Raw genomic sequence first — 125,399 nt, 5'->3', positions numbered from 1 at the left:
AAATATTCATACAAAGAAATACAAATAAGTAAATCTTTCTTTAAAGTTTCTTTCCACACCACAGTAATATATTTTAAAGATTTTTTTTCTAACCAGCAGTTCTCAACAGTGAGCTTAAAATACTTAACAAACCATGTTGTAAACACATGTACTGTCTACGGTTTATGATTCCATTTATAAAGTAAAAACAGTATACTATAAAGGAATCTTCATAATAGTAAATTATGTCCTAGAATTAAAGCAGCAAGCTGCATCGCCTCTAACAAAACACTCATATTGCACTTTGATGCTGTGAAGGTGGGCACAGACTTCTCATCAGTAATGATTAGAGTCCTAGGATACATCTTCTCTCAAAATAAAGCAGTCTTGTGTGCATTTAATATAGCCACCTTTGTCTGTCTGGATGGCTTACTCTAGTTTCTGTGCCCACTGATGTTTCCCTTGTACACTCATGTAACAAAGACGACTCCTCCTCAAACTTCATACAGAACCTCTGCTATGTCTCCTGTTTTTCTTCTACAGCTTCCTCATCTTCCTCAGCCTTCAAAGAATCAAAGAAAGTTGGGCTTCCTCTCCGCACTAGACTTTGCCCCAAGAGGACACTGTGACTTGTTTGCTGTTTTGTGCATAGTGCCTATGCCTTTTTAGAAACAACAATAAGGCTGTTTAATGTTCCCAGTCACATGAAACTTTTATAAGGTCTGCGTGTCAGACACTGAAACTTCCGCGTCTTCCCACTACTCCCCACGTCAAGAGAGCTGTCCCTCAGCTGTTATGACTCTACCCCACCGAGGCAAGCCAATGCAAGCATTCCCTTCACGTTCACAGCTTGAACAAATATTTGATGCCAAGTGACTAGCCTTTGGCCTGTCTTATCTTTTAACATGACTGCTTTCACTTGGACTCATAAAAGCCACTGAAGAATTATTAATTAACATAACTTTCTTGCTTCTCAGTCTTTTAATTTAGACAAATGTAGACACTGGGCCAATTTCCGTGTCATTGTTTTCTTAGGGAATAAGGTGGCCTGAGAAACAGGAGAGGGGAGGGGAAATGTCAGCACAGCGGTTGACACCCAAAGCATTCTGCAGTTAAGTTTGCCATCCAGTATGGATGTGGATCATGGCATCCCGAGACAACTGCAATATGATATCAAGCATTGCTGATTACAAACCATCATAACAGGTAGAATGGTAATTTTAAAAATTGAAATAGAAGAACTAGCAAGATTGTGGCACAGAAGCACAAAGGAAGCACATATTTAAAAAAAAAAAAACTAGCAGACTTGCCTAGCAACCGAGAGGACCAGAGTTCAGATGCTAGCATCCTACAAACGCCTGTACTTCAAGCTTCAAGGAATATGAAGCCTCTTTCTGGCGTTCTCAAACATGATTTTAAGAGTTTTATTCCATGTTTGAGAAAGCAATAAGATGATCATATACCATAACAAAGACAATTTCACTCTAGGGATGCAAGATTGATAGAACAATATGCAAATGAATAAGTATAATGACACAAGAAGACAAACAAATACTGGTGAATATGAGGGGAAAGAGGAACCTTTCTACTCTGCTCGTGGAAATGAACACTGATGTAGCCATTGCTGAAATCAGTGTGAAAATTCTTCCCCCCCCCCAAAAAAAAGCCTAAAAATAAAATTTCCAGATGATCTAGCTATTCCAGTCCTCATGAAGGATTATAGGTCTGTGTCTCACATAAAGCTTTGCACAATAGTGTTTATTGCTACTCTATTCACAGTAGACATGATATGGAGCCAACTTAGATAGTAGTCATCAACAGAAGGCTCCCGTGATCCACAGCTAGAAGGAAAGTCTTGCATGTCTGACACTGGCATTACTAGTCTGTTTCTTTGGGGAAACATTATCACCCCAAGCCATATAAGTCGATTTAAATTACACACACACACATATAGTTTATACACACATTTATATAGACAGACATTTGTATAGATATGTGTGTACTTTTAAATAAACATTAAATAATGTTTTTTATGGCTTTTTCAAACATCTTGAGTATTATTTAGTCTTTCTTCCTTCCTTTCCCTTTATACTACCATCAGTCCCCACTTCCCAGTTAGAGCCCTACCATCTCATTTTTCTCATTTTCCCTTCATGGCACCTGTGCCCTACTACCTCTCTATATGAAGTTACTTTCCCCCTTTTTACTTTCCTGGTGTCTGTGGTCACTCAAGACCATATACTTGTATCTAAAGATTTTATTTTAAAAAATCAAATAAATGAAAGTAAATCATAAATTGGCAGCAGCCACACTTTTAACTACTGTTGGACAACACTGAAAATTACAATTTTGTAATAATTTAAGCAAAGCTCTAGGTGTCTACATTTAAAAAAAATAAAAAACAGAAAGAGCACGCACACAAAACAAAAAACAGAACCCTGACTTGATGATGATGCAACCCAATAAATTGGAAAAAACAAAGGGTAAATAAAATCCAAATCCGATAGGTGGGAAGAAAGAATAAAAGTCAGAGCGGAAATAAATAAAATAAACAAGATAAAGAGCCAGTGAATGTAAGAGCTGACTCCCTGAGAAGTTAACCAAGATCAACAAACCTTCAGCCCCATTAACCAAAGGAAAGAGAAGACCCAAATCCCCAGTGCCAGACATGAACTCAGAAACATTACAACAGACACCAAAGAAGTTCAGAGTATTGTAAAGGGACACTTCAAAGACCTGCACTTCATTAAGTTACAAAATCTAAAAGGAAATGGACACATTTCTAGATCAATATGAATCATCACATTTAAACCAAGAAATCAAAAAGTAAAATAATAAACCAAGAAATCTATCAGACTTTCAAAAGAAAAAGAAATAGGCAGAGTACTTCCCAACTCCTTTATGAAGCCAGTTTCTCTCTAACACCACAACCAGGTAAAGACACAGCAAATGAGAGAAAGCCACAGGCCAATGTCCCTCGTGAGCATGTAAAGAATCTCAGTATCCATTCATTTTTAATAGCTCTATCTATGTGTTGGTACCAATGTTAAAGAAACCTTACTTAAATAACAACGGAGACTCACATTCTCTGCTTGGAACCAGCTCTCATGCTATGCCATCCCGCTTTTCTAATAGTGAGATATGAGTAAACCTATCACTTTTTACATTTCTGTGCTTTATAAAATTTTAATCCTATAGAAAATCAATTTAATGAAAATAAATCATGTATTTCTCATTTTAAAAACTTTGCAGCAGGTACACTTTTAACTACTATTGGACAACACTAGAAATTATAATTTTTGAACACGAGGCAAGAAACCCAATCATCTTTTAGGTGCATAAATTCACTTAATTGGTACAACAGCCTTAATGGGTAGAAAATCTTATTAATCATACTCTACAGACAAAAGGTTGAGATATACAAAGAAATTAAGACCTGTCTAAGACACCAAGTAGAAAGAGTTGAGTTAGAACCTACGTAAGAGTCCATGCCCTGAATCACTAAACCAGGAAAACAAGACAGTAGATGGCAAACTGTATCTATTAACTGAATCTGTTACTTTAAAAGACCTATAAACCACCGCAATAAATATGGGTTATTATTTATTTAATTATACTGACTTATTTAGACCAAGAAAAACTGTGGTTTATTTGTGCGTTAGCAAAACAGTAATTAATCTGGCAGTCACTGAGTTGATTTGTGGTCTCAGAGACACCTGAAAGTGCCCAGGGGGCATTAAATGGGGAAGGGACCGAGGATGGTACAGACAGGCCAGGAGAACAGCGGCCCCATAGTTGAGAGACCCTGCTTTCCACTCGGAAGAGGACAACAATCTGGGACGGACCGGCCTCCGGCACCCCGAGGACTTTGCACGAGAATACATCGCGCTTTGGCCGCAGGTACGTTCCAAGCTCTTCCCGGGAGATTGGAACTCCAATTCCCCACAGATTCTTTTCCTTACACCTCCTTGGAGTGTCTTGAATTGCAGCAGTTTTATCCTAGTCTCTTCCCTCACACCCGCGGCCCTCGCCCACACCCCTGCGTGTCTGTTGGGCCCTGAGGACACTGGGAAGCCATGGTGGGTCTTAGCCATAGGGTCTGAGAGCGAGTCATGGAGAATTCCAGAAAAAAGGAAAAGGAAGTGACCCAAGCCCCTTCCTGGTACCTACAAAGGACTAGCCAGGGGCTGACTGAGTGGGGCTGGTAGGAGGGGAAACCCTGGGATTCAAGCCAAAGAGGGAAACGGAACTAATTGCTTACTGTGGAGTTGGTGAAGGCTAAGCCCTGGACGCCATTATCAGTCTCCGCTCAGGAGAGAAGTCTAGCAGCACCGAACACTAACTTGTCGCCTGGTTTCACTGGGCAAAACCAGATTTGTTAAAAGAATCTGGACCTAGGCCAGGCGTGGTGGCCCACGCCTTTAATCCCAGCACTCGGGAGGCAGAGGCAGGCGGATTGATGTGAGTTCAAGGCCAGCGTGGTCTACAAAGCCAGTCCAGGACAGCCAAGAATACACAGAGAAACCATGTTTCGGAAAAAAATAAAATAATAATCTGGACCTAGGCGATTGGGGGAAGAGGGCAAATAAGATGGCTAGACATGATGGTGATGCGGAGCAGGGGAGGAGCTTTGTTGGAACATGCCTCCAGCACTCAGGAGACAGAGACAGCTGGATCTCTGAGTTAAAGCCCAGGCCGATATACAGAGTAAGTTCCAGGACAGCCAAGGTCACGAAAAACCAGTCAACAATAATAACAAAAGACATCTAGAAATGAATGTGGTAGAGAGATAGCAAGAAACATTAAGTGAGCCGGGTGTGGTGGCACATGACTTTAATCACAGCACTTGGGAGAGAGAAGGAAGTGGAACTCTGTGAGTTCCGAGGCCAGCCTGGTCTACAAAGTGAGTCCAGGACAGCTGAGGCTACATAGGAAAACACTGTCTCGAAAAACCAAAAGGAAAAAAGAAAAAAGAAAAGAAAGAAAAAGAAATAGGGAGTAGAATATTAACGTTAAGTTTTAGTTTGCCTTGTGATGGGAACACCTATGCACTCCTCCACTGCCTGCCCTCCCCCCACGCACAGTACATGTATGCACACACACAATGCACAATGCATGCGCACGTGCACACACACACGAGAGGGGGCCTATATCCTCAACCACAGTCACAGATATATGTATATATGTCCTATGAGGTCTATAAAGAAAAAAATCGGAGAAGATGCCAGCTCAAATTAAATTGCTTTAGTTCAGGAATCTGGTTGTAAGACAGAACTAGGTTTTTTTTTAAAAATTATTTAAAATATTAGGGACTAAAAAGAAAAAAGTTAGGGAGAGATTTATAAATACTTCAGATTATCCTCTATTTTAAGTAACAATACCAGCTAGCAATTTTATTTTAATTTTGTTCACCAAAGAATTTAACTTACTTAGCTTATCATAGGAGTCTATTATAATTATTTTGTAATTTAAACAAGTTTTTTACTAAGGAATTTTAAATATAATTTTACTCATATGCAATATGGGATTGGTAATATTTTACTAAACTGAAAATACATAACCAAAACTCAGATTTCAAAATCATTAAAAGCTGCTAATATCAAGTAATTAAAAAAAGAAGAAGAAGAAGAAAATGGAATTTCTTGGTGGAGTAACATCAGGAAACATCCCGTTTGACAACAGTATGACCACCAAAAAAGTATTTTGAGTAACTGTTTCAGGAATTTCATTGCTATTTACTTTGGACTAGTTTATATCCAATACATTGGCTTGTTGTCTTTTCCCAAATCTAGAATATCACCACCTTTTTTACATAAGAAAAGTCTAATGACAAGTATTTCATACTTTGATATTGTCTTATCTTGATTCTGTTAAAGCAGCTTCCCACTCTCGTACTTAAACGCTGCACCATTCAGCTTCTCGTCCTGTGTGGATGAGTTCACCTGTATGGTTGTATAGGGTTAAAACTTTGGAATAAGCAAAGTATTTGGAATAAAAAAATAAAACTTTGCCTTTATTTCAGCTGTTAGCTGTTACTAAAAATCATATCTCCCCAAAATGGGAGATATCGTCAAAATCATAGAAATACAGAAATATTTTGTGGGTACATTATTTTTTATATATCATTTATTTACTAAACATGCTGCCAAACAAAATATAAAACATGCAGTCTAAGAGAATGTTTGTGGCATAACACTTGAACAAGCATATTAAAAGACAATGTTTGCATTTAAAAGCCATGCCTCAGATTGAGTAATGCATCAGATTTTAAGTCCCACCATGCAGATAGGCAAAGAGATGCATGTTAGGCAATATTAGACTTTATTAAATATTGGAGACAAATAACTTCTATACATGCGCATATAACCACACAAATTTTATATACGTTTAGAGAAAATTGCCAGGGGAGGGCATGGTAGAGTAGAGAAAAAAATGCATTTAACTGCTGCGAGTCCTGAAGATAACAAAAGCTCTGCAATGGGTCCTCCAATGGTGCAGTCCTTTGGCGCGTGGCACTTATAGAACAAAAGCTCTCCAAATAAACGGAGCTCAGAGCCCGGTTTCTTTAGTGTTTGTGATGCTTTTGGGTCTTTCTTAGTGTTGTCTACTTTTCATTGTTTCAGGCATGGATCAAAGCAGTGAAGGAAGTATGAAGAAGATTAACAATGTAAATATTGACAAACTTATAGATGACTTCTCACAGATAGAAAAGGTATGTGAAGACAAAGAATAGCAAAAGACTAGAGAAACAAAAAAGGACTTGTCAAAGAGAGAAACTAGGAAAAATGGGAAGAAAGAAAAATTCATCAAAAAAAAAAAAAGAGGAGGGAGAAATAAGGGAGCCAGGGCTGGAGAGATTGCTCAGGGGTTAGGAGCACTGCCTGCTCCTGCAGAATACCAGGCCTCTATTCCCAGCACCCACTTGGCAGCTCACAGCTGTCTATGACTCCCGATCCAAGGTGCAGCATGCTCCTCTGGCCTCTAAGGGTGCAGTTCAATGCAGTCAGAAGTCACAAAAAAAATTTTAAAGTTTTCATTTTAAAAATAAAGTGAGTAGTGTCTACGTTTGATTCCATGAGGGGTTGTTACCTTCCTGAGAAACCCAAATCTTCAGATATGATTTTCATTGTTTGAATATTTCTATATGTTGTATTTCTAAGTAACACTGAAATTGGTGGTTTTACTCTTTAAATATGCCTTTTAACTATGTCAGCTAAATAATAAAAGTGTGGCCAGGCGTGGTAGCGCTTGTCATTAACCCCAGCACTCTGCAGGCAGAGCCTGGTAGGCAAGGACAGCTTGGTCTGCAAAGTAAGTTCCAGGACAGTCCGGGCTACACAGAGAAACCCTGTCTCAAGGGAAAAGCAGTGTGAAGGTTGAGAATTCCTGGGAATGCTGATTTATTGTCCCAAAATTTCAAGGAGTAACATGCTAGGAATTAGAAAACACCAATAGACTTACTTTTTTTTTTCACTGTATGTTATTATACTAAAATGTATCATTATTGTTGCTGAATAAACATACTTTTTAATATAAAAAAGAGCCAGATTTGAATAATGAAAATGCATTTTGCTAGACCCTTTCCTATGCTTTTAAAACTTTAACATTGAATTTATTCTTTGGTAATTTCATGCTTGTATACAATGTTCCTTGATCGCATCCACCCACATCGCACAGACGCGTGCGTGGTGCAGCCTCCTCCCCATCAGCACTTCCCTTCTCACCTCTTCATCATCACCCTCTCCTGCTTTTCTTCTTCTTCCTTAGTAGCTCACTAAGTGCACCAGTGTTCCCTGCACCAAGAAAGTACCCCCTTTCACCAGCAGTCAGTTGCCAGGAGCTCCTCAACTAGAGACAGCCGCATGGCCCTTTCCCACTCTTAGTGGAACGTCGGCTGCCTTGATCATGCACTGGCCACGGCTGCTGTGAGTCCGTTCGTACAACAGCTGTGTCCTGCCCAGGTGACAGCATTTCACAACACTCTTCCTCATCCTCTGGCTCTGACTTTCTTTCTACCTACTCTCCCACAATTTCCTTTCTCACTTTAATGTATATAAAAATATTCCTAGGGCAAGGAAGCAAATTAGTGATGTATTTTTGCCAAAGTTAAGGAAGAAATGCCAGAATGCCCACAAACTCTAAAATAGTTTTAATAAAAAGTGAAGTAGTTTTGTGTGTCAGTCTTCTACATAATGAGTAATTATAACATAGAACTTAAATGTGTTTAGTTTTTCCCTGTCCTATCTAGTCTCTTTTCCTTCTCTTTGCCTAAAACTAGGTAAATAAATCTCTAGTCCAGAGATTACCATAGCAACAGGGAAAAGAAGGAAGTACTCCTGTGAGCAAGGAGTCACTGCTTTATGTTTGGGTAGTAAGTTAAAATACATTGTCATATTCTCAAGCATCTTATATTTTTAAGTGGTCCATTTTTTAATTTGATATGGTATTCTGGTATTTAGAATCTTACCTCTTAGCATCATAAGTGGCAGTACAGATAAAATAATACAATGTGAGTTGCTGAAGACAAAAGTAGGGAAGTGGCTAGAGGTGCAAATGACTGATGATGAATTGATATGTGGAAAAGTACAGGGAAGTTTATTGTACTGTTTACGAGTATACCAAAGAACATGTTCAAAATGCTTATTTATTGCCTATAGTAGAAAAACTATAAGCAATAAAATTTTCCCTAGTTGCATTTTCAAAACTAAAACTCAGAATAGCTGTAAAAAGAGTGCAGTAGATTTCTGGCTGTGACATTGTCTCCCAGATCATAATGCTAAGCAGAGCAGCTAAGTGCAGAACAGAATCAATAGTGTAATCGTATCATCATAGTCTGGAAACAAATTCAAGAATTACTTTTGTTCTCTGTTGATTTAGGTTTTCAGGAAAAAAAAAAAACTCACTGTAGTGTCCATGCTGGACACAAACTCTAGGCCTCAAGAGCGCCTTCTGCATCAGTCTCCAGAGGAGCTGACTTAGGCATCTACCATTGTGCTCCATAGATGCCTGTGATTTACATGGAACTAAATTTTGCATAATTGAAAGAAAGGTGCTCAGGTCATATCTTTCTTACTTATAACAGAGTGATTTAATATTTTACCATGTGTCTCCCCATGAGAGGAGAGGGCGAGGGGTATGTTTTCCTGGAACTGAATCTCAGGGAGGCCTCATGAATGTGAACACAGCGCGTTACCTCTGGCCTGCATCCTCAGCCTTACCATGTTGCTTTTAAAATAGAAAATACGTCGGAAAGTCATACTTCTGTGATGAGGATAGCACTGCCGTAGCTGACGTTATACCCTGCACGTGTAACCTACCAAAGTGCACATGAAACTTTCAGACTGCTGTCTCAGTAAACTCTTTTTACTTTAGCTCCAAAATACACAAAAACCCCACGTGAAGAAAGTTAAGTCTTCTACCAAGTGCTACCCATGTAAGAAATGGCAAATTGAAGGCCCAGTACAGTATAGTTTTTTTGAAATTATATCCCAAGTTCAGTTATTACACTTTCAGATGTTAAATGGCTTGTTCTCATTTGTCTTCGTATTCTTAACAAAAGAATTAAAATAGTGTCGTTGGCTTTGTGGTAGCATGTATCCAATTTCTTCTGCAGAAAATGATAGAAACTGCTGGAAAGAACAATCTTCTGGATATTCAGCTGGAAAAGACTAACAGCTTATTAAAGATAATGCAGACCAAGGAGGAAACAATAACACAAGGTCAGTTATTGCCTAAAAAAATACTAATCTAAAGAGAGTGCTCGCTACGGTGGGTGACATTTTTCTCTGCATGTGTAACCTATGTTAAATGCATATAGAACTTTCCAGGCTGTTATCTCATGGTACTCTTTTTAGTTTAGCCATTAAAACGTAGAATGAAGGAAGCTAAATCTTCTCCCAGACACTGCTCATATAAGAAATGGCAAATTGAAGCCTTAGTACAGGTCTATAACACCACATGGGGCAAAACTTGAGTCCCTACTACATAAATGTAAGATGGGTTACCAGTTTTAAGAGTTAAAAAGGAAGCTATGAGCTGACAAAGTGGCTCATTGGGTAAAGGCACCTGCAGCCAAGTCTGATGACCTGAGTTTGATCTACAAGATCCACATAGTAGAAAAAGAGCATCAGCTACCAAAAACTGTTCTCTGACTTAACACATGTCACTCATGCACACACGTACGTGCATGTGTATGTACATGCATAAACACACACACACACAGAGGGGGAGGGGTAAAATGTAGGAACACTTTTTTTTAATTGTTTTGTTTCTTTGAGACAGGGTTTCTCTGTGTAGCCTTGACTGTCCTGGACTCACTTTAAATGACATTATGCACATATATTTTCTATTTCAGTTTTTTATTTTTCATTTTTTGATACTTTTCATTTTTGAAATTATAATATCATTTCCCCCTTTCCTTCCTCCAGGCCCTCCCTTATATCCTTCCTTGCTTTCTTTCAAATGCATGGCCTCTTTTCTCATTAATTGTTGTTACGTGCTTATATATGTATATGTGTATACATATATATTCCCAAATACAACCTGCTCATCTGTATAATACTTGTATGTATGTCTTTAGAACTGACCATTTAGCACATATATTTTCTTGCTATTGTCTACTGAAAGGCTCTAAGATCTTATCTTCTAATGCCTTTCTCTAATAAAAAGAACTGGGTTATTGTAGGATTAGGATAAAACTTATACTATGGGATGGAAATATCTTGTAGTCTCACAAGAAAGACAGTATTAAACAAGGAAAATAGCCAGGTACGGTATTACATTACAGAATGTCAGTACTCAGGAGACTGAAGAGGATTGTGAATTCAGTCCTACCAGGGGGAGGGAGGGAGGGAGGGAGGGAGGGAGAAAGACACACACACACACACACACACACACACACACGGGGGGGGGGGGAGAGAGAGAGAGAGAGAGAGAGAGAGAGAGAGAGAGAGAGAGTGTGCACACCTTTCTCATCTCAAAAGTATTTTTTAAAGGAAAGGAAAAAATGAACCCATAGTAATGGAGTTTGTCAAAACCAACTCAGAAACCAGCTGAAAGAGCTCTCAGTGACCAAACTGGAATGATTCCAGCAGCAGTATAGAACAGTGTTGAATTACACCAATAATGCAAACTAAATAGCCTTAACTTCCCCTTATAAGTCAATAATAAAGTAAGGAAAAGCAGACCTCCCATGTGGCAGAGCTCCAAATGGCTGATGAGATAATTAGTTTTCAGATAGGTGGAGCGTGGCTCCATGCACACTGGTTAAGTGTTGGATGAGTAAAGTAATTTCCCTTTCTGTAGGGAAGCACACAGCACAAGGTGGAGTATATAAATTACCTAGTGTTGAACTGGACAAATTCTACCTCACATGATCAGTGACATAAGAAACAATCTATATTAACACCATGTACCTTTGATGTGGCATGAAATGATGAAAATGATGCTTTACTTTTGTAAACTTCCTCCCATTTCTACAACCCCAATCTAATCATGAAGTAAACATCACACAAATCCCCACAGAAGAACATGGCACAATACCTGACCAATATTTCACAAGATTGTCAAGGTCATCAAAACCAAAGAAAACTGTCAGAGCAGAGAAGCCTAAGAAGAACAAAGTGATGTGGTGGAGAGCCTCCTAGGACAAGCAAAGCAAGTGAACACGGAAAATGAATAAAGTGTGGATTTTAGTTAATAACAGATCAATATTGATTCATTAGTTGCAGCATATATGCCACACTAATGTAGAGTGTTAATAATAGGAGTTATAAGATGGGGCTATAGCCGGGCATGATGGCGCACGCCTTTAATCCCAGCACTCGGGAGGCAGAGGCAGGCAGATTGCTGTGAGTTCAAGGCCAGCCTGGTCTACAAAGTGAGTCCAGGACAGTCAAGGCTACACAAAGAAACCCTGTCTCGAAAAACCAAAAAAAAAAAAAAAAAGATGGGGCTATAGTGTGTGTGTGTGTGTACACATGTATGTCTGTGCATAATCTTTGCAATTTTTCTGCACATCTAAAACTTCATTAAATGTCAAAAAGACAAAACCACTAAAAACTTATTAAAGTACTTGTATTTATTATGGAAACGCTTTTTAAGTGTGTGATACTATGTGTCAAAATCATAACAAGTTATTTTAGTTTGAATTTGTTAAATTAGTAGACATTTTGGAACAGTTTTAAATGTACAGAGAAAAAATGAATGAAAGTATAGAAAACTCCTGTATACGCTCTGTTTCTCCTAGCTCTCCTGTCATAGACACCGTGCATTTGTTACAGCTCCCAGAGCAACACTGAATTGATAGATATTTATTTAAAATCCAATGTTTACTTAGTGCGCACTTCTTGTGTTAGCCATTCTATGGATTTTGATAAGTGTGCAATCGCACACATCTATCATGTAGTATCAAAGCAGACACTAGTTTCACTGCCCTAAAGAATTTGCAGCTCTCTGCCTACCCTTCTCCTTCTGGATGAATCAATCAACCCTTGATGTTCTACTCTTCATTCCAAATGATCAGACAGTTGGCGTCACATAATGCACAACTTCTTCAGGCTGGCTTCTTTGGCCTTTCATTTAAATTTCCTTCACGTTTCTGTGCTCAATATTGAATTTTGTGGAGGTACCACAGTTTATTCATTCACCTATTAAAAGATTCTTTCTCATTCAAATTTTAGCTGTTATGAGTATGCTACTCTAGTTACCTCTTTACTGGTTTTTGTATAGCCTCTTAACTAAATACCAAAGAAAATAAATTTGGGTCATGTTCTAAGAATGATCAAGGTGGTAATAATATTACTGTTGAAGACTAAGTGCTAGTAGAATCTTTTATACACTTAAATTAACCATCTTTCCATTACTATACAAACACCTGGGCTAAATCAACCTAAAAAGAAGAAAATTTCATTTGAACTTTTGGTTTTGGAGTGTTCAGTCCATGACCATGTGACCCCATTGCTTTGGGCCTGGGGCACACATGATGACATGACACATAGCAGAAAAGGCCCGTATGCTTATGACTGGGTGTGAAATAGAAGAAGAGAACTGGGTCCCACAATTCCCTTTGAAGGCATGCGTCAGTGACCTAACTTCTCGCTAGATTGTTTCTCTTAAAGATTCTATCACCTGCCAGTGACTCCATGAGCTAAGAGCCACACCTTTAGCCCATGAGCCTTTGGGAGATATTTCAGGCCCACGCTTTAGGCAATGCTTTAATTCCACTTAACTATTTCAAACTACTCTATGAAATATTTACTAATAGAAAAATTGATAACACTAGATCCTAAATTTGCACTAAAGTCATTACTGATGTACTAAATTATTAAGGAATAGCTTAATCAAGAAAAATTTAATAGGGAAGCATAGTAAATTCTGGGAGAAAAGATAACAGATTAAAGTTGCAAAGACAATGAAAAGCTTTTATTCGAAATCATTGAGTGGTATTCTAGTTCATGACGAGTTCCTTATCTAGATAATTTCTAATGTGGAAAAATGTGGTAAGCCTGCCATCTTGTGTTCAAATTTTTAAAATGCATTTTAATAACTCTAGTATACACAAAGTATCAAGGGGATTGTCATTTGCTATTAAGGGAATGTCTGCTACCTTATCTCACTAATTGCTAGATTCTTTCAAATAGTACATTTGAAATAGTACATTACAGTAACAACAAGTAATGACAGAGCACATCTCTCTGATTATGTCATCGTACATAGTAACATGTGAAGCCAATTATCAGCTAATGCTTAACAGGCAACTGCAATTTAACTGGTATTCTGTTAACGTGGAAATAGCAACACCAAGAAAAGAGAATGCAATGAAGAGCCTTCTGGGCTGAGTGGCAGGAGAGAGCCTCACTGAGAAAATGCGTCCAGAAGATCAGGCTGTAGGCAGGCCTGCAGGGCACTTTCTTAATTAGTGATTCTTGGGGAAGGGACCTGCCCGTTGTGAGTGGTGCTGTCCCTGGGCTGGTGGCCCTGGGTTCTTTAAGGAAGCCATGGGGAGTAAGCCATGGGAGTAAGCCAGAGAGTCGCACTTCTCCATGGTCTCTGCATCAGCGCCTGCCTCCAGGTTTCATCACAGGAATAGTAACCCTAATTTAGACACCATATATTGTCATTCACATTGCGATGTCTGATTGTTTTGTTAAGAGCACATAATTTTCAGTTAAATGTTATTTTCCTTCAATTTTTCCAATCAAGATTTTCAAATAAATGTATATTTTATATTTTAGAATGTGCTACTTTTCAAAATGTGATAAAAGGGCTACAAGAAACTATTCATTATCAACACCATTTGAAAGGTAAGTCGGGGAAATCATTCTTAAAAGCTTGGTTTGGGGGCTGGAATGATAGCTGATTGAATAAATTGCTTACATGAGTATACTCTGCAGAAATCTTGTTTAAAATAAAGAAGGGGGAAAGGGAGGGACAGAGGAGCAGAGGGAGGGAAGGGGAGGGAGGGAAAGGAAAAGAAACCTAGTCCCAGTGTGGTGGTACCAACTTATAAACCCAGCACTGGTGAGAGACAGAGGCAAGGGATGGTTGGTCCCTGGGGCTATTTAGGGGCCAGCTAACCTGACCTACGTGGCAAACTCCAGGCCACTGAGAGGCCACCTATCTCAGGAGTATTGGTATTGCTGCTGTGGGTAGAATGCACCTGTTATCACAGAGTGGTGATCACTCGGAAAATTGAAACATAGAATCACCATGTGATTCAGAAGTTCTACCACAAGATATGAACAAAAAGACTAAAATCCAGAGGCATAAAATTTTGTACACTAATATTCATAGCAATATTAGTCACAAAGGCCAAAGGGGGGAAGTAACCTACTCTAGACTAGATATAAAATGTGCCCCCAAAGGTTCCTGTATTAGAAACTTAGTCTTCAGCCCATAGAAGAAAGAACATTGGGGATATTGTTTCATTTGGTTGAGAATATTTTTCTATTTTTGGCATGTTTTTTATCAAGGGAAAATAAATCATGTGTGCATGTGCTTGCATGTGTGCGTGCATGTTTGTTTTAGTTCTTGTTTTGGTGACCCAATGAGTTACAGCAGGGCTCCTTACCAGTGGTTACACCACTGAGGAAAATGTCTCATCCACTACAGCAACTATTAATTGCCTTTATATGTTCAGAAAGAGTTGGGTCCTCTTGAGCCCACCTCTACTCTGGGACAGGATATTTATTAGCCCTGCCTTGTGCAGGTCTTGTGCACAAGCTGCTGTGAATTCAAGAGTGCAACAGCCATGCTATAATAGCACGCAGTCATTACACTACTTTGTTGTTCGAGATTCTTTGATGATTCTCTGTAACATATAAAAATTCCAAGTCATCCATCCGGATTATATCTTCCTGGATAGTGTAGTTTGGACTGGAATAGCTCCTCCTCCTCAGTTATACTCCACCAAATTTCCTATTCTGAAACTGTAGCTTTTTTCTTTACTGTTTAAGTACTTTTATTATATTTATTTACTTCTTTATGTGGGAGGTGGGGCACATGTCACATGTGCTCATGTGGAGTAGGAGGATAGGTGGCAGAAGTCGGTTCTCACCTTCCACCTGTGGGTGCCAGGACTGAACTCAAGTCATTATTAGACTTGGAGGTAGGAGCCTCTACCCACTGAGCCATTCTGCTAGCCCATATTTTTACTTACATGTTTTTCATGGGTTTCTTAACATGGAGTCTCATTGTATAGCCTAAGCTTGCCTGAAAACTATTATTTAGCCCAAACTGACCCAAATTTGCAGCAGTCCTTCTGCCTTAGTCTCCCAAAAGCTAGTGTTACAATGGCAAGCCATCACATCACCTCTGAAAGTGTTTCTCTCAAGCCCATCCTCTGCTGCTCAGGTCTCTGTTTCTGGCATACTCTTCCCTAATGTAGGAGCCTTACCTCCTAAATCTCAGCTTCTTCCCAAAAACCTTTCCCAATGTCAGGATGGCCAAGGGCTTTCCCCCCACATGCTCTCACAGTATTGCAAACACAGTGCCACTATAGAAGGTTTACCTAATAACAGCTGTTGCATCTGACACACCACTAGACTATAAGTTGTGTAAAAAGCAGCAGCTTCTTTGTTCCTAGTCCCAGGGTCTAGAAATACTGAGTGCATACTTAGCTCATGCAAGAACAAAAACTTAACTATTACAGATATTGCCAAATTGATTTTAAGTGCTGTTTAGTCATATATCCCTTGATTATTTGTACACAGGTGACAATGAAGACCTAAAAAGAGATGTTGATTTTATGAAAGAGAAGTTAAAATCTGATGAGCAGGTGAGTTTATATGCCACTATATTCAACTAAACTCTTGAAAAGCATTTGTTCGTTCAAATAAAAAACAAGCTGTTTTAATTAGTAAACATCACAAAAACTGTGTAAGTATAGTATATGTGTGTACAAAATGTAAAGAAATTTAATAATTGAACAGTAACATTTGCAAATCCTAGTCTTTTTACAAAACATAATGTACTAATATCACTTCCACACTGTCTCTACCAAGAAGAGATGCAATTATTTTGCTACATGGTTTTCAATTGTGCTAATAGATTTACTTCAAAGCATATTCTGATGGTTATTAGTTTTAGGTTTTTTACCATAAAAGAAATGAGTCAGTGTTCTTTATGATTTGAGTAATCATTGCACCATCCAAATAATTTAGGGCACAACTTAGTTCTTCCCAGGGGCCATTGACACTCTGCTATATTTTCTTCTCTCCCTCAGGAACAGTGTAGTGATAGCAATTGCAGAACATGTAACGCAGTGCCTCAAAGGTACAAAAGACAAAATAAATGCCAATCCTTATCCCAAGCCCTTTGCAGAGGTTTCTTGTGTCACCTTCTTCTCATTGCCAAGAGCCAACATATCAAGTTCAAAGACCTCCAGAACTCAAACTGAATCGATACGTGCCCAGCTTGAAGGATCTTCCCATAGCTTGACAAATTCCTATGTGAGGATCTCTTGAGGAAATACTGGCTTATTCTAGTGCCCTACCGGGACTTCTGTCTGAGTAATCCTTACCAGTAAGAAAAAGCATTCTGCCTGTGACTTTTGGAGGATTTTGCCTTTTATTTGGGTGTCTCTGAGATAGTTTTCCCCACCCTTTTCTCTGCCGTTCTTTGCCCTCCTTCCTTAATTCTTCCCTGTTCCTTTCCAAATTTTCACTGCAGAGCTTCACATTAGAAGATGAGTCAGTTTGCAGTGCAGGCACAGAAACGTCAAGCCTGACCACGCTCCTTCACATATACAGCAGTTTCTTACACAGCTGTTGTCCAAGGAGTACTTCTTACCTGGCCTCAGGGCAGTGGGAATTTGCTAATCTTGCTAATCCCCAAACTCATGGAGAACCACTTAGGAGCAAACATAGAATATGCTTAATGGAAATACTTGCTAGATGATTCTGTACATTGCACACAGAAAATAAGAATATATCCAGAAGCTACCCCATAATTTAAATTTTCAGAAACTAGATAAGAAGGCAGCCAGATATCATTTCCTAGGGATTGGCGTCACTAAGGAAAAGAAGAAATTCCTCCTTAGGACTGACACAGAATAAAATAATAAAAAAGAAGATCTCCCAGTGTGTCATAGCCCCGCTCAGCTCACACACTACTGACCTACTCAGCCCTTGTGCCCAGAAGATGGAGTGAAATTCTGAATTTTATCAAGCTAATGCATGCCTTCAGTGGCATCTGCAGGTGATGCAGTCAAATGGAAAGGTACATAGAATTTTCTCATGTGTTTTCTTAAACAATGACTTACTCACCTCGTGTAGTTTATAGAGAACATTCTGTTGACTTTTCTAGCTGCGTGTCTAGAAACCTAGATACACACAAACAGATAAAATGTTAGGTTCTAACAGATAAAATGTTAGGTTCTCCCTGAACTGACTCTGCCCAGCTTCAAATATAGAAGTGTTATAGGTTTGGCCAATCCTGCATCATGCCTGGCAGGATTAACAGCACAAATGGCAGTACCAGCTGTGTCTCTTTAAGCTATTTGTCCTGGTTGGTTTTGCTGTTGCTGTGATGAAGGCACTTACAAAAGGAACTTAATGAAAAAGGCTTTAGTCTGACACACAGATCAAAACTACACTACACCATGGTGGGTAAGTCAAGGGTAGGAGCTTCCAGCAGCTGGTTGTATCACACCACAGCCAAGAAGCAGAGAAGGATGAAAGTGCTACTCAAAGATCCCCACCCAGGGAGTAGGTACACACACACACACACACACACACACACACACACACACACTGGAATGAGTCTTCCCATACCAATTAACAAGACCAATAGAATCCCCAGCAGGCATGCCCAGAGGCCTATCTCCCAGGGTATTCTAGGTTCTGTGGAGCTGACAGTTAATACTAACCATCACTAAGTAATTGTATTTAATTATAGACACACAAGCTAGTATATCCTGACTCCTCTGAGTTTTTTTGTTTTGCTTTACCTCCTGAAAACACTGAGTATAAAGTAATAACTATAAACCTCTTGTCCAAAAACATGCTCACAAACACTTGCACACATATACGCACATGGTTTTGCACAAAGTCTAAGCTGTAATTTCAAGTTATACTGCAGAGCCTTAGTAATAAACATCAGCATGGTACTAGCACAAAAACAAACATGTGGCTCCATGGACTAGAATAGAACACCCAAATATAGATTCAGATACACACCCACACAACTACAGCCATCTGATATTTACAAAGATGCCAAAAATGGATACTGGATAAAAGACAACTTCTTCAACAAGTGGTTGGGAAAACTGGATATCCACGCACAGAAGAGTGAAAGTAGTGCCTTTCTCAACCTGTATAAGAGTCAGCTTCAAATGGACCAAAGGGTTAGTGTGAAGCACGAAACCCTAAAACTGTCCGAGGAGAACACGGGGAAACTGTAGCGAGAGTTTTGGTTTCTTTAAAAACTCAGTCATGTTATGTGAATGTGTTTTCATTTTAATCCCAGGTGTGGGATAAGAGGCTGTTTCACAGCAGGTGATAGGATCTGTCTCATGCACTAACAGGGACATGATTTTTGCCAGATGCAGATAGTGAGCCCTGAAAGGTCTGTGGCAGCGGCCGCTCCCCCTGCTGCTGCTGGTTCATCCTGCTGCGTTTGCAGTTTTGTTTACTGTTTCTAGATTGTTAAAATTGCTGGTTTGCTGGGCATCTGGATATTCTGATGACAAAGACTGGACCTGCCCCAAGGAACTCTGTGTCCCTAATCATCAGGAAGTAGCCTAAAAAGGTCTATTCCCCCTTTTCCCTCTAACCTTCTTTCTCTCTACCTGGTATTTGGGGGTTTGAAGAGATTAAGGTGGAATAAGTGTTAGAAGGGAGGTAGAGGTATAAGAACCTAATAAAATAGATTTAAAAAAATAAACCAAAAGAAGGCATTTGAAGATAGAGGTGTAGGTAAGGACTTCTGCAATGGCTGCTCTGTCGCTCAGGAAATAATGCCAACAGTAGATAAATGGGACCTCATGGAGTTAAAAATCTGTACAGTAAGGAAAACAGTTAAGAAAACCTATAAAGTGGAAGAAAAACTTTGCTAGCTATACATCAGACCTAGGCTTAATATCTAGAATACACAAAGAACCCAAACATCTGTACAGGGCCAGTGAGGTAGCTCAGCAGGTAAAAGCACTTGCTTGCTGAGCAAGCCAGAAAATGTAAGTTCAATCCCCAGAACCTATGTAAAATCATGGAGGAATCACCTCCATGTACTTGTCTTTTGATGTCTGCAACTATGTGCCATGTGAGCACTCCCTCTCTCCCTCTCTTCCCCTCCTCCCTTCTCTCTCTGCCTCCTACTTTGGGATAAGAATGTAAGCTCTCACCTACTGCTCCCCGGCCATGCCCACCTGCCTGCTTCCACTCTCCCCGCCAATGACGGTCATGGACTCTTAACTCTCAAACCTCAAATAGACTCTTTGCTCATCAGTTGCCTTGGTTGTGGTGTCTCTTCACAGCAATAGAAAAGGTAACTAAGGACATGGACAAAGAGGAAACCACTATATATTGCAAGTGGAAGTCAGTATGGGGGTTTCTCAAGAAACTAAAACTACGTGTACTATATGACCCTGCTTCACCACGACTATTTAGCAGAAGGGTTCTAGGTCAGCATTTCACAGAATTACATGTACATCAGTATTTATTGTGGCACTGTTCATAATAGCCTGGTTATAAAACCAATCCTAGATACCAGTAGTCAAGTAATAGATAACAAAAATGTATCTAAGCCAGGCAGTGACCGTGCACACCTTTAATCCCAGCACTTGGGAGGCAGAGGCAGGTGAATCTCTGAGTTTGAGACCAGCCTGGTCTATAGAGCAAGTTCCAAGACAGTCAGGGATACAGAAAGAAAACTGCCTTTAAAAAAAAAAACAAAAAGAAGGAGGAAGAGGATGCAGGAGGAAAAGGAACAAGAAGAGGAAGATGAGGAGGAGGAAATGGGATTCTTTTTCAGCCATAAAGTAAAATAACGTTAGATTGTTTGTAGGAAAAAATATACAACTGTAGGTAATTACATTAGATTCAACCATCCTTATAAAGACAAATATTGTATTTTCTTTCATTTGTGGTTCCTAGATTGTATATAAATACATAAAATCATGCACATATATTTGACATGGAGGTAGAAGCAAAAATGTTTAGGGGAACAAAGGAAAGATGAATAAGGTGAGGCTAAGGGACAGAGGGGAATATACACTGTGTGTGTGTGTGTGTGTGAGAGAGAGAGAGAGAGAGAGAGAGAGAGAGAGAGAGAGAGAGAGAGAGAGAGAGAGATGAAAGTAGAAGGAGTATAACGCAGAGGAAAGAGGAGTCTAAAGGAAGTGGGGAAAAGGAACAGGAAGGTATTAATTACTTTTCTTGTTTTCACAACTAAATACCTAACAAGAAACAGTTTAAGGGAGGGAAGTTTTCTTTGGGCTTACAGTTTAAGGGCACACATCTGATCAGAACAGAGAAGGCACAGCCTCAGAAGCAGGAGGCAGTCGGCCACATTGCAGCCATCCATGGTCAGGAAGCAGATTTTGAGCAGAGAGTGAGGCAGGCTATCAAATCTCAGAGCTTATCCCCAAAGTTTCCACAACCTCTGAAAGCAGCATCACCATCTGGTAACCAGGTATCCAGACAATGAGCCTGTGAGGGACAGTCCACATTGAAACCACAGGAATGTGGAAAACAAGATACAATGCTTCTCTGATGGAAAAGGACCAGTTGAAGGAGGGGGCAGGAAATAGGCTCACATATAAGCAAGGTACAAGTGTGTGTGTGTGTGTGTGTGTGTGTGTGTGTGTGTGTGTGTGTGTGTAACGAAGTGTTTTATATGTGTCTACTAAAAAGTTAATCAATGTAAAAAGCTTCAGGTATGGTTGTATGCCAACATTAATATAAACTGGGAAAATCACCTTTTTAATTATCAAAAACTATAACTATTACATTTAAAGTGGGTATATTTTAATTTCTAGAAATATAAAAATGAAATTGCTGAACTTATAAATGAACTGAAAATCAAAGAAGAGGAACATACATTCAAAATGAGCAAACTTTATCAGGAGATGCATAAAACAGGTAATTTTAAAATTTTAACTTATTGAATTCTGACACAGCATGAAACAATTTAAAGATGCATATTATTTTTCCAATAACAGTATTCTTGAATGAAAATTGCCTTGATGCATTTTAATTTCTGTGTATCTGTGCAATATAATATAATAGTTCTAAGTTTTATTCATGTTTGTGCTCAATTTCGCATTATGTAAAATGGCATCTTTATATAATTAATATAAAAGGTTTAAATAAGCTTTTAATTATATCCTTAGTATATGGAATATAAATTCATTGATTTTTTTTCTTCAGTAAAACAGGTCTTGTTGTATATATGTGGTGGGTTGGTTTATTTTTTAAATCATGCTTAATGATCCTATCTTTATGAGCATCATATATAAAAATTAACTTGAAGTCAGGCCTGTACACCTGCGACCCAGCACTTGAGGCTGAGGTAGGGGCACGTAACTAATTGCAAGCTCTACATTATATACCAGTCCACAAGAAGATGGACAAAATGTTGAACAAACACTACTCCAAGATATCCAGGAAGAAAATGAGCATGTGAGAAGATGTTCAACTTGACTATAACTAGACATAATTTTGCATCTTTTAAAACAGCTTTTAAAAACTTTCCTGTTATCTGAGAGGTTCACTTCCATGACCACCATATAACATTTTAATGTGACACAGAGTACCACTCTTGGGTATTTACCAAAGAGAAATAAAAGCATACAACCACACCTGATTGTATAAGTTATAGCAACTTTACTCATAATAGCCCAGAGTTCTGACCATACAATTGTGTTAACTAGTACTAGTTTTTTAAAAATTCACAGTACATCCATCCACAGCAATAAAAAAAGAGCAGGCAACCAGCACAGGCCTCAAGACAGATGTTCAGAAAAGAAGACAACGGACATGTAAGGCGATGACTGCCTATTTCCTACTATTGGGTTTCAGGGTCTGGACAAGCTGCTGAGGTGCCTATTAAGCATACTAAAGCCGACCTGGCCTCCAGATTCTCCCAGCATCCCTCAGTCCCAGCGTAGCCCACCCTCTACCCTGAACTTTCCAGCCCATGGACTGAGCTTCCTCTACCCAGAAGCTCTTCTCTGTATAATCCAGCCCCCACCCCCTCTCTGCATTTCTTTCCCACTGTGTGCATACACTCTCTGTGAGAAGGTGATAGCCATAACTACAATTGTATTAGGGTGACTGGCCTGGCAGCAGTGGACTAAGGGGTATTGATGTACCAGTGACAGAGAGACAGATATTAGTCCAAATTGGGGGGGAAATGAGGTCTGAAACTAAGTCATGGATGAGTTGTGGGTAAAACTCCCTTACTTGTGGGTTTTATGAGCTGATTAGTTCTTACTAAAATCAAAGATTGTTTTTTGAGGCTCCCATCCTTGATGACATGTGTCATTAGCAAGAATAAGAAAGCTAAGAGAGTAGGAAATGTGATGAAGCACAGAGATGTGGTGTTGATCATGAAAGAGGCCTGATCACCTGAGAAGGTACAGCAAAGACTTGCAGATCTGCAGTCAAGTGTAAGAGTTCAGACTTTCTAAACCAGCAAGCCAAACTTTGTGTCCCTTCCCAACAATAGTGTGTCTTATTTTGTAAGCTATTTGTGGTTAAGAGCACAAATAATTTATTCAAAGCATCTGAAACACCTTTATGTTTAAAACACTGTGCGATGCCTTGTCCAAAATACATTTTAAAACACTACCCTACACACATAATTTCTAAAATCTGACTTAGTAATATAGTTCACTTTCTTAAAAATCATTTACTTTAAAATTGTAAGCACAATTTAGTTTCAGAGGCTTGGTCCATTATCATCATGACAGGAGCATGGCGACAGGCGGGTGCTTCAGCAGGACGCTCCTAACCCTTCCACGGAGTGCCACTCCCTGGTGACTAAGCAGTCAGATATATAAGCCTGTGGGGGCAGCTTATTCAACCACCACACGCACATGAGTGTGCTTTGCACAGTCTAGGGTACCAGTGCATACAAATGAGAAGCTATGAAGCCAGGCTTCCCGCTAAAACCACAATCTAACACTTTAAGTTGGGCAGTGGGCTCATCATGTGCCTCTTATTCCTTTCTCCTAAGATGGAGCCAGCGTTTCTCTCAGTAGCTTTCATTTGATGGACCAGCTATACCTAGCAAATGGCTTTGTATCTGTGGCTCTCCTTTAAAGATAACATCCTGAGAAAGGTCCCTTCCATCTGGGGCTCATCTGCCAAACTTGGTTAACAATTCTGTCAACTTTTGGATCTGAAATGTCTCCCAAAGGCTAATGTGTTTGAACACTTGGTGCTGCTTTGGAGATGTGCAAGCTTTTGGAGGTAAAGCCTACCTGGAGGAAGTGTCTCTGGGTCATAAGCCTTGAGTTTTAGAGCCCAGCACCAGTCCATAGTGTCTGCCTGCTTCTGGTCCCCTGAGATTGGGCACCCACTGCAGGCTCCCACCACCACAGAGCCACCCATGGCCGTGTCTTCTCCACATGGTGGCTTGAATCCACTCATACCATGAGAAAATAAAACTTTCTTCCCCTAAGTTGCTTCTTGTTGGGCATTTTGTTACACTGATAGAAAAAGCAACTAACACCGTTTGCTCCTGAGTTGTCAGCACTTGGCTGAGTCTCCTGTGTCGCCGCGGTCACAGTTGTTAGTGTCTGCCTCCTGGCCTAAGGTGCAAGTTCAGTGAAAACACAGAACACATGTGTCTTGCATAGAGTGTTTAGTATAATGCCTAGTAAACAGGTGATCAATAAACATGTTAAATAAGTAAATAAAAAAGAAAACATACAACTTTGAACTGTTAACATCTATTTCTATTTTACTTAGTTAAATTAAATGAAAAAAAGCACAAAGAACTGATGGCAAAGAAGGAGAAGGAAATATCTGAGCTAAATGAAAAACTAAGAACTCAAGAGAAGGAAAAGCAGAGTGAAATACTCCGACTACATCTAGAAGTAGGTATTTACAAGTTGGCTAAACAAACACCTTCCTCAGTCTAAACCATGCTTTGCTAATTTCTTATTTCAGTGACATAGATTTCAGGACTAGAGCCCTCTGAAAAAAACTCCACGCATTTTCATTCTTCAGCACAAGCAGTGCTCAGTCTACAGGCTACTGGCACTTGAGCTGAAGGAGTCCCAGCTTCCAGGAAGGATATTGCTTCCTCTGAGAATGAGGACAACTCAGGAGTTACCTGGCTTAACAGCCTAGTCTGTTCAGGCAGTGGAAGGCCACCATCTAAGCATGGGGAGGGTACTGAAACTCTCTCTCCCCAGAAGAAATCACAGAAGCTTTTTGTTTTGTTCAGGATAAAAACAGACAAATTTCTCCATAATATGTTTCTAAGAAAATATATATTCTAGAGGCAAAATTCCTTTAAAACATTTGTAAATATGTTTTAAATAAGTGTTTCTCATAGAGTTTCTAGTTCTTTATTCTTTTTAATGAGCTGTTCTGCTATACGTGAAAATCTCAAGGATAGTGATGTGTTAACAGCATACTTATCTTATGCAGAAAACTGGAAATTCTACCAACCTTTTTTTTCATTATTATGCCATCTCTACTTCCACTTTACATTATGCAAAAATTTTACATATCTTAATTAAAAATAACTTAATATTTATTTTCCAGCAACTTTGCTATGCCTAGAGTACTTGATCGGAGTCTGTATGTAACATTAGGGGCAGAAGAGAGAATGTGTTGCTTCAGAGGGATTTGCTGTTGCTATGGCTGCCACTGTGCTGCTGTACTGCTTTTGGTGGTGCCACGTCTGCCTCCTAACAATTATGTCCACAGAGGGCTGAATGGCCAACTGACACATAACAGTCAAATTTCAAGTTGTACCACCAATGTATAATCTCCACTAGGAATTTGCAGTTTCCTTGCTATCTGGACCACGTCGTTAGTCTGTTTGTACTCGAGTGTCTTTATCTGTCTTCATTATGCTGATCTTGTTCTCAAACCAGAACACAATCTCATGGAGAGCTTATTCTAGGTTTCTGAAAAGCTACACTAAGGTAAATCTAAAGGGAAGAATTATAGTAAAATATCGTGCAAAAAAAAAAATAGCTGGTAAGAGTAGGCTGTAGGAATCTTTTGAGTTCACTCAATTTAATTCAAAGAAAAAAACCTAAAGTGACTAAATCACATCCAAATTCCATATTTGGCTTTGAAATTTGAAAGACGTGTGAGCTTTTCTCTAAGACTGTGGGTCACACTGTATTTTCTTGATGAAAGTATTCCAGTTGTCATGTGAGATCATAGAGCTCAGTGGTCAAGCACATGCCTTCCACGGGGTAGTGGAGAGAGTGATGGTGTTTTGAGGGAAAGCCCTGGGGTCTGTGGAGCCAGCGCCCAGGTGTTTGGCCCTTCTTTAAAGCCCCCAAAGCGATCTTAACCCCACATTTAACGGACGGCTGTTTGGATGTCCTTTGTTCTTTTTTCAAATTTTTTCATAGAGACTTTTCTGTCTGTTGTATGCAGACTGTCTTCAATTACAAAATATATAGCAAAGGATTTCACTGGTATACTTCTTCTAAAAAAAGCATTGTTTCTAAGTATTAAACTATAACATTCTTAATAACTTTGTGTTTTTTGATTGGTTCAGTTTGACACCAAACTAGCAAGAGCTCAGACTAAATCAAAACCACATCTGGATGCTACTATGTTGCCACAAAGTATCTACAGAAGGGTACGTCCATTTTGTCCCATGACTATAACTTCAGTAAATTATCTTAGTGTGTTCCTATAAAATTTACCTAATATTTATTTTAAATATATTAAATTATTTTTGTAGCCTTTTACCAGTTTTCTTTAAATCACACAAAAATAAAGCTACAGGTCTTTGAAAGTAAGACAGTTTTAAACTACAAGTATATTTTGATTGTTGTTTTGTAATTCCTTATATTTAATCCTACTTCTAAGTTTCTATGACAATTTTTTCTGCTTTATTTAGAAACTTCAACATCTTCAAGAGGAAAAGAACAAGGAGATTGCGAGTCTCCAGAACACCGTCCGAGACTTAGAGCAGCGCCTTGCAGCAGTCAAAGACTCCCGCCTCGCACGGAAACGGTTTTGAGCAGGGCACTTAGTGTATTAGCTACAACTTAATTTCTTTAAAGGCATTAAAAATTCACTTCTATTTTCAATGTGAGTGTGCTAAACAATAAAGACAAAAGACACATACTTTTAAGTATTTTTAAATTGCGTTTATTTATATAACTCTGTACTTAACCAACTCTGTAGTGCGTTCTTGCCTAATGGTATTAGTCATATAAGAGTTCAGGTTCATAGAGCTTAGTTTCTCTAGTAAACCATCATGGATTATGGAAATACCGTTTTAAGCAGTGTGCAGATTAGCAACATACTTTTCTTCCATTACATCTTTCAAAAGTCATACTCAGAAGAATAAGAGACCACTAGATAAAGAAAACAAGATACACAGGTGGATATAGTGAAAGTCAAGCTAGGAGTCTTAGGTATAAAAAAGATAAGAAGATATTTAAAATGTAGTCTGGTGAAGATTTAAGTGGTTAAAAATGTAAGATTAAAAAAACAAAGTTCCCTATTTTGAGAGTTTAAGTGAAGGGGAAAAAACTGGAAAATGTGCCTCTGTTCTTCCTTCTCCATTCTAAGTTACGAGCTATCCAACAGAAACCCCTAGGTCATAGTTTATGTTTCTGTTCTCATAAATGTAACTAGAACCCTGGACAAAGAAAAAGAAAGACATATTAACCAAAAGCTGCGATCACTTTTCAGTTGCCCATAGTAAAAATCTGATTTGGGTCAAATTTTCTGTGGCATAAAATTTTAAATTTAGAGGCCAATATGGTAGATTTCTCCATGTTTGCTCAAGTCCAATTCCTACTTTTAGTTCACTGATTAAGTGGGTTGCCAGACTTCTAGAAATGAAATTGTGTCTTTAGACTGGCTTGAGGGGGTTGTACATCTAATTTAAAATATTTAGTTTGAGTGTCATTTTCACTTTTTGGTATTATTGTTTCAGCTTCAGTTGGAGCTGGCTTCTGTGGGGCTGAGAGGGTGACTCTGTCAGGCAGCTGGAGGTGATCGACACTGTCAGGATTCAATTACTTTCTCCTCCGCAAAAAGCCCCTGTCAGCTACACAAAGATGGGAGGTTTTCGGCACACTGTCAAGTGATTGCAGACCCTGATTTCTCAAATATGAGGTGGCGGCAGTGGCAGCAGCAGCTGCTCGTGGCTGCCCCAGACTCCTTGGACAGCTTACACAGGAGCTGGTTTATGCATCCCCTTCGTCAGAGCTTCCTCTGGGCAAGTGAAAGTCGCAGACCCTCACTGACCCCCGTGTCTCAGCTCTCTAAGTGGCCGGGCCTGTGCTGGCCCTTGTGCTCCCGGTGGTGAACAGGGCCTGAAGGGGGCACCGGCTCGACATCTGCTCCTGCTTGCTGATTCTCTGGAGGCTCACTGCTCGCGAGGTGCTCACGTTCATGTTTGCCATGCTCATGTGCCTCTGCAGGCTCCGCTGTTTTACCCGCAGTAGCTGAGGATACATTTTTACAGAAGTCTTCATCTTCAAGACTCTGGAACAAATTTGTAAAACATTTATTAACAAGCTTATAGAGGTACCATGAATGCTTGCAAAAATTACTTGTAGAGCCAACATACATGTTATTCCAGCAAGGTAATTAGGATACAGTTGGCTAGTATATCCATGAAAAAGAGCTCACTCAATCTCAGTGTCTACAATTTTTATAAAAGTTATAAAAAACCAAATTACATTTCTCTCTGCAAAATCAAAACTGAGTAAACTGAGCAAACTAGCTGAAAAAACATAAAGCATAGTGAAGTCAGCCAAATATGGAATCCTAGCATTGGTTGTGGCTGCGTGTCACATTTCGCTCCTGCCAATTTATCTAATCCTGTTTCCTAAAGCAAAATGACTTCTCTCTGCCACTCAAAAATGCCAGTGAAAACTGGCAGCTTTTCATTCTGCAACATGTGTGAGAAAATGTTTTTAATTTCACCAGAGCTTTGGTAATGCTTACACAGTTCTGTAGGGTAGAAATGGCATGGTAGCCTACTTTAATTAGCAGCAGGGTTTTTCTCTCTTAATAGAACAAATAATGTATCATCCAACTGACAGCATCCAGGAAACATCAAAACAGACACATGCTGGCTCAGTCCAGACACCAGATCCTATAATACGTTATTCCCTTTAACAAATTTGCTGATAAGTTTTAAGCTTACTACAGGAAATGTGTTTGCCTTTTTATTTCAATGCAGCTAGCTGGGTGCATTTAAATAGGCATTTTTCACAAATGCAAAACCAAAAGTAATCCCAAAATATGAAAAAATAAATCTGGATGGCATTATTTTGTGTTAGTTCAACTTTAAGAGCTTTATTTGCAACCCAGTCTCTTCATCTTTAAGATCTAAAGTAAATTTTTGCATTTTAAGAATATTTATATAAGTTATATAATTAAAGTGGCCTGCCAACAAAGCTAATTGATTAAATGACTTATTGAAATTTGAAGAATTTCCATTATATCTGGGGAATCAGAAAATATGGTTATTAAATAATTTCAGAATGTTTTTTAAACCTGAATTTAAAACTTGACAATCTACCTCATCAAGGAAACATTGTTTAAAATTATTTTCTCTTAAGTATTAGAGAAAAAATAGTTCATAAAAATTAGATTTTTTTATTAAAATACTTAAGTGTAGTACTTCTCATAACAAGAAATAAATATTGTCAGGGATCTTAGAAGATATCAGTGAGGAACAGAACACATTTCTTTTTCAGATAAGTGCAGTCATTCAGCTTACAGAGTGGAAAGAGAATAGCTCTTCAGCAAAGCAGTTGTCCTGAACCTTTGACAAATGAAGTATTTGCCTAGCCTCAGTTCCTTGACAGGTAACATCTGAACGTGTCCAAGTTACCACAGCTGTAATATTTTACAGCTGACTAAAGTCCTCACGCAGTGACATTCATTAGTAACTGACATGATCGACATTGGTTTTTTATTATCTTTAAATAGGTATTTATTTGTGTGTGTGAGTGTCTTGCCTACTGGTATTAAGTGCACTACCCTTGGAGGCCAGAAGAAGCCACCTGACCCCCGGAACTGGGATTAGAATGGCTCTAAGCTGCCAGTGGATGCTGGGGACTGAGCAGGGGTCCTCTGCAAGAGTGGTATGTGTTCTTAACCACTGAGCCATCTCTCCAGCCATCATTTGCTTGTGTTTAAAGCCTCTGTAGATAAAGGCAGCAATATGAATCTTGAAAATATGTTCTAAGGTGTGCTATGTAACAGAAAATTAACATTTAAATTTTCCTTTTATATGGTCTGGAGAGATGGCTCAGCAGTTGAGAGCCCTGTCTGCTCTTCCAGAGGTCCTGAGTTCAATTCCCAGAAACCACATGGTGACTCACAACCATCTATAATGAGATCTGGTGCCCTCTTCTGGTGTGTTGGCACACATGCAGGCAGAATACTGTATATGTAATAAATACATAATTTTTAAATTACTCCTTTAGAAATAAATAAGTAAAAATTTCCTTTTATAATTCATGATGAACCATTTACTCAGATAGATTTTTAAAAGTTTTCTCCTTATCCCCAGCTAAAAACAATTGAGAAAAATACCTACCGTCAGAGAGCAGTTTCCACACTTCTCCTCACAGTAAGCGATCTTAATGGCTTCTTCAACATACGGGAAAGTGAGGAAGGAATAAGGCAAACTGAGGTGATACACAAGACGGCCACATCTAAAAGGCAAATACAATGTTACTATTGAATTTTCTGTACTCTGGCCCTACTCAGGCTTTTAATGGATTTCCTTGAATGGGGTCTACAATTGAGCTTCCAGGATATGTAGAAGGTCAGGTTATAGCAAGATTACACTGAGTCTAATCAGTATTTTGAAATGTTATACATGACATTGAATAATAATAAATGTGTAATAACTGTGACTCAACTACTTCTAATCAGCATATATTCTGCCAATGACTAATCATGGGAGCTTTTCATAACTGCTTAGGCAAGACACATTACACAGAGCCAGAAATCAAGGTCCAAGTTTTGGCCAGTATCTTATTTATTTATTATTTTTGTAGTGTAAGAATCAAACCAAGGCCTTACATATCGTGTATAAGCACTCTGTCAGTGAACAACATCCCAGCCCTTGAGTTTTGTTTTGTTTTGTTTTGTTTTTTAGATAGATTCTCATTGTAATTCAGCTCAGCCTTTAACTCACTGTGGAGTTTAAACTAGTCAGATTTCTATAACTTCTTAGTGGAATGGTGGACTTATATTTAGCTCAAAGAAGTCGTACAAAATATAAAAACCAGACTCTTCAATAGACTGAATCTGAAACTTGATAACAAAACAAAGACAAATGCCTTACTTTAAATCCTTCATTACTAAATACAAGTCAGGAAAGAAACATTTGAGAAAGTTGTGGCAAAAAAATCTAGAGAAGTAACAAGAAAGTCACTTGAGGAGTTGATGATGAAGGCAACATAGGTAAATGCAAGGCTTAGACGTTGGTGAAAGCCCAGAAGCCCTTAACACCTGCCTGTCAGTTTTCTGAAGAACAGATAACAACAAGGCCATCACACAAGACTGCATTGTGATGGTCTACAGCACAACCTAGTAGATGATGGGGGCGGGGCCCGAAGGCAGAAGGTATTAATTATTATGGAATTGATTCCTTTACTGCTGGCCTCCCTCCAAGAGGATTCACAGAAAGGTCAAGGTTTAAGGAATACGTTTTAGAAAAATGTAATTGACTGATTCACAAATGTTTGAATCACTGAATTTAAGGTGTTCGTGAGTGTAACTGTGGGCCTGATATCTTGATCTGGTGTTCAGTTACTGTCTTTGAAATTTGTACTTATTTCTGCTCACTGGGGTCAGGGAATACACGAGGTCATTTTTCCAGAATGTTCAGTGTGAACAGAAGGAAAACTGACTCATCCTGAATAATACAAACATGTAAACAGTCAGAATGGAGGCGGGAGAGAATGAGGGGGTGCAGGGGGGAGGGAAGAACGCTGTGGAGAAAACAGCAGGTCAGTGGCTGCCGTAGGGGAAAAACTGGAATCACGTGAGATGAAAACAGAACTGTCACATTCAGCAGTGAAGAAGACCACTGCGTGTGATTAAAGTAAATAAATAAATAGGAGGAGCCTGGGAGGGGGGCACACCTGTCATATATGAAGAAGTCATCTTTGTTTCCGTTTAAGAGAGTCCAGACGTCTGTTTGGTGTTCTTCTTGTCGGTAAACAACAATGTGGTCTGACACTTGATTTTTAAGATGTGTGTGTTTTAATTGAGAGGGGGAGCCTTGATGATTAACAACAATATAAGAAATGTTAAAGTATCCTTGGTTCTGTAGTTTTATTCGCAGGTCTTCCAGTCTAAGGGGGAAAACACAAAATGAATGTTTATTTGTCCTGCCTTACACATTTTTTTTAACTTTCTGTTAAGCTCTTATGATTTTTAACTGACTGTAAATTTTCTTTGTGTTATAAGACAGGCTTTTACTTTCACAGTTATTTAAAACTTAAACTTTATGATAAATGCTTGCATGAAAATGAGTTCCAAACTAGTATATGCTTATCACCTTGCATATATACAGAATGTTGTGCAATTAATATTTGGTGGATGACTCAACCAGTATTTTTTATTTACAGTTGTTAAATGATGCAAGACTCTGTTACCATCCTAGCGTTTTGTGTCTGTGCTCACAGCCTACATCTAATTCTTATATTGAAGTATCTGCCCCATTAATAGGAGTAGATTTTACACTGGTAAATCATGTCAAGAAGAAACTTACAAAATTTAGTAACACAAAAAGGAAAACGTGTCCAAAGTCCAGGAATGCCACAGTAAACAATTTGGTAGTATTGTATATATCCGTGTGTGTGTGTGTGTGTACATTTACACATATGTTCTCATCTTTTCATCAAATTTGTGTTATACAAGCATACTTGTCTCCAAAAGCGTTATTTAACAATTATATTATTTCTATTTTGTTGCATTTTACATGTACATGTTTCTATTTAATAGCCTTTCCCTAAAGATAGCCTAAACCTTCAAAGACTACTTACCTGGATGCCTGCAGAAGGCACAGGTATCAGCTGGCTTGAAGCAGGGCAACCACAGTCACTGTGCCCTCGGAGTTTAGCATCGGATTTTGATCTCCGATGGTCCAGGCCGGAGACTGCTTACAAACAGGGCTTTGGCCTTGGCTCTCTGTTCCTCCATAGGGGAGGAGACAGAGAGCCAGGGCAAGCCCTAGGCTTCTCCACATCGCTGAGGTTGTCCTGTAAAACAGAAAGTGTAGCCTTCATAAATAACTTCACAGTCAATGCTATGAATTTCCTTAAGCAGCATGGGTGCACTCCTACTTAATATAACTTAGCTCATGGATTCTATTTCCATTTTGTTAGGTTCAGTATGCCATTGCCATGAGCCTCTTTCCACTAAATCTTCCTGTAGAGGGGAAAGTGCCAGCTAAAAGGCAGAAGGATGATCAAACAGTCAGCTAGCTATCTGCAGCATGATACTGCAGCAAGCATGCTTATGGAAATGTACCTGACCAGACAGCCAGGCACCTCTCTAGGAGACACATGCATAGAAACACCTTCCAACTGTAGCTGTAGCCACAGAACCTTTCTGTAAACTGACTCATTTGCAATTCGCTAAGTTCTACCTGCTTTGTTCTGTTCTCTGTCAACCTAGGAAATGTTAGTAGGGAATTCTGCAGACAATTGGGAGCCAGCACAGAAAGAACGTGAGGACATAGCAGCAGTGGAGACAGGGCACCAACGTGGATGTGTCTCATAATGGTCCTTAGCTCTTCTTCCAGGAAACCCTGTGAAGTGCTAGGCAAAAAGCAGAGAGTAAACTATAGCTTCAAGTTCAACCCTTCCACACTTACAAACATCTTGCATACATTCAGTATTTTGGGCTTCTTAGCCCTCTGTATCTAGTTATATGATAGGATAAGATGTGAATCTCTTCAGATATAAAACTGCCTGCTTTAATGTTGTTAGCATACTCATGATAAATATGACCCAGAGAAGAAAATTCTAGCCAAGGAGCAATATTACAAGTCATTGTTCTTGCCCCACCTAAGACTCATTCCTGTTACTACTGCTGCCTTCATGAAGCTCCTGTGACTACATAGATTTTAAAAAAAATTCGCCCTCTCTCAGAAAAGTTAAAATATTAAGTGCCTAACCAGAAATATCCCCCAAACTAGGGCCATCTCTCTCAGAATTTCTAAGGTAAATTTAGAGACATGGTTTTTTTTTTTCAAGTGCAATAATCATTAAAAGAAAGGAAAAAAGATCCACACAGCTTAAGTCAGAGTCATTTTGACATAAAAATGCAAGAAGTTGAGGCTGGAGAGATGGCTCAGAGGTTAAGAGCCCTGACTGCTCTTCCAGAGGTCCTGAGTTCAATTCCCACCAACCACATTGTGGCTCACAACCATCTATAATATGATCTGATGCCCTCTTCTGGCCTGCAGGTGTACATGCAGACAGACCATTGTATACATAATAATAAATAAATCGTTTGGTTTTTTTTTAATGCAAGAAATATGGTACCTCATGCGTGTAAAGCTGACACCTAGAAAGTTGAGGCAGAAGGATTACCTTTGAGTTCAAAAACAGCTTGGCTACAGGGCGAGTTCCAGATCTGTCTGGAATACAGAGTGAGAATATGCCTCACGGCATTTAATGCTCTGAATATAAATGTATCCGGCCAAGGCAGCTCACTGGTAATCCCAGCATATGGGAGCTGAGGCAGAAGATTCGAAAGTTAGGCCGAGGCCGTTCCCTTCCCAGCTGTACACTGAGACTGCCCTCTCCAGGAAAAACCAGGTGTGGTGGCGCATGCTTTTAATCCCAGCGTTCAAGAGGCAGAGGCAGGTGGATCTCTGTGAGTTTGAGACCAGCCTGGTGTATGTAGTGCGTTCCAGGACAGCCAGAGCATACACTCCATCTCTGCTCTTGAAATCCACTAGCTTCTCATCTTGTGGAGAACACTGAAATTCAATCAGGTAAGATTGCCCATATGCCAGCACAGTCTCCTACTGAAAAAAATTGTTGCACATCTATTTCCTTTCCCCTGGGCAGTAAATGACAGAAATCAAAACAAATACCACCCCCTAATTCCTTCCCAGACACTTCACCCACCACACCCAAATTCTTGTTCATTTTTAAAATTTTTTTAATATCTTCTATCCATCTTTTTACTAGGCCTACTTTAAGGGTGGGGGGGATATATTTTATCAGTCTCAGAATACATTTCCCAAACTCTGAAAGAATCAAGTGCTACTTACGCAACCCCTTTGCACTAGCTTGCTTCCTCTGTCTCCGCTCTAGCAGGGCAGCACCACAAAGCTGAAGGCTGACACTGACTTTTATAGCCCCGTTGTTTACCTCGCCCTCTGAGGTGCAGTCCAAAGTTCGGTGCTTCCTCTTGCAGCAACCTTGCAAGCACAGCAAATCCCTGGACAGGTTCCGATCACTGCAACGAGACGAAAGTAACAGGCGAAGTTGTGCTTATAGAGGGACTGGCTTCCACAAGTACTAACTGAATTTCTGCTTTTGATCACCCCATTGTCTAAGATTTAGTGGTACAGTCCAGGGTGGGAGGAAGGGCTGAGGGGAGAGAGAGAGAGAGGTCCTCTAAGTGCTGTTCCTTTCGAAACTACAAGGAAGAGCATGTGCTTAGCCAGCAAGTCACACAGCTGTTTTTTAAAAAGGAAAAACTTTTTTTTTTCCTTTTCCTTTATGGTGAGGAAGTTCTATCCTAAACTCACACTGTAAGCTTCTTGAGAAAAGTCACCTGCTGTTCACGTTATTTTGGCCTCCTGCTCCTGCAGATCTGTGCGTGTTCAAGGTTTGGCTGTGCTCAGCTGAATGTGAACTGATGATAAACAACCTCATGGGCCCTTCGCTCTTTTGTTTTTCCTTTAATATAATCAGCTAAGAAAGCAGTCCAATCTGGAAAAAACAAAAAACAAAAAACAAAAACAGGCCTCATTTTTTAAAAACTAAAGTTATTCTCTTTGTGTGTGTGTGTGTGTGTGTGTGTGTGTGTGTGTGTGTGTGTCTTGTGTGGTTCTGTGTTTGTCTCTCCATATCTCTCTCTCTCTCTCTCTCTCTCTCTCTCTCTCTCTCTCTCTCTCTCTCTCTCTCTTTCTCTGTCACACACACACAAAATAACACTGGGAGCAGGCAGTGCATGCATGCCACAGCACACATATGGAAGTCAGAAAACAATTTTGTGGGGTAGAGTCCTCTCATTTCTCCTGCAAGTAAGTGGGTTCCCTTTATGGGGGTTCCAGGAATCAAATTCAGTCAGTCTAGCACAGCAACAGCTTTTACCCTCTGAGTCATCTCCATGGCCTCAAATCACATTTTCCTGGTAGAAGTAGTCCTAACTTCAAGGAAGACTTACGAATCCCAACAGAATTTTTTAACTGTTGCTGTAGAGCTGTTAGTTTTACATTTTTATTTATCTTAAGAATTTCGGGCCGGGAGTGGTGGCACAAACCTTTAATCCCAGCACTAGGGAGGCAGAGGCAGGCGAATAGCTATGAATTCAAAGCTAGCCTGGTCTACAAAGTGAGTCCAGGACAGCCAAGGCTACACAGAGAGACCCTGTCTCAAAAAACAAAACAAACAAAAAGAAAGAAAAAATAATTTCACGCATATATGCACTATATTTTGGTCAGATTTACCCCTACTGTCCCCTCCAACCCTTGCCAACACCTTCCCAACACATCTTCCTCCCAGCTTCATGTGGGTTTTTTGTTTTGTTTTGTTTTTTTGCTTGGTTGGTTGTTTAGCTCATTGGTTCCGTTTTGTTTTCAACGTACTGAGAGTCCAGTTGACGCTGTTGATACTTGTACAGGTGTGGGGCCATCCACAGGAGCATTAGCAACCTAGCAAAAGCCACACCCTTCAAGAAAACTTACTCTCTCCCCCCCACCCCCCCCCCCAAGTGACCATCAGCTGCCAGCAGCTTTTCAGCTAGCAGCCTCCTGAGCCCTCCCCCACTCACGTGAAAGGTAAACTGGCCTGATTTTGTGCAGGGAGCAAAAGCTGCTGCAAGCTCCTAAGGTCCTACAGCATCCTAAAGACACTACTTCACAGCAGTGTTCCCCAAACTCTGGCTGTTACAAACTTCCCCACGGCTTCTTCTGTGATGCTCCCCGCATCTTGAACGAGAGAGTTAATAGAGATGTTCCTTTAGGACTGAACCTCCCCCTCCCCCACCCTGTCGAGGACTCTCCGCACTTCGGCCAGCTGTATGCCTCTGTAAGATCCCTGGCCCCACTGTAAAACTTCTCTGATGAGGGCGGTGAGCTGCACTGATCTGTGCAGAGAATTTTAAAGATTATAATGTGAAATCGTTACAAAGATAAATATCGTACAAAGAAATTACTAGCTGGATTTGGGGAAGGAACACAAATTTCAAAGTAAAAGATTCCTAAAGCCAGGCATGGTGGCGCACGCCTATAATCCCAGCACTCCGGAGGCAGAAGCAGGTGGATAGCTGCGAGTTCGAGGCCAGTCTGGTCTACAAGGCTTGTCTAGGACAGCCAAGGCTACACAGAAAAAACCCTGTCTCGAAAAACCAAAAAGAAAAAAAAAAGAAAGAAAGAAAGAAAAAATAATACAAGACTCTCAGCTGTTCTTCCCATAGAGAAACTTCATTTGAAATCTGAAGGCGCTGGAGGACCCCATTCCATTTCCTTGCACCATCTAGCCAGCCTCTACTGGGGTCTCAGATCCTACTAAAAATCCACATAAAATAATTTCTCCTCCAAAATAAAGCATATATATGTCCATTCTCTTTTTTTCAAAAAAATCAAATGGAAAAATATTTGTCTAAAGCTGCTAAATTTCTTTGTCATTTCTTCTCTTAACTGACTTGAATAGTGAGGTGGTCTGTGTGTATCAGGAAAACAAGTATTTTTCTCTTGCTCTCATTGAGTGTGGCTTAGAAGGGACCTCTTTCCACTAACAAGATCTGATAGGTGTTAACTGGCTTCAAGGGAAAATACCCAACAATGTGTGTGCCCAGATAAGCACAAACCACAAGAGGGGAAGAGAGGAAGTCCACATGGAGACCTATGATTTTTGAGGGGAAGTGCTGGGCAGCATGGGACCTTTGAGCACAATATAGAAAGCAGAGTTTTTAGGCAAACATTGATTAGGTACTAAATCAAGTTACATTAACTCAAATGAATGCTTATTGGCTCTACATGGGGAAAAAAAGATGCTAAGTAATGCTATGGAGATTCAAAACCTAATTTTAAAAACTGTATCCTTCATTCTCAAGGACATCAAAATGGAGTAAGCAGGTAAGCAAAACAAATAAACAAGCAAACAAAACCCACAACCTAAAGTGTAATTGTATCTGGGAAGGAAACTTGGAAATAAAAGAGAGGGCATCCTAGGCAGATACCTTTAATCCTGGCACTCCAGAGGCAAAGTCAGGTGCATCTCTAAGAGTTCAAGGCCATCCTGGTCTACATAGCAAGTTCCAGAACAGCCACATAGTGAGACCCCAGTAAATAAATAAATGAATGATCTCTGAACCCAGACGAATGGGCCAGGTATGGTGAGAGCAACATGCATTTGAGCAGGTTCAGCAGACATTTTATCTTGGCTTTTACCATCTGCATACAGAGTGCCCAGCAACTTGAACTCAGCACTGTCTCGCTGACTCACCACCTGAGTATTTTTTTAACAGTTACAATCTCCTAACAGTGTTCTCTGGCAATGCAAACACACCCTAATATTAACATCACTGAGAATAACTAAATGACTATCAAGTTTAACTTTATCCTAACGATCTCATCAATTCCAACCCTGAGTCAGGACTTAGCGCCTTCTAAGTGCACCTGTCTATGCCTGGGCATTTATATACATGTTTTCAATAAGCATTCTTACCTTTTTATAAGATATAAGTAATTGCTATGAAGCATCTGAGTCCATGATAAAAGAGCTATGTAGACTATACACTGTGATTTTATAAACCAGGTATTAGCCAAGACAGCTGATAACATGGCATCAATCCATCAATTAACAATTGTGAAATACTGAACTCTCAAATAGTAGGAAATGAAGAAATGTTATTCCAATATAAGATACCTCCACAAATGATTAACCTCTTTAGTTTAGGCTGTGTGAAATATGCAAAGGGAATCAAGACTTCCACGATGTCATTGGGACTAGTCCCTTTTGACCAGAAAGATGCCTCTCCCTTACCCCTCAGCAAGCACAAAGTTATCCTAAATATTACCAGATGAATAGTTCCAAATATAATATCATTAAACATCCATATCGAAAGATTAACAAAAAGGACATTTAGGAAAAAACAAAGTGTTTTTAAGTAAACACGATCTATTGGCAAGCAGCAAGCTTGGGAACAGCAGCTGGGATTAGATAAGGCCTAACTACCCTTTGTTGTTCAGATGAGCCTGAAATGTGCTTTGAAGGGGAGACTTCCTTCAAGCTCACAAGTTTACAGATCTAAAATCTGCTTGATGAACCAAAGATAACTGAGGTCAGGGAGTGACTACATGTAGCCCTGGGTGCCATGCAGGGCTGTGTACTTCCAGAGAATAAGAAACATCAAAAAAAAGGTTGCTTTAGAAAAAAAAGACAACATTGTCCAAACCCAAACCATAGTGTCTCTCAAACATTGCCATGTTAGAGACAGGGGTAGGGAGTCAAATCGCCTCTGAAGTAGTGTTAAATTCCTAATAGTGCCCACATAAAGCTAAGTTAGAGAGTTGGGATCAGAAAAGTGAGTGGATTCCGTGTCTGTCCAGACACCTGTCCAGGCGCTGGTTGGTGGTGGTAGCTGGGTGAGAAGAGCCAGATGCAGGTTCCCCTAGTCGGGAGCTCAGAGCCTGCCACAGGTGCTCTCAGGGTCATGCGTGGCCTACATCACAGCAGTGGAGATTCAGTGAGCACTTTGACACACAATTTTTATTCTTAATATTTGTTGAAAGAAGGGATAAATCAATAGTGAGCTTTTCTAGGAGACTTAAGAACTGGAAAGTCTGAGTTCTGAATCTAGGAAATTCCTTATAAGCTAGATTGCCCCCTCCCCCAAACAAGGTAAATCATTTACTAATCTCTAACTTGAAATTATTTTATCTTGGACATTTGCCAAGATCAGATTATCATATTGCTGGTGAAGCCCCAGCACACACTTCCCTCCTCACATGTTCATGTGTAAATGTATGGTCCCCTGATCACCATTTGAAACTGACAACACCTTACACCGTCTCCCAAAACAGCATTCATTCCCAGTTCCCTTAAAGCTAAGACGCTTTATCTACTGGACTTCTGAGAGTTAGCCAGTCTGCAAAGTGACAAGGCTTAAGTAATAGAAACATTCTTCCAGAACGTTCTTCCCATTTCAATTAAGTGGCTATCACAAGACATTTTTATTAATTTTCTGGTGACCTTGGTTTGCTACTTTGCTTTACATCTGTATGTGCTACCAAAGCATCTTCTCAAAGAAAAAGAGAGGATTAAAAAAAAAATCCACACTCAAATGTAAGTTTGTAGATTGTCCTCTAATTATCCCCTCATTAGCCCTCTCCAGCACTGGTATCTAGTAAGATGGCCACTCTAAAAAAGGAAGGAAATACAGCTGGTGTTGGGGGCAGGTGAACAATAATCTACAATGGTTTTGTTTGAGAACCACAAAAAGTAACCCCTTCTGTACCATATGTCCCACTAAATCTTTTTTTCCTCTTTCTCCAAAAATACCTGGAATTTAAAAAAAAAAGTCCTGGGGTAAAGTAAAAGTGTTTTCTATAGAGAGATGTCATTGGCATCATGAGGAATATCATCTTACACAAATGTGACATCTCACTGGAGAAAGCACCACACTCACCACTGACACCAAAGGGTATAATCTAAAATTCACAGGGCACCCACTCTACACAGCTCTTTTTTTTTTAATGTACTCTTTCTGTTTGTGGCCCCATTGTTATTACCATAAGTCATCACAAAGCCAAAGCTACTGTTTGAAAATAATAAGCACCAATGAAAATGATATCTCTGTATTTCTTTAGCCTCTCAGTAGGGTTATCATGACCTCTCAATGTGCCAATAATATATCAAAGCCATCAAACGATACAAATGCCATCATAAGGTGAACAAGGCCTTAAGTCAAGTGTGGTGACACACACCTGTAGCCTCAGCATTTGGGATGTTGAGAAGGGATGCTGGACAAAGGCTTCAGGGGCAGCCTGGGCATCTCAGAAAAATCAAGGCCTAAGGACATGTCCCAGTGGTGGAATGTTTGCCTAGTTTGTGCAAGATCCTGGGTTTGAGCTCTATCACCAAAGGGGGGGAAAAGAACAAAGTCATCAGTGTGTGCCCTTGCTGTTTCTCAGCTGTCTAACCCCAAGCCATCCACCTTGGTTCTCAAGGCTGTTGGATTCATTCGACCTCCAGAACATCATGTACTTGGCCTTGGATGACACGTCTATGGATGTTCCAGCTTCAGCTTTTGATTTGCCACATGTCCAGGGGTCTGGCTGTGCTCACATTTGACATTTCCCATTATACTGACTCTGTGCACATTCCTCAGCCTGCTCTTTGCCTCCTAGACAAGGTCACATTTCTTGCCAGTTTCTTGCCTATCTGTCTTTCCAATGACAGGACTGACAAGGCTCCCAAAGGTTTAACTTTGGGGATAGCAGGAACCCAGATCATTTCCACCTCACGCTTCTCCTCCGGCCGCAGCGAAGCTCATTCTAGTCCAGGCCCTCACTTACACAAAACCACGCCCACCTCTCTGAACTCCTCTCCTTGAAGTGCCTTTCCTTCCACTGCCCCGTTTAAATCCTAGCACACAGATGTTCAGGCTCTGGAAACCACATGCCTGGATTTGTTTCCAAAATTTCTACTTATTAACCATGTAACCTTGAACAAAATATTTACTCTACAATGTCCAGGATTCCTCATGCATAAAATGAGACTAACAGTACTGTGCAGCAGAACGGTCAACTGCCTAATATTGACCTCTGAATGTTGGATGCAATCCTATCAAGGATTAATTGGTAAACTGCAGCAGATGAAACTGACATAACTTGTTATCAGCCTCTCTAGCAAACTTGAGCCCTTGGAAGATGTATGTCCACCATTTTGAATCCACTCAGAGCATATCATTTAGCCCAATACTGACACTCCAGGAAACATGGGCCCATATAAGACATTAAGGTAAATTGTTTAGCAGCAAAACTGGCTGTAATCCTCTTCCCTTTGTGTGCATGTGTACATGTATGTGAGAGTGTGTGTGTGTGTGTGTGTGTGTGTGTGTGTGAGAGAGAGAGAGAGAGAGAGAGAGAGAGAGAGAGAGAAGAGAGAGAGAGAGAGATTTGTTTATAAGTAAAGTGAACATTTACTAAGCAGCCACACTGTTCCAGGTACTGCTGACTACAGTCAAGTTCTCTGAAATCTAAGTCCTCAAGACTGAGAGCCATCCTCCTGATCCTAGTCCATGCCATCAGGTGACACTTGACTTGGACCAAGTTCTCAACCCAGTGAAGAGACAGAGCTCCTGAGCCTCTCTTTACAGCTATAGAAACCTAGGGGCAAGCCAGACATGTGGTGCACACCTGTAATCCCAGCCCTTGAGAGGAAAAGGATGGAGAATGCTGAGGCCCAGGCCACATAGAGAGAAAGGAGTTCAAGACAGGTCTTGGCTATATGAGTCCCTGTCTCAAAGATAAACTAAAAGAAGAGAAATTATTTTTCTCAGCATGTAAAAATACTTAGTTTCTATCACCAGCAATGCAGAAAAAAATTTAAGAATAATAAGTTTTTGTTAATCAAAGAAATGCATTGGGGATAAACCTAGAATATGTACATAATCAAAACAAAGACAGTATAAATGACGTTTTATCCTTACCAACTAATATTTACCAACAGAGGCTCACCTCAGTCTCTCTGTGAGTGTAAAGGGAGATACACTAATGAGTCAAAGTAATCTAGGGTTACAGATTCTTCTCACTTACCATCAGTGTGGCTTGGGCCCAAATGACTAAACTTCATCTCACTTTTTCATTTGTAAAATGGAAATATTAAGAACTCTCTTTCCACCACTAATTAGGTTCAGAGGGTTTTTGGTTTTGTGTTTTTGTTTGTTTGTTTGTTTGTTTGTTTTAGGTGCATAAAGTTGGGAAGGTGGATATGGAAGAGGGATCTTGGAGGAGTAGAAGTAGGAGGATTGAATATGACTAAAAAATATTGCATACACACATGAAATGCTCCAGTAATAAACTAAAACATATTTATTTGCTGTTTGGAGTTCCCATTATTATTATTATTTTAATATATTTTATTAATTTATTCATATTATATCTCAATGGTTATCCCATCCCTTGTATCCTCCCATTCCTCCCTCCCTCCCATTTTCCCCTTACTCCCCTCCCCTATGACTGTGACTGAGGGGGACTTCCTCCCCCTGTATATGCTCATAGGGTATCAAGTCTCTTCTGGTAGCCTGCTGTCCTTCCTCTGAGTGCCACCAGGTCACCCCATCCAGGGAACATGGTCAAATATGGGGCACCAGAGTTCTTGTGAAAGTCAGTCCCCACTCTGCACTCAACTGTGGAGAATGTCTTGTCCATTGGCTAGATCTGGGTAGGGGTTCAAAGTTTACTGCACATATTGTCCTTGGCTGGTGTCATAGTTTGAGCAGGACTCCTGCGCCCAGATCTGCCCATCATAATGTTCTACTTGTAGGTTTCTAGGGCCTCCTGGATCCTTCTATTTCCCCATTCTCCCTTGCTTCTCTCACCTAGATTCCCAATAGGATGTCCTCACATCTATCCCAATTTTTTTTGTGTGTGCAGAATGTTTGGTACAATTTTGCCATTCACTATCTATTTATTCTATTTCTAAAACTAAAAGTAGCCCGCACATAAGAATGTCTTCTGGTCTCATGGTGTTTGATTTGAACAATCTTTTTGTTTTCTTTACCTTCTTAGTGTATCATTTCATGCAAGTTTAAGACTCTTTCTTGTGTTTGGGAACACTTCCAAAAGCAGAGTCAGGCCTGAGAAGTCTTGTTCAAATTTAAGACATTGCCAAATTTAAGAGTCTCGCTGACTCTGCAGCACACTGCCAGATGCACTGGGTGACATGTGGAAAGAAAAACATGAAATTATGAAACGAAGTGCTTTGGAGACCAGAATAGTGGTGTCAGAGGTTTGCTCCTCCGGAATGCTTGTGTCTACGGATCATCTATGTCCCAAACCCACACGTCTGAGCCCCAGACAGGCTGACTGCATGGGAGAAGCTGACAGGAGAATCCAGTAAGGTACCGAGGTAACAAGGAAGTCGGCATCCTGAAGCCTCCTGCACCATCACTTCTGCCTTCTGAATCTGTTTTGTCCATTGAGCTTTTTCTACAATGCAGAAACTCATCAGAGGATTTAAGTCTGAAGTTCTTAGGATGAAACCATTTTGATCCTTTTCTACAGCAAGTTTTTTAAAATTAATTTATTTATTTATTCACTTTAAATCCTGACTCCCTCTCTCCTCACCTCCCAGTCCCATCCTCTCACCCTTCTACCCTCTCCCCTACCTCTCTTCCCTATTTCTCAGAAAAGGGGAGCCCCACCTCCAACGCACCCCAGCTCATCAAGTGGCATCAGGACTAAACACATTCTTTTCCCCTGTGACCAGGGGGTAAAGATTAAAAAGCTGGCAACATGTCAGAGAATGCCATGTCAGAGAAAGCCCTCGATCCCCTTACTAGAGGACCCACATGAAGCCTGAGCTGCCCATTGGCTATGTATTGTAGGGAGCCTAGGTCCAGTCCATGCATGGTCCTTGGGTGATGCTTCAGTCTCAGCAAGCCTGTCTGGGGCCTGGTTCATTGGCTCTGTTGGTCTTCTTGGGGAGCCCCTGTCACCTCCAGGTTCTTTTCTCCTTCCCCCACTTTTCCACAAGACTCCCTGTGCTGTGCCTAATGTTCGGCTGCGGGTCTTCACATCTGCTTGATTTCGCTGCTATGTGGAGCCCCTCAGAGGAAAAAGGGACCCACACAGGGTGAGTTTTGGGTTGAAGTTTTTGTGTGTAAGTTGATGTTCCCCTCCCTCTACTAGAAGATTTATCTAGTTAGACGGTCTTCTCTTCAGTCTCTATGACCCCTGCTGCTATCAGTCTTTGCTGGAGTCCCCTTCATATCGTCCCAGGAGCCTACCCTGACTTAGGTCTGCAGCTTGTTACAGAGATGGCCCTGCCTACAGTTTCTCTTTTCTCTACAGGATTTCTGTCTTCCTGCCCACCCACCCCCCTTTACTCAGATCTGATCTCCACCCTCCTAACCCTCTGCCCTCCCTCTCCTGCCTTGTTCCCTCTCTTCAACCACTACCTCTGTGTATTCTATTTTCCCCTCTGGATGAGATTTAAGCATCTTCCAGAGCAAGTTTTGAAAAGAAAAAAGAAAAGTCAGCCTCTAATAATAGGAGACAAAAGATAAACAGACAGACAGACGAATGAATGAATGAATGAATGAATGAATGAGGTGCTGAGGGTTGACGCCTTTAAAACCACACAGCTACATCAAATTTACTTCCATATGTGCAAGAGCAGTGGAAGCTGTGCAGCAGCAGGGTCGGGGGTCGGTGATAGCTATTAGAAACCCCAAAGTCATGAAAAGAATCTGCATTTTAATAGGGCATCAGGATACCTCCCACACATATGCAGGGTAAATCTTCCTCCATAGGGAAAGCAATAGTTATTAGCTAAAGGCATTTGAAGACGCAGCTCGGGCTGTATAGGAAGACACAACAGGAAGGGTTATAGTCTCTCAGCTGTGCACAGCAGCTATTTCTTCTACCAGTTCCGTCTTCGTGTCAGGTCAGCTTAAATAATCACCAGGCATCCAGATGAGCCAGGCATAGCACTCACTGTAGTAGGCATGCCAGACAGATTTCTGGAGGGAGCTGCAAGTGCTTACACAGTCACTGTCTGAGAGCTTTTCACTGCAGACTGTGAGGAGACCCGAGACAGGGAGACATAAGAAAACACCTTCCATCCCCAAGAGGTCACTTGGCTATAAAATTGTAAAAAGAAAAGTATATATAAGGCTATAATATATAGCCTTTTTTTTTTAACGAAGCCGCTTTGGTCAGGACCCAATTGAATTTGAAGTGTTGAATATTTATTTCGTAATACATTAATATATTCCCAAAAAAAAGTAGGTTGATGGCAAAATACAGCTTCAGCTGGTTATGTACATTTCCATATTTGCGAATATGGCTCTAATAAAGACCCTAACATGACATTCTTCAAAGAGCATTGCTTATAAGCTCAATTTAGTAAACCACTTATTTGTTTCAGTACTCAAATTCCTCTTTGCACTATGAAGTGCACAGTGTAACAGATGGATCCCTTCCAAGCATGCAGACTCCTGAAGGAAGCTGCTGGCTCAAGCTCTGTGAGGAAAATCATTTCAGACCATTGGTAACCACTCTGCGTATTAGAATCACTGCAGAATGTAAAAGCATCTCGGTCTCCAGGCAATAGAGATTATAATTCTAAAATTCAAATTAACCTTGGTTGGCGTCTAATTTTTACAGGCATTGGAGAATACTCTGCTTTGTAGTCAGAACTGAGGGCCACTGCTTTAGACCATTCCATAAGATGGGAAGAGCTTTAAGTATGACTCTCTCTCCATCCCTCACATACAGGCAAATTGATTAACTAGTTGCAGTGGCCTGTGTAAAGATGCTCAAGACCACACCTATAGGCAGAGACTTTCCATCACATAGCTGGACTCGTGGCTAGGATCTCTTATGCTGATGTAATCACAAAAGCACACAGTCAGATGCTAATGGAAAAGATAGGCAGAATCTAGGTAAGTCCATGCACAAAAGTTGACGTCCTCTCCTTTTGGGAGGAGGTATCAAGTGTGCTACTTTCTCTAACAATAACAGCAACAAAAATGCACTAACATGTGTGATGTCTCCCGTTGGAGACATCCAGCATTTTTTGTTTTGGGCTAGTCATGTCTGCTCCGATTGGTATGTTCTAAACTTCCAGATTCCTTGAAATAAAGTATGTTTTACACATAAATCATGTTGCTTGCATAAACAATGTGGTCATAGAGATGCATCATTCTCAGGACTAGGAGTAGTGGGAACACTAAACAGAAAACAAGGACCATCTTTGCCGGCTAGTACTTTCACAGCACAGAGAGCAGCTTGGGCAGATAGCACAAAGGGGAGTTGATAACCAGGATAACCTGTACTATTGATGACTTTTAAATAGACAAATCAACCATCCTACACATCACAGAATACTGACCCAGAAAGAACAACTCACTATCAGCTAAAATAAAGGAATTATTATAGTGTGAGCTAAACCACACAGACAAGGCATCATAAGGCCACAACCACCATCCTGAGAGCATATGGATTCCTCCATCAGCGGATGTTGGATGAGTTTGGAACATCTCTTCAGAAGTTATTGGAAATTGGGTCAGCTGAACTATTTGTCCCTCAATCAAATTTTTCCACTAATCATTCAGCTGGGGAGTTTGCTCTTGCCCTATGGGCCAACTTCCCAGAGGAAACAAGAATGTATTTTTGTTATCATAGATACTACCTATTAATGGTTGCAGCAATTGTCTATTTGGTAATTGTGACTGTTTCTCCCACTCATTTCAATTTATGGGTTTCATAAATAAGACTCAGATTCTTCTTTATTTCCAGAACACTCAGGCTAACCATAACGATTCAAATTTCTACTTCATGTCACCTCTTGGGGTGCCCAGAACTCTGACCTTCATTGGAACAAACATAAAGTAAAGATCAGGAGAGTAACGGAGTGTGACACACCAGACCTACATGGGTGGAACAACTATTTGAAACATAATGTTTCAGTTCCATCTTACTGCATATGTCAGATAAATTTCACTTTAGCTAATATGATGTTTTGATTTGGGGATTTAGGTTTTTTCCTTATGTATATCAGTGGTTTTGTCTGCATGTGTCTATTCAGCACTTACTTACACTGCACACGGAGGCCAGAAGAAGGCATAGACTCCTCTGGGACTGGAGTGACAGCGCTTGTGCCTTGTGTGGGTGCTGAGAGCAACACCCAGGTCTTCTGTATGGGCATAAAGTGCCCTTCACCCCTGAACCATCTCTTCAGCCCTAGATATTTAGCATGTTTTAAAATAAATATCAAAGGGAATATTCCTCCATCACATATACCTAAGAAAAATTTATTCAAATTGTTTGGAATTTCTTGGTCATGGGGATTACAGAGATTAAGGAAATTTGAGTCCTATGGCCCCAAATTCAAATTTAAAAATTGAGAATTATGTAAAGACCCCTAGTTCTATGTAGCTTATTTATATGTTGCTCTTGCATAGTGCTTAAATGACCATATCTCGAGACTTCAAAATCTCTTTCAGTAATTCACATAAATATTCAGATCAGATCTGTGAGAAGCAAATGTTTAGGTTAACACAGGAAGGGATGTTACTAACCATCAGAAATGTTTAGGCCTCTGTTCTGAGGACGTGGAGGCCCTACAAGAGGTTAGATTACCCTAACCCTTCCAGATGCTAGCGGCAGAGCCAAAGCCAGCTCCCAGGATAAGCTATTGCCAACATAGACCCTTCATCTCATTTCTTTCTGTTGCAGCGAATCCGGGCTCCTGCACTGTGTGTAACTGTGGAATCTACAGCTGTTATCTTTTCCAAAGCCTGTTGTCACTCCCAGAAAATATTAACATTCAGCAGGCTGTGGGTTTCTGATTGTGCAATAAATAAATAATAGCGCATTCTCAGATTGCTCATGTTTGCAGACTAGCATCACATGCTTCTGAAGAACAGGAGGTTGTGCTCAGAATCTGTACTTTGGAGTCTCTAGGATGAGTCCAGAAACCACGCTGTTTGCTAGCCACTTAAAAGATAAGTTAACACTCAGTCACTCGTTTTAAAAACTGAATTTAATGACAGTATTTAACTTTAAAAAGGTAAATACCACCTGTGCAAATTTTTATGCAAAAGCTAAGGAACAGTAATCTGTCAGGAATCAGCAGAGAGCTTGGTTAGCTTATTCTTCATAATAAAACACTGTCCCAGGGTTGAGTGTGCTGGAAGCAAAGCAATGCAAACCAAGATGCTCTCGGACAGCATGATGTGCAGAAATGAACTCCAGGAATGTGTCAATAATGTGAAGAAAATCATATAAACACCAGGCATTGTATCTTACAGCAACTTTTACAATGCCATAAGAATTGAAGGATGCAGGCAGGTACAGATAAGGCTTGAACAATTCACTTTTGCTGAATATGCATTTGTGTTTGGAAAGAGTCTTAAAGCTATCTTTGGCCCAAGGTTTATGGAAAAAGCAATTGCCTTTTGGTATCCATCTTTTTTTTTTTTTTAATCTCTAGTTCTTCTACTTATATGATGACTATTTATGAGGCACATCTTTATATAAGTGTAACACCCTGCTGTGTATCTCAGAAGAGCCAGCCACAGGCATGTTACTCAGACTATTCAGGCATCATCAGTTAACTATGAAGAGCAAACCAGATGCCATTTGGTTCTTCTAGTTCTTCCATGACTCTTATGTACCCCGTGGTTTAAAAACAACAAAAGGCTCGTGCTGAATGTACACAATTTATTTGAAGCCATGAAATGTGTGCATGTTGACTGTTTAGATGGGAATATGCAATATCATATTCTTAGAAGTTTTAGACTTTTTAATCTCCCTCACACAGAGAGTGGAGGCAGCACGTTTCCCTCTGCAGGGCTGACCTGGTTAGTACTCTGAGAATATGGAAGCATATCCTTTAGAGAGGAATACCAAAATGGTGGCAGATGCATATAGGAAATGACCTCACAGATGACTCAGGCCCAAGTCCTTCCTCCAGAATGTTCTTTACGCAACTGGGAAGCATTATATTAAATGTTCAAGTAAGAAAAAAAAGGCTGAATTTTAGAATAACCAAAAAATGGGGTTTTTAAAAAGTCTTCTTTTATTTAAATGCTACATGTTAAATGCCACAGATGGAAAACAAACAAACAAAAGCTACAGTCCTTGGGAATATATGGCTATAGTTTGTCATTCTGGAGCCCAGGTCCTGTTTCTTACCTTCAGGGCATCCAGGGACTGGCGTGTACAGATGCTGGACTCGAAGGAATGAAGCTTAGGCGAAGCTTAGCTGGAAGGGTAGGCTAGCAGGTTTGGGGGTGAATGCCCAGAGAGGAGAGCCTTCTCCAGTCTCTTACAGTGATACAGCTCTCTGTGGAGAAGATAAGAGCTTTATTAACCTTGGATATAAACCTTGGGGAAATGGATAGGCGTTTTCGAGTGAGGATACATGCTGCAGCTGAGGCGCTGGGAACGCTTCATTTGCACGGAGAGGAAGTCCATGTGCTAGCTGGACATGTTCTTATGAGGAAACCTAAAACCTGGTCACCAGGCTATGTGACTACCTCAAGGACGGCAGAGGTGGTGGCCACAAGACTACATGCAGGCACATAAAGTGGGGGTAGAGGGCAGTCCTTACTCCTGCAAGTCTCAAGATGAGATTTTCAGGACTTGGACCCTTCTCAGCCTCACTCTTGCTCCAAACCAGTTCTCTCCGTTGCCCAGTTCACATGCCCCGCAATAGTGGCTTTGATTGTTGACAGCACGCTAGACAACACAAAAATCAGGAAAGTTCACTCGGAAGTTTCATTGGCTGATGCAACTAATCCTTATAGGATGGCAGAGTATTACTTAGTGAAGAAGCTGCCACCAGTAAGCTTCAAAGAGTTTTACTTAAAATTCTAGCTCCTCACTTGCTACCAAAGTAATTTGTATAAGTTGCTGAACTTCTCCAAGTTCTAAGCTCCACACCTGAAATAGATATATATTCCCTTATTTTATGGTGCTAAATTGAGAATCAACTGAGATTAATGATAATAAAACAACAAGCCCAAGGCCTCACATACACTAAGATCTCGAAACAGTAATTATAATCTTCATCATGATTAAAGTCAACAATAACTATCAAGTAGTAAGATTTTTTTTAATAGAATGTCACACAGGCAACTGAGCTTGTGGAAGATGAGAGACAGTTGACTAGAGACCAAGTACGGGGCCACATGTCTGTAATCTCAGCCCTTGGGAAGTAGATCAGGGGTTCTGTGTCCCCTTAAGCTATATAGTGAGGTCTATACCAGTGTGGGCTGCCTAAGACACTGTCTTTAAAAAAAGAAAGAAAAGAAAAACGATTTGGCTGCAAATTTGCAGATTGTGGTAGAATATCTTTAATTTTTTTTTCTTGGCTACAGGGTAAGCAAATCCTCACTAGCTCCTGCCTCATAAATGTATCTGTCAGATATATTGAGCCAGAAGGCTGAAGAAGATGCTCCAATGTTATAGAGAGTTTTGGGTGACTGTTCAGGCAGCAAACTATGTGATTTTTTTTTTTCACTTTGGAAGCTGCTAACTTGCACTTCCTGTTTACTCAGGTGATTAATTTTATTCCTTCTCAGGTCTCTGATGGGGTTGAAGTAAAGAAGCTGAAGATACTAAAGAAAGGAAAATATTGCAGATTACAGAATAAATAGACATTGAACAGAAGTGTGAGGCTTTGTACTAAGCAGGAGATGGTAGACATTTTAGTTACTTCATTTGATGAAGTATTGACTACACCAGGCAGTAGTATATCAGGTTTGTATCTTTCTCCTTCCCCTTCCAGACTAGTCTTCACGCTATATGCTCTTGCCTTGGCCTTACTCTACTGTCTGCTTACTTGGGTATTGCTCCTGCACACTTAGAGATCATGATAACACAACCAAGGAAATTCCAGAGCTTCACAGAAAACAAAGTCACAGAGAAGGATGGAGAGGTTCAAGGAAAGCTGCCTAAGGGGACTTGGAAGTGAATACACACACACACACGCACGCACGCACGCACGCACGCACGCACGCACACTGCAAAATCATGGTTTGGGGAGAGATGTAGATAAAGATGTGGCTATAACAAATTTCTACAGAAGGAAAAAAAGTGGAAACATGTTTTACTAGCCAATTGTTTATGTGGGGGATTTGGGGGGGTTGTTTGTTTGTTCGTTGTTTTGTTTGTTTGGCTTGGTTTGGTTTTTCGAGACAAGGTTTCTCTTGCAGTTCTGGACTCACGTTGTAGACCAGGCTGGCCTCAAACTCACAGAGGTCTGCTTGCCTCTGCCTCCTGAGTGCTGAGATATAGTTATACGTCTTAATTATCATTTTCTGTATTTTAAATGTATCTTAGAATTAACTTGTTTTGAACTAAGAATGTGTAAAATGCCTTCAGCTTGGCTTTCATTCCACCATTTACCCAGTAGTGACTTAGCCTTTAGTATGCAAAGAGGCCAGACTGATTGATAATGCTGGGTTTGACTAGGTAGGCAGAGCAGCTCCCTTCAGTAGTGGCAATAAATTCAATGTTATTTTCTGCTTCTACAAATGTGTCCCAGAGGCTTCTGAACTTTGAGCTTCTGAGTCAAACCCACAGCAGACATTTGCAATCACTGTCATCTAATCAGTGGATACACTTAGCTTCTCACCAATGTAAACAATCTTTCTTTCAAAGTCCTTCCCAGGTTCCTTATCACGTTGTAGTTATTATCATTGTCATGGCTTAATTAAGAAATTTCATAAACTGATATCCAGTGTGCCTACATTTTTGAAACCTTGCTTTACAGATCAAAGGGGATTGATCAAGCCCTGTCTGCTGATGACGTGTTTCTTTGATCTAAGGTGCTTATATTAAGAGTCCTTACATCTAATCCCTTCATTTACAAAAATTGTAGCCCAGAGAAATCTATTGCCTTCATTTAAAATTCATGAGCAACAAATCTGAAAGTCTAATTGTGGGCCTATCATTATTATCATTCTGTTAAGACAGTGCCTGCATCCCTGGGATGCTGCAGAATGAAGTGTGTTGCCGGTACAAATCCCACAGGTGTCAGATGTTGAGGCACCAGGGTTGAAACTGTGCAGAAGAGCGTAAGTGTCACACATCTGGCACTATAGACAGTGTCCCTACGTGATACTGATAATCAGCTTGTACCTGTCGATGCAGCCACATTCCTGGAAGAGCAACCTAACAGTTAAGCAACTTTTATGACTTCATATTGTAAGCAGTTTAAAGCGGACCTTGTCTGTGGTCATCAGCTTTAACTGCCTGAGCAACAGACATAACATTGCTGACATGGTTAGGCACGGCCGTAGCAACTATCAAAGTGGCCCAGGTCAGCTGCTGCTGGGTTAAAAAGCAAAAAAAAAAAAAAACACTAGGGAGGACTTTGAAAAGGCACAGAGGGTGACAGGGTCTGGCTGACTGGTTCTCATATTTTAGTGTGTATATGGTTTATGCAGGGATCTTGTTAAACACAGATTATTTTTAAGAAAGTTTAAGGTGTGGTTAGAAATCCTTCCTTGCTAACAATGTCTGGGTAATCCCAGCACTTTTGGCCCAAAGATCACCCTCAAGTACCTAAGCGTCTTCCCTGAGATTCCTACCACGCAAAATGAAGCAGCTAATTTTGTCTAAAGCAGGATGTAAGAGGCCCAAAAAGGTCAGAAGCAAGTTGTTTGTGTAAGCAACACACACAATTCTAGAAATAAGCTGTGTGAATAAACTAATCCCAAATGAGGAATATCCTGGGAGAAGCCATGCTGCCAGAGATGAAAAGGTGAGAACAACAGTTGTCTGGTAGTGCCTAAGCATTCACACAAAAATTATATCTCTACTAAATTTTTAAAAAGCTCCAACAACTATACTTTACTTTTTATGGTTGTGAGCCTAGCCTTTAATGGCTGAGCCATCTCTCCAGCCCTTTAATTTTTTTTTTATTAATCCCCAGTGAGCCTGACATTGGAGGAAGGTCAGGTTGCTTCTAACGAGCTTGGCAGAAATGAGCCATGATGGTTAAACAATGTTCTTGTCAGATGCATGTATTGGTACTTAGGAGAATCGCCCTAGTTCTGTTCAGCACAGTGTGGCACCTCACAGAATAATAGAGGTCTCAAAAATAGTCTTTTAATCTTCATGAATTTATCATGTGCTCTTTCTACTATCATTTAACCTCATCATAGCCAAAAATAAACAAGGCCCAATGGCAGATGTAATGTAATACCCAACTTAAAAATCTTTTTTTCTGGTGCTGGAGGGATGGTTCAACAGTTAAGAGCACTAGCTGCTCTTCCAGGGGTCCTGAGTTCAATTCCCAGCAACCACATAGGAGCTCACAGTCTGTGACTACTTCCATTACGAACAAATGCCCTCTCTTCTGGTGTGCATCCATGCAAACAAAACACCCCTCTACAACAAGTATATAAATAAATAAACAGATTGTTTTTCATCTCTTTTGAGAATGAGTCTTACTGTATATCCCAAGCTTACCTATAACTCACTATGTAGATCAGGCTAGCCTTGAATTCACAAAGATTCACATGTCTCTGCCCATCCCAACCCCAGTGCTATAAAAAGAGCTATATGCTACCACTCCCAGCTTGTTTTCAAAATCTTGTGGCAAAGATAAAATGTAGACACTCAAAATATAGTCATTTCAATAAACACAGGAAAGAAGAAAAGAGGAGAAAGAATATCATTATGACAAAAGTAACTTAAGTCAATGACGGAAATCTGTAAAGAACCTCTCCTGGCTGCTAACAGGTTTTGTGTACAGTTTTAAAGAAATTGTCTTCCTCCTCTAAGGGCTGCCTTGAGAAAAGTTTGATTTCTGTCGTAGGAGAACTCAGAGCTCGCTTGGTTTTGTGAATAGATCTCATTGTTCAGCTAATGTATTATGCATCTCCACCACAGGCCCAGCCAGACCAAGCTGGAAACGCAGCCAAGAGTTGGGTCCCTGATTTAACTCCTTCGCTGCAGTGCAAATCTCATATTGTGTTAAGAGCTGATCCCCATCCCAACCTTCTTTGGAGACACCCAAACCACTCATATTCCGAGTAGAAACATGGCGGCCTCTTCCTTTTCACTAAATTGTCCTAATCTTCATATGTGCCGGGCCCTGGCTCCTCCTCTCCCACAAGACACACTCCTCATTATCCAAGAACACAGAAGCTTATGAGAATCAAGTGAAGAAAATTAGAAATTCTCACCATTCTACTCAGCACTGCTGACACTGAGGACACCCCCATCTCTGCTCCCTCTAAGGACATCCCCAGCCCTACTCCCTCTGAGGACACCCCAGCCCTGGCCCCTGCTCTAGGTTATACTCTTAAGGCTCTAACTCCCCCATTTCAATTGTTCATCCTCTGTTGTCCAGTCGTGCTTCATACAAAGATCTGAACCCCAGCAAACTAAGTACGTCATCTCAAGAGGATCTGTCCTTGAACAAATGCCACCCTGGAATCCGTGTTTATCCCAAATCCTTAGATACATGCATTGAGCCTAGAACCCACTGTTCTCCTGGTATAATCACTTCGAAGGCTATGCTGTCCTTTTCTGTCAACAGAAGTCACTTCAGCCTAATAGTGGTTCTCAACCTTCCGAATGCTATGACCCTTTAATATAACTCTTCATGTTGTGGGATCCCCAACCATACATTTGTTTTGTTGCTACTGCATAACTATTATTTTTCTACTGTTATGAATCAGAATGTAAATATCTGCTATGCAGGATACCTGATATATGACCACAAAGGGGTCATGACCCACAGGTTGAGAACTGCTGGAGCAAGTTTTCCAAGTTACGGCCCAAGTATAGTAATCCCTTTCTTTTCTTATTAGGAAGACCCAGCTCTCCTTGGGCAATTGTTTTCTCTTTCTTTGGAATTCTGCACACCCAAGAGGAGGGCTTCTTTATGGAAAACAAATCTGTTCCCCTAATCCAGAGCCACCAGAGTGATCACACTCATTAAGGATGAGTTAGGCATGCTTGTAAATGTCTGTAACCTCAGTAGAGGGGCTAAGAGTCTGGGCCTGAGTGGCAAGACCTTGGTTCAAACAAAAACAAGGAGCTATAGAGATAGTTCAGCAAGACAGGAGTTCACTTCCTACTAACACAATGTGTTTTGGGTTTATTTGAGAGACTTTTGTAGGTACTTTATAGTTGGTTAGTTGTTTGGTTGGTTGGATGGTTGTTGGATGGTAAAAACAGGGTCTTGCTATGCAACCCAAACTGACTCAAATTTATGATCCTCCTGCCTCAATTCTGGGATTATAGATATGTGCCACCAGCTCTGGACTTACTACATGTCTTTCAATTTTACCTCAGAACTAGAAATTCATTGACACGCCCATCAAAACTATTTAAAAAACATAGGTGTTTCTTTTCTCCTAAGAAGACCAGTCAACAACTTGGTTTCAGTTTAGTAACAGAGATGTCAGTGTGAGTAGCTGTTTTGAGCTATAATCTACGCTATTAGGAACTAGGGCAGGGCCTCGTCTCAAAGACCTTCTGTGGTTTTCAGCAATTTGTTCCATGTAAACAGTACATTTTCAAAGTCCAGGGGTGTCCAGATAAAAGTTGCCTCGAGTTTTAGTAAACATTTGCTTTCAATGGTGGAAATAGCAGCAGGTGATTCCAACTCAGGATTCTCCCTGGGACGTCCCAAAGCTCTTTCCTGCTTCCCTGCACTCAAGTTCCCAGTTATAGCTGAAGAAGCAAAGTTCTTCCCACAGGTTCAGGACTAGCCAATCCTTTCTCTGAAAATCAAGATGCCTGGTCCTCTCTAGACATTTATTTAGCCTATTCCCTTTTCATTATACACTTTTCTTCTCTAGGCCTGCTTTTTTTTTTTTCTTTTTTCTTTTTTTTTAATCTATCAGGGCTAGTCAGTCCATAAAAGCACCTCCCTGAGTCTAAGGACTGTAGCTGGGGTGGGGGCGGGGGCCATGGTCCAGAAAGTTCTGATCAAGTGCTTTGCAGAATGCAGGAAATGTGGAAGCAAATGGGAGCTACTGAAGGCAGAAGCCAAACAAGGACAAGAGGGCTGATGGGAGGAAAGAATGTATAGACAGAGCGGAAGTGTCTATAAGACAGCGTCTAATAAACTCTTGATACTATCTCAAGCCTTTGGATCCAGTAGCTCTGATTGTTCAGGTGTCTGCAGTCAGGGAGGTGATAAATGTTCATATTTCTAAGTAGGAGTTAAAATCATCCACAGGTCCCATCCACCTAACGGCCTCCCAGCTCCAGTTTGAAAAACCTCTTCAGCAATGATTACATCGGGATTTTCCTTTTAACATGGCCCTCTATAAGCATGTAGGCCCAAGAAGCACCACCTTTACATGAAACAAGTTTTCCTTAGTGTTTTGTTCTAGTTGGTTTTTAAAATTATATCTTACTTATTTATCTTGTTTATGTGCACGTGTGTATGTGTGTAGCTCACCTGCCATGCTGTGAGTGTTGAGGTCAGAAGACAACGTAGAGGAGTCAGGCCTTCCCTTCCACCGTATTGATCCTGGAGCTCAACCCAGGTCATTGGGCTCGGAGTCGAGACTCTTTGTCTGCAAAACCAACTAATGGGTGATATTTCATTCATAATTGTTACCGAATGTCTCCTAATCAACTGTTGCTACTAAATTCAACAGTCTCCAGGAAGAGTATTCTAATAAATCGCTGTTTGTACCTATGGCCTCCCTCACCTTCCAGTCAGTGATCAAATTCTCTCCCTTCCTCACCCCTCCCCTTTGCCCTTCCTCACCCTCCCTAGAAAAGTCCAAAGGATTTCCTAAGTAGGAGATTTGATAAGATTTACTGTTTACTAACAGCACTTGCTATTTGCTAGACAGGTCCTAAATGCTTTGAACGAATTATTTCAGTGTCCTTGGCATGCCTGGGGACTATTATTGCTTGTTTTATACACATAAAAGAACCATGGAGTTATGTGATTTTCTCTTTCAGAGGAAGGAGCAGAATACACCACCCTAAAGCATTCCACTTTCACATACCGAGTGCTGTAAGATGGAGCAAATTAAAAGAAGCAGACACAAGTAAAATCCTTTACCGCCCCAACTCTGTCAGGAAGGGCAGCAATTCTTTTTTTTTTTTTCCCTTCCAGTTTTATTTTAGCTTTGTTTCTTCAAAGGCTAAGGACAACTCTAGGGTTTGTCAAGTCTGAAAAAGGGACCCAGCAGATCCAGCTTCCATTGCTCACCCACATATGACTCTTTCCTGCAGCTTGTGCCACCCTGGAAGCTCAAGGTCCTTTCCCTTTGTTTCCTCATTTCTCTACCAGATTATTGTTTTCTCCAGAGAGTCTGTATGAGCTCAGGCTGTGACCACCCCTCAGAGACACCAAATACCCCCGAGTGTGTACACAGTGTGCATGTTAATACTTGTGCTTGTTTCACCCATCCGTCATTTGGCAGCCTCACTCACAGGGCCCCAGCCTACAAATTTAAAACCAGTAGAGGGGAAAACGTAGTTGAGGGAGCAGGTAACCAAGGACAGCATTCACTAGCAGTGTGTTGCCAACTCCCGAGAGGAGAGAAACAGAAAGTGTGTGGTGTGGAGGTGCTCGGAGAATGTCAGCGCTCAGGGTTATCCCTTCATGGGAAAGAATGCTGTGCTTGTCTTCCATCCAGAGGGCTGGGAGTGAGTGGATGTGCATTCTAGCCTGGTGACCTCTGTGCTACCTGTGTGGCCGCCAGAGACCACACCAGACCTTCCCCTCAGACCCTTGTTTATTCTCAGTCAATCTATAGAACCTATCTTTATTTATTTTTACTTTTTTATTATCATTCTATTTTTTACATATACATTTATATTATTACACATATATACAGTAGATTACCTACAGCAAGAAGAACCATGACACAATCAGGAATTATACAAATTATACAAGTGTTTTGGCTATTTGTATTTGGCAGCCTTGTACAGAGAGTCTCGATGTGGTCACGACCAATCTTTATTTAGCTTACTACTCCTCAAAGAGATTTATATCTGCTTTATTAAGCACACGGGATTTCGTTAATTATCACCAAAATAAGTTTTCACCAGACTGTGCTGTGGTTAAATATGCCTAAAATAAACTAGCCAGGGTCAGACTCCCAAAGTTTGAACCAGCACCAGCAGCTTTGTGTTGAACAGAATTGTCTGTGGAGGTTGAAGAAAGCCCTGCACCCAGGAAGGAGCCTGGCTCACTGGTTTAGTGGTGGAATAACTTTGTGAAGACGTGATGAGGAAGAGCCTAGCACCGGCACGTCCTCCTCCTAGGCGTGTTCTTTCTTGCTTTCTTCCCACCTGCCTGTGGGCAATGGCTCCTTGCCTCGTCCCTCTCTGACAGGCCCAGCCAAGTCTCCTTTGGCTCTTTCTCAACTTTGAGTAGCTAGATGAGTTAATTCTTTAGAGGACCCAAAAGGAAGCTGTGTCTTAGCATTCAGTCCAAATGCTTTCCTCCATCTGACTTTTCCATTAATAAAACTTATACTTTAAACCACCCATAATTTTTCTTGAAGGACACAAAGTTGGATAGAAAGGAAAGGGAGGTGGATCTGAGAGGAGTCGGGGAGGGTGAATATGATTTTTTTTTTAATGAGAAGGTCTCAAACAAACAAACAAACAAACAAACAAAACTAATAAATAAGCCTGTAATCCCAGCACTCAGGGAGGCAAAGGCAGGCAGATCTCTGTGGAGGCCCATCCTGGTCTACAAAGGAGTCCAGAATAGCCATGGCTACACAGAGAAATCCTGTCTCAAAAAAACAAAAAACAAAAAAACAAGCAAGCAACTAATAAAGTAAATGCAATCTTTAATTTAAAATGAAACCCTTTCAAACATAAAAAGAAGAACACCAATGTTTGAAAGTATCGTTTCCACAGTCTGGAAGAAGGAAAGATGAGCAAGGCTTGAGGCATCAACTTGCTGACACCAGTTAAGGCCTAAGACCGCAAGAAAAGCTGCAGCGGGCGCTTTGCAGTAGCCCAGAGCACACAGAGGTCTCTTTCTATCCACGGGTTGCCAAGAGCCGGAGCGAATCTCCTTGCACCCTGGGGCCAGAAACAAAAGGTAGGAAGTTCGCGGACTGACCCTTGACCTCTGCTCTGTTACTCACCATAGCCGCAGGTCCTTAGAGACCAGCTGGGAGTACTTGTTAAACAACACCGGTACCGACTTGCTGTTTCCCGCCTCTCGGCGGGGAATTGTTTGCAGCACACACTTAAAAGGCACCATTTTTTAACCAAAGCAGGGGCTTTAAAAGCGAACGGGAACAGACTATTCAGTGCACAGTTTCCTGATCCTTTTGGGGTGGGTGTGTGTGCGTGCGCGTGCGCGTGCGCGTGCGCGCAGAACGACCTTGAGTTCATTGTCCCCCTGTCTCATAACAGGGGTGCACCACCAAGCCTATCAATCCTTTTGTCTTGCCTGCCCTTATAAAAAACAAACAAACAAACAAACAAACCTTAGAAACACCATCTCCAGGCAGCTCTTTCTCTGCAGATAAATCCTCCCACATTCCCAGGGAAGGCTCTTGCCAAGAGTATGTATGCACTGGCTCCTTTCAACCAGACCTTTTACTTGGAAGAACTGATTCATCAGAGAAATTAACCATTCTTTCTTTCTTGGTAGGATGATAATTCTTTTTAATTTTTAAAAAGCACATGTCAGAATCTTGAACTCTTACAGAATTTTTGTTTGATTTTTTTTTTTTTAATCCTTGCCGGAATCAAACCCAGGGCCTCACAAATGCTAGGCCAGTGTTCCACCATCCAGCCATGTGTACAGCCTCTTGCAGTTATGTATCAGGTCTTTTATGGCATTTTTGAACGTTTTTTTTTTAAATCTTGTTTTATTTAAAAAAAAAAAAAACACTTCACCAGGCATGGTAGCTCATGCCTTTAATCCCAGCACTTGGGAGGCAGAGGCAGGAGGATTGCTGTGAGTTGGAGGCCAGCCTGGTCTACAAAGCGAGTCCAGGACAGCCAAGGCTACACAAGGTTGGTTGGTTTTTTTCACTATCCTTACACTTCTTTAGTCTGTGCTACTTGTGAATTATGTGGAACAAATGGTAAGACGGAAGTGTCCGGTTGTGTCCTCTACAAGCACGTTCCGGGATAGGAGTTCCTGCGTGAGGGAACAGCCAAAGGGATGGCCACAGAGGAGACTTGTATGGAGTAAGGAAAACAGAAGCCAGCCAACCATGAGACTCCAGCCAAAGCCCAGCTCCAGGCTGAGTGCAAGGGCACCCTGAGTCATCACACCACCTGGAGGGCCTCGGGAACGCAGGACGAAGCGCCAGGGGGCAGGGGCAGCCAGCTGTGAGCTAGCGTCCAACACTCACCACAGCTGCTCCAGCCAGTAATGGCTGCCTGGGCAGCTAACACTCAGAGGACTTGCAAACTTGGGAGTGGCTCTGGTTTCTCAGCTTATGTCTCTCACAGGTGTGAAGATATTTCTTGATGCAAGTTTTAAGCAGATCTTCCAAAGTCCACTGGGAAGCCTCGCTGGGATAAACAAGCAGAACTTTAGCCTCTGTTCTCTTCCTTTTTGTTTACTTTCCCTATTGGATTTCCAGGTAAGACCATAACCGAGAAAACACATGTTGTGACGTAAGCGCCTTGATGGCATGTTTGTCTGTCTTGCCTACTGAGACACAGGGGACACAGAGGAGACTTTTGATGACCACTGAAGAGCATGAATGAAAACATTTTAACCCTCACCACATCCTTATAACAGAGACAGAACGGTTCTCTCTCACTCTTACACTGGGAGAAACTTAGTACCAGAGACTTGAGCCGAGCCCATCTTTACTGTCCTGAGTTGGATATCAGTGGTGTCTTGAGACTAAAATATGTCTTGGCTTATGTTCACACCCTTTCCCCTCTTATGGGAAAATGAATAATGGCAAATATCAGAAATGACTTAGAAAAATAGACTCATTCATCCATGACACAATCAGCTATGCTGGGGTTAGTATCTTTGTACAAAATTAATATTAAAAAAAATTAAAAATAACCTCTCAGCAGACATAAGGTGATATATCTGCTAGGCCAGTGTGGTGGGACAGGCCAGCTTTGTACACCTTCACTGAGTCAGGCCCACGGGCTCTCCAGCCCTCATTACCAGGGTCCACCCAGGCAGCAGAGCTCTCGCCCTGTCACCTTCTCTTCTCTCAGGCTCCCAAGCATTTAAGATCTTACGCTCAAAATGTGCCCCCTCCATATCCCAGTGAGACAGAACAAAACAGCCCCCTAAGTTTGTCCTGAGTTTCTGTTTCCTCTGAGGAGTCACCCCTCCTCTTCCCTGACCTCAGAGGAGGAAGCTCCCAAGATCACAGTTCGGCCCTGAGATGAAAACAGGAAACGTCGTGGATTGCAGTCTTCCAAGGTCTCATAAACCAGGAAGAGCAACTGCACTGAACACGCTAATCTAGACCAGTGTTTAATCCAGTAAAGTAACCAACAGGCCATTACTTTTCAAAAACATATAAAAACTAAGAAACTTGGCTTTGTGTACAGTGTAGAATGTAACTGAGAGAGGAAGAAAAGCTGAAAGCCTACCAATTAGATGCCCATTTAGAGCTAATTCTTCCAAACAAGAAACCTATTGTTGAAGGGGAGAGAGAAGTTAACAGGCAATCATGTGGTGCTTTTGCATACTGAAAGTGCAGACAAAAGCAGCTTTTGAACCTCTGGGTTGAACAAGTTGGTACTTTGCCACTTTCCAAAAATGGGAACAGTGCTGGAATTTAAATACCTGGGAGACAGAGGCAGGAGAGTTGACTCCACCGGGCCTGCAGGAGCACTAACGTTTCTCAGGAGGAAACAGAGAGAGGGGAAGAGGATGTCAGAGTAGCGTTTTAATAGACTAATGTTCCGCATGCAAACAGCGAATCTGAGAAGCCTGTCACTGCTGGCACCACAAGGCAAAGGGGATACAATACCCAAGCCAGGCTGGCAGAGGACAAAGTCCTAACGCAATGGCTTGATTGATCGAACTGTTCCCTACCGAGGCAGTGGAGATCTACCAAGCTGAGGCACGAGCAGGGTGGAGAAGGAGCAGAGCGAGAAACACATCTCCCGGGTAGACCAAATATTCCGTTAGCAAACCCCATCCGTACAATGAATCTGAACAAAACATGTGTTTTAATCCCTAACTAATAAAACATGGTTATGGTAAATAGCTTCGGAATGGCAGCCAGGATATCTGGGTGAAAACACTGAATCTGCCTTTTCCCAAGATGAATAACTTTGCACAGCTGACCTAATTCTCTAAACAACAACTTTCTCAGTAGCAAATGGATTTGTGACAGCCAACTAATAGCATACTAAAGAGTCAATTAAGTTAGACACCCACTTAAGACTGTTACTTAAATACCTAAACTCGAACTGGAGAGATGGCTGAGCAATTACGAGCACTTGCTGCTCTTACAGAGGACTAGGGTTTGGTTCCCTGTGCCCACAGGGCAGCATACAATTATCCATCACTCTAGATCCAGGAAATCTAGTGCCTTCTTCTGACCTCCACAGGTGCCAGGCTCAGTGCACTTACATATCCACAGGCAGAACCTTGGACACATAAAGTAAAATAAATAAATAGATCTTTAAAATGCCTAAACTCTAATACATTGGTAGATAGACAGCAATCACTAGCTTTTATTGTTATCTGGACACTTAGCACTGGCTTTACGTAAAAGTTTGACTAGGTGTCAGCAGGGGGCAAAAGGGTTGTATAAATGGATACAGAAGATTGTGATGTAGAGATAAGTCTCACGCACTGTGCTAGGAAAGTCAGGTATCCAGGCTAAGGATGTGGCAGGTAGGAGGGCGGCCCCCGGCCCCTCCCCTTGCTGGCCACAGCTCCCTGGAGGCTGGGCCCTCTACCTCACCTGGGTAACAGGAGAGACCTGGCCCTGAGGGCATGAGAGTGGGAGAGCTGGTGGGCTGACCAACTCAGGTACTACCCAGGCCCAGGCCCAGGGCTTTGAGTTAGGCCACCCCAACATTTACCCCATGCATGAGCTGCTGGAGCACATGAAGGGGCAGTCCTGCAAATCCACAGCTGGAGGATCTCCATGACACAGAGCAACAAGATATCCGAGTGGAATCCCAGTGAGGACCCAGTGTTGATAGCGTAGCAGAAGCCAGAGACCTAGAACCAATGACTCATTGCAGTGAACATTTGCAAGTAATGCTGTTTGGACAGAAGGGCGTACTGTGCAACACGCCGTGATACACTGCGGCTTTCATGGTGAGATGGGTTTCGCTGTTGTTGTTGTTGTTGTTCTGTTTTGTTTTGTTTTTGGTGTGGGGAGGTTGCAAAGGCGAAGGGCAGATATAAAGGGAGGGGGGATGAGTGGGATTAGCGTGCATGATGTGACATTCACAAAGAATCAATAAAAAGTTAAAAAAAATAATACTGGGAAGAATAAATTCTCTCTATAATAGATATAGATAAGACTTCAACACAGTAGAAGGATCAGCTTACACTAGCCAAGAGAATCTACTTGGGTGAAATTCAGGGGCCCATCTTTTGCTTTCTCCACCACTATATCCTACCCCAAGTACTGGAGAATATCACACGAGTAAAACAGGGTCAAGGCCAAGTGTGGTGAGAGAGAGAGACAGAGACAGAGAGAGAGAGAGGAATGGAGAGTGGAGTGGAGAGATGAATTTGCAACAAGAGTTCAAAACAAAGAAAATAGCCAGACTCAAAGGACAATAGCCAGGACTGACCCCCACCCCGCACATAGCCCTCATCTGCATATGCTGGTGGACTCAGCCAGGCTAAGCCTCTAAGGATGCTGGGAGCCTGGTGTTCCTCCCTCCTTGAATTAATCTTCCTGTGGTTTGGGAGCTAATGAGCTGATCAAGCCTTCCGTTTCCCTTCACTTAGAATACCAATGACTTGGCCTTGCATGTAACTGAATCTTACCTGGTAGGTCACTGGGACTCCAAAAGGTTACGAGCCTTGACCTGTCACACCCCTAAGTGATGACACAGCCTGATTTGAATCCACTGTTATATTCTACTTCGGTGTGTTGCATGTGGATACTTGTCCTGAAATTTATGGACAAAGGTGACCAATCTTGCAATGTCCTATAGTATGCAAACTTAAAACTGGAATTTTAAAAGCCTGGACGCAGATCCAAGCTCTAGTTCCTGGAATAGTCTTGGTCTAGCACCCAAACTTCACAGATCTCCAGCCATACCACCCAGAGATTGAGATCGCACTGCTGTGTAGGCTTTCCTGAACAGGAAGTGAGGTGGCCTGTAATCTTGCTAGTGAGAGCTGCCAGCACTGCAGGGACCGGACGCTGGTTCCCCGTATCACTGATTAAGCTGTGGCCAGCCACTGAATTTCAAATCACTGAACAGAGCCAAAATTTGGTGCCTGGAGCCTTGAGATAGCACATGCTTCCAAGTCAGAAAAAGGGAGACATGTTAGCATTGTGACCTAGATAATTCTAATAAGACTGGCTAAAGTCAAGATCTTTTGGTGACTATCAAAGGCCAGAGGAAAGCAGTGAGGCCCCTCCTGGCTGTTTTATTGAATGTCATTTCAAGACTTTGACCTTCTACCCACAGAGGTCTCAGGACCAGAATAAAGACCACAGAAACTGATAAGCACAGAGCAAAAAGGGATTGTTCTTGGAGTATAAACAGGATCCTCGTGACCAGGTGAGCCCACAGGATAGCGTACTGACTCCGGACATTTAAAGGAAAGCAAACAAAGAAAGATAACCCTAACACGTAAACAACAGATTTCAGCATATGCCCATTTTTCCACAGCCACAAGATAGCAGGCTGAACAAAATGCTATGGGGTAGACTCTGCTCCACTGACAGCTGTTTCTGGAATTCCAGCTCTGCCTTTGTTGGCCAACCTGCATACCCACGAATGTTTGGAGTTCTTGTAATCCCAAACTATCCAAAACACAAAACTAAAACCCTCTCATTAGGGTATTTCACGGAGGGATGTGTAGGTGAGTAAAAACCCTTTTTTTCTTTATGGACTAAAGACAACTATTTAAAATTTGGGCGCCTATTCTAGGAAAAGATTTACATTCGTCTCTCAGTGAAAATAAAGAGAAGATGAAGAAAGAGAACATCTTGGCCCAGGATTAACTTTTTTTTTTTTTAAGGATAACTCACATTTGAAAATACTAAATGTCAGAAAATCTGTAGGCGTGTGCTTCACGACCTTGTCAAGTGTCTTGCTCTTAAGTACAAAGCAAGCTGAAGTGACTACTCAGAGGTTCACTATTTCTTTAGTTTCCTTCTCTGGAGAGATATGTGCGTGTGGGGTGGTGTAGACTACACATAGGCAGAGCTGCCAGAGACGTTAGTGTGGGCCAGGCTTCAACTGCATCCCCACAGTTCACGAGGATCCTGTTTTCATTCCAAGGACAATGTTGTTTTGCTCTGTGCTTATCAGTTTCTGTGCTCTTTCTTCTGGCCCACAGTCCTCTGTGGGTAGAAGGTCAAAGTTCATGCATTAGAGCAACAAAGGCCCCAACTTCACACACTGGTAACATTTGGGAAGAGGACTTGTTGGGAGGTAATGATGCTTAGAAGTCATGAAGGTGGCACATGCATGGCGTGGCACTGGTGACTGTAAGATGAGGAAGGGAACACTGATTCTTGCTTCTTCTAACTCACTCTTTCTTGTTCTTCTAGCACCTTCTAAACTTTCCGACACCCAGCTTGCCTTGCATTCTCGAGAACTGGAGTTCAGTCCCAAGATAATCAATAGCCAGGCAGTGGTGGTGCACGCCTTTAATCCCAGCACTTGCAAGGCAGAGGCAGGCAGATCTTCATGAGTTTGAGGCCAGCCTGGTCTACAAAGTGAGTCCAGAACAGCCAAAGCTACACAGAGAAACCCTGTCTAAAAAAAAAAAAAAAGATAACCAATAAATAGTCCAAGGTCACATATTTTGTTATAGAGAAAGAAAATAGACTGAAACTAACTCTTTGAGATCTGCTGAACTTAAAGACCCCTCGAAAGCCATGGTGAAAGCTGAGGCGTTTCTCTGAACTAAAGTTGCAAAGTTTAGAAAGCATATCTGGAAAAATAAGGCTATGAAGTAATCCCACAGTACAGTGACAGAGAATGTACAGTGCTGTAGGCACTTCATATGCTAGTGAAGAATCCTTATCCTTTCCTGAGAGTCACCGTTTAATTTACCAGGATGATCATTAAACAGTCCTTAAAAACATGGTGGTGTATTTTCTATTCCCTTGATATCAGACCTGTTGGAGGTCTGTCTGATGTATTTTGATGCTAATTACTGGCTCCCAAAGTCTACTAGCTACCTTGACCCTGTGTAACCTTGCCTCCCTGTTTGACCAAGAAAAAGCCAATACCTGGGGCAAGGCTGGAAGAAGGTAGGCATGGCAAAGGTTTGTGGGCTTGGGGAGTGAAGGATCTTGGGAAAGGGAAAGGAAGAGGAGATGGAAGGAGGCCGCTGCCATGGGTAAGGTGGAGTTAGAAGCACATGGCCAGCATGGAGGATTTGACCCAGATGAAGAACATTAGCAAGTATTTGGGATTATGGGTGGGAGGTAGCTTGATAGAAATTATTAGAAGCAGATGGCGTGAGAAGGAGGCAGGAAGATATAGAAGGTAGTTTAGGGAATTAATATCTACCCTGCCCCAGGTGAAACAAGGCTATTCTAAAATACAACAGGTGTCTGGTCTTTTATTGATTGATAACAGGTTAGAAAAGACTACCATAAAATTATAGGGCTAATAATAGATATTATTAGACTTTGCCTTTAAACTAACAGCAGCAAGACCGTATGACACATATTTGGCAGAAGCAGTTTATGAAGCATCACTAGGACCAAGGAGATACCCCAGTGGGCAGGAGTGCTTGCTACCAAGCCAACAATACAGTTCCCAGGATCCACGTGGTAGAAGGAAAAAACAATTAGCTTTGTTCTAGTTAGGGTTTTGTTTGTTTGCTTGCTTGTTTGTTTTGTTTTGTTTTCTATTTATAAATCTGTCATTAATTTTTCATCTGGGAAGGCAGATAAAAGTGTATAAAATATATAAATATTATGAAAGTGTAAAATCCAATGCAGATCCAAACCCAGATCTCTATGTGGGTGAGCGTGGGGGTGATAGCAACACACATCTTTAATCTCAGCAATGGGCAAGTGAATCTCTGAGTTCAAGGCCAGCCTTGTCTACAGATTGAGTTTCAGGACAGCCAGGGCTACATAGAGAAACCCTGTCTCAAAAAACAAACAACAACAACAACAACAAAAAAAAAACCAATAAAATGCAATATAAAGTCCCATACCTTCAGAATGGCTTTTCTCGTTGTATAGAAGTTCCTTGAGATGTATAGACTTTACATCCGGTTAACTTCTATGTGTAGTTTTTTTTCATAATTTTTATAATAAATTTATGAACATTTAAGTTTAAAAGAAATAACAGGTTCCTACAAAATGTCCTGTGACCTCCACATGTTCTTTCATCTCATACTCACTCACACATACTAAATAAATAAATCGTAATATTAATAATATTAATTTTTTTCCACACAGGTGCTTTGCCGGCCTGTACATCTGGGCATGTCTGGTGAACTTGGAGACCAGAAAAGGACATCAGATCCCCCTGAAACTGAAACTACAGATGGTTTTGAGATACCATGTGGGCTTTAGGAATCAGTTCTGAGTCCTCTGGAAAAGCCCAGTGCTCTTAACTGCTAAGCCATCCCTATAGCTTCCTAAAAAAATTTTTAAAGTAACAGCAGAGACCAGAACAGAGAAAGCTTGAAGAGACAGAAAGAAAGAGCTAATGTAAGGCTGTTTGGTTTTTTTGTTTGTTTGGTTGGTTTTGGCTTTTTGAGACAAGGTTTCTCTTGTAGTCCTGACTGTCCCTACTCTCTATGTAGACCAGGCTGGCCTTGAAGTTACAGAGATCCACCTGCCTCCACCTCCCAAATGCTGTGATTAAATGCGTGTGCCACCAGACCCAGCTAAGGTTGACTATTGAAGCCCCTACATCAGCATCAGTTGCCCCACCCTGCTAAGATGTCTGATGAGTACAAAGAACACTTTCCTGAATGGTTGGTTCCACTAAAAGACACAGGGTGCTATAAATACAATCAATATCCTATAGCTATAGCATACAGGGAGTCAGCTCATCCCAGATGGGGACGATTTCGGCCAAGATGGTGGTGGACACCTGCAATCCCTGCACTTAGAAGGAAAAGATGGGAGGACTGTGAGGTTTAAAGCACACCTACATTACATAATGAGGCCCTGCTAAAAAAGAAAATCAAAATGTGTAACACACATACACACACACACACACACACACACACACACACACACACACACACACGCACACTTTCTTGTCACTCTAAGCAGTGCACTGTAATAGCTACTTCCACCATTGATGTTAAGACCTGGAATCTATTGGAGGGTCTTCACTGGGGTCATGTGCAGAAGGGACTGAGGTGGTACTTGTGGGGCCCTGGATGCTAACAGGAATCACTTGTTTTTAGAGTGAGCCCAACTCTGGAGCCAGCTTGGGCTTCCCATTATATGATACTACCTTTCTCCCTTCCACATAAGCTCCCATGGTGGTGCCATCTATAATGATAAAATCAAAGGGGATTCAAGAAGGAGGAGTAACGGCCTCAGGCACGGTGCTGGAGTGAAGTGTCCATAAATATTTCTCCTTCTGTTAATGGTAACACAATAAATGCACCAAGTTTTCTTAGAGAATAAAGGATGTTTCCTTTGGCCAGGATATGATTTTATTTGTGTTAATCACCTGATTTATCAATAACTACTTTCAGCTTTTTAAAAAAAATATTTCTTATACTTAAACATTATATTTGCTTGTTGCAGAAAATTCTTCTAATACTGCAGCATATAAAGGTTTCATAGCAACAGGAGAGATGGCTCCGCTGTTAAGAGCACTTCCTACTGTTGCAGAGGACCTAGGTTAGTTGTGGTCCACATGTGCTGGAAACTCCATCTCCATGGCATCCACATGCTCTCTGGGTCCTGCCCCTATGCAGTGCACATATAAACAAGCAGGTTCATACATACACATGCACATACACATAAAATAATTAATCTTTTTATAAAGGCTTTACTAAATGGATAGTCTTTAGTGAATAACTCAATACCAGAAACATATAAAAACTGTTGTCAAAACTAAGAACATTATAGTATTGCTTAAACTCTTGTGTGTGGGTGTGAGCATGGTATGGGGGTGGGGCGGGGTACACTGGTCTGGGCTTGTGTGGGAGCCAGAGCTCAGCTTCAGGTATCTTCCCCTATCACTTTTCACCTTTTTAAAAAATATATTTTATTGATTTATTCATATTACATCTCAATAGTTATCCCATCCCTTGTATCCTCCCATTCTTCCCTCCCTCCCATTTTCCCCTTACTCCCCTCCCCTATGACTGTTCCTGAGGGGGATTACCTCCCCCTGTATATGCTCATAGGGTATCAAGTCTCTTCTTGGTAACCTGCTGTCCTTCCTCTGAGTGTCACCAGGCCTCCCCATCCAGGGGATGTGGTCAAATATGGGGCACCAGAGTTCGTATGGGGCACTCAGCTGTGGAGAATGTCCTGTCCATTGGCTAGATCTGGGTAGGGGTTCGAAGTTTACTGCACGTATTGTCCTTGGCTGGTGCCATAGTTTGAGCAGGTCCCCTGGGCCCAGATCCACCCATCATAATGTTCTTCTTGTAGGTTTCTAGGACCCTCTGGATCCTTCTATTTCCCCATTCTCCCATGCTTCTCTCACCTAGTGTCCCAATCCTCCACCCTTTTTCTTTTTTAAGAGTCTCTCACTGAACTTAGAACTCACCATTTTGTCTAGACTAGCTGGCCAGCAAGCCCTGGAGATTATTCTATTTCCACTCCTCCCAGCCCTGGGGTCACAGGCTTGTGCCACCACACCCAGCTTTTATATGTGAGTGCTTGGAACCTGAACTCAGATCCTTCATGCTAGCTTGGCAAGTACTTTACTCACTGAGCCATCTCCTCAGCCCTCATTTAAACCTTGACAAGTTGTAACCAACTTAATTGCCTGACAATAAAGAAAGGGTATATGTGATGCCCTTCTAGGGTGGCACCCAGGGCCCCTCTCTCCTTGTATCTACACCCTGTGCTGCCCCTTCCCGTAACCTTCAGTGTATGACCAAGAAAAGAAGACAGAAGTAATACTATTACAGCCAAGGTATAGGATGTAGGTCCCCATCAATAGACGAAGGGATAAAGAAATGTGCTGTGTATATGCTGGATGGAGTGTCATTTGGCTATAAAGGAGAGCAAAACCGCATTGCTTACAGGAAAACGAATGGAACCAGAAATCACTGTGCTCAGTGAAATAAACCAGATGACAACTATCCACATTTGCTCCCTTATGTATAATCTAGTTTTTGTTTTTGTTTTTGTTTTTTAATGCATGAAAGTAAAAAGGGACTATTTAGAGAAAACACAAGAAAAGGCAATGAGATGAACATGGTCAAAGTATGTCTACACATGTGCGAAAATGTCATAATGAAGCCCGTTATTTAATGTAATTAGTAGATTTTAAGTTTAAGAAAAGAATACCTCAGCCTTGGTCAAAGAAGCTTCTCTCTCTCTCCCCCCAACTCCCACCGACTCAGTGTGCAGTGTTTAATGCAGAGACTCATAACTGGTGATCGTGCTGAGATTAAGTGGCAGTGAGCACTCACAGTTAGGTGGGACATCACCACCCCTACTGACAATCTCGTGACAAGCCCTGGGCCAGAAGATCCAGCAAAACCCTGTGAGACTCCTCACACTAAAACACTCACTGTACAATACATGTTTTTTGTTAATGTAGGCTGCTGACTTGAGAGGGTAATTTCTTACACAATAACAAATAAGCAGTGGAGTTCCCATATGAAGTAGAGCGTTCTTTGGTAATCAAATATTTTCAAGCTACATGTGGTGGTCCACATTTATAATTCTAGGACTCAATAGGCTAAAGCAGAGAGATCATAGGTTCAAGGCTAACCCTGGCAAATAACATTGTAGATTAGCCTGGGCTACTTAGAGATATCACTCTGGGGGAGGGAATAAGATTCTCAAAGACTACCTAAGGACATGAAAAAAAATGATGAGTATGAAATATCGAATGAAAAAATAACAAGAATTGAAACTGTGAAGTACTGTTGCACTTTTGTTGTTTCCTTCAGATCAGCAAGTGTGTTTCCTTCCCCCTCTCTCTTCTGCTAATTCAACTTCCCTTCCTGGTTGAAAAACTACGATGCTCCATCTTCACTGTCAATCTACCTGGACTTAGAATCACCCAGAACACACATCTCAGATTATGCCTGTGAGGGTGTTTTCAGAGAGATTTGTTTAGCTGAGGAGGGAAGGCCCACCCTGAAAGTGAGTGCACCATGGATTAGGGTTTTAGACTGAGTAAAAAGGAACAAAGAATAAAGGGGTGTGAGAGCAAGTGTCCATCGCTCTCTGCCCTGTGCCTGCAGATGCAGTGTGGCCATCCACCTCACCATCCCTTTTCTGCTGAGAGGAATGAGATCTCTTGGATCATGAGCCGCGTTAAGACCTTCTTTTCTTAAGTTGCTTTTATCAGCATGTCATCACAGCAGTGACAAAAACAATGGAGAAACTTCCTTACATGCTTCAAGTAGCACAGCTGCCTCCAGCCCACGAAAATCAAAGAGGGAATCAAATCAAGTTAAGGCACACCAGGAAACGCAGACTAAAAGCAGTTCTTGACCTTTTTCTCCTCTGTGCTGATAAGGGAGATAATAGTCTAATTTGTCAAATAAAATTAAAGGTGGTGAAGGGATCAGACACCTGGACAGAGTAGTTATTACAGAGTCATGGGCCAACCTTAGAGTTGTCAGGTTTGAGTCAATAAACTATTTTTTGTTCTCATCAATCAGTGTTGGGTTCCTGTGGTTGCACACAGTGCAATATGTGATATGTAACAGTATCTCAAGTTTGCAACAGAGTCAGTAGGTGGGGTTGAGGTTGGGGTTGAACACAAGATCTCATGCACACCGTGTTAGCACCCTTCCACTGAGCTACACACGGCCTCATAGCCAGTTTTCAATGTGTGTTCTGAGTTATTTGAACTCAGATCTTACTGCCTCTCCCCAGCTGTGTTATTATTTACACAACCAACACATCCAGAAACCCCATGCAAAGGATTAGAGTAATAGAATCAGTTGCCTTTCCTTGCTAGCTTCCCTTCTCTTCCTCACACTCCTAGGTTCACACTATCCCTCGGTGTTTTGTTTTGTTTTGTTTTGTTTTGTTTTTTCTTAAGATCTATTTCTTTATTTTACAGTATTCTGCCTGCCTGTGTGCCTGCAGACCAGATCGTGTTATAGATGGTTATGAGCCATCTGGGAATTGAACTCAGGACATTTGGAAGAACAACCAGTGCTCTGATCCTCTGAGCCATCTCTCCAGGCCAAAAAAAAAAAAAAAAACTACTTATCTTGTCTTGTGAGGCTTTTGTTTGTTTGGTTGGTTGGTTGGTTGGTTGGGCTTTTTTGTTTTTTAACATTTATTTATTATGCCTGCATGTACAATGGCAGGCCAGAAGAGGGCATCAGACCACATTTATAGATTTTATAGATGGTTGTGAGCACCATGTGGGGGCCATCTCTGCAGTCCCAAAAATTGCCATGTCTTTTTGTTTGTTTGTTTTGTTTTGGAGAAAGAGTTTCTTCTGTGTAACAGCCCTGACTGTCCTGGACTCACTATGTAGACCAGACTGGCCTTGAATTCACAAAGATCCACCCGCCTCTGCCTCCCCAGTGCTGGGATTAATGGCTTGCGCCACCACACCTGGCTTCACACTATCTCTTTCAGATGCACAAGGTTAAAGTTCAAACTTTGATCTGAGATTTCCATTGTGAGGAACTGAATGCCCTGTTGGTTTATTTAGGTCAGAGGTAATAAAATACAGAAATGTTTTCACGATAATAGGGAGCATTTTTTTTTCATCTCTGATAAAATATATATATATATATATCAGCAATTATAGCAGAATATAGAGAAAAGAAGTAGAGAATGCAGCTCTTATGACCTGATTGTCAGAAAGGGAGAGACACTCCTATACCCTGCTTACCCTAGAAGCACATCCCTAACTTTTTTTTTTTTTTAAAGATAGGGTTTCTCTGTGTATCCTTGGCTGTCCTGGACTCACTTTGTAAACCAGGCTGGCTTTGAACTCACAGTGATCCCCTGCCTCTGCCTGCCAAGTGCTGGGATTAAAGGCATGCACCACCATGCCTGGCTGCTAACAAATATTTTTAAAGAAAGAAAGAAACATACTTCATGATTAAATCACTCTGGATAAAACAAAAGGCCTGTTGATTTTATTTTATTTTATTTTATTTTTGTATAAAAACAACCTGATCAGCCACTTTGGAGACAAATGTGGAGCTCTAAAGTAATAAGTACCGAGGAAGTTCTACTAATAAGATTTTCAAATCTTTGAGCTGTGTCTACTCCTTTCAATGTACAAATTTAACATCAGCTATAATATTAAGTGACAATTGTTAGAGAATATTTCTTTTGTTCAGTATGTTTAAAGCACACATACCTGACATTAACCTCTGGCTTTACACATCTTTATTTTCTATTCACAAGTGAGAATGTTCCATTTACAGCTATAGCATCAGGCAAATGAGTACCATGCATGCTCTTCGTAACTCCCCTGGAAAGGAGCTGTACTTTATACTGAACATCTACAAAGGCTGATTGACAGGTTAGGAGAGGGTGGAACACTGCAGGTCATAAACCTAATTAGTTTGCCTTAGGTGGACTTTATCACCCTTTAAGCCGTCCCTTGCCTACCTCTGTTTCTGAACCTAACATCCTTGTGACTAGTCATGTGAAACCTTTTGTATTGTATTAATTAACAGGCTATTAGCTTCTAGCTGCCACCAACTCAAAACCCAAGAATGTCAGCAGCTAGCATCGGAGGTCTATAACAGGTTTCCCCAAACTGCCCATCTATCTGATGTCCCCACCAATTTATTTGAAAAGTATTTGCTTCATGGCTTTCTTCAATCTGTAATAATAATAATAATAATAATAATAATAATAATAATAATAATAATAAATTGACTTCATAAAACTGAGTGTTTGGAGTAACATGAATCTGTTTCTGGGCCCTAGTCACTCATATTTGGCATCAGAATAAACTATCTCTTATGCCCTTAGATGTAAAAACAGTTTGTTTTATGTCAAGAAATAATAAAAGAATGCTTTTCTTTTTCTAAAATTTTCTTCAACTTTTTAAAAAAGATTTATTTATTTAGGTATATGGTGTTTTGCCTACATTACATGTATACTTACAGGCCAGAAGTGGGCACCAGATAAATTTATAGATGGTTGTGAGCCACCATGTAGTTGCTGGTAATTGAACTCAGGATCTTTGGAAGAGCAGCCAGTGCTCTTAACCTCTGAGCCGTCTCTCCAACCCCAGCAATATTTTCATTTGAAAATAAAGTTCTAAGCAGTAAACTCAAGTTCAAGAATCTCAAGTTCCAGGCCAGCCTGGGCTACGTAGTGAAATATTCTGTCTCAAGAGAGAGAAGGCAAATAGAAAAGCTTAAAATCATATGTGTAAAATAAACTACAATATAGAAATGATAGCATGCAGTTTCTAAAGTATCAGTGGTTACTATAGCTGTTATAGAAAATAAGGATTACAAAACTTCCATCACGGGATTGTTGTAAATTAAAAATAACGACAGGCACAGCCATGCTTCATGGAGGGAGGCATGTGGTGGGTGTAGGATGGGATTGCTGTCACGCATGGGGACCGGCTTCTAAGAGAAGGAGCTTTGCATAACTGACCATGGTGTGCTGAGCGTGTCTGGGCTCTGATGGAGCCAGCACAGCCAGCAAGGAGCTGAGCACTAGGAAAAAACCTCCATCCGGAGGTGCCCGTGTCCCCCTCCTGTCCTCTGACCTGGTTTGTCTCCTCAAGTAAAACCTACCAAACTCAGCCGGGCGGTGGTGGCGCACGCCTTTAATCCCAGCACCTGGGAGGCAGAGGCAGGTGGATCACCGTGAGTTCGAGGCCAGCCTGGCCTACAAAGTTAGTTCAGGACAGCCAGGACTACACAGAGAAACCCTGTCTCGAAAAACAAAACAAAAAACCAACAAAAACAACAAAAAACCCTACCAAACTCACTAAAAGCCAGGAGGAGAGGATATGTCAGCAAAGTTGCAGAAGGGCCTGCGGCCAGTGTGGGGATTGTTAAGGCTGGAGATCGCAATAACCATCAATTAAGATCCTTGTGACAGAACAATCTAACAAAAGCCTGTTAAGGCCACTAGTAATGAAAGGACAAATTTGAATTTAAGGGGCCTAAATTCTCAGCGTTACTGGTAAAAGAAGAGACACCCACCACTTCCCTTTGCCCAGAGCACTGACTAGAAAGTGTGACCTTGATATTCTTTCTGTGTCTTTGCAATGCGTGCATACTTCGTTAAATATTTGATACTTACTTTTATTGATTTGGAAATCCAAGAACAAGCTGCAGGGGTTGGTTTTCACTTACACTATGTGTGTCGCAGGATCAAACTCAGACTTGGTAACAAGCACCTTTACCCCTGGGCTGTCTCACTGCCCCTGTTAAAAATGTTTAAAAAGCTAGATGGGCTTTTTGCTAACTTTAAGACACACGGAATATCCTTTTCCGGACCCCACAGACCTCCTTAAATGCTCCACATCAAGGGAGACAGTGCCTCTCTTCCTGTTTCCCTAGGACCTTGGGAGCCTGACTTTGGTGAAGGCCTCAGTTCCAAAGTGCAAAACCCCCATCTGTCACACAGATAGGAGACGTTTGTTTTTCCACTGGGTGAGCCCAATGAACTAACACGGATACTCGTGATAACCAACACATGGTGAGTCTAGGATGAGATTTGCAAGCAAACGCTGCTGCCAAATCCTCTCACTAAAGAACTGTCTAGTTACTGCTTACACACTCACATACACACACACACACACAAACACAAACAATTACACATTGTACCTTCTTAACTACTTTAAAAGATGAGATTGTGGTCTCTTAAGAGATTGCCTAAGGGATGGGTAACACATTCCACTTAGTGCTCAGTCAGCAGCAAGGCTGATTTCTTTCTTGTTACTTGTTTTTTTTTAAAGATTTGTTTACTTTATTTATTGCATCTGAGTGCTTTACAGAAGAGGGCACCAGATCTCATTATAGATAGTTGTGAGCCACCATGTGGTTGCTGGGAATTGAACTCAGGACCTTTGGAAGAACAGGTGGCGCTCTTAAGCACTGAGCCATCTCTCCAGCCCCTTTCTTGTTACTTTTGTGGAAAGGTACGTGATGGGGGACGAGGGCACATGAGTGCCACTGAGCTCAGGTGGAGGTCAGAGGACAACTTTCAGGCCTTGGTCCTCTCCTTCCACAGATCCAGGAGACTAGCTTGGGTAATCAGGCTTGATTTTTTTTTTTTAATTGTATTTTCCCAAGATCAATTATGTCTATACCCATGAGGAGAAATTACTGACCCTGGCACAGAGCTAAACACACAACACAAGCTGCCCATTTATAAAACCCCCAGAGTAGAATTTGAAGAAAATATGTGTTGTCAAAACAAATCTTATCAAGATACAGCTGTAAACCTATCACACAGCCACCACACTGTGTGAACAAGCTGCCTCTTCTCAGGTTTCTGAAGTGGGAAGAGAGTAACAGGAGGTGAAAATGGTCAAAGAATCCTGTCAAAAATAAAATAGCATTCACTCTATAGAACACTGTTATCAGTTTTCAAGCTGTAGTCCTTTATTTTCTTTTCCTTACATAGTTTTGGACTGCTTTTTGTTGTTTTGTTTTGTCATACAGTTATTGAACTGTGTACATTTATATTTTTTAAACTAAATGTTCATATCAGCTCTTTTCAAACCTTCCTGTATCTACATGGAAATCAATTGAGTGACTATAATACAACCATTTCTCTCTTAGGTAGCACTTGAATTATATCTAATTCTCATGTATTTTAATACCAAGAATTACACAGGCAAGGAAACCTGCAGAAAGCTAGATCTAAGGATGTGTTTGCAGAAACCAAATGTTTTCAACAGCAACTTCCACTGTTTTCTAGGAAAGGAGTAGATTAATCACATTCTCCTGTATCTGGAAAAAAAAAAATCACTGTGCTTAGTCATTCCTTCCAGCATTGTGCTAAGAGGCTGCAAACCAGTTTCTTTTTAACTTTCATCTTTTTCTACAGTGACACCTAGTGTTTCAACTGGGTTATACCGTGTCAGAAAAATTCAAGAACGCTGGCTGCATTGCTAAGATCTGAATCCTGATTTACAGATTTCCATCAGGCTTCTCAGACTTGGCTCACACTAGCATCTCCTATATGTCTGACAACGACTGTGATAACGCTCCCCGGGGTGATTCTAATGTGTAGCCAAAGAGCCACATCTCCAGTTACACCACATCACCTACTAAACAAAAGGGACTTATGGCATTTTTATCCTTTCTCATGTTTTACTTTGTATGTACAATGGTCAGTCTTTATTGTCAACTTGATTGGACTGAGAAGTGTCTAAAAGTTAGCACTCCTACAAGAGGGGGGGGGTGTCATTGAAGACATTCCCAGAATCAATTAAGGAAAGGAGAAGACCATCCCCACATGTGGGGTATGGGCAGCACCTTCACACAACCTGTAGACTGTATTAATAAGAGGAGGGAAAGAAGAAATCCAAGAGGCACACACTCCCTACCACCCACACACATTTCCTCCTTGAGGTTATTTCTCAGACATTTGTCACAACAGTGACAATGCTAACACAGCAGATCACCTGAGGTCCAGAAGTAGCTCTATCAGGGTCACATGTCGATTTTTGTTCAGAGAGCAATTTCCACTGCAGCATAAGGTAACTGGGGCATCAGCACATTAGTCTTATCATCCAATGGCTTTGCTGAGGTTGGTATTACTCCTCAGGTGAGGTCAGCCCATGCTAACCTGTTGGGGTTCTTTTTTGGGTTTTGGTTTTGTTTTGTTGTTGTTGTTGTTTGTTTGGGTTTTTTGTTTGTTTTCAGAGACAGGGTTTCTCTGTGTAGCCTTGGCTGTCCTGGACTCGCTTTGTAGACCAGGCTGGCCTTGAACTCACAGAGATCCCACCTGCCTCTGCCTCCCAAGTGCTGGGATTAAAGGCGTACACCATGCCCGGCACTAACCTGGTTTTTTCTTATGAGGTAGAGATAATGAGAGAAAAGACAGAGAGGAAAATATCAATATGCCCCCCCATGTTACCCCCTATCTTGAAAAATGGAATATAAACTTGGCTTTTGGCTTTGCACTTTTCCTCATAACACAGCATAACTGGCCTACAGTAATCCATAGGCCTTAGACTACATTTCAGTTGCTAGACTCAGTTTCCCCAATACCTAGAGGGAAAGACTTGGAGTTTGCAATAGCTGAATGATTATGCCACTCAGAGACCCACTGTGAAACTTCAGGACAAAGTAAAGATCTGAAGCTCAGCACAGCATGGCCACCTGACACCCTCACCACCCCCCACACTCGTATGCTTTGGCCTGCAGTCCTTTCTATACAACCTAAACTCTCAGGTAAAAGTCCCTCAGATCGGACAGTAAGGAAGGATCCTGTCTTCCAAGCCCTGTACCTTTAGTACTCTGGGAAGGAGCGGGGGGGATGTGCTTGTAATCTCGGTTGTGAGGAGACCAAGCCAAGAGGTGTGTAAATTCTAAGTCAGCCTGGGCCTCTCAGCCAGGAGAAGAGGATGATGTAATGTCCTCATCAGACAATAGCGAGAGCCTTCTTCAGACACTCTCCCGTTCACAGCCAGCTGCTGCTTGGTATCCAGGCAACCATGAACCCATCTGTCTTTGTTCACTAATGCCACTTGCTCACCTCACTTTGTGGCCTTCACCCATACTGAGTCTTCATGGCTCCACTGCCGTGAACTTGACCTTGTACAGGTGCGGTGATTTCCCTCCTAATTGACCTATACACGTCATTGGATTTCTCTTCCCTTGGCCTGGAAAATTCTTCTGATCTCACTGTGTATCTTCTCTAAAGATCACTCTGCTCATTGATTCCTCTTCCTCCCCAGTTCTCAGAGCTCAGGTTTTTAATGCCTTCTTTGTGTAGGCTCCTCTCCCTGGCCATGCAATCCAGGACTTTAACAAGGAGACTATGAAACCTATTTCTCTATTCCATATCATATCCTCAGCTGTTACCTATTTGTGTTTATAGAATCTATGTTCCCATCTCCAGCTGCCTGCCTACTTGAAGAACACACACCCCTAGAGAGCCCCCACCCAACTGTTCCTGATTCAAACAGTGGCCCCAACATTCATGCCATTGCTTGATGAAGTGTGGCTCCCATGCCTCTTATAATCTCCCTGGGTGCCTCTCTTGCTTTTGACTCCCATGCCTAAGACTATATTTTAAATGCTTTTTAAATAAACTCTGATTCTACTTCATACTGGCCTATCTTTTGTAGTGAAGTCAAAAGTCTGGGTTTACCTAATCTGGGGTTACCTGGGTGGTGGGCCCCTAACGAATAAGGAAATTTCTCAGGCTGCCGGAGCCTCTGCCATCGCCACTGCTGGCCATCTGCCTCTGAGGTCCCATTTGGGGGCTCTATCAGAGGACTGGAGTTCAGATGCCAGACTCACAGTCAACTTCAGATCCAGGAATCCAGCACCTGGATGGCCTTTGTTAGACCCTTCACACACATGTGCAGGTACACACACACACACACACACACACACACACACACACACACACACAAACACACACATACACACACACACACAAACACACACACATACATACACACACACACACACAAACACACACATACATACACACACACACACACACACACACACACACTGGTAAAGACACCCATACATAAAATAACAGAATAAAATCATTGATTTCATTTCAAATCTCCTGGCTTGCACTGTTACCACCAAGAGTCTAGGTCCTAGAACCTCCTCCAGGGAGGCTCCACCTCCCGAAGGTTCCGTGATCTCACAACCAACTCTGGATTGTGTTCAAGTATCTGAATCTATGGCGGCCGTTCCTCATTCACCCACCACACCGTTTCCTCTGGATCCTTCTTGATCCTTGGGTGCTACAGTCTCTGAACAGAAACCAGAGGATAATCTTTAAATACCATTCAACCGTTTCTCATCCCTGCCTCAGTGGCCTCTCACAATACTTTGAATAAAACCCAAATTCCAGGCTGGAGAGATGGCTCGGAGGTTGGGAGCACTGTTCTTCTAGGGGTCCAAGGTTCAGTTCCCAGCAATCATATGGTGGCTCGACCATCTATGGTGAGATCTGGTGCCCTCTTCCAGCCTGCAGGTGTACACGCAGGCAGAACATTATATACATAATAAAATAAATCTTTTTATTTTAATTCCTTAAAATACCACATAAAGTTAAACTCTCTGGCTTGTGTCTATCTCCCTAGCCTTATTTCTTACCCTCTGTCTCACTTCCTTCTGTCTGGCCACACAGACTCGCTCGCTTTTCCTAGACCAGACCAAGCTCCCTTATGGGATGGAACCTTGTCTGGAACGTCCACATGTCCCACACTCCCCACCCTTCCAATCTCCACTCAAACGTCGCCTCCCCGAGAAGTCACCCCTGAGCTCCTCTTACATCTCTACCCCCTGCTATTTGCCCCATTGACGTGTTGTGTCCCTTCATTATTTACTAACATTATCTTGGGTATTTATTTGTCATTGCACCTTATACACACTAAACTACAAGCTCTGTGACGTTAGAGAACATTGGCACTCAATAGGAATTGAATAGTTATTTGTCAGGTGAATGGATGTCATGTAAGTAGCCACCTGCCAGTGAAGACGGGGACTTAGCAGGTACAGCCCAGGAAGGAGCCGCCTTCCCTCTAATTTTCAAACCTAACTGAGCATCATTCATTCCAAGGGACTCACATCGGAGAATCCCTAGTGAACGCAGCGTAAACCTGTCTTTGAATAGTGCAACGGCTTTAAAAAAAAACAACTCTTTCTTGATCTTTGTGACTTTCCCATTCATGCACCTCAATCCCTTCGTATCCTCCCTCTGTCCTGGAAATCTCCCCAACCCCCAAGAGAAAATAAACTAAAATAGAAAAAAAAAAATCTTGTCATAGAAGCTGTAGTGTGTCACACGGTACACCTTTTTGTCCACACATCTTTCCTTACAAGTATTTATTGCAATGAGTTGATGGTCTCTTTTGAGGCCTCTGGATTCTGCTACACCATCAATACTGGATCCTCACTGGGACTTCTTTCAGAAACCCTGTTGTTGCCCTGGGGTCATGGAGATCCTGCAGCTCTGGATCTGCAGGACCAGACCTTTCACACTCTAGCAGCTCATAGATCGGATAGATGTTGGAGTGGGCCAACTCAAAGCCCTGAATCTAATCTGAGGTAGCTAAGTTGGTCAGCCCACCAGCTCTCCAGCACTACTTTGGTTAGCTCACCCAGTGCCTTAGCTGGCAAGGGTCATAGTCAGCTTTCCTGCTTTCGTGCCCTCAGGCTAGTTTTCCTGCTCTCTTACTCCCAGGCTAGCACACCAGCTCCCCTAACACACACCAGGGCCAGCTCTACCATGCTGCCCAGGGGAGGTGCAGGGCCTGCTCTTCTGCTCTCACGACCTTAGGGCCAGCTCTCCCACTTGTCACAGATGGGAAGGGACTAGGAGGAGGGCATCTCTCTCTCACCCACACCTCCCTAAAGCAGAGGAGGCCATCAGCACAGGCCCTGGCTGTGATAGGACCAAAGACCAAGACATGACCTCTGGCAGAAACATGATCCCAGATGTCCCCCATAGTCTCAAGTGGCAGCACAGACCATCAGATCAGCATGTCCCCTCAGATATCCACTTGGCCTCTGGTAACAGCTCAGACCAAGGACATCTGCTTGACCTTTGACGGTAACATGGGTCACCAGAAATCAACACAGATCCCAGGTGCAGCGAGACCACAGAACCAGTCACGGCCCCTGGCAGCAGCCAGGGTCAGGACATCACCATGGTCTCAGGTAATTGCACAGGCTCCTCACATATGCCTGTTCCTCGCCTCCATTGCGTCTGCAGCTCCGCCTTTCCCCACAGTGTACGAACCCTTCAGCTTTGCTTTCCCTCCCATCTCTCCATCACACATTCACCCATCGTAGTGGCACCCACAACATGTGTTTGGGTGACTTTTTCCAGCCACCCAAGGCCAGCGGGACCAGGTGTGTCCCCATGTGAACTTCTTCCAGGATTTGGCACACTGAAGACACTGGCACAGCAAGACCAGCAAGAGGTCCCAGAGAGGACAGAAAAGCTAGACCAGGTTATCCAGAGGTGATAAACAGAAGCAAGTCAAGTCTGCCCTCGAGACTGTAATTCCCGCTAGGGTTCTTAGCCATACGTCTAGCTTGGAGCATCCATTTCATATGTGGTTGTGTGCTATCCGCTTGTGGTTGAGCAGAACTGTTGCTGAGCACGGGATGGTGTCCGATGCTGGACAGCCAGGAGTAGAATGCTGAATGCTACGGCTACAGTGGAAAAAAAACAGTGTCATGGTGATAATCTTCACACAGCGGACGTCTTGCTCACTGAATGGACAGCTAGCACAGCCCTGCCTGGGTCAAATATCTCACTCAATCCCAGAAACCTCTCCTCCTCTCTATGCCCTTGCCTCTTTCTGTAGAAACGTCTGCATCCTATGTGGCACCCACTCTGTGTCTTCCCTGTAGGTATCACTTCCTCAGGACCCTGTTTCTTCCTTTAAAAAAAAAAAGGCAAAAGTGTCTTTTCTCTGATTTTTCTAATGTTCTAGTTTTTCCATACAGCAGTGAATGCCTACTGGCCTAGATCTAGACTGTCCAATAGCATATCCACTAGCCGAGTGTGGCTATTTTATTTAAATCAATGTCAAATGAAATGTTAAGCTTCTCTCTATTGCAGCTCTCACATTTCGTGTGCTCGTACAGCAGCGAGCAACTGCTGTTGCTCAGCACAAATAGAAAATGTTTACTTTATCTCAGAACCTCAGAACTATCCTTGAGTACATTGCAGGAAATATCAGGAACAAAAAACAAAAACAAACAAACAAAAATTTTAATTAAAATAAAATTCTGCTGCAATGGGGAATTAAAAACAAAAAACAAAAAACTGAAGACAGTAAAGTGAAAGGTGCCAAAATATAGGAACTAGGCCCAGAAACTGAGGCTACCAAAAGACGGAATGGGACAGGAAGGAAAACATGGGCCCCAGGAAGCACATGAATGGTAGAACACTTGCCTACACTGTGTTTTGTTGTCCCAGGGACGCTAGGAAGTCAAGTGAGATAAAGAATGGAAAGCATGGGGGGGGGGGGAGCGGGTAGAGGTGGCTCAGTAGTTAAGATCACTGGCTGTTCATCCAGAGGACCCAGGTTCAACGCCCAGCACCCACATGACGCTCACAGCCATCTGTAACTCCAGTTTTAGGAGATTTGATACCTTCTTCTGCCCTCTGTAGGCAGTAGGCACTCATGAGATGCCCAAACATACATGCAGGCAAAACACTCACTCATGTATAACAGAATAAATCCTTCTTAAATTAGTTATAAAATTCCAGCCGGGTGTGGTGGAGCACACCTTTAATCCCAGCGCTCAGGAAGTAGAGGCAGGTGGATTGCTGTGAGTTTGAGGCCAGCCTGATCTACACTGCGAGTCCAGGACAGTCAGGCTAAAACAGAGCAACCCTGTCTCAAAAAAACAAAACAAAACAAAAAAAATCCAGAGAAATGAAAGCTGAGGGATGATACTGCCCAGTATGGTTTTCATGGTAGAATTTGAATATGTTACAAATTATTATGAGAACTCTTCTACGCAGAATAAAGTTAAGTCTTTCAGTCCAACATTTGTGTTCCACAAGGTAGAAAAATAGGAATTTAAAATTTTAGGGGATTTGGAGAGGATATGAGATGAAGTAAATTTTTATGGAAAATCGAACTGTTCTGGGTGAGCTACAGCCATAGATCACCCACCAGCTCACTCTCACCTGTGTATGCAGGGAATCGATCAACGTTGGTTGTAGACAAGAAAACCAAGTTGTTTGGGCAGGTCAAAGACCTCAGTGGGAGAAATAAAAGGCCTGGAATAATAAACAAAAAACTTGTTGTAACTCAGACAAACAGCATTATTTTTTAATGAAGCAGAGTTGGGGGTATAATAAAGGTGATTTTTAATGACTTATTTATTTTTATTTTGTGTGAATTGGTGTTTTGCCTGTATGAACGTCTATGTGAGGGTGTCAGATCCCCTGGAACTGGAGTTACAGACAGTTGTGATTTGCCATGTGGGTAATGAGAATTGAATCTGTATTCTTGGGAAGAGCAGCCAGAGGTTAATAAAAAGAGGTGGAAGTGCTCACCAAGAAAGACAAGAGACTCTAGCTAGTATGAAAGATATTCTTACATGCGGAGGTGAGTTCCTCAAGAGAAAGCCACTCACCCACATATAGCCTTTGCTCTTCAGGTGGCATTTGGTAAGTTGTAAGGCCATCCATCCCCAAAAGCTAGGGATGTAGACACACAGCTTCTAAAAACTGGAATGATTTACTGCGTTTAGGAAAAAAAGACACAAAAGCAGGAAAAACCACCCTCAATTACACGGCCCACCGCCCAGTCACTACACTGATGGCAGCTCTGGAAAACTAGGGCTCGGGAGCCTGGATGGAAATATTTAAAGACCTGAATCATTCTGAGTCTGGGGGGCTGCTGTGGAGACTAACGTACATATCTATGAAAGAGAAAGAGCAGGCTGTGCCTTCCAAGAAACTGTCAGATCAAGGGACGGCTGCAGCCCAGCTCCACTTTTCCTCCAACCTGGAAGCTCCTGCTAAGAGAGGCAAGGGGAGCCCACTCACGTGAAAGGTCACGTTATCATCTTCACTCTCCATGTGTTTGTGCAGCTTTCCTTTCCTGCTGCCTCTAAACAGCTTATACATAAGCTGTCTTTGTAACACCGATACTTAGTACATGGAATGACACACAAACCTTCAAAAAGTGTGGACAGTAAGACGGTTCAGCCGGCAAAGATGCTTGTCACCCAACAGTGTAAGCCTAAGGACCTCAGTTTGGTTTCCAGAACTCAGAACCTACAAGTAGAAGGGGAAAACTGACTCCACAAAGCTGTCATCTGACTGTCACATGTGCTGGCACACACACACACACACACACACACACACACACACACACACGTATATGTATATATAGCATGCACATAAAAAGAGTAATTATAAATACTAATAAGTAAGTAAGATTATAAATATTAATATTTTAAATGAATATATATAATTATAAGTAAAGAGTTTAGAACTTATTGACAAAACATGAAGTGATTTATATTAAAAAAACATACTGTTTTGTGGCTGTCATCATACCTCAAAACCTAAAGATTCAATAAATATGCTTTTGTCAATAAAAATGTACTGCTTTGTGCTTTTCAATACACTGAAAATCTTTTCTGAAGACCTCTTGTGCAAATTATTTTATGATTCACACATAATTTCCTATTGCATACTTAGCCAGCCTCACTTACAAGTTAAGGACTCTGATCTGGCGAGATAGTGCCACCAAGTGGTAGCATTGGGGAACTTTTCAAATTCCTTGAGACCAACAACTCCTGCAAGGGTGCTTTGCTTTCCTTGCCTTGCCTTGGTATCCAGGTCATGAATAGCAAGCGAGAACAGATGAGCACCTCCTCACAGGCAAAGAATGAGGGAAGTCTTGTTCCCAAGTAAAAAATGGGAGAGGCTTATCCCGTGGCTTGAGATCTGTGTATATCAGGAGGGTACAGTGGGAAGGTGGTAACTCGTTGATGCAAACTACAGCACTCATTCACCCAAAGGGGAGAGACAGAGATTTCATTACGGAGCCAGATATGAGTGTTCATGACCCAGGGACACAGATTCAGGCTACTTTAAAATACAGGGTCCAAAAATGGAAATGCTTTTACAGTGAAAGAACAGAAGAAAGTTAGGGCCTTCTGAAAACAGAACGGTGGAGACATTAGGCCGCTGGCAGGTTACAGCGGGGTGAGAACATTCCTGCTGTAGGCCTCGGATGCTGCCTGCTGCCATTCTTAGCTTTGGGGCTGGTGGACACGAGAGGCCCCTGCTATGGTTTGATTGAGAATGGCTCCACAGGCTCATACATTGATGCTCAGTCACAAGGGAGTAAAATTGTTTTATTTATTTATTTATTCATTCATTTTTGGTTTTTTGAGACAGGGTCTCTCTGTGTAGCCTTGGCTGTCCTAGACTCACTTTATAGACCAGGCTGGCCTCGAACTCACAGCGATCCACCTGCCTCTGCCTCCCGAGTGCTGGGATTAAAGGTGTGCAGGCCTGGGAGTAGAATTGTTTAGAAAGGATTAGAAAAATTAGAAGGTGTAACGTTGTTGGAAGGAATATGGCACTAGGGGTAAGCTTTGTGGTTTCAAAAACCCATGCTAGGCTCTCTCTCTCTCTCTCCTCTCTCTCTCTCCTCTCTCTGTCTGTCTGTCTGTCTGTCTCTCTCTCTCCTCTCTCTCTCTCTCTCTCTCTCTCTCTCTCTCTCTCTCTCTCTCTCTCTCTCTGTAACTTATGGATCAGATGTAAGCTCTCAGCTGCTGCTCCAAGGCCACGCCTAACCCTGATGATCATTTACTAACCCTCTCAAAACTGGAAACAAGCCCCAACTGAATGCTTCCTGTATAAATTACCTCAGTCGTGGCCTCGCCACAGCAATGGATCCGTCGCTAAGACAGCTTGTTTGTACATCTTAGTTCTGATGTCCACATTTGTCGGAGCCCTGCGCGTGCCTAGCCTGGACCCATGCCTCCGCCCTCGGGCCCTGAACCCATTCACAGTGCAACCTCTAGCCAACTTTACCGCCCTCCTCGAGGTTTGAGGAGACTGTAAGTAGGGGCTCCTTCCTTCAGCACCATGATCCTTGTCTTAATACAATTGACATTTTTTTAAAAGGTTTACATGTCTTCATATAAATAATTTGTCTCCTTTCTTTTTTTCCTGTTTGTCTGCTTCTTAATGGAAGAGATTATAAAGAACCAAAATGATACAACTTCAAGATGAACTATTGAAAGCATTTTGTTTTGTTGTTTTGTTTTAATGGTTGTCTTTGGTAGAGTTTGTATTACAGTAACACAACACCACAACCAAAACACTAGTTGGAGAATGTGGTGGTTTGAATAAAAATGGCCCCGTCCCGGGAGGCCCATAAGGAGTGACACTATGGGGAGGTGTGGGAGGTGTGGCCTTGGTGACATAGTGTGGCTTTGTTGGACTTTGAGCTCTCAGAAGCTCAAGCCAGTTTGTTTCCTGCTGCCTATGGATCAAGATGTAGAACTCTCAGCTCCTTCTCCAGCACCACGTCTGCCTGCACGCCACCATGTTTCCTACCATGATGAAAATGGACTGAACCTCTAAAATATCAGCCAGCCCCAATTAAATGCTTTCCTTTACAAGAGTTACCATAGTCACACTGTATCATCACAGTAATGGACTATTGACTAAGACATGGGGAAAGAGTTTATTTGGCTTACACTTTCACACTGCTGTTCATTATTAAGGGAAGTCAGGAACAGGAATCAAACAGGGCAGGAACCTTGACACAGGAGCAGGTGCAGAAGTGTGGAAGAGTGCTATTGAGAAAATGCCTTACAACTGGAAAATCAGGAAGGAAAATCAACTGAGGATCCTTCCTCGCTAATAACTCGAGCTTGTGTCAAATGGACACACAAAACTATCCACTAAAACTATCAATTATCACTCACTAACTCATGGTAGTACAAAATAAAGATCCTACTATACTTGTTTATGTATTAGCAGGGGGCTTGTGCACGTGTGCTTTGGTGCACATCTGGAGGTCAGAAGAGAACTTGTAGACGTCGAAGCTGTCCTTCTACCTGTGGGTCCCAGGCGTCTAATTCAAATCACCATGGCTGGTGACAAGAATCTTTACCCCACTGAGCATCCTGCCAGCCCCGAAAATAAGATTCCACTTTTCAAAAAATGCCCTGAAGAAAGAAAATTCAATGCTTTAATAATTCCAGAGGTAAATGTAAATTTGTTAATTCCATGTTGTTGAAAGAAAGATTTATCATGTGCGGAACCCAGAGTTTAATCCACAATGTGGTAAACAATAAAAACTGAAAGAGAAGGAATGACAGTAAGACAGAAGTGCAGCATGATGTCACCAGGGTATTTCTTTTATTGTAGAAACAGAAGGGAAACAGACTCAACTGATTTAAGCACAAAGGGATTTGCTGGGTGATAAAAGCAAAAAACACCCCAAACCAAATAACCCAACTGAGAAATGGGGCTCAGAACTAAACAGAGAACTCTCAACAGAGGATTATCAAATGGCCGAGAAACACTTAAAGAAATGCTCAAAATCTTTAGTCATCAGAGAAATGCAAATCAAAATGACTTTCAGATTTCATCTGACTGTCAGGGTTGAAAGATAATATTCCAGCCTCATGGAGCTGTTTTAAAAAGTGCTGTTCAGTGATATTAGGGTCCTGCCTCGTTCTCCACCGTGGGACAAACACAGCGATGTCTCGGCTGCCAAGCTTCCAAAAATGTTCAACTGCAATGGCTATTCCCCGGCAGCTAAAGAACCTTTGCAGACCATGGGCCATGGCAACGTTACTCCCGTCTATAACAATGTGCTTCAGGTCTGCTCTCCCTAGTTCATCTTTAAATTCCAGCTTGTATGGTTTTTTGAGGCTATCTTGAAGTCTCTGAACCCCTGTAACTGAGGAACACCTGTAACCAAGTGAGAAGAGGGGTCATTTTCATAACTAAGGTCCCCCTATTCAATATAGGGGGCTTTATAACAGCCACAGTGTCTCCACCTTTTAAACCAAAAGCTAAACAAAAACAAAAAGTAAAAATACCCACTAATGCCAGGCATGATGTAGCACGCCTTTAATCTCAGCACTCAGGAGGCAGAGGCAGCTGAATCAAGGTGAGTTCAAGGCCAGCCTGGTCTAGAAGGCAAGTCCAGGACAGCCAAGGTTACACAGAGGAGCCCTGTCTCGAAAAATCCAGAAAAAAATCAACCAACCAACCAAACAAACAAACAAACAAAAAACCCCACTAATGTGAATTTCATGAAAACTATTTTTTAAAGGAACTTAAATTTCTATTTCTAAATAACCTCTTTTAAAGAAGAGGCCCCTCAATAAAAACCTCTTCCTTTAAAAACACTTAAAAGGCTTCAGCATTCTGTTAAAAATACGGGACCTAATGCCCCATATACTTTACAAATATAAAAATGATGAAAAACATATGGCTTACACCATATCATTGGTTTCAAACAACAAAATCTACCTTAAATCCAAGTCAATTTGTGATTTAAAAAACAAAATATAAAAATAAGACCAAAAAAACTATACAAAACTCCACCCTTAAAAAAAAGACAAACTTACTTTGACAATACTCATAGATAAAGATGACTATACCTCCCCACAAGTACAAATAAGTTTTTAAAAAATTTTTTTAAAGTTACAAAAACAACAATTACAACCTAAAAAAAATTACCCCCTACTAAACACAAAACAATCGTACTTACAAAAATAAAACAAAATAAAAAACAAACTATATAAAAATTTTACTAAAAAAGAAAACTAAATAAGATACTTTCTACCTCTGAGGGATCAAACATATTATTAAAACAACTTACATAAAAAAATACCAACACTCTCTACCAAAAACTAATCAAAGAGATTTAAAAAACAAAAACTACATAAAACTACATTAAAGTATTTATAAATAGCCCAGCAAATGGTAGGTCCAAAATATAGTCTACACACTGTAACTATATTAAAATAAATAAATAAATAATAAAATTTTCATACTTTTCTTATGGTCAACATTAATCGTGATTACACCAGGTTAAAAAAAAAATAACATTGAAAACATAAGTATAAATCAAAGTTTCACAAACATAAACTCCACCTTACAGTTAAAAAAACAAAAAACAAAATAAGAGGTAAATCTTCAGCCCAAAAATAAAAAGAGGGCATAAAAACAAAAAACAAAACCTTAAATCGTCTTGCCCCTAAATTTAACATCTTAACTTTTCCAAAAACAACACCAAAAAATACAAAGTTAGATCTTATAGTAAATAAAGATTATCTACTTTCTCTTTATGAAAAAATACAATTAATAAAAACAAGATGTAATAGACCACTACTTTCAACCACCTTTGGCCTTATAATAAGAAAAAGTTCAAATTATAAAATAAAAAAAAACACTTTAAAGTATTCCCAAAAATAATTGACTCTAATTTGCAAAAAAATAAAAATAAAAATTATACTTAGACCTTAAAAAAAAAAAGCTATACAGTTACCCAAAGGTCAATGGGTAGCTCAAATTTTGTTACTTCCCTATGTTCAACTGCCTAATCCAATTTTAAAACAAAACAAAAACATAAAAGGTTTTAAGCCCACTAAAATAGTGGCCTAAACTCAAAAAAAAATCACCAAACAAAAATCTCTTAAAAATCATAAAAATATTCAAAAATATTAAATTATATACAAAATAAAAATTCTTAAACAAATAAAATGCCTATTTAAATTAATCAATAACCCCTAACACAAAAAAATATAAACATTAAAACAATTTGTTAAAAGGCAATTAAATACAAAACATATTTAAAAAATCAAATAGTCCATAAAATATTCCTGTGTTTGTTATTTTAAAAAATCTAATAACTAAACATTTTTCTAAATTTTAAAACTATACATAATACAAGGGCTCTTCAACCTGGCCTCCTTTCTCCTGTACCTATTCCCAAAAACTATTGCATTCTTGTTATAGATCTAAAAGATTGTTTTTTCACTATTAAATTATATCCTAAAATTTCTCATACATTTACATTTAATATACTTTCAGTTAACTTTCAAAAATCTTATCAAAGACATCAATAGAAAGTTATGCATCAAAAAATAAAAAATAGTCCCATTCTTTGTCAAAAGCTTGTAAACCAAACATTAAAAACTCTTAAAAATAAATATAAAGACTTTTATTTTACATTATCTAGATAATATTCTTATAACAAAAAAACAAGATAAATCAACTAAATCCATCCTTAAAAATATAATTGAGTCCTTAATTCAATATATATTAGTTATTATCCCTAAGAAAATACAACATAATAGAACAACCACTTACTTTAAAAAAACTATAACAATTTTATTATGTCACAAAAGTTACAACTTATGTTTAATAAATTAAAAATACTTAATGATTTTTAAAAATTGTTTAAAAACATAAATTTAATCAAACTCTATTTTAAAATTACTACTAAACAATTACATCATTTGTTTAAAACTCTAAAAAAAAAAAAAAAATCCAAATCCAAGATCTCCCAGTTAACACAAAAAGCCTTACAACAACTAAAAGTAATAAAACAAAAAATACAAAATGCCAAGGTACAACAAGTTAATTATACTAAACCTTGGTCTCTTATTATATTAAAAACTAACTATATGTTGACTGCCTGCCTCTAACAAAATAAAATCTTTAAAAAACTATATTTACCTAATACACAAATAAAAATAGTTTCTTCCTATTCATTTATGGGTAACCAATTAATTATAAAAAATTAAAATATAAAAAGCTATTTTAAAAATACAAAAAATAATTATTCCTTATAATAAAAAACAATTAGATACTCTATTAAAAACATGTAACAATTAAAAATTACTCTATCATATTATATTGGTCAAATAAAATTTCATATGCTTCAAAATCCTGTATTAACGTTTGTGAAAACAGCAAACATTATTTTTCCTTCAAATATAACAAAAAAAATCTGGTAACAAAAGCCCTTTTAGTTTTTACTAATAGATCCTCAAATAAAGCTTCAACAATATATCTTTTAACCAACACCTAAAAAGGGCCAGATGCATTAATCATCTCAAAAAATATATGTATATACTTATATGTTTCCAGAAAATACAAAATCACCCAGGCTCAGGCTAGTCTGCTGTAAAGGAGTTCTTGGGCTCTCACTGAGCTTGGAAAGACAGGTCTTGGTGAGCTGCTGGGGTAGAGTGAGGCAGAGCCTGGCTCTGGGCTCTGGGGTGTCTGAGCTGTCATTTCCTTCCTGAGGGCTGGCCCAGCCCCAGGGGGCAGGGTGTGACTCTGTCTCCAAACTCAAGAAGAAACCCACGAAAATTATGTCGTTTATTTAAAAGCCAAAACAAGTCGCTGCTGCCGAATAGAAAAAGATAAACACGTCCAACAACAAGGAACCGGAGGCAAACCCTGCTGCGAGGACAGGAAGGCTCTCAGAAGGGTCAAGACTGTGGGAGTGGGGCACTGTGCAGGGCTGGAGACCCACGCTGCAGACTGGCCAGCAGGCCATGCGCCTTCCCCAGAAGCCATCCTCGGGCTGCTTGGCCATGGTGGGACCTGGCGCTGAGCAGAGGCCAGGCCCAGGGCCCTGCAGAAAAGGCACAGCAAAACCCAGACACCTCCACTGCTCTGGCTGTGGTGCCCTCCTCCCAGCTTGGCCCCTGGGGCCCTGCAAAGCCCTTGTCTTCAGCAAAGGGGAAGTGCACTGGCCAGGCAAAGGACACTGCAAAGCTTCCAAGCACAGCCCCACAGTTGCTGGCAGGCATGAGCAGGAAGAAAGTCAGTTCATCCCGATGTCTCTGTCCTGGCTCTGGGGCCTCTGCTTCCAAGGTGATATAGGGACATGCGAAGTGTCCCCTCTTTGGGGTGAGAGGCAGCTTGGGTTCTCCAGCCTGCCTGATCTTGACTTTCAGATCTCAGCCATCCTTAGCTGATGCAGGGGCAGGGGTGTGGTGTGGTGTGGTTTGTTTAGGAGAAGGGGACAGGGGTGAGGACAGAATCCAGGCAACAGAAGCCTGCTACTTTGTCCTCTTGAGTCAGGTTTGCCTGCACAAAATCCACACTTGATGGTGCGGCCTGACCTAGAGGCCGCTCATTTTGAAATGTCCAGTTCACTAGAATAGCGGCTCGGCACCGAGCAGGGCAGTGGCAGCAGTACGGAAGTCATTCCACTTTATTACTTCACAACATCACACTAGGGCCTGGACTGATGGCTCAGAGGTTAAGAGCACTGACTGCTCTTCCGGAGGTCCTGAGTTCAATTCCCACCAACCACATGGTGGCTCACACCCATGTATAAGTGGCCCCAATCTGCTGGGCTCAACATAACTTTCTCTCCTCTTTTTAAATGCTTTTTTCAAGCAAAGATAAAAACCTCACAAAAAAGTGCTACTAACTCCTCAACAAATGCTAAGCTAAGAGGGCGAGTAAGTAAAAGTCATAAAAAACTCTGAGTCCAAAAATTAAAAAATGTTCCTAACAGTATGAAGTCATATGTTAAAAGACAAAAAAGTTAAAACTTCAAAAAAAATGTTAACAAAATTATATTATTTTTATGTTAAATGTTTAAGAAAACCGAACGCAAACGTATCTTTTGCATATACCACAGTGAGCTATTGTGAAACTGTGACAGGAAATCCCCTGTCTATTTCTTATCCTCTGTCTGGCCTGGCAGAAGTCAACCTCTGTATCCTGTGTTCAGAAGCTCTGTTCTAACCTTTTTAAAGCTGAAAACAACTATTACCAAAAATCTATATCAATTTGAGTTTACACCTGACTGGCCTGAGCCAGCACTGCCTGCCTCTTTATATCCAAACTGTTCAGCAACATCTATAGTTCTAAGCTTTGTGAGACTGAATAAACAGTCACTGGGAGAGAAGAAGAAAAAGAAAAAGAAAGAAAAGCCTGGGATAAATATAAATAAATAAATAAATAAATAAATAAATAAATAAATATCTGGGAGTTGGTTGAAAGATTTTACAGCGGGCTGGTTGAGGCAGGCTCTGCCTCACTACTGTACCCAAGCTGCTAAGCAGACAGCGAGAGCCTGTGATATACCACCGTATAGCTACTCCCTGAGTGGTGTTTGACCCATGGAGCAAAATTTGTGGACTGTGAACATGAAAGAGGCTTCGGATGAAAACGATATAAATGAAAATATTACCAAGAATGTCCAAACTATCTTAACCATGCCTGATAAAATAATTGTACAAGTCGGAGAATTCCGTATACTAATACAGAGAAGAGGTGAGAGACCAGAGACCAAGGAAGTCCGAGGACAGCAAGGGCTTAGTGGGGACCCTATGGTACCTAAGGAAATTCAGGATCGAGATAAGCAGTCCATTGACCCTACAGTGCCACCTCTTAATGAAACTGAGGAACGGCGACCACCCCCACTAGCTTTCCCAGTCACCAGGGATTATATGGATCCCTCAGTTATAGGGGTTAAGAGATTTCAAGATAGCCTCAAAAAACCATACAAGCTGGAATTTAAAGATGAACTAGGGAGAGCAGACCTGAAGCACATTGTTATAGACGGGAGTAACGTTGCCATGGCCCATGGTCTGCAAAGGTTCTTTAGCTGCCGGGGAATAGCCATTGCAGTGGAACATTTTTGGAAGCTTGGCAGCCGAGACATCACTGTGTTTGTCCCACAGTGGAGAACGAGGTGGGACCCTAATACCACTGAACAGCACTTTTTAAAACAGCTCCATAAGGCTGGAATATTATCTTTCACCCCTGCCCGGACAGTCTTGGGGAAAAGAATCGCTTGTCATGATGACAGGTTCCTACTCCACTTAGCAGAGAGGACTGGGGGTGTGATTGTCACCAATGATAACTTCAGAGAGTTTGTGACCGAGTCAGCGTCCTGGAGAGAAATTATTACAAGAAGACTGCTTCAGTACACCTTCGTGGGGGACATATTTATGATTCCCGATGACCCTCTGGGAACAAACGGACCTCAGCTACAAGAATTTCTTCGAAAGGCAAGTTCTAAAAGTCTTGGGAAAAATCAAAGTGGCAGATGTTTCAATTGTGGTCATCAAGGCCATTTGAAAAAGGACTGTCGGCAAGGCTTTCCTAGACACAGTGGCGTGTCTATAGCTAATCCACAAAGAAGGCCCCAGCCTCCTGGAGTCTGCAGAAGGTGTGGCAAGGGCGGGCATTGGACTAGCCAGTGCAGATCCTCAAGAGACAGGCGAGGGAACCCTCTGCCCAGGGGGCCTCCCTGCCAAGGGGGCCGCTAGAGGGCCCCAACCTCCAATTCCCTTCTCTCATTTCCTGTCAGCTTAGGAGAAACTCATCCACAGAGCAATCGAAGGATGCAGTGCCTATTGTTAAACACAGCACTGCCAATCATTTGACTGTCTTAGAGTTCAAATTGTTCCTTTTGATTTAGACGAAAGGGCGGGTATAGATAGGAACAATAGCAAAACCAGGGTAGATTATTGAACCTGCGCTTATAGAACTTTGTATACAAAGGTACAAAATTAAGGTGATAATTGGTTACACTGGTATAGATGCTTTGCATAGTGATAGAAAATTAAGGTTATCTTTTGGTTTCAGCATACCGTGGACCAACTCATTTTAAGGTATTGTACCTTTGTCATCTTAAAACAGCAATGTGAAGTTCTAGTCTTTTTGAAAGCTACCATCACAAACTATTTAGGGTAATAAGGAAATGCAAACTAATAGTCCATCAAATTTGTGGTTTTGTCAGATACTAGTTTTCTAAATTTTTTTTAGATTTGTTTTTTTCCAGACAAGTTTTCTCTGTGTAGCCTGGGCTGTCCTGCACTCACTCTGTAGACCAGCCTGGCCTCGAACCCACAGAGATCCACTTGCCTCTGCCTCCGGAGTGCTGGGATTAAAGGCGTGTACCACCATGCCTGGCACCAGTATTCTCAGTTCATCAATCAGTATTTAGCTTGAAACTAGTAATTCAGATACATTAGAAATAGATAGATGGTTTTCAAAGGGGCAGGGGCCGGAGTGGGGGAGAGATGTTCCAGGATATTTGATCCCATTGTGATCCCTGAGATTGTGAACTGTAAAAATCTAAATTTATCCCAATGTAACCCCTGAGATTGTGAACTGTAAATGAAAGGCTTTCTCGGCCTAAGTCTGGGAACACGACCCAGACAAGCCTGGGAACTTGACTCAGAAAAGAATTTGTTCCCAGAGTCAGATCGACCAACTTTGGTAAACAATTCTCAGAAAAACCCATCTGGAAATTCCCTAAATTCCCCCAACACCCTTCCTTGCCAAGAATAGCCTGCCCAGACCTATGACCCCTGCAGTAGCCAATAACATTTAAACAAGTACCCCTAGCAACTGCCAAGAGCCAATCCTCACACGGGGCACTCAGCCCTTCCTAACCTTGCAGTTTTAACTCGGGGTGACTCCGCCTCTCGAGTGCTGAGGTTCCCTGACGCGTCAGCAATAAACCTTGTGCTTTTGCATCAACGCTGTGGAACTCGAGTGGTCTCTCGCGACGACCCCCCACCCGAGTGGACTCTAGGGTCCAACATAAAAACCTGTATTTGTCCTAATGTGGCCCCTGAGATTGTGACTGTAACAACCTGTATTTATCCTAATGTAACCCCTGACATTGTGACTGTAAAAACCTGTATTTATCCCAATGTAACCCATGAGTTGTGAGGTATAAAAACCTGTCTTTGATCCCATTGTGATCCCTGAGAGTGTGAACTGTAAAAACCCATTTTTTGCATGTCCTGGGTGAGCCCTGACACACACCTGTATTCCAAGAGCTATCTGTACAGAGAATTTAATAAAGTGAACCCTAAGTCAAGAGGCAGAGCAAGAAACCAGCTGACAGGGATTCCTTTGAGTTGAGGGGTATTTAAGACAGCTGCAGAAGTAGAAGGGCTCTTTACCTGTTAGCTTTTAGCTCTCTGCCTCTCTGAGCCAGCAGGATTTTACCCCAGCATCTGCCTCTGGAGTCTTTATTGGTAAAATCAAATAACTGGGGTTTTTCACTCAAAATTACACTTTCTTTCTTTCTTTCTTTCTTTCTTTTCTTTCTTTCTTCTTTCTCTTTTTCAAAGAATACCAGAGATAAACGGAAGGTGAGCTATAAGACAGATGACATGATGCTAGGAGGAGTGTAAAATAATTACAATTTATTTACTTATATTATCTATACGAGTGCTTCATTTACCTGTAGTTGGCTTATATGAGAGAAGAGGATATCAGATCACTTAGTAGAGAGTTATGAGCCCCCATGTGGTTGCTAGGCATTTTACTCAGGATTTGGAGAAGAGCAGACAGTCCTCCTAACCACTGAACCATCTCTGCAGACAAATTTTCTTTCCCTTTACAGTCGATCGCTTTTATTGCATTACAGTATATTTTACTTACTCTTTCTCTTTGTATCTCATTGCATTTCATCTTATTATTTTTGCAAGGCTGTTTTATTTTATTTCCTTATTTTATATAATTTCATTATCACATTTCTCTTCACTTTCTGTCACTCGCTACAACATGGAATCAACCTCTTATCATGGTTTCATGACCTATCTGTTTATTTCAAACATTGTGTCATTTTTAGCATCACTTTATTTAATTTCATTATGTCTTTTCATTTCATTTGTGTACATTTCATTGTATTAGAGTGGATGACAGTTTCTGCCAGTACACTGTATGTTACACTCTATTTCAATTCATTTCCTTTGGTTTTGTTTTGTTTTGGCTTAGTTTTGGGGTTTTTTATTATAAAAAAATCTAAGATGAAATACAATGCGGGAGATAATGAAAGCAAATATAATGTACTGCAATGAAATGTAATTAAAAACTAAAATGATGAGGGCTGGAGAGATGGCTCAGAGGTTAAGAGCACTGCCTGCTCCTCGGAAGGTCTTGAGTTCGTTTCCCAGCAACCACATGGTGGCTCACAGCCATCTATGATGAGATCTGGTGCCCTCTTCTGGCCTGCAGGTGTACATGCATGAAGAGCGCTGTATACATAATAAATTTAAAAAGAAAAAGGAAATAATATTTTTTAAAAGATAATTGGTTACATAATAAAAATCTAAAAAGTAAAAAAGAAAAAACAAATGAGAAGAGGGATCATTTTCATAACCAAGACCCCCCTCTTCAAAATACCTTTGTAACAGCCACAGTGCCTCCACCTTTTAAACCAAAACCTAAACCAAAACAAAAAGTAAAAATACCCACTAATGTAAAATTCATGAAAACGATTAAAAACAAACAAAACAAAAAAAGAACTTAAATTTCTACCTCCCAATAACCTCTCTTAAAGAAAAGGCCCCTCAATAAAAACCTCTTCCTTTAAAAACACTTAAACGGCTTCAGTATTCTGTAAAAAATTTGGGACCTAATGCCCCACATACTTTAAAAATTATAAAAGTGATGAAAAACATATGGCTAACACCATATCATTGGTTTCAAACAACAAAATCTACCCTAAATCCAAGTCAATTTGTGATTTAAAAAGCAAAATATAAGAATAAGACAAAAAAAAAACTATACAAACTGCTACCCTTTAAAAAAAAGACAAACTTACTTTAACAATACTCGTAGATAAAGATGACTATGCCTCCCCACAAGGGGTACAAATAAGTTTAAATTTTTTTAAGTTATAAAAACAACAATTACAACCAAAAAAAAAAAAAAAACCCCTAATAAAAACAAAACAACTGTACTTACAAAAACAAAAACCAAAGAAATGTACAAAAATTTTATAGCCAAACTAAAAAAAAAAAAAAAACAAAACAGTAAATAAGATACTTCCTACCTCTGAGGGATCAAACATATTATTAAAACAACTTACATTAAAATATAACAATACTCTCTACCAAAAACTAATCAAACCAAGTAAAAAAACAAAAACTATATAAAATTACATTAAAGTATATATAAATGCCCCAGCCAACGGTAGGTCCAAAATATAACCTACACACTGTAACTATATATATATAAATATTTTTCATGCCTTCAAAACTTTAAAAAAGGTAACAAATAAAAAAATTTCATTCTTTTTTTTTAATGGTCAACAGGGTCACATTAATCATGATTACACCAGGAAAAAAAAAATCCTCCTATACAATAAACAAGCCTCCAGAGTTATGTCCTCAGTGTAAAAAACAAAACAAACAAAAAAAAACATTAAAAACATAACTACAAATCAAAGTTTCACAAAGATAAACTCCCCTTACAGTTAAAAAACAAAAACAAAAAACAAAAACAAAATAAGGGGTAAACTCTCAGCCCAAAAACAAAAAGAGGGCATAAAAAAAAATAATAATAACTTAAATCCCCTTGCCCCTAAATTTAACATCTTAATTTTCCCAAAAATAACACCAAAAAACACAAAGTTAGATCTTACAGTAAATAAAGATTATCTACTTTCTCTTTACAAAAAAATACAATTAATAAAAGCAAGATATAATAGATCACTACCTTCAAACACCTTTGGCCTTATAATAAGAAAACATTCAAATTATTTAAAAAAAAAACAAAACCTTAAAAGTACTCCCAAAAATAATTAACTCTAATTTCCAAAAATAAAAAAAAAAATTATAATTACAAAATTTTTAAAAACTATACAGTTGCACAGAGATCAATGGGTAACTCAAATTCTGTTACTTCCCTATGTTCAACTGCCTAATCCAATTTTAAAACAAACATTTTAAGTCCAGGCCTAAACTCAAAAAATAACCAAACAAAAACTTCTAATAACCATAAAAATATTCAAAAAATATTAAATTATATGCAAATAAAATTTCATAAATAAATAAAAAGCTTATTTAAATTAATCAATAACCCCTAATACACAAAAAATACAGACATTACAACAGTTTGTGAAAAAGCAATTAAATACAAAACATATTAAAAATTCAAATAGTCCATAAAATACTCCTGTGTTTGTTGTTAAAAAATCAAAAAAAATTTACAAAATTTTAAAACTATAAATAAAACTATACATGATATGAGGTTTCTTCAATGTGGTCTCCTTTCTCCTGTAACTATTCCCAGAAAATATTACATTATTGTTACAAATCCAAAAGATTGGTTTTTTACTGTTAAATTACTTCCTAAAAATTCTCATAAATTTACATTTAACACACCTTCAGTTAACTTTCAAAAACCTTATCCAAGATATCGTTAAAAAGTTTTTCCTCAAAAAAATAAAAAGTACTCTATGAAACAATTGCATAATTTGTTTAAAACTCTAAAAAAACAGTCCAAATCCAAGATCTCCCAAATAGTTAACACAAAACGCCTTACAACAACTAAAACTAATAAAACGAAAATTACAAAATGCCAAAGTACAACAAATTAATTATACAAAACCTTGATCTCTTATTATATTAAAAACTAACTATATGGCCACTGCCTGCCTCTAACAAAATAAAATCTTAAAATAAATATATTTACCTCATACACAAATAAAAATAGTTTCTTCGTATCCATATATGTGTAACCAGTTAATTATAAAAAAGGGCCAGATGCCTTAATCACCTCAGAAAAAGATAAACTTATATGCTTCCACAAAATACACAATCACCCATCTAAATCCCAGACCAGCCAATCCAACCTTTCAATCAAAAACCTTTTGTCAAAAAAAAAAATCAAAATCAATATTACAGATTTAAAAATGAGATATTTTCATATATATTTTTCTACATGTATGCTCACTACTTGTATAGATCCTTCTTTAAACATATCGTATTCTGTCATGATGTTTTTTTAAAAAACAAAATATGTTATACTACCAATAAATCTTTTAAAAGATCCATGATTTTTTGTAGAGTTGTAGAATACAACTCTACAAACTTTTTAAAAGGTCATTAAACTCATTAAGCCTAAAAATTTTCTTACACTTCTCATGTTAAGGATTAATACTGTAATAATTATTCTTACAACTTTTACAACTGTTACATTAACTTCAAAACTACAAACTACTCATTTTGTTAGTAACTGAAAGAAAAATGTTTCCCAGGCCCTCACTAAACAACAAATTATAAATAAAAAGTTAAAAACAAAGATTAATACTCTAAAAGATATAGTTTTAACACTCAAAAATAAAAAATAAAAAATATCAAGATTCGGTTATCTACCGGATAGCATACAAACTTTAAGTATGTATATGTTACATCTCTTCCTTATAATAAAACTATGTTAAAATCTTACTAAAAATCATTTATTAAAAATTTAAAAAAATAATCATCTTACCCAAAATATACAAACTCTTCAAACACAAAATTAAAAAAAAAAAAAAACACCTAACTAAATCATTACAAACAAAACTTGCCAACTTAAATCCTAACAATTAACTACATTAATTAATTTCTATCGAGGTCCTCACTAGGGTAGTGTTTCTTTTCATGTATCCAGTTGTATCAGTTCTATGTGCCAGAGAACAGAAAACAGCAAAAAATTTCATTAGATATACCTTGTCTATTTAAGACTTTCCCTCTGAGCGCCCTGGCACAGTACATCTCTTTGTATCCGAGTGTTGAACGAGTTCTGTTCTAAACTTTTTGAGACTACAAGCCACGATTACCGAAAAACCTGCCTCTTTGTACCCAAAAACTGAGCTCTGAGATACTGCAAAAACTAAAAACGGTTTAAGAAAACCGAACGCAAACGTATCTTTTGCATATACCACAGTGAGCTATTGTGAAACCGTGACAGGAAATCCCCTATTTCTTATCCTCTGTCTGGCCTGGCAGAAGTCAACCTCTGTATCCTGTGTTCAGAAGTTCTGTTCTAACCTTTTTAAAGCTGAAAACAACTATTACCAAAAATCTATATCAATTTGAGTTTACACCTGACTGGCCTGAGCCAGCACTGCCTGCCTCTTTATATCCAAACTGTTCAGCGACATCTATAGTTCTAAGCTTTGTGAGACTGAATAAACAGTCACTGGGAGAGAAGAAGAAAAAGAAAAAGAAAGAAAAGCCTGGGATAAATATAAATAAATAAATAAATATCTGAGTTGGTTGAAAGATTTTACAGCGGGCTGGTTGAGGCAGGCTCTGCCTCACTACTGTACCCAAGCTGCTAAGCAGACAGCGAGAGCCTGTGATATACCACCGTATAGCTACTCCCTGAGTGGTGTTTGACCCATGGAGCGAAATTTGTGGACTGTGAACATGAAAGAGGCTTCGGATGAAAACGATATAAATGAAAATATTACCAAGAATGTCCAAACTATCTTAACCATGCCTGATAAAATAATTGTACAAGTCGGAGAATTCCGTATACTAATACAGAGAAGAGGTGAGAGACCAGAGACCAAGGAAGTCCGAGGACAGCAAGGGCTTAATGGGGACCCTATGGTACCTAAGGAAATTCAGGATCGAGATAAGCAATCCATTGACCCTACAGTGCCACCTCTTAATGAAACTGAGGAACGGCGACCACCCCCACTAGCTTTCCCAGTCACCAGGGATTATATGGATCCCTCAGATATAGGGGTTCAGAGATTTCAAGATAGCCTCAAAAAACCATACAAGCTGGAATTTAAAGATGAACTAGGGAGAGCAGACCTGAAGCACATTGTTATAGACGGGAGTAACGTTGCCATGGCCCATGGTCTGCAAAGGTTCTTTAGCTGCCGGGGAATAGCCATTGCAGTGGAACATTTTTGGAAGCTTGGCAGCCGAGACATCACTGTGTTTGTCCCACAGTGGAGAACGAGGTGGGACCCTAATATCACAGAACAGCACTTTTTAAAACAGCTCCATGAGGCTGGAATATTATCTTTCACCCCTGCCCGGACAGTCTTGGGGAAAAGAATCGCTTCTCATGATGACAGGTTCCTACTCCACTTAGCAGAGAGGACTGGGGGTGTGATTGTCACCAATGATAACTTCAGAGAGTTTGTGACTGAGTCAGCGTCCTGGAGAGAAATTATTACAAGAAGACTGCTTCAGTACACCTTCGTGGGGGACATATTTATGGTTCCCGATGACCCTCTGGGAACAAACGGACCTCAGCTACAAGAATTTCTTCGAAAGGCAAGTTCTAAAAGTCTTGGGAAAAATCAAAGTGGCAGATGTTTCAATTGTGGTCATCAAGGCCATTTGAAAAAGGACTGTCGGCAAGGCTTTCCTAGACACAGTGGCGTGTCTATAGCTAATCCACAAAGAAGGCCCCAGCCTCCTGGAGTCTGCAGAAGGTGTGGCAAGGGCGGGCATTGGACTAGCCAGTGCAGATCCTCAAGAGACAGGCGAGGGAACCCTCTGCCCAGGGGGCCTCCCTGCCAAGGGGGCCGCTAGAGGGCCCCAACCTCCAATTCCCTTCTCTCATTTCCTGTCAGCTTAGGAGAAACTCATCCACAGAGCAATCGAAGGATGCAGTGCCTGTTGTTAAACACGGCACTGCCAATCATTTGACTGTCTTAGAGTTCAAATTGTTCCTTTTGATTTAGTCGAAAGGGCGGGTACAGAAATAGATAGGAACAATAGCAAAACCAGGGTAGATTATTGAACCTGCGCTTATAGAACTTTGTATACAAAGGTACAAAATTAAGGTGATAATTGGTTACATTGGTATAGATCCTTTGCATAGTGATAGAAAATTAAGGTTATCTTTTGGTTTCAGCATACCGTGGACCAACTCATTTTAAGGTATTGTACCTTTGTCATCTTAAAACAGCAATGTGAAGTTCTAGTCTTTTTGAAAGCTACCATCACAAACTATTTAGGGTAATAAGGAAATGCAAACTAACAGTCCATCAAATTTGTGGTTTTGTCAGATACTAGTTTTCTAAATTTTTTTTAGATTTGTTTTTTTCCAGACAAGTTTTCTCTGTGTAGCCTGGGCTGTCCTGCACTCACTCTGTAGACCAGCCTGGCCTCGAACCCACAGAGATCCACTTGCCTCTGCCTCCGCAGTGCTGGGATTAAAGGCGTGTACCACCATGCCTGGCACCAGTATTCTCAGTTCATCAATCAGTATTTAGCTTGAAACTAGTAATTCAGATACATTAGAAATAGATAGATGGTTTTCAAAGGGGCGGGGGCCGGAGTGGGGGAGAGATGTTCCAGGATATTTGATCCCATTGTGATCCCTGAGATTGTGAACTGTAAAAATCTAAATTTATCCCAATGTAACCCCTGAGATTGTGAACTGTAAATGAAAGGCTTTCTCGGCCTAAGTCTGGGAACACGACCCAGACAAGCCTGGGAACTTGACTCAGAAAAGAATTTGTTCCCAGAGTCAGATCGACCAACTTTGGTAAACAATTCTCAGAAAAACCCATCTGGAAATTCCCTAAATTCCCCCAACACCCTTCCTTGCCAAGAATAGCCTGCCCAGACCTATGACCCCTGCAGTAGCCAATAACATTTAAACAAGTACCCCTAGCAACTGCCAAGAGCCAATCCTCACACGGGGCACTCAGCCCCTCCTAACCTTGCTGTTTTAGCCTTGAAGAATAGCCTGTGACAGTAACTCGGGGTGACTCCGCCTCTCGAGTGCTGAGGTTCCCTGACGTGTCAGCAATAAACCTTGTGCTTTTGCATCAACGCTGTGGTACTCGAGTGGTCTCTCGCGACGACCCCCCACCCGAGTGGACTCTAGGGTCCAACATAAAAACCTGTATTTGTCCTAATGTGACCCCTGAGATTGTGACTGTAACAACCTGTATTTATCCTAATGTAACCCCTGACATTGTGACTGTAAAAACCTGTATTTATCCCAATGTAACCCATGAGTTGTGAGGTATAAAAACCTGTCTTTGATCCCACTGTGATCCCTGAGAGTGTGAACTGTAAAAACCCATTTTTTGCATGTCCTGGGTGAGCCCTGACACACACCTGTATTCCAAGAGCTATCTGTACAGAGAATTTAATAAAGTTAACCCTAAGTCAAGAGGCAGAGCAAGAAACCAGCTGACAGGGATTCCTTTGAGTTGAGGGGTATTTAAGACAGCTGCAGAAGTAGAAGGGCTCTTTACCTTTTAGCTTTTAGCTCTCTGCCTCTCTGAGCCAGCAGGATTTTACCCCAGCATCGGCCTCTGGAGTCTTTATTGGTAAAATCAAATAACTGGGGTTTTTCACTCAAAATTACACTTACTTTCTTTCTTTCTTTCTTTCTTTCTTTCTTTCTTTTCTTTCTTTCTTCTTTCTCTTTTTCAAAGAATACCAGAGATAAACGGAAGGTGAGCTATAAGACAGATGACATGATGCTAGGAGGAGTGTAAAATAATTACAATTTATTTACTTATATTATCTATACGAGTGCTTCATTTACGTGTAGTTGGCTTATATGAGAGAAGAGGATATCAGATCACTGAGCCCCCATGTGGTTGCTAGGAATTTTACTCAGGATTTGGAGAAGAGCAGACAGTCCTCCTAACCACTGAACCATCTCTGCAGACAAATTTTCTTTCCCTTTACAGTCGATCGCTTTTATTGCATTACAGTATATTTTACTTACTCTTTCTCTTTTTATCTCATTGCCATTTCATCTTATAATTTTGCAAGGCTGTTTTATTTTATTTCCTTATTTTATATAATTTCATTATCACTTTTCTCTTCACTTTCTGTCACTCGCTACAACATGGAATCAACCTCTTATCATGGTTTCATGACCTATCTGTTTATTTCAAACATTGTGTCATTTTTAGCATCACTTTATTTAACTTCATTATGTCTTTTCATTTCATTTGTGTACATTTCATTGTATTAGAGTGGATGACAGTTTCTGCCAGTACACTGTATGTTACACTCTATTTCAATTCATTTCCTTTGGTTTTGTTTTGTTTTGGCTTAGTTTTGGGGTTTTTTCTTATAAAAAAAATCTAAGATGAAATACAATGCGGGAGATAATGAAAGCAAATATAAAGTACTGCAATGAAATGTAATTAAAAACTAAAATGATGAGGGCTGGAGAGATGGCTCAGAGGTTAAGAGCACTGCCTGCTCCTCGGAAGGTCTTGAGTTCGTTTCCCAGCAACCACATGGTGGCTCACAGCCATCTATGATGAGATCTGGTGCCCTCTTCTGGCCTGCAGGTGTACATGCATGAAGAGCGCTGTATACATAATAAATTTAAAAAGAAAAAGGAAATAATATTTTTTAAAAGATAATTGGTTACATAATAAAAATCTAAAAAGTAAAAAAGAAAAAACAAATGAGAAGAGGGATCATTTTCATAACCAAGACCCCCCTCTTCAAAATACCTTTGGAACAGCCACAGTGCCTCCACCTTTTAAACCAAAACCTAAACCAAAACAAAAAGTAAAAATACCCACTAATGTAAAATTCATGAAAACGGTTAAAAACAAACAAAACAAAAAAAGAACTTAAATTTCTACCTCCCAATAACCTCTCTTAAAGAAAAGGCCCCTCAATAAAAACCTCTTCCTTTAAAAACACTTAAACGGCTTCAGTATTCTGTAAAAAATTTGGGACCTAATGCCCCACATACTTTAAAAATTATAAAAGTGATGAAAAACATATGGCTAACACCATATCATTGGTTTCAAACAACAAAATCTACCCTAAATCCAAGTCAATTTGTGATTTAAAAAGCAAAATATAAGAATAAGACAAAAAAAAAAAAAACTATACAAACTGCTACCCTTTAAAAAAAAGACAAACTTACTTTAACAATACTCGTAGATAAAGATGACTATGCCTCCCCACAAGGGGTACAAATAAGTTTAAATTTTTTTAAGTTATAAAAACAACAATTACAACCAAAAAAAAAAATACCGCCTAATAAAAACAAAACAACTGTACTTACAAAAACAAAAACCAAAGAAATGTACAAAAATTTTACAGCCAAACTAAAAAAAAAAAAAAAACAGTAAATAAGATACTTCCTACCTCTGAGGGATCAAACATATTATTAAAACAACTTACATTAAAATATAACAATACTCTCTACCAAAAACTAATCAAACCAAGTAAAAAAACAAAAACTATATAAAATTACATTAAAGTATATATAAATGCCCCAGCCAACGGTAGGTCCAAAATATAACCTACACACTGTAACTATATATATATAAATATTTTTCATGCCTTCAAAACTTTAAAAAAGGTAACAAATAAAAAAATTTCATTTTTTTTTTTAATGGTCAACAGGGTCACATTAATCATGATTACACCAGGAAAAAAATAAACCCTCCTATACAATAAACAAGCCTCCAGAGTTATGTCCTCAGTGTAAAAAACAAAACAAACAAAAAAAAACCATTAAAAACATAAGTACAAATCAAAGTTTCACAAAGATAAACTCCCCTTACAGTTAAAAAACAAAAACAAAAAACGAAAACAAAATAAGGGGTAAACTCTCAGCCCAAAAACAAAAAGAGGGCATAAAAAATAATAATAATAACTTAAATCCCCTTGCCCCTAAATTTAACATCTTAATTTTCCCAAAAATAACACCAAAAAACACAAAGTTAGATCTTACAGTAAATAAAGATTATCTACTTTCTCTTTACAAAAAAATACAATTAATAAAAGCAAGATATCATAGATCACTACCTTCAAACACCTTTGGCCTTATAATAAGAAAACATTCAAATTATTAAAAAAAAAAAAAAAACCTTAAAAGTACTCCCAAAAATAATTAACTCTAATTTCCAAAAATAAAAAAAAAAATTATAATTACAAAATTTTTAAAAACTATACAGTTGCACAGAGATCAATGGGTAACTCAAATTCTGTTACTTCCCTATGTTCAACTGCCTAATCCAATTTTAAAACAAACGTTTTAAGTCCAGGCCTAAACTCAAAAAATAACCAAACAAAAACTTCTAATAACCATAAAAATATTCAAAAAATATTAAATTATATGCAAATAAAATTTCATAAATAAATAAAAAGCTTATTTAAATTAATCAATAACCCCTAATACACAAAAAATACAAACATTACAACAGTTTGTGAAAAAGCAATTAAATACAAAACATATTAAAAATTCAAATAGTCCATAAAATACTCCTGTGTTTGTTGTTAAAAAATCAAAAAAAATTTACAAAATTTTAAAACTATAAATAAAACTATACATGATATGAGGTTTCTTCAATGTGGTCTCCTTTCTCCTGTAACTATTCCCAGAAAATATTACATTATTGTTACAAATCCAAAAGATTGGTTTTTTACTGTTAAATTACTTCCTAAAAATTCTCATAAATTTACATTTAACACACCTTCAGTTAACTTTCAAAAACCTTATCCAAGATATCGTTAAAAAGTTTTTCCTCAAAAAAATAAAAAGTACTCTATGAAACAATTGCATAATTTGTTTAAAACTCTAAAAAAACAGTCCAAATCCAAGATCTCCCAAATAGTTAACACAAAACGCCTTACAACAACTAAAACTAATAAAACGAAAATTACAAAATGCCAAAGTACAACAAATTAATTATACAAAACCTTGATCTCTTATTATATTAAAAACTAACTATATGGCCACTGCCTGCCTCTAACAAAATAAAATCTTAAAATAAATATATTTACCTCATACACAAATAAAAATAGTTTCTTCGTATCCATATATGTGTAACCAGTTAATTATAAAAAAGGGCCAGATGCCTTAATCACCTCAGAAAAAGATAAACTTATATGCTTCCACAAAATACACAATCACCCATCTAAATCCCAGACCAGCCAATCCAACCTTTCAATCAAAAACCTTTTGTCAAAAAAAAAAAATCAAAATCAATATTACAGATTTAAAAATGAGATATTTTCATATATATTTTTCTACATGTATGCTCACTACTTGTATAGATCCTTCTTTAAACATATCGTATTCTGTCATGATGTTTTTTTAAAAAACAAAATATGTTATACTACCAATAAATCTTTTAAAAGATCCATGATTTTTTGTAGAGTTGTAGAATACAACTCTACAAACTTTTTAAAAGGTCATTAAACTCATTAAGCCTAAAAATTTTCTTACACTTCTCATGTTAAGGATTAATACTGTAATAATTATTCTTACAACTTTTACAACTGTTACATTAACTTCAAAACTACAAACTACTCATTTTGTTAGTAACTGAAAGAAAAATGTTTCCCAGGCCCTCACTAAACAACAAATTATAAATAAAAAGTTAAAAACAAAGATTAATACTCTAAAAGATATAGTTTTAACACTCAAAAATAAAAAATAAAAAATATCAAGATTCGGTTATCTACCGGATAGCATACAAACTTTAAGTATGTATATGTTACATCTCTTCCTTATAATAAAACTATGTTAAAATCTTACTAAAAATCATTTATTAAAAATTTAAAAAAATAATCATCTTACCCAAAATATACAAACTCTTCAAACACAAAATTAAAAAAAAAAAAAAAACACCTAACTAAATCATTACAAACAAAACTTGCCAACTTAAATCCTAACAATTAACTACATTAATTAATTTCTATCGAGGTCCTCACTAGGGTAGTGTTTCTTTTCATGTATCCAGTTGTATCAGTTCTATGTGCCAGAGAACAGAAAACAGCAAAAAATTTCATTAGATATACCTTGTCTATTTAAGACTTTCCCTCTGAGCGCCCTGGCACAGTACATCTCTTTGTATCCGAGTGTTGAACGAGTTCTGTTCTAAACTTTTTGAGACTACAAGCCACGATTACCGAAAAACCTGCCTCTTTGTACCCAAAAACTGAGCTCTGAGATACTGCAAAAACTAAAAACGGTTTAAGAAAACCGAACGCAAACGTATCTTTTGCATATACCACAGTGAGCTATTGTGAAACCGTGACAGGAAATCCCCTATTTCTTATCCTCTGTCTGGCCTGGCAGAAGTCAACCTCTGTATCCTGTGTTCAGAAGTTCTGTTCTAACCTTTTTAAAGCTGAAAACAACTATTACCAAAAATCTATATCAATTTGAGTTTACACCTGACTGGCCTGAGCCAGCACTGCCTGCCTCTTTATATCCAAACTGTTCAGCGACATCTATAGTTCTAAGCTTTGTGAGACTGAATAAACAGTCACTGGGAGAGAAGAAGAAAAAGAAAAAGAAAGAAAAGCCTGGGATAAATATAAATAAATAAATAAATATCTGAGTTGGTTGAAAGATTTTACAGCGGGCTGGTTGAGGCAGGCTCTGCCTCACTACTGTACCCAAGCTGCTAAGCAGACAGCGAGAGCCTGTGATATACCACCGTATAGCTACTCCCTGAGTGGTGTTTGACCCATGGAGCGAAATTTGTGGACTGTGAACATGAAAGAGGCTTCGGATGAAAACGATATAAATGAAAATATTACCAAGAATGTCCAAACTATCTTAACCATGCCTGATAAAATAATTGTACAAGTCGGAGAATTCCGTATACTAATACAGAGAAGAGGTGAGAGACCAGAGACCAAGGAAGTCCGAGGACAGCAAGGGCTTAATGGGGACCCTATGGTACCTAAGGAAATTCAGGATCGAGATAAGCAATCCATTGACCCTACAGTGCCACCTCTTAATGAAACTGAGGAACGGCGACCACCCCCACTAGCTTTCCCAGTCACCAGGGATTATATGGATCCCTCAGATATAGGGGTTCAGAGATTTCAAGATAGCCTCAAAAAACCATACAAGCTGGAATTTAAAGATGAACTAGGGAGAGCAGACCTGAAGCACATTGTTATAGACGGGAGTAACGTTGCCATGGCCCATGGTCTGCAAAGGTTCTTTAGCTGCCGGGGAATAGCCATTGCAGTGGAACATTTTTGGAAGCTTGGCAGCCGAGACATCACTGTGTTTGTCCCACAGTGGAGAACGAGGTGGGACCCTAATATCACAGAACAGCACTTTTTAAAACAGCTCCATGAGGCTGGAATATTATCTTTCACCCCTGCCCGGACAGTCTTGGGGAAAAGAATCGCTTCTCATGATGACAGGTTCCTACTCCACTTAGCAGAGAGGACTGGGGGTGTGATTGTCACCAATGATAACTTCAGAGAGTTTGTGACTGAGTCAGCGTCCTGGAGAGAAATTATTACAAGAAGACTGCTTCAGTACACCTTCGTGGGGGACATATTTATGGTTCCCGATGACCCTCTGGGAACAAACGGACCTCAGCTACAAGAATTTCTTCGAAAGGCAAGTTCTAAAAGTCTTGGGAAAAATCAAAGTGGCAGATGTTTCAATTGTGGTCATCAAGGCCATTTGAAAAAGGACTGTCGGCAAGGCTTTCCTAGACACAGTGGCGTGTCTATAGCTAATCCACAAAGAAGGCCCCAGCCTCCTGGAGTCTGCAGAAGGTGTGGCAAGGGCGGGCATTGGACTAGCCAGTGCAGATCCTCAAGAGACAGGCGAGGGAACCCTCTGCCCAGGGGGCCTCCCTGCCAAGGGGGCCGCTAGAGGGCCCCAACCTCCAATTCCCTTCTCTCATTTCCTGTCAGCTTAGGAGAAACTCATCCACAGAGCAATCGAAGGATGCAGTGCCTGTTGTTAAACACGGCACTGCCAATCATTTGACTGTCTTAGAGTTCAAATTGTTCCTTTTGATTTAGTCGAAAGGGCGGGTACAGAAATAGATAGGAACAATAGCAAAACCAGGGTAGATTATTGAACCTGCGCTTATAGAACTTTGTATACAAAGGTACAAAATTAAGGTGATAATTGGTTACATTGGTATAGATCCTTTGCATAGTGATAGAAAATTAAGGTTATCTTTTGGTTTCAGCATACCGTGGACCAACTCATTTTAAGGTATTGTACCTTTGTCATCTTAAAACAGCAATGTGAAGTTCTAGTCTTTTTGAAAGCTACCATCACAAACTATTTAGGGTAATAAGGAAATGCAAACTAACAGTCCATCAAATTTGTGGTTTTGTCAGATACTAGTTTTCTAAATTTTTTTTAGATTTGTTTTTTTCCAGACAAGTTTTCTCTGTGTAGCCTGGGCTGTCCTGCACTCACTCTGTAGACCAGCCTGGCCTCGAACCCACAGAGATCCACTTGCCTCTGCCTCCGCAGTGCTGGGATTAAAGGCGTGTACCACCATGCCTGGCACCAGTATTCTCAGTTCATCAATCAGTATTTAGCTTGAAACTAGTAATTCAGATACATTAGAAATAGATAGATGGTTTTCAAAGGGGCGGGGGCCGGAGTGGGGGAGAGATGTTCCAGGATATTTGATCCCATTGTGATCCCTGAGATTGTGAACTGTAAAAATCTAAATTTATCCCAATGTAACCCCTGAGATTGTGAACTGTAAATGAAAGGCTTTCTCGGCCTAAGTCTGGGAACACGACCCAGACAAGCCTGGGAACTTGACTCAGAAAAGAATTTGTTCCCAGAGTCAGATCGACCAACTTTGGTAAACAATTCTCAGAAAAACCCATCTGGAAATTCCCTAAATTCCCCCAACACCCTTCCTTGCCAAGAATAGCCTGCCCAGACCTATGACCCCTGCAGTAGCCAATAACATTTAAACAAGTACCCCTAGCAACTGCCAAGAGCCAATCCTCACACGGGGCACTCAGCCCTTCCTAACCTTGCAGTTTTAACTCGGGGTGACTCCGCCTCTCGAGTGCTGAGGTTCCCTGACGCGTCAGCAATAAACCTTGTGCTTTTGCATCAACGCTGTGGAACTCGAGTGGTCTCTCGCGACGACCCCCCACCCGAGTGGACTCTAGGGTCCAACATAAAAACCTGTATTTGTCCTAATGTGGCCCCTGAGATTGTGACTGTAACAACCTGTATTTATCCTAATGTAACCCCTGACATTGTGACTGTAAAAACCTGTATTTATCCCAATGTAACCCATGAGTTGTGAGGTATAAAAACCTGTCTTTGATCCCATTGTGATCCCTGAGAGTGTGAACTGTAAAAACCCATTTTTTGCATGTCCTGGGTGAGCCCTGACACACACCTGTATTCCAAGAGCTATCTGTACAGAGAATTTAATAAAGTGAACCCTAAGTCAAGAGGCAGAGCAAGAAACCAGCTGACAGGGATTCCTTTGAGTTGAGGGGTATTTAAGACAGCTGCAGAAGTAGAAGGGCTCTTTACCTGTTAGCTTTTAGCTCTCTGCCTCTCTGAGCCAGCAGGATTTTACCCCAGCATCTGCCTCTGGAGTCTTTATTGGTAAAATCAAATAACTGGGGTTTTTCACTCAAAATTACACTTACTTTCTTTCTTTCTTTCTTTCTTTTCTTTCTTTCTTCTTTCTCTTTTTCAAAGAATACCAGAGATAAACGGAAGGTGAGCTATAAGACAGATGACATGATGCTAGGAGGAGTGTAAAATAATTACAATTTATTTACTTATATTATCTATACGAGTGCTTCATTTACCTGTAGTTGGCTTATATGAGAGAAGAGGATATCAGATCACTTAGTAGAGAGTTATGAGCCCCCATGTGGTTGCTAGGCATTTTACTCAGGATTTGGAGAAGAGCAGACAGTCCTCCTAACCACTGAACCATCTCTGCAGACAAATTTTCTTTCCCTTTACAGTCGATCGCTTTTATTGCATTACAGTATATTTTACTTACTCTTTCTCTTTGTATCTCATTGCATTTCATCTTATTATTTTTGCAAGGCTGTTTTATTTTATTTCCTTATTTTATATAATTTCATTATCACATTTCTCTTCACTTTCTGTCACTCGCTACAACATGGAATCAACCTCTTATCATGGTTTCATGACCTATCTGTTTATTTCAAACATTGTGTCATTTTTAGCATCACTTTATTTAATTTCATTATGTCTTTTCATTTCATTTGTGTACATTTCATTGTATTAGAGTGGATGACAGTTTCTGCCAGTACACTGTATGTTACACTCTATTTCAATTCATTTCCTTTGGTTTTGTTTTGTTTTGGCTTAGTTTTGGGGTTTTTTATTATAAAAAAATCTAAGATGAAATACAATGCGGGAGATAATGAAAGCAAATATAATGTACTGCAATGAAATGTAATTAAAAACTAAAATGATGAGGGCTGGAGAGATGGCTCAGAGGTTAAGAGCACTGCCTGCTCCTCGGAAGGTCTTGAGTTCGTTTCCCAGCAACCACATGGTGGCTCACAGCCATCTATGATGAGATCTGGTGCCCTCTTCTGGCCTGCAGGTGTACATGCATGAAGAGCGCTGTATACATAATAAATTTAAAAAGAAAAAGGAAATAATATTTTTTAAAAGATAATTGGTTACATAATAAAAATCTAAAAAGTAAAAAAGAAAAAACAAATGAGAAGAGGGATCATTTTCATAACCAAGACCCCCCTCTTCAAAATACCTTTGTAACAGCCACAGTGCCTCCACCTTTTAAACCAAAACCTAAACCAAAACAAAAAGTAAAAATACCCACTAATGTAAAATTCATGAAAACGATTAAAAACAAACAAAACAAAAAAAGAACTTAAATTTCTACCTCCCAATAACCTCTCTTAAAGAAAAGGCCCCTCAATAAAAACCTCTTCCTTTAAAAACACTTAAACGGCTTCAGTATTCTGTAAAAAATTTGGGACCTAATGCCCCACATACTTTAAAAATTATAAAAGTGATGAAAAACATATGGCTAACACCATATCATTGGTTTCAAACAACAAAATCTACCCTAAATCCAAGTCAATTTGTGATTTAAAAAGCAAAATATAAGAATAAGACAAAAAAAAAACTATACAAACTGCTACCCTTTAAAAAAAAGACAAACTTACTTTAACAATACTCGTAGATAAAGATGACTATGCCTCCCCACAAGGGGTACAAATAAGTTTAAATTTTTTTAAGTTATAAAAACAACAATTACAACCAAAAAAAAAAAAAAACCCCTAATAAAAACAAAACAACTGTACTTACAAAAACAAAAACCAAAGAAATGTACAAAAATTTTATAGCCAAACTAAAAAAAAAAAAAAAACAAAACAGTAAATAAGATACTTCCTACCTCTGAGGGATCAAACATATTATTAAAACAACTTACATTAAAATATAACAATACTCTCTACCAAAAACTAATCAAACCAAGTAAAAAAACAAAAACTATATAAAATTACATTAAAGTATATATAAATGCCCCAGCCAACGGTAGGTCCAAAATATAACCTACACACTGTAACTATATATATATAAATATTTTTCATGCCTTCAAAACTTTAAAAAAGGTAACAAATAAAAAAATTTCATTCTTTTTTTTTAATGGTCAACAGGGTCACATTAATCATGATTACACCAGGAAAAAAAAAATCCTCCTATACAATAAACAAGCCTCCAGAGTTATGTCCTCAGTGTAAAAAACAAAACAAACAAAAAAAAACATTAAAAACATAACTACAAATCAAAGTTTCACAAAGATAAACTCCCCTTACAGTTAAAAAACAAAAACAAAAAACAAAAACAAAATAAGGGGTAAACTCTCAGCCCAAAAACAAAAAGAGGGCATAAAAAAAAATAATAATAACTTAAATCCCCTTGCCCCTAAATTTAACATCTTAATTTTCCCAAAAATAACACCAAAAAACACAAAGTTAGATCTTACAGTAAATAAAGATTATCTACTTTCTCTTTACAAAAAAATACAATTAATAAAAGCAAGATATAATAGATCACTACCTTCAAACACCTTTGGCCTTATAATAAGAAAACATTCAAATTATTTAAAAAAAAAACAAAACCTTAAAAGTACTCCCAAAAATAATTAACTCTAATTTCCAAAAATAAAAAAAAAAATTATAATTACAAAATTTTTAAAAACTATACAGTTGCACAGAGATCAATGGGTAACTCAAATTCTGTTACTTCCCTATGTTCAACTGCCTAATCCAATTTTAAAACAAACATTTTAAGTCCAGGCCTAAACTCAAAAAATAACCAAACAAAAACTTCTAATAACCATAAAAATATTCAAAAAATATTAAATTATATGCAAATAAAATTTCATAAATAAATAAAAAGCTTATTTAAATTAATCAATAACCCCTAATACACAAAAAATACAGACATTACAACAGTTTGTGAAAAAGCAATTAAATACAAAACATATTAAAAATTCAAATAGTCCATAAAATACTCCTGTGTTTGTTGTTAAAAAATCAAAAAAAATTTACAAAATTTTAAAACTATAAATAAAACTATACATGATATGAGGTTTCTTCAATGTGGTCTCCTTTCTCCTGTAACTATTCCCAGAAAATATTACATTATTGTTACAAATCCAAAAGATTGGTTTTTTACTGTTAAATTACTTCCTAAAAATTCTCATAAATTTACATTTAACACACCTTCAGTTAACTTTCAAAAACCTTATCCAAGATATCGTTAAAAAGTTTTTCCTCAAAAAAATAAAAAGTACTCTATGAAACAATTGCATAATTTGTTTAAAACTCTAAAAAAACAGTCCAAATCCAAGATCTCCCAAATAGTTAACACAAAACGCCTTACAACAACTAAAACTAATAAAACGAAAATTACAAAATGCCAAAGTACAACAAATTAATTATACAAAACCTTGATCTCTTATTATATTAAAAACTAACTATATGGCCACTGCCTGCCTCTAACAAAATAAAATCTTAAAATAAATATATTTACCTCATACACAAATAAAAATAGTTTCTTCGTATCCATATATGTGTAACCAGTTAATTATAAAAAAGGGCCAGATGCCTTAATCACCTCAGAAAAAGATAAACTTATATGCTTCCACAAAATACACAATCACCCATCTAAATCCCAGACCAGCCAATCCAACCTTTCAATCAAAAACCTTTTGTCAAAAAAAAAAATCAAAATCAATATTACAGATTTAAAAATGAGATATTTTCATATATATTTTTCTACATGTATGCTCACTACTTGTATAGATCCTTCTTTAAACATATCGTATTCTGTCATGATGTTTTTTTAAAAAACAAAATATGTTATACTACCAATAAATCTTTTAAAAGATCCATGATTTTTTGTAGAGTTGTAGAATACAACTCTACAAACTTTTTAAAAGGTCATTAAACTCATTAAGCCTAAAAATTTTCTTACACTTCTCATGTTAAGGATTAATACTGTAATAATTATTCTTACAACTTTTACAACTGTTACATTAACTTCAAAACTACAAACTACTCATTTTGTTAGTAACTGAAAGAAAAATGTTTCCCAGGCCCTCACTAAACAACAAATTATAAATAAAAAGTTAAAAACAAAGATTAATACTCTAAAAGATATAGTTTTAACACTCAAAAATAAAAAATAAAAAATATCAAGATTCGGTTATCTACCGGATAGCATACAAACTTTAAGTATGTATATGTTACATCTCTTCCTTATAATAAAACTATGTTAAAATCTTACTAAAAATCATTTATTAAAAATTTAAAAAAATAATCATCTTACCCAAAATATACAAACTCTTCAAACACAAAATTAAAAAAAAAAAAAAACACCTAACTAAATCATTACAAACAAAACTTGCCAACTTAAATCCTAACAATTAACTACATTAATTAATTTCTATCGAGGTCCTCACTAGGGTAGTGTTTCTTTTCATGTATCCAGTTGTATCAGTTCTATGTGCCAGAGAACAGAAAACAGCAAAAAATTTCATTAGATATACCTTGTCTATTTAAGACTTTCCCTCTGAGCGCCCTGGCACAGTACATCTCTTTGTATCCGAGTGTTGAACGAGTTCTGTTCTAAACTTTTTGAGACTACAAGCCACGATTACCGAAAAACCTGCCTCTTTGTACCCAAAAACTGAGCTCTGAGATACTGCAAAAACTAAAAACGGTTTAAGAAAACCGAACGCAAACGTATCTTTTGCATATACCACAGTGAGCTATTGTGAAACCGTGACAGGAAATCCCCTATTTCTTATCCTCTGTCTGGCCTGGCAGAAGTCAACCTCTGTATCCTGTGTTCAGAAGTTCTGTTCTAACCTTTTTAAAGCTGAAAACAACTATTACCAAAAATCTATATCAATTTGAGTTTACACCTGACTGGCCTGAGCCAGCACTGCCTGCCTCTTTATATCCAAACTGTTCAGCGACATCTATAGTTCTAAGCTTTGTGAGACTGAATAAACAGTCACTGGGAGAGAAGAAGAAAAAGAAAAAGAAAGAAAAGCCTGGGATAAATATAAATAAATAAATAAATATCTGAGTTGGTTGAAAGATTTTACAGCGGGCTGGTTGAGGCAGGCTCTGCCTCACTACTGTACCCAAGCTGCTAAGCAGACAGCGAGAGCCTGTGATATACCACCGTATAGCTACTCCCTGAGTGGTGTTTGACCCATGGAGCGAAATTTGTGGACTGTGAACATGAAAGAGGCTTCGGATGAAAACGATATAAATGAAAATATTACCAAGAATGTCCAAACTATCTTAACCATGCCTGATAAAATAATTGTACAAGTCGGAGAATTCCGTATACTAATACAGAGAAGAGGTGAGAGACCAGAGACCAAGGAAGTCCGAGGACAGCAAGGGCTTAATGGGGACCCTATGGTACCTAAGGAAATTCAGGATCGAGATAAGCAATCCATTGACCCTACAGTGCCACCTCTTAATGAAACTGAGGAACGGCGACCACCCCCACTAGCTTTCCCAGTCACCAGGGATTATATGGATCCCTCAGATATAGGGGTTCAGAGATTTCAAGATAGCCTCAAAAAACCATACAAGCTGGAATTTAAAGATGAACTAGGGAGAGCAGACCTGAAGCACATTGTTATAGACGGGAGTAACGTTGCCATGGCCCATGGTCTGCAAAGGTTCTTTAGCTGCCGGGGAATAGCCATTGCAGTGGAACATTTTTGGAAGCTTGGCAGCCGAGACATCACTGTGTTTGTCCCACAGTGGAGAACGAGGTGGGACCCTAATATCACAGAACAGCACTTTTTAAAACAGCTCCATGAGGCTGGAATATTATCTTTCACCCCTGCCCGGACAGTCTTGGGGAAAAGAATCGCTTCTCATGATGACAGGTTCCTACTCCACTTAGCAGAGAGGACTGGGGGTGTGATTGTCACCAATGATAACTTCAGAGAGTTTGTGACTGAGTCAGCGTCCTGGAGAGAAATTATTACAAGAAGACTGCTTCAGTACACCTTCGTGGGGGACATATTTATGGTTCCCGATGACCCTCTGGGAACAAACGGACCTCAGCTACAAGAATTTCTTCGAAAGGCAAGTTCTAAAAGTCTTGGGAAAAATCAAAGTGGCAGATGTTTCAATTGTGGTCATCAAGGCCATTTGAAAAAGGACTGTCGGCAAGGCTTTCCTAGACACAGTGGCGTGTCTATAGCTAATCCACAAAGAAGGCCCCAGCCTCCTGGAGTCTGCAGAAGGTGTGGCAAGGGCGGGCATTGGACTAGCCAGTGCAGATCCTCAAGAGACAGGCGAGGGAACCCTCTGCCCAGGGGGCCTCCCTGCCAAGGGGGCCGCTAGAGGGCCCCAACCTCCAATTCCCTTCTCTCATTTCCTGTCAGCTTAGGAGAAACTCATCCACAGAGCAATCGAAGGATGCAGTGCCTGTTGTTAAACACGGCACTGCCAATCATTTGACTGTCTTAGAGTTCAAATTGTTCCTTTTGATTTAGTCGAAAGGGCGGGTACAGAAATAGATAGGAACAATAGCAAAACCAGGGTAGATTATTGAACCTGCGCTTATAGAACTTTGTATACAAAGGTACAAAATTAAGGTGATAATTGGTTACATTGGTATAGATCCTTTGCATAGTGATAGAAAATTAAGGTTATCTTTTGGTTTCAGCATACCGTGGACCAACTCATTTTAAGGTATTGTACCTTTGTCATCTTAAAACAGCAATGTGAAGTTCTAGTCTTTTTGAAAGCTACCATCACAAACTATTTAGGGTAATAAGGAAATGCAAACTAACAGTCCATCAAATTTGTGGTTTTGTCAGATACTAGTTTTCTAAATTTTTTTTAGATTTGTTTTTTTCCAGACAAGTTTTCTCTGTGTAGCCTGGGCTGTCCTGCACTCACTCTGTAGACCAGCCTGGCCTCGAACCCACAGAGATCCACTTGCCTCTGCCTCCGCAGTGCTGGGATTAAAGGCGTGTACCACCATGCCTGGCACCAGTATTCTCAGTTCATCAATCAGTATTTAGCTTGAAACTAGTAATTCAGATACATTAGAAATAGATAGATGGTTTTCAAAGGGGCGGGGGCCGGAGTGGGGGAGAGATGTTCCAGGATATTTGATCCCATTGTGATCCCTGAGATTGTGAACTGTAAAAATCTAAATTTATCCCAATGTAACCCCTGAGATTGTGAACTGTAAATGAAAGGCTTTCTCGGCCTAAGTCTGGGAACACGACCCAGACAAGCCTGGGAACTTGACTCAGAAAAGAATTTGTTCCCAGAGTCAGATCGACCAACTTTGGTAAACAATTCTCAGAAAAACCCATCTGGAAATTCCCTAAATTCCCCCAACACCCTTCCTTGCCAAGAATAGCCTGCCCAGACCTATGACCCCTGCAGTAGCCAATAACATTTAAACAAGTACCCCTAGCAACTGCCAAGAGCCAATCCTCACACGGGGCACTCAGCCCTTCCTAACCTTGCAGTTTTAACTCGGGGTGACTCCGCCTCTCGAGTGCTGAGGTTCCCTGACGCGTCAGCAATAAACCTTGTGCTTTTGCATCAACGCTGTGGAACTCGAGTGGTCTCTCGCGACGACCCCCCACCCGAGTGGACTCTAGGGTCCAACATAAAAACCTGTATTTGTCCTAATGTGGCCCCTGAGATTGTGACTGTAACAACCTGTATTTATCCTAATGTAACCCCTGACATTGTGACTGTAAAAACCTGTATTTATCCCAATGTAACCCATGAGTTGTGAGGTATAAAAACCTGTCTTTGATCCCATTGTGATCCCTGAGAGTGTGAACTGTAAAAACCCATTTTTTGCATGTCCTGGGTGAGCCCTGACACACACCTGTATTCCAAGAGCTATCTGTACAGAGAATTTAATAAAGTGAACCCTAAGTCAAGAGGCAGAGCAAGAAACCAGCTGACAGGGATTCCTTTGAGTTGAGGGGTATTTAAGACAGCTGCAGAAGTAGAAGGGCTCTTTACCTGTTAGCTTTTAGCTCTCTGCCTCTCTGAGCCAGCAGGATTTTACCCCAGCATCTGCCTCTGGAGTCTTTATTGGTAAAATCAAATAACTGGGGTTTTTCACTCAAAATTACACTTACTTTCTTTCTTTCTTTCTTTCTTTTCTTTCTTTCTTCTTTCTCTTTTTCAAAGAATACCAGAGATAAACGGAAGGTGAGCTATAAGACAGATGACATGATGCTAGGAGGAGTGTAAAATAATTACAATTTATTTACTTATATTATCTATACGAGTGCTTCATTTACCTGTAGTTGGCTTATATGAGAGAAGAGGATATCAGATCACTTAGTAGAGAGTTATGAGCCCCCATGTGGTTGCTAGGCATTTTACTCAGGATTTGGAGAAGAGCAGACAGTCCTCCTAACCACTGAACCATCTCTGCAGACAAATTTTCTTTCCCTTTACAGTCGATCGCTTTTATTGCATTACAGTATATTTTACTTACTCTTTCTCTTTGTATCTCATTGCATTTCATCTTATTATTTTTGCAAGGCTGTTTTATTTTATTTCCTTATTTTATATAATTTCATTATCACATTTCTCTTCACTTTCTGTCACTCGCTACAACATGGAATCAACCTCTTATCATGGTTTCATGACCTATCTGTTTATTTCAAACATTGTGTCATTTTTAGCATCACTTTATTTAATTTCATTATGTCTTTTCATTTCATTTGTGTACATTTCATTGTATTAGAGTGGATGACAGTTTCTGCCAGTACACTGTATGTTACACTCTATTTCAATTCATTTCCTTTGGTTTTGTTTTGTTTTGGCTTAGTTTTGGGGTTTTTTATTATAAAAAAATCTAAGATGAAATACAATGCGGGAGATAATGAAAGCAAATATAATGTACTGCAATGAAATGTAATTAAAAACTAAAATGATGAGGGCTGGAGAGATGGCTCAGAGGTTAAGAGCACTGCCTGCTCCTCGGAAGGTCTTGAGTTCGTTTCCCAGCAACCACATGGTGGCTCACAGCCATCTATGATGAGATCTGGTGCCCTCTTCTGGCCTGCAGGTGTACATGCATGAAGAGCGCTGTATACATAATAAATTTAAAAAGAAAAAGGAAATAATATTTTTTAAAAGATAATTGGTTACATAATAAAAATCTAAAAAGTAAAAAAGAAAAAACAAATGAGAAGAGGGATCATTTTCATAACCAAGACCCCCCTCTTCAAAATACCTTTGTAACAGCCACAGTGCCTCCACCTTTTAAACCAAAACCTAAACCAAAACAAAAAGTAAAAATACCCACTAATGTAAAATTCATGAAAACGATTAAAAACAAACAAAACAAAAAAAGAACTTAAATTTCTACCTCCCAATAACCTCTCTTAAAGAAAAGGCCCCTCAATAAAAACCTCTTCCTTTAAAAACACTTAAACGGCTTCAGTATTCTGTAAAAAATTTGGGACCTAATGCCCCACATACTTTAAAAATTATAAAAGTGATGAAAAACATATGGCTAACACCATATCATTGGTTTCAAACAACAAAATCTACCCTAAATCCAAGTCAATTTGTGATTTAAAAAGCAAAATATAAGAATAAGACAAAAAAAAAACTATACAAACTGCTACCCTTTAAAAAAAAGACAAACTTACTTTAACAATACTCGTAGATAAAGATGACTATGCCTCCCCACAAGGGGTACAAATAAGTTTAAATTTTTTTAAGTTATAAAAACAACAATTACAACCAAAAAAAAAAAAAAACCCCTAATAAAAACAAAACAACTGTACTTACAAAAACAAAAACCAAAGAAATGTACAAAAATTTTATAGCCAAACTAAAAAAAAAAACAAAACAAAACAGTAAATAAGATACTTCCTACCTCTGAGGGATCAAACATATTATTAAAACAACTTACATTAAAATATAACAATACTCTCTACCAAAAACTAATCAAACCAAGTAAAAAAACAAAAACTATATAAAATTACATTAAAGTATATATAAATGCCCCAGCCAACGGTAGGTCCAAAATATAACCTACACACTGTAACTATATATATATAAATATTTTTCATGCCTTCAAAACTTTAAAAAAGGTAACAAATAAAAAAATTTCATTCTTTTTTTTTAATGGTCAACAGGGTCACATTAATCATGATTACACCAGGAAAAAAAAAATCCTCCTATACAATAAACAAGCCTCCAGAGTTATGTCCTCAGTGTAAAAAACAAAACAAACAAAAAAAAACATTAAAAACATAACTACAAATCAAAGTTTCACAAAGATAAACTCCCCTTACAGTTAAAAAACAAAAACAAAAAACAAAAACAAAATAAGGGGTAAACTCTCAGCCCAAAAACAAAAAGAGGGCATAAAAAAAAATAATAATAACTTAAATCCCCTTGCCCCTAAATTTAACATCTTAATTTTCCCAAAAATAACACCAAAAAACACAAAGTTAGATCTTACAGTAAATAAAGATTATCTACTTTCTCTTTACAAAAAAATACAATTAATAAAAGCAAGATATAATAGATCACTACCTTCAAACACCTTTGGCCTTATAATAAGAAAACATTCAAATTATTTAAAAAAAAAACAAAACCTTAAAAGTACTCCCAAAAATAATTAACTCTAATTTCCAAAAATAAAAAAAAAAATTATAATTACAAAATTTTTAAAAACTATACAGTTGCACAGAGATCAATGGGTAACTCAAATTCTGTTACTTCCCTATGTTCAACTGCCTAATCCAATTTTAAAACAAACATTTTAAGTCCAGGCCTAAACTCAAAAAATAACCAAACAAAAACTTCTAATAACCATAAAAATATTCAAAAAATATTAAATTATATGCAAATAAAATTTCATAAATAAATAAAAAGCTTATTTAAATTAATCAATAACCCCTAATACACAAAAAATACAGACATTACAACAGTTTGTGAAAAAGCAATTAAATACAAAACATATTAAAAATTCAAATAGTCCATAAAATACTCCTGTGTTTGTTGTTAAAAAATCAAAAAAAATTTACAAAATTTTAAAACTATAAATAAAACTATACATGATATGAGGTTTCTTCAATGTGGTCTCCTTTCTCCTGTAACTATTCCCAGAAAATATTACATTATTGTTACAAATCCAAAAGATTGGTTTTTTACTGTTAAATTACTTCCTAAAAATTCTCATAAATTTACATTTAACACACCTTCAGTTAACTTTCAAAAACCTTATCCAAGATATCGTTAAAAAGTTTTTCCTCAAAAAAATAAAAAGTACTCTATGAAACAATTGCATAATTTGTTTAAAACTCTAAAAAAACAGTCCAAATCCAAGATCTCCCAAATAGTTAACACAAAACGCCTTACAACAACTAAAACTAATAAAACGAAAATTACAAAATGCCAAAGTACAACAAATTAATTATACAAAACCTTGATCTCTTATTATATTAAAAACTAACTATATGGCCACTGCCTGCCTCTAACAAAATAAAATCTTAAAATAAATATATTTACCTCATACACAAATAAAAATAGTTTCTTCGTATCCATATATGTGTAACCAGTTAATTATAAAAAAGGGCCAGATGCCTTAATCACCTCAGAAAAAGATAAACTTATATGCTTCCACAAAATACACAATCACCCATCTAAATCCCAGACCAGCCAATCCAACCTTTCAATCAAAAACCTTTTGTCAAAAAAAAAAATCAAAATCAATATTACAGATTTAAAAATGAGATATTTTCATATATATTTTTCTACATGTATGCTCACTACTTGTATAGATCCTTCTTTAAACATATCGTATTCTGTCATGATGTTTTTTTAAAAAACAAAATATGTTATACTACCAATAAATCTTTTAAAAGATCCATGATTTTTTGTAGAGTTGTAGAATACAACTCTACAAACT

At 39.7% G+C, this 125,399-nt stretch overlaps 3 protein-coding genes and 2 long non-coding RNA genes across 6 annotated transcripts; 1 reads left to right on the top strand and 4 right to left on the bottom strand.

The window, feature by feature from the left end:
* The first annotated feature begins 3,800 nt into the window (after positions 1-3,800).
* On the top strand, positions 3,801-27,658 carry CCDC152 (coiled-coil domain containing 152). Of its 2 annotated transcripts, none has more exons than XM_084800698.1 (9): positions 3,801-3,879; positions 6,603-6,691; positions 9,593-9,698; positions 14,214-14,282; positions 16,191-16,255; positions 21,455-21,557; positions 24,393-24,520; positions 26,173-26,256; positions 26,521-27,658. In XM_084800698.1, the coding sequence occupies exons 2-9, from the start codon at positions 6,605-6,607 to the stop codon at positions 26,641-26,643; spliced, it is 765 nt and encodes a 254-aa protein (XP_084656824.1). In that variant the 5' UTR covers positions 3,801-3,879; positions 6,603-6,604; the 3' UTR covers positions 26,644-27,658. The 2 variants fall into 2 exon arrangements, with proteins under 2 accessions (XP_084656824.1, XP_084656825.1); XM_084800699.1 differs by lacking the exon at positions 3,801-3,879 and adding an exon at positions 3,948-4,183.
* On the bottom strand, positions 26,752-35,042 carry SELENOP (selenoprotein P). The gene is made up of 5 exons (XM_084800697.1): positions 34,903-35,042; positions 32,660-32,875; positions 31,754-31,966; positions 30,196-30,313; positions 26,752-28,124 (listed from the first exon to the last, which is right to left on the bottom strand). Exons 2-5 carry the CDS (start codon positions 32,860-32,862, stop codon positions 27,573-27,575), a joined length of 1,086 nt encoding a protein of 361 aa, XP_084656823.1. The 5' UTR covers positions 32,863-32,875; positions 34,903-35,042; the 3' UTR covers positions 26,752-27,572.
* On the bottom strand, positions 35,011-102,377 carry LOC311608301 (uncharacterized protein). Its single transcript, XM_084800701.1, has 5 exons — positions 101,911-102,377; positions 98,598-98,638; positions 97,370-97,566; positions 56,975-57,092; positions 35,011-35,090 (listed from the first exon to the last, which is right to left on the bottom strand). Exons 1-5 carry the CDS (start codon positions 101,954-101,956, stop codon positions 35,088-35,090), a joined length of 405 nt encoding a protein of 134 aa, XP_084656827.1. The 5' UTR covers positions 101,957-102,377; the 3' UTR covers positions 35,011-35,087.
* LOC311608304 lies at positions 60,778-85,717 on the bottom strand. The gene is made up of 3 exons (XR_014782902.1): positions 85,600-85,717; positions 84,603-84,695; positions 60,778-61,032 (listed from the first exon to the last, which is right to left on the bottom strand). It is a non-coding gene; the product is annotated as an uncharacterized lncRNA (long non-coding RNA).
* LOC311608306 lies at positions 88,798-94,275 on the bottom strand. Its single transcript, XR_014782904.1, has 2 exons — positions 92,583-94,275; positions 88,798-89,361 (listed from the first exon to the last, which is right to left on the bottom strand). It is a non-coding gene; the product is annotated as an uncharacterized lncRNA (long non-coding RNA).
* Positions 102,378-125,399: the final 23,022 nt, after the last annotated feature.

This window comes from Acomys minous (genome assembly GCF_964271855.1).
Source record: "Acomys minous genome assembly, chromosome: 11".
Taxonomy (NCBI): Eukaryota; Metazoa; Chordata; class Mammalia; order Rodentia; family Muridae; genus Acomys; species Acomys minous.
This window is presented reverse-complemented; position numbering and strand designations above follow the sequence as displayed.

Bases quoted from the DNA above. Each gene is read 5' to 3' on its own strand.
- CCDC152 (XM_084800698.1), top strand. From the start codon at position 6,605: ATGGATCAAAGCAGTGAAGGAAGTATGAAGAAGATTAACAATGTAAAT. The intron at 9,699-14,213 runs GTCAGTTATTGC...TTTATATTTTAG, and splicing joins GGAGGAAACAATAACACAAG to AATGTGCTACTTTTCAAAAT. The intron at 21,558-24,392 runs GTAATTTTAAAA...TATTTTACTTAG, and splicing joins TCAGGAGATGCATAAAACAG to TTAAATTAAATGAAAAAAAG.
- LOC311608301 (XM_084800701.1), bottom strand. From the start codon at position 101,956: ATGTACTGTGCCAGGGCGCTCAGAGGGAAAGTCTTAAATAGACAAG. The intron at 97,567-98,597 runs GTATTTTGAAGA...TCTGTCTTATAG, and splicing joins GCACTGTGGCTGTTACAAAG to CTCACCTTCCGTTTATCTCT. The intron at 57,093-97,369 runs GTAAAGAGCCCT...TTGGTTTTGCAG, and splicing joins AGAGAGCTAAAAGCTAACAG to ACAAAGAGTCTCGACTCCGA.